Here is a 144,179-nt window from a genome sequence, read left to right as displayed (position 1 = left end):
TCATAGCAGACAAGATTTGCTTAGAATTCCATGGCAATATTTTATAGTGTGAACAATACAATTGAACATAGCTGAATAAAATAGAAAGGATATTTTCTCCAAACAATTTGAGGGAGTGCGCACATGTGGCTATTCTGTGTTTAGCAGCTAACAAAGGAACAAGTACTCCTATATGCTTAATTTAGAGTTTATTATGATACAAAAATTTGATACAAAAGTTGGGCTATATGTTTAGATTTTTTATACTTTCTAAGGCTGCATGATGCGACTCTAATGATGATTTGAAAAAAGTTGCGTGAAAGGCGCGAGCTCTGTTTTTGTTTTTTCGCAGGCTGTACACACTTAATCAGTCACTCATTCACAATTTGACAAGCACTTGATAATGTCTTATATTTGCCATGGTAAATTCCTCATTCACAAATGATAGGCTTATATTGTCACCCATCAGACTATTCTTGATTTAGTCTTGTCTTTGCATATACTAAATAATATATGTGTGAAATTTGTTTTTATTTAGAATGGACCATTATCATGCACCTGTATCGAAACAGGGGCAGCGGGAAAAAATACATGTCATCTTTGCACTTAAATAGCGACTGGAGGATGCTATTCCCGTGGTTAATTTTCATGCCATCCTATTGTAAAGAGAAGCAATGTGCTTAATATTAGGAAAGTTGAGAAATAAATATAGTAGGCCTAGCCTATAGAAAGCTGATGGGATCCTCTTTTTAATAGAGACACTGTTTTCTGACGCAATTGCATAGCCTATAGAAATGATTAGATTTTCAACACATTTGCATTGATGGCAGAGTGATTAGAGGGACAATACTGTGCTGACAACCAGGCAGTTAGCAAGTTTAGTAGGCATCTAATGACCAGTAGCAGCATCAGAGTTTGGAGAAGCCTAATTACCGTGACTAAACGGTCACGTTTCTGCTGCTTCCCTCCTCGGATCGGGCCAGGTCTGGATCTGACCAGGTCTATATGCAACGGGTCTAGTTGTCCTCGGGTCTGTTCGTAGCGGGTCTCTGTATTTAAAACATGTATTTCTGCTTATCTGGTCCTTTCAGGAAGGTCTCTAGCAACCACCCTCACACACAAGTTTTTTCCATGGGCCTTTTAAAGGGGGATTTTTCATTGTGTTTGGGAGTTGGCAGTTCTCTGAGCGATCTGAAACCTTCCCATCTGCCCCCACCCACTTCCTCGCTCCCCTCTTAAATGTCATGTGAATACTAAGACCCACAGGACAAAGGCCATATGTAGACGGGCAGGAAGGAAGGAAGGAAGGAAGGCAGAGGCGCTTCACAGCAGCAGTCAGAGAAACTAATGGTCACAAAGTCATAACAATCCCAGTTTCACAATGACCTTCACATGCACTGCTGCAGTTGTGCCAGTGGTTTGTCTGTATTCTGATTTTAGGGTTTACCGTGTGTGTGTTTATGTGTGTGTGTGCGCACAGGAAGCATGGTTGTTGAGTCGAGAGCGCGAGCTGAAAGAGGAAGTACGTCGGGGGCGGGACAAAGAGATCGAGCTGGCCATTCAGAGGCTGGAGGAGGAGACGAGCGGGGCCCGCGACGAATGTGACCGGGCCGCTGACAATCGGTTAGTCATCTCACCATTAAATGTGACGTTTCCGTGTCCATGTCTGTGTGTTTGCAAGTGCTGCAAGGATTATGTGTATAAATATGCATATGGATGAACATACTACATGCTAGAGCATGTCTACATGTTGATATTTTTATTTAATTGAACCTTTATTTAACTGGGTAAGTCAGTTAAGAACAAATTCTTATTTACAATGACGGCCTACCTCCGCCAAACCCAGACAACGCTGTGCCAATTATGCGCCACCCTATGGGACTCCCAATCACGGCCAGTTGTGATACAGCCTGAAATCGAACCAGGGTCTGTAGTGACACCTCTAGCGCTGAGATGCTGTACCTTAGATCGCTGCGCCACTCGGGAGTCCCGATATACAGTGTTGCTGGATGGTCTAGATGCTGATCTTGGGTCAGCTTTGCATTTCCCCTACTAATGGTTAAGGTTCGGATTGTGGGAGGGAAAGCTGATCCTAGATCTGTACCTAGGGGAAACTTCACCTTGGAGCTTGATATACTGTTTCTGACTATCTGTGTGTCTCTCTCAGTGTGAAGCGTGTGCGGGAGAAGTATGAGGCTGAGCTGAAAGAGTTGGAGCGCTCTGAGAGGTCTGCCTTGGAGAAACAGCAGGAGATGAAGAAGAGACAGAGTGAGATGGAGGGAGAGCTGATCACACTCCAGGGCCAGCTCAGACAGAGAGAGCAGGAGATCGAGGACATCACACAGGTACAGACACCAGCAGACCTTGTTCCAATACTTTGAAAACTCAGCCTTCCTTCCTCCCCTCCTTGGTTGGCCCTTTTTCATGCTGAAAGCTTGTTGGTGCATATGGCTGGGTAAATACTTGTTGGTGCATATGGCTGGGTAAATACATGTTGGTGCATATGGCTGGGTAAATACATGTTGGTGCATATGGCTGGGTAAATACATGTTGGTGCATATTGGTCCAAGACTGTAGGGTGACTTATCTAGGTAAATGATGCCCTTTCTCACCCCTGACCCTCTATCCTGTATCCCTCTCCCCTGTCTCTCTCCAGATCCGTGACAAGCTGTCTGAGGAGCGTCGCAGCCTGGCAGAGGTTATCAGGCAGGAGTTTGCTGAAAGACTCATCGTGACGGAGGATGAGAACAGGAGGATGAAGACCGAGACGTCGGAGGTCAGGGCCAGGCTAAGGCTGGAGGTCGAGAGGGTCACCAGGGAGAAGGAGGAGGAGCTGGCAGAGGTCCACCAACGGTGAGGATGGAGGGAGGGGAAAGAAGAGAGAGGGAAAGAAGGAGAGGGAGAGGAGATTGTGTGACAGGGTATTATAGCCAGTTCTCACTTGGGAAAGACCTCAATGGGACTAACTGTGGCACTGTCAATTTAATCGCCAGTGTTTACACTGTTGTAGAACAGCTGGGCTCAGACTGTTGTCTATGTTTATGTTACCTGCATAATGGGACAGTGATTGTTGGTAGTGTAGGATGTAAATTAAAATGATATTTGAAGTAACAGCCAAGCAAATGTTATTTTTCCTTATGTTTCTTTGTCACATTTTCTTATTATGGCAGGGTGAAGTCAGCCATCTTGAAAAAGGAAGAGACTGTGGCTAGCCTTAGGAAGCAGCATGAGGTGAGTCCTAGTCTGGGTCTCAAAGAGCACCCTATTCCTTTTACAGTGCACTACTTTTGACCAGAGCCAATAGGGCTCCGGTCAAAAGTAGTGCACGATATAGGGATTAACTCACCATTTGGGACGTAGAGAGACAGTGTGTTTCTGAGAGGGGTTTTACACTAAGTAAACATTGGAGAGGATAGAAAGGAACTGAGTTGGAACGTGAGTGATGATTGATAGCTGTGTTAAACCCCGCTGTTCTCCTCTCATAGGCTGCTCTGAAGAGGGCGGACCACCTGGAGGCCCTATTGGAACAGCAGAGGAAGCAGCTGCTCGAGAAGTGACTGACAGGAGGGCAGGACTTGAACATCATCTCCACCTCTTCTGCCTCTCTCTTCCCCTCATCACTCCTTCATCTGTTCTGTCACTTGGGGCCCCACTTTTCCCTCAGTTTTTTCTTTGGTCTGGTGGATGTGTTTCTGATGGACTAGAAAGAGAGAGTGAGAGAAACAGAGATATTGAGCCTGCCTGACTGTATCTCCGCAGACTTCTTGATAAAGACCCAGATATTAGAGACCGAGCCTGGCCTCTCCCAAGCAGGCCGAATACGGCCAGGGAAACGGGCTGGAGAGGATACCGTCTGCTGTTTTAAGAGCCTCTCACGCTGGAGGAGCCACAGACCAGGGGTGCTGTGATCTTTAACTGCCCAGAGGCCCAGTGGACTCCTGGAAGGACTGAACCGTACTCTACCTATAGGGCTTATAGACTAGGGGGCAGTGATCGTTTACAGTGCAGCGGCTCAAACAGTAAAGCAGTGAACGAACAGAACCATTCTGTCCCCATAGGGGCCATGAACCGGGAGGGCTGTGTTCTTTAACTGCTCAGTGAACTCCTGGACGGACTGAACCATTCTCTGGAACCACCTCTGGAATTTATTTGAATTGTGAACCCCCCTAAAATCTGAAGGAGTGGGAGAGCCCGTTCCCCACAGAGAAGATAAGTTCCAGATGTTCTAAGCCAGCCCAGGCCTGCTCTGTGACAGTGTGAAGTTTCCAAGTAGGCAGAGAGAGGTGGAGGGGGCTAGGTGTTCGTTCTGAGAAGGAGGGAAGGGAATCAGCACCCCAACACCACCCTCTTCCCCTGCTGAGGTCCTGCAGTTAGTTGATCCGACACGTCAGTACAGAGTGCTGTTGAATGAAGCTGGGGCTCGAGGTTGCTCGTCATTGCCCTTTGTGTATGAGTTACAGATGTCTTTTTGTCCCGGTGCCCCTCTGGGCTAGTGCCAATTACAGGGTCTGCTGCCTTGGCTTGGTGCGACCCCCCCCCCTTTCCCACACACTCACTCACAATCACACCCTTCGCCCCTGCCCCCCTGGCAGTCACAAGCCCAGTTTAGCTCTGACAGGCAGATTTGTTATGAATGTCTTCATCCAAGTTAAATCTAACAATGAGTCTAGAAATAATACTAACCTTGGTGTTGACAAGTTGTATAGTGTACTGGGATGTCAATAGAAGGAAAGAGTGATGGATGGGTGTGGGAGTAATTGTGGAATGCAGAAAGAATAGACGGATAGGAGACAGTGAGGAATGATGCTCTGATAGTGTGTTTAATCTTATTGAGAGTCATGATTGCGGTGTGGGTTTTGAAAGTGAGACAAAACGAGAGAGAAGGAGAGGGCGATGAAGGAATGTGCATAGGAAGTGTTTATAGGATTAGGAAAGCTGAGACTGGGACTGACTGGGGTATGGGGGGCACAACACAAGTCTAGTGGTTTCATGTGACCAGAGACCCAAACCTAAAAGCTCCATGAGCCTGGTTGGTGTGATAGGATGGTAGTCTGAGGGCAACACTGTGACAAAAATACATCTAACTCTCACTGAAAGGGTACAACACGGACCCTTTCAGTGAGAAGTAAAGTAGCCCATAAACATCCAGGGGAAGGAACTATCAAACTGGTTAATGAGATTTTCAGAAGCCGTCTAGGTACTTCCTAGCTTTGCATGTCTCTTTTATCTTGTATGTTGTTTTTATATATATATATATACTTTTATGCTTTTTTTGTTTACCCGTTAAAAAAGTGTCATGTTTTGTATGCCCCACTCAGAAACTAGAAACAGTTTTTGTTTTTAATTTTCAGTCTGAAACAGTGTACTTCTGGGTAACATCATATCCTGAATGGAAAGAGGGCCGAGGGGGGTTGTGGAACCTGGAATGCGACCCAAATGGCACCCTATTCAAATGGCACTCTAGTCTAAAGTAGTGCCCTATATAGGAAATAGGGTGCCATTTGGGATACAACCTTGGTGCTTCAGTGAGAAGCAAATCCACCAGGAAGTATAGTAAGCCTTGTATTTAGGTGAAAAAAGAATGTGACAGATGTTATTCTGTGTGGTTCTGCTCACTCGGCCCTCTTATCTGAATCTATTTCAGATATGTTCTATTTTTCATATTTATTTGCTATTTCTTTAAATGTATTTTACCGTCTGATCTGATGCTCTCGTAACTGGCTCCCGGTGTGTTTATCCTTTACATACAAGTGCTATGCACAAAGTGATGGGTTTTACTGAAGTCTAATTTTCATTTAGTCTCCCATTAACATCAATGCATGACTAAGTGGAAGTTTGAAGTTAATGATTACAATGCAAGCAGCCCTATTCCAAGATGGTGCTTGTGTACCTTTTTCGTTCACAGAAACACTACACATCCATGTCCAGTCTGAGCTGTACAGTTAGTGATGCTCCATGGTGCCATCTTATTTAGGATGGTATGTGTTTAGTATGTCAGGTTTTGCTGATGGGAAATCTAGAGGATATAGTGTCAAAAGCCAATATTACGGCTTCCTTGGAGTGTGATCTATGGGTCTAGTTTCTCCTTTTTAGCCTCGTGTCTTCTTGGCTTTTCAGTTGGGGGAGGTCTGACAGTGAAGGCTCAACAATGGCAGCGCTGTCACATACTGTTTCTCTTCATCCTATTGAGTGGAGGCGGGCAACTTCCAAAAATTCACAAATATTCCCAAACTTCAGACACAAAATTCCACTCTTCTAATCAATATCACAGAAGCATTTCAATGGCAAGGCTTTGAATGGCAGTTAAGTCACCATGTGTTTCTCTCATCTTTAACTTCATTAGTTATTAGTCATTGGTTACATCCTAAATTGCACCCTATTCTCTATATAGTGCACTACTTTTGACCAGTAGTGCACTATATTGGGGATGTACATATTTCTGTAGCCATGGTAGAGATTACATGGTTTGCATGTGGAATTGGCTCCCTATTCCAAATATACTGCACTACTTTTGACCAGGGGCCGCATTGGACTCAAAATTAGTGCACTAAATAGGAAATAGGGTCCCGTTGTGGCCACAGCCTTGATCCCTACCATTCCTCAGACAGTTGGTACTGCGTCCAGGGTTATTGGCCTCTTTGCCCAGAAGGGTGGCAGCATGACTGGCATGCCAGTCCCACACGTGCCAATGAGTCCTGCCTTTGTGTGTGTTTCACTTTGACCTGGGATGACCTCCGTGAAACACACACTCGCTCTCACTTGTACCCTTCATTTGTGTTGAATTTGAAATCTGACTTTCTTCACAAACCACTCCAGCTGTCTTTGATTGTATTATTTGTGTTCAGTTTTTGATATATTGTTGTTTTAATGTACCCCCATGTGTTCTTACTTGTAGCTCCTGGTCTGAATCTTAACTAGGCTCTACTTTCGTTGTTGTAGTTTAGTTGCATTGTTATTCATGGTGATGGTTTGAAACTGTGGGGGGAAAAAACTGTTGACTGATCCTCAGTAAAAAGAGAATAAAGAAGAAAAGCCTATTTGGAAGAGTCCCAGAGTCTCTCGTCTTTATAGTCGCTGTGGGAAAACAAACAATTGCTCTCTTGTTTAGTCTCTCCGAGACGATAACATTTTCTCAACCAATCAAATGCCATTCCATGACCTTTGGAATTGTGCCGTGTGTTTTGATTAACTGGAATTTCTGTTGTTTTGTGGTGAATAAATCAAATTTACGTGCCTAAAATGTTATGCATGATTTACTGTATGGATGGTATGTTTGTTGATAACCGTCATTAAGGAATTGATTTCTTACACTCGTATCTGGAGTGGAGAGGTCAAAACACCTAAGGGTTGTCATTTCCATACATCTGGAAAGACGTCTGTAGCTGACCAGACTGTACTGACCCACTTTCCTTCCACTTCTTCTTTGCCCTCTCACTCCTCACTACTAAAGCAACCGGTGGTGCGTGTTGAAATGCCTCTGCTTTCTGTAGGTTTTCTCCTTTCCTTCCAGAGAGGAAGCCATACCTAGAGGATTAGACTAGGACAGCCTGTTAGCTGATCTCTGCTCACACAGAGACGGAGAGCTCTCACTTCCCTTCAAGGTCCCTGCTGACTGGTATTGTGAAAGATGGGGGAGGGGAGAGGACACATACATTTTGGGGCTGGAGGGCTAAAGGGTAACTACTGATAACCTCTCTCTGTGTGGAGATGAGGAGACGTGAAGTCTCCAGTGTTCTCCCCTTTGACAAGAAGAGAACACTCTTCCAAGGGCCCGAGGGACGATCTGCATGTTGCTGTATGCCCCTTGACACTTTCTTTTGTTTGTGTTTATAGATGTCATGTGTGCGTGCGTGTTTAATGTATGCCAGGGGCTCAGCCATCTTGACTTTCACTGTAAGCTAGGCTATGATTCAAGCCTCAACACGTTGGGATCATAGCAAGGCTCTTCCGCTACTGCGTCTTCTCATGTCTGACTTTTTATTGCAGCCTGTGGCTGTGGTAGAAGCCCCCCCCCCCCATTCTTTCTCTCTTCTTCCCCGACACTGAGGGAGGGTTTGACCAATTACCAGCAGCTGTTGCTCATTTCACAATAGTCCCGCCCATGCTGTGCCAGGCTCGAGTGTAGCCTGTGCTACAGTTTACTTAGTTAAAGAAGACTTCTTCTGGCGTAGAGGATTTTCTACTGTCACTACTGACTGTACTGCTTAGTACAGGACTGCCACTAAAGAAGACTAGTCACAGGTGAGAGGATATGGGGACATCTTGAAATACTTTTCTATGTTTAGTTTTCTGTTGAGACAGGAAGAGAGATTTCTCAGAGTAGCGACTTGCTGTTTCTGTGAGGATGGTGTAGTCATAACTTGTTACTGAGCATAATGTATTCAACTTTGACAAAGACCATGAAAGTTTGCTGTGCTTTTTTTCTCCCCCACTTTTGGGATAACCAAAAATACTTTTAGGAAATAAAGGTATTTATTATCATTATTAAACTCAACTGAACAAAAATCTTGGCATTGCTATCAACTATCCAATCAATATTCTTTAAGACCTTTTAAGGGAAAGTGTTTCTGTTTTTAGAGACATGTTGAACAGGGCTAATAATGAGGACCTAGGTGTTCCTTCCATTCCCTAGCCATCTATCTTCAAACAAACACTGAAGAATAAGTCAGGAAAAGTACATCAGTGACATCTGATGCCATCTGTGTTACAGCAGTTTGATACATTTGCGCTGATGTATTCATTGTAATTTGGTATGTTTTAACGATGGAGCATAACTAAGAGACTTAAGTAGCCTAGTTGGTTAAAGATCAAATTTTTTCCACCCTGTGCCATGTTTTCCACTCTGTGCTGTCTTTACCCTGTCATTGTAGTCAGCGTGAGGTGTGGTAGTATGGTCACATGGACATCAAATCAAATGTTATTTGTCATTTGCGCCGAATACAACAGGTGTAGTTACCGTGAAATGCTCACTTTACAAGCCATTAACCAACAATACAGTTCAACAAATGGAGTTAAGAAAATATTTAGTAAATAAACTAAAGAATAAAATAAAAAAATGCTAATGCCTTGACACTACCAGAGTAACTGAGTTTCAGATAGTTCCTAATGGTTTGTCACAGGGAAGGGGAACATGAGAAGGAAAAACATTGGATGCACCCCAAATAACACCCTACTGCACTGCTTTTGACCAGGGCCCTTAGAGTAGTGATGTGATTCTGGTTTCATGTTGTTGCCATGACCCTCTTGTTCTTCTCTGGTTGAGGATTGGGCAGGGTTGTCAGAAATTGTACATTTGGCAGTAACGCTGCCCCCAGTGGTGTAAAAATACTTTAAACTACTTGAAACCTCTTAAGGATCCGCCCCTTTTTGTAAATCTTTGCCTAAAATGACATACCCAAATCTAACTGCCTGTAGCTCAGGCATTGAAGCAAGGATATGCATATTTTTGATACCATTTGAAAGGAAGTTTGTGGAAATGTGAAAGTAATGTAGGAGAATATAACCACACACAAAGTGAGAAAAAAAAATGTACACACTATTTACAATTACAGTATTTAGAACCACGCTCTACACAAGATTGTGCTGCTGGTCCCAAGTCTCTTTCTGCTGTGAAACACTTTTCATCCTCTACTTGTAGGCTGGCTGGGTATTCACACCTCCTAGATGCCCGGGCGGGGGTTTGTTGTGGAGCCAGAAAGAGCAGCAGTCAGACTAAGTAGGGATGGAGGACTTGAATGTGGTCTCTTTGAAGTCAGTCTTTACCACTATTGAAGATTTTTTTTAAATCAGTAAGAACTCATTTTTATTATTTATTTGATTGAACCTTTTATTTTAGCAATACATCAAATAAACAACACATCTATAAACATGTATTGGTAAGATAGCGCCGAAGAGGATGGCAGACTTTTACATGCCCCCAGCCGATTGTGTTGATTTGCATTTAACTTATTTTTTAAATTATTTTGTACATAATGTTGCTTCTACCGTCTCTTATGACCGTAAGAACTCCTAGACATCAGGACTGTGATTACTCACCACAGACTAGCAGAATCCTCTTTTTCCTTTCACGACTCTGACGAGCCCGACGCAAAGGATACACTGCTTCCTCAGGATCAGGCCCCGATCCCCTTGATCTGCGTGAAGAGGAAGCGGAGAAAGACGGGGCGAAGGTCGTAGGCGATCGAGTAAACCCCCACTTCCCTCCATTCTGCTAGCAAACGTGCAATCTTTGGACAATAAAATTGGCGAGTTACGTGGAAGATTAAACTACCAACGGGACATTAAAAACGGTAACATCTTATGCTTCACGGAGTCGTGGCTGAACGACAACAACATCAACATACAGCTGTCTGGTTATATGGTGTGCCAGCAGGATAGAACCAGCGGCATCTGGTAAGACTAGGGTCGGTGGTCTATGTATTTTTGTAAACAACAGCTGGTGCACGATATCTAAGGAAATCTCAAGCTATTGCTCGCCTGAGGTAGAGTATCTCATGATAAGCTGTAGACCACACTACCTACCGAGAGAGTTTTCATCTGTATTCTTTGTAGCTGTTTACATACCACCACAGTCAGAGGCTGGCACTAAGACAGCATTGAATGAGCTGTATTCCGCCATAAGCAAACAAGAAAACACTCACCCAGAGACGGCGCTCCTAGTAGCTGGAGACTTTAATGCAGGGAAACTTAAATCCGTTTTACCAAATTTCTATCAGCATGTTAAATGTGCAACCAGAGGGAAAAGAACTCTGGACCACCTATACTCCACACACAGAGACAAAGATCTCCCTCGCCCTCCGTTTGGCAAATCTGACCATAATTCTATCCTCCTGATTCCTGCTTACAAGCAAAAATTAAAGCAGGAAGCATCAGTGACTAGATCAATAAAAAAGTGGTCAGAGGAAGCAGATGCTAAGCTACAGGACTGTTTTTCCAGCACAGACTGGAATATGATCTGGGATTCCTCCGTTGGCATTCTCACCTATGTGAGAATGCTATTCATTGACTACAGCTCAGCGTCCAACACCATAGTGCCCTTAAAGCTCATCAATAAGCTAAGGTCCCTGGGACTTAAACACCTCCCTCGGCAACTGGATCCTGGACTTCCTGACGGGCCGCCCCCATGTGGTAAGGGTAGGTAACAACACATCCGCCACACTGATCCTCAACACAGGGGCCCCTCGGGTGCGTGCTTAGTCCCCTCTTGTACTCCCTGTTCACTCATGACTGCAGAGCCAGGCACGACTCCAACACCATCATTAAATTTACAGATGACACAACAGTGGTAGGCCTGATCACTGACAACGACGAGACAGCCTATAGGGAGGAGGTCAGAGACCTGGCCGTGTGGTGCCAGGGCAACAACCTCTCCCTCGACGTCATCAAGACAAAGGAGATGATTGTGGATTACAGGAAAAGGAGGACTGAGCACGCCTCCATTCTCATCGACGGGGCTGTAGTGGAGCAGGTTGAGAGCTTCAAGTTCCTTGGTGTCCACATCACCAACAAACTAACATGGACCAAGCACACCAAGACAGTTGTGAAGAGGGCACGACAAAACCTATTCCCCCTCAGGAGACAAAAGATTTGGCATGGGTCCTCAGATCCTCAAAAGGTTCTACAGCTGCACCATCAAGAGCATCCTGACTGGTTGAATCACTGCCTGGTATGGCAACTGCTCTGCCTCCAACTGCAAGGCACTACAGAGGGTAGTGCGAACGGCCCAGTACATCACTGGGGCCAATCTTCCTGCCATCCAGGACCTCTATACCAAGCAATGTCAGAGGAAGGCCCTAAAAATTGTCAGACTCCAGCCACCTGTGTCATAGACTTCTCTCTGCTACCTCACAGCAAGCGGTACCGGAGCGCCAAGTCTAGGTCCAAGAGGCTTCTAAACAGCTTCTACCCCCAAGCCATAAGACTCCTGAACATCTAGTCAAATGGCTACCCAGACTATTTGCAGTACCCCCTCTTTACACCACTGCTACTCTCTGTTGTCATCAATGCATAGTCACTTTAATAACTCTTCCTACATGTACATACTACCTCAAATAACCGGTGCCCCCGCACATTGACTCTGTATCGGTACCCCCTTGTATATAGTCTCACTATTGTTATTTCACTGGTGGTCTTTAATTACTTGTTACTTTTATCTCTTATTTTTATCTGTATTTTTTTTAAACTGCATTGTTGGTTTGGGGCTCGTACGTAAGCGTTTCACTGTAAGGTCTACACCTGTTGTATTCGGCGCATGTGACTGATAACATTTGATTTGATATTATATGGAGAACACTGTGGTGAAGTGTGTGTGTACCAATTATATATTTTTTTAAATTAAGTATATTTTAGCAATTACATTTACTTTTGGTACTTATGTATATTTAAAACCAAATAATTTTTTACTTTTACTCAAGTAGTATTTTACTGGGTGAATTTTACTTTTACTTGGGTCATTTTCTATTAAGGTATCTTAACTTTTACTCAAGTATCACAATTGGGTACTTTTCCCACCATTGACTCTACCAGCACTGTGTTTGATGAGGGCTTAGCCTATTCAGTTCCTGTACCATGATGCATCAGGGGCCATAGCAATAAACGGGCCAAAGTAAATACCCGATCCATCCTGTCCCTATAATCAGAGGGATATGAAAGAGAAGGGTGACCCTGTATTATGTGGACAGAGGTCTATTTAAAAGGGGTTATTGGGAGCAACTCTGGTGAGAGTTTCTTTCGCTCTGTTTCTCTCTCTCTCCAGTGACATCAACATTACACTCACAAAAGTTCAAAAGGAAAAGAGACACTTCAAATGTCATTATGGCTACTATATACAGTGTTGTAACGACGTACAAAAGGGAAAATAAATCAACATAAATATGGGTTGTATTTACAATGCTTTTTGTTCTTCACTGGTTTCTCTCTCTGTCCGTCTCTCCCCTGTTGCTCTCTCTCTCTGTCTGTATCTCCCCTATTCCTCTCTCTGTGTCCGTTTCTCCCCTGTTGCTCTCCTGTCTCTGTCCTTATCTCTTTCTCTTCAGACGGTCGTGGGGTGAGAGGGGCCCCGGAACAGAGAAACTCTGGACTAATTTACAGTCAAATCCACCCCTGGCCCTCATCTCTTTTCCCGTTGCTCCCCTGAAAAACCCAAACATCCTCCTGAGAAGGACATCAGCGACTCCCCTCTACTCCCCCATCCTCCTCCCCCTCTGCCAAGTTCTCATGTTCCTCCTCCAGGGAGGTTGGAGAGCAGGGGGCACACACGTGGCCAGCTGCCCAGGCTCGGGGCCACGGTGACAGACATGGTGCTCAAGAGGAGGCTGGGGCTGTGCTTCCTGGCTGTAATCTCCCTGCTGGTCATCTACATCCTGTGTTTGAGCGTGGAGATCACCGTCCCCTGGCGCATGGTCAACCTGAACCTGTCACACTTCCCTGGTCTTGGGTACACACAGGAACCAAACAGGTAAACAAAAACAACAATGCACCATTGACCCAGTGGAATATACTATGTGCACTGACATTTTTTCTCCCTTTTTCCTAAAATTCATCCTAGTCATTTCCCTTGGTTTGCCTAATGAGCAGCCATTCTGAGGGAAATGGCTGAGATCATGGAGAATAAAATGCTCTGTGGTTTTCTCTAACCACTACGTTCTTACTGCAAGTTGTATCATTGTGGTTTTCACAATGGAGCCACACAGCAGCACCAGCTAGACGAAATAGATAAAGAGAATGAAGAAAAAAAACATTCTGGTGTTCTTTCGCAGGCAGTAGTCTCTCTGAGTCTTGACATGTGAAATGTAAGCCTGGTAGTAATGGGTGAGCGATAGTCTAGTTTTAAAAGCATGGTTGTGCAGATAAGATGCATTAAGAGAGTGACTCTCTCTGTGTGTCTCTGTCTCTCTCTGAGAGGTCTATTTCAGAGACTAAATGATACGTTTGAGTGGTTTGCGCTTTAGCAGGTCTGTCATTATAAGCTGCCGCCTGCCTGCTTAACGTAGCCCTTGGGTTTTACTAAGCAACAATGGGCAGTGCTTTTTATATAAATGCCTGAGTCTCCAAACAGCCCTGCTGTGCTTATCCTTTTTAGTTCCAAACTGTGGCTCTCCAAATGCAGTAGTCGATGTAGCTTGCTGTAATAAGAAAGGCCAGTAAATGACAAATACATTTGCACTTCTAATTCCTTGTCACCTTTTGATCTCAGGTTCACCATCATCTGATTGGGTTTATTACATTGTTTTTTTATTAGTATAAATCTAATTTTAATTAGCACATGCTTCGTAGACAAGTGGTGTAGACTAACAGTGACATGCTTACTTATGGGCCATTCCCAACAATGCAGAGGGGAAGAATGCAAAATATAACCTAGTAACACGAGAAATACATATTCAATGAGTAACAGTAACTTGGCTATATATAAGGGGTACCAGTAGCGAGACGACCTGCAGGGGTACGAGGTAATTTAGGTAGATACAGTATGTATATAAAGGCAGGGGTAAAGTGACTAGGCAACAGGATAGATAATAAACAGTAGCAGCAATGTGTGTGTGTATGTTGGAGTGTCAGTGGCCAAAAGTATTTGGACACACTTTTAAATTAGTGGATACTTTTGACTATGTAGCGTGAGTGTGTGTGGGTAGAGTTCAGTGTGTGTGCATAGTCAAAAATAATTGACGCAGAAAGGGTCAATGCAGATAGTCTGGGTAGCTATTTGCTTAACTATTTTAGTAGTCTTATGGCTTGGGGGTAGAAGCTGTTCTGGAGCCTTTTGGTTCCAGACTTAGTGCTCCGGCACCGTTTGCCGTGCGGTAGAAGAGAGAACAGTTTATGACTTGGGTGGCTGGAGTCTTTGACAATTTCTAGGGCCTTCCACAGACACCGCCTGGTATAGAGGCCCGGAATGGCAGGGAGTTCAGCCACAATGATGTACTGGGCCACACACATTACCCTCTGTAGTGCCTTGCGGTCAAATGCCGAGCAGTTGCCATACTAAGCTGTGACGTAGCCAGTCAAGATGTTTTCAATTGTTCAGCTGTATAACTTTTTGAGTATCTGAGGGCCCATGACAAATCTTTTTAGCCTCCTGAGGGGGAAGAGGCATTGTCGTGCCCTCTTCACAACTGTGTTGGTGTGTGTGGACCATGATAATTCCTTAGCGATGTGGACACCGAGGAACTTGAAGCTCTCGACCCATTCCACTACAGACCTGTCAATGTGAATGGGGGCGTGTTCGGCCCTCCATTTCCTGTAGTCCACAATAAGCACCTTTGTCTTGCTGACGTTGATGGAGAGGTTGTTGTCCTGGCACCACACTGCCAGGTCTCTGACCTCCTCCCTATAGGCTGTCTCATCGTCGTTGATGATCAGGCCCAGCACCGTTGTGTCATCGCCAAACTTGATGATGGTGTTGGAGTCTTTGTTTGGATGTTCCTTTCTGCTGAGACTGGATTCTTCTGGATCTGATTGGTTGTCCAGAGTGGCCAATCAGTGTTGAGCAGCACCATGGTTACCTGAGGCTTCAGCTGCTAGTGCCAGATGGGCCTTTCTGTTTATGGATTATATAGTATTATAAAACGGGTGGTTTCGAGCCGTGTCATATTCCATGGTTATGACAAAAAAATGACGTTACTAATTACATTGGTAACCAGTTTACATGGAGTGCCTGGATACAGCCGTTAGTCGTGGTATATTGGCCATATACCACAAACACCAGAATACCTAATAAGGCACCTCTGGTGTTTGTGGTATATGGCCAATTTACCACGTCTAACGGCTGTATCCAGGCACTCTGTGTTGGGGACATGGGGAAGGGGAATACTGTAATATTTACTATAGTTTAAAAAACGGTCTTGTTTTTACGGACTTGTCACTGGCATAATTTAACTGTTACTAGAAGACCTTTGCTTGTGAGAGATTGTGAAAAGTAAGCTGGCTTTCTACAGCAAAAATAAATGTTACAAAGTGATTTAATATGTGATTTGTTTCCATTATTAGCAGCAGGATATGGTTAACTTGGAGTAAGCCAATGAGACCTTCTATGATCACACACAGAGTTAGTAACCACAGCAATTGGACATTGTTACACTGACCAGGAGAGTTGGTGTAACAATGCGCTATCCCTTTCTGCTACAGGTTTGACCATTGCTGTGTTGTTTTGTCTTACACTAGGTCACATGACTCTGAAGACTCTATTGACGGTAACACACCGTCAGATGGTTTGGACAGCCTACACACTGGTTCAACACCAACAACACATTTAAGGTTGAAGGTACAGTCCACATCCCCTGTCGGAGTCAGACCCTCAATGAAACCTGGAGCCAGGTCCAAGACTACCAAGGGTCAAAATATTAAAGGTGCTCTCCTCTCCAATTCAACCAAACCAACAGAGCCACCCTTCATTGGAGACAGTTACTACAGCGAAGTTGCCCCACCTCAAACTGTGAGTTGAAGTTCCCCTTTCTGATCTGTTCCTGTTCTTTCACTTGATCTGCTTGGTGTGATTGTGGCCTACTTTAGAGACCTTAGAAGGGCTGTGATCTACTTGCAGTCAATGTTGACTGATTTGGAGGAAGTGCTGAGGGTTGCACTTTCAGTCGTATGGGTGGCTATGCATGGGGGCACTGTCAAAATAATGCCCCACACTGCTGTAATTAGGAAAATGGATACTCAGTCAGATGACATGGTTGATACTCGAGGTAACAAACAGGTTATACAACCCAAAACGTAATTCATACAGCCATTTGATACGCTTTGGGCCTCTCCGTGTTACATTGTGTGGAAATCGGACAGTTGTTTTGTCACGTCTTTATATAGTACAGGTCTGTGTGGTACAGTGGGGGAAAAAAGTATTTGATCCCCTGCTGATTTTGTACGTTTGCCCACTGACAAAGAAATGATCAGTCTATAATTTTAATGGTAGGTTTATTTGAACAGTGAGAGACAGAAAAACAACAAAAATATCCAGAAAAACACATGTCAAAAATGTTATAAATTGATTTGCATTTTAATGAGGGAAATAAGTATTTGACCCCTTCTCAATCAGAAAGATTTCTGGCTCCCAGGTGTCTTTTATACAGGTAACGAGCTGAGATTAGGAGGACACTCTTAAAGGGAGTGCTCCTAACCACAGCTTGTTACCTGTAAAAAAGACACCTGTCCACAGAAGCAATCAATCAATCAGATTCCAAACGCTCCACCATGGCCAAGACCAAAGAGCTCTTCAAGGATGTCAGGGACAAGATTATAGACCTACACAAGGCTGGAATGGGCTACAAGACCATCGCCAAGCAGCTTGGTGAGAAGGTGACAACATTTGGTGCGATTATTCGCAAATGGAAGAAACACAAAAGAACTGTCAATATCCCTCGGCCTGGGGCTCCATGCAAGATCTCACCTCGTGGAGTTGCAATGATCATGAGAACGGTAAGGAATCAGTCCAGAACTACACGGGAGGATCTTGTCAATGATCTTAAGGCAGCTGGGACCATAGTCACCAAGAAAACAATTGGTAATACACTACGCAGTGAAGGACTGAAATCCTGCCGCGCCCGCAAGGTCCCCCTGCTCAAGAATACAGTAACAGGCCCATCTGAAGTCTGCCAATGAATATATAAATGACTGAGAGGACAACTGGTGAAAGTGTTGTGGTCAGATGAGACCAAAATGGAGCTCTTTGACATCAACTCAACTCGCCGTGTTTGGAGGAGGAGGAGGAATGCTGCCTATGACCCCAAGAACACCATCTCCACCGTCAAACATGGATGGTGGAAACATTATGCTTTGGGGGTGTTTTTCTGCTAAGGGGACAGGACAACTTCACCGCATCAAAGGGACGATGGACGGGGCCATGTACCGTCAAACCTTGGGTGAGAACCTCCTTCCCTCAGCCAGGGCATTGAAAATGGGTCGTGGATGGGTATTCCAGCATGACAATGACCCAAAACACACGGCCACGGCAACAAAGGAGTGGCTCAAGAAGAAGCACATTAAGGTCCTGGAGTGGCCTAGCCAGTCTCCAGACCTTAATCCCATAGAAAATCTGTGGAGGGAGCTGAAGGTTTGAGTTGCCAAACGTCAGCCTCGAAACCTTAATGACTTGGAGAAGATCTGCAAAGAGGAGTGGGACAAAATCCCTCCTGAGGTGTGTGCAAACCTGGTGGCCAACTACAAGAAACGTCTGACCTCTGTGATTGCCAACAAGGGTTTTGCCACCAAGTACTAAGTCATGTTTTGCAGGGGGGTCAAATACTTATTTCCCTCATTAAAATGCAAATCATTTTATAACATTTTTGATATGCGTTTTTCTGGATTTTGTTGTTGTTATTCTGTCTCTCACTGTTCAAATAAACCTACTATTAAAATTATAGACTGATCATTTCTTTGTCAGTGGGCAAACGTACAAAATCAGCAGGGGATCAAATACTTTTTTTCCCCCACTGTACAATAATACCACTAGTTCACTGTTCATCAGCCTTGATGCTGATGTTAATGGAATGATTTCATGTTCTACAAGGACGTTAGGTGTACGTGTGTGGGCGGGCGTGTGTGTGAGTGGATTCATTTCCATTAAATATGTGGTGGTGTTCTTTTTTGGCCATGTACCATGACAGGATATGAAGTCATATTACACATTCTCCCAGACTGTTTTTTTGTTGCTTTACCTGCTTTGTGTCAACTCCATAGAACAATGTTGTAGCGTCATCCCATAAACTGCCAAGAAAAAGACAGACAAAATAAAGTTGTTACTCAAGACTTTCTTATAACATTGAACATTTCATATGAACCATTGCTGAGGTTTAAAAGCAAAACAGTCACTTCAGTTCAAGGATGTCTGCTTCCATTGATTACTGTTATTTTTCTTGTTAATGTGGACATAAAATGGTTGCAAAAGAGAGGAACTACTGGTGTTCTCTATATGGTGTTTTCTCAAAGAGTGTTTCTTTATGGTGTCTGGCATAAGACCGATCCACCCGTACGGACAGACAGTGGACGATAAAGGAATACCATATGGTTCAATTCTATCGCCAAGACTCAGCTGCCCTTGCATGTCGTAATTGACTCCTAAGATTCCATAACACATGTCATAAGTTATATGACAAAATAAATTACACAATTACTGAATTAAAATTAGTTATTGCTGACATTATAATTAGATAATTGTAGTGCAATGTTTTTTATTGAGAACAAACAGAGGGTTTGGGGATGATACAGTGAGGTTGCATCCAAAATATCACCCTATGTATATAGCAAATAGGGTGCCATTTGGAACGTAGTCAATGAGTTTTCCACGTGTTCTTCATAACCGTTATGTCTCTCCCCAAGAATGATAATTCTCCACATCCCTCTAGTCATTATGCAGCTCTTCCACTGTAGAACTTTAAATTACAAGATACAGTTAATTACTTCCATTGAGAGTCATACAATTTATAATGTTGCAAAGTCTGTCAACTGGAACAAATATTGCTGGCGTTGTTATGTGCTGCTATGTAATGATAACCATGAATTTGAGTTGTGACTGTGTTTTGGTGTTGTGTCCCTTACTATAAAACTAAAACACAGGAAGTGTGTAGTCTCACAGTAGGAATGCAGATTTAGGTTCAGTTTAGCCTTTTAGATCATAATGCACATGGACGGGTTTTAAAGATGGTCTGAGATGTACTCATAATGGATTCAACAGGAACTTTCAGTCTTCAATAAGAAGACTGTTTTTTTCCCCTGCAGGACTGTCCAAACAGTATTCGTAGCAGGGTTCCCCAGACAGACTTTGGGGTGAGGTATCTGGGCAGGATCCCTGTCCTCCAGTGGGCCAAGCATGCCACTCCAGAACAGTACCAGCGCCTCAAACTGTACCCAGGGGCTCACGGCTGGGGAAACCTTGACATTGACAGTAAGTACTTTCAATACATGTTGACATGTGACCGTTGTTTCAATGCATTACTTCACACCAATGCTTGGACAAGTCATGTTAATATTAATAGTTACAGCAACGACTACAAATAATATAGTTACACAACATTGGCTACAGTAAGACAGACAGTCCGTGGTGTTGGCGTTAATGTGGGTGACTAACACACAATGTGGCCATTGTCTAGCTGCAGTCCCCTTTGCTCCATGGCCAACACAATAAAGATTGTACATGGGTTCAGAGATAGGAGATACAACCCTTTATGGTCAGTCAATAGGACATCCTCTTTACAGATACACTACCGTTCAAAAGTTTGGGTTCACTTAGAAATGTCCTTGTTTCTGAAAGAAAAGCAACTTTATTTGTCCATTTAAAGTAACATCAAATTGATCAGAAATACAGTGTAGATGTTGTTAATGTTGTAAGTTACTATTGTAGCTGGAAATGGCAGATTTCTTTAATGGAATATCTACATGGGTGTACAGAGGCCCATTATCAACAACCATCACTCCTGTGTTCCAATGGCACATTGTGTTAGCTAATCCAAGTTTATCATTTTAAAGGCTAATTGATCATTAGAAAACCCTTTTGCAATTATGTTATCACAGCTGAAAACGGTTGTGCTAATTAAAGAATCAATAAACCTGGCCTTCTTTAGACTAGTTGAGTATCTGGAGCATCAGCATTTGTGGGTTCGATTACAGGCTCAAAATGGTCAGAAACAAAGAACTTTCTTCTGAAACTCGTCAGTCTATTCTTGTTCGGAGAAATGAAGGCTATTCCATGCGAGAAATTGCCAAGAAACTGAAGATGTCGTGCAACGCTGTGTACTACTCCCTTCACAGAACAGTGCAAACTGGCTCTAACCAGAGGAGCGGGAGGCCCCGGTGCACAACTGAGCAAGAGGACAAGTACATTCGAGTGTCTAGTTTGAGAAACAGACACCTCACAAGTCCTCAACTGGCAGCTTCATTAAATAGTACCCACAAAACACCAATCTCAACATCAACAGTGAAGAGGCGACTCCGGGATGCTGGCCTTCTAGGCAGAGTTCCTCTGTCCAGTGTCTGTGTTCTTTTGCCCATCTTTGTCTTTTCTTTTAATTGGCCAGTCTGAGATATGGCTTTTTCTTTGTAACTCTGCCCCTAGAGGGCCAGCATCCCAGAGTCGCCTCTTCACTGTTGACGTTGAGACTGGTGTTTTGCGGGTACTATTTAATGAAGCTGCCTGTTGAGGACTTGTGAGGCGTCTGTACATGCAAATCTCTTAGCTCAGATCTAGAAGAGTAAATGATGGAATCATTCCACTGTGTTCACCCCATAGACTGTACAAATAAAGATTTACCCACACCTTGCCTCAGGCCCCATCTGGTGTTTTGCAGCTATGGGGACAACAAGACACATTCAGTTGAATGTGTAAGAATCGTCCATTGGGTGATTTGCATTAGACAAAGATCTTTGGCAGAGAACCATAGATTGGCTCCCTTTATGAATATATTTTTTTATTACTTTGGAATGCATTTATTGCCACAAGCAAGGCTTTTTATTTGGGACTGTGTGGGGATTAAACCTGCCAATAATTCTAAAATGAATCTCAGAGGCCTTTGTAAAAAATGAAAATTAAATGTTTTTTTCTTTTGTTGTGCAAACAGCTCTAGTGTCGACCCTGTCTGTTCTCAACACATCGGCCAACTGGCACATGTTTGATGACTGGGATCGTCGTAGCAACGGCTCGCAGTGTGTCTGCTGTGCTGTCGTGGGCAACGGAGGGATTCTGAAGGATTCAAAGAAGGGCCGGGAGATTGACCAACATGACTATGTCTTCAGGTGAGAGACACCTTTTTCGACCTTGTTTAGTCTTGACTTCCTCAATATTCTATGAACGAGGTTAGACCATCTTAGGTTTTTAAAACTTTTCATTCTACAGGTTCCTTGTAATGAGCATTACCACGTTAATGTGACAGTTGGCATTTTTACCATTAGGATGGTCCGTTCAAGGGCTCCTTGAGAGTCTGGAGATTACAATGAGGCATGTATCTGGTTGCTGTGGTTACCAAAGGGTCTAAGTGGTCATTTATTTTCCAACGGTCACTGATAGTGTTCATGTTCATTCATGCTGCTGTTCTAATTGATCATTGACAATTTTCCTGTGTTCTAATTGGTCATTGACAGTGTTCTGTTCCGTACCTCTGTTGTGATTCCAGGACCAATGGAGCTGTGACTAAGGGCTTTGAGCAGGATGTGGGCTCTAGAACATCCCTCTACACGTTCTCCACCAACACCCTCCGTAACTCCATGAAGAGCTACGCCGGAGTGGGCTACAGAGGACCCCCGCTCTCTGAGGTGAGACCTTCCATGATGTTGATGGTTCACAATCAAATTGACTCACTGGGAATAAACATCATTTGTGGAATAAAATGTATTAATTCACTAATTAATCCATCCATTCTTTTCATTCATTCAATGACAAACTCTTTATAGTCTGATTGTATTCACCTCTCTCTCTCTCCCCCCCATCTATCCTGTAGGAGACTAGGTATGTCTTCCTGCCAGACCATGACAGAGATTATCTGCTGATGAAAGCAGCCGCCACACACACTCCAGTAGAGAGAGGACCAGAGAAGAGCAAAACGTAAGATGTGGCATGGGTTCACATCCATGGAGACAGTTTTGATTTCATTCCCCACACAGCATCCATGTGGACTGCCACTGTAATTGAACACCCTCAATGTATTCCTTCTTTATTTACAAATGTGTCTTGTATACTGTTAGCCATATTGATATTTCTTTGTGCAGCTTGTGAATAGAGGCCTTCATTTGTTTTCTACCTCAGGCCACCCACATACTTTGGAAATAATGTGAGTGTAGAAAAGTTCAAGATGTACCATCCAGATTTCATACGTTACATCAGAAACAGGTGAGTAAAAGAGGGGGAAATAAGTGACTTATCTTTGTGCTATCTTTTGGGCTTCCGTGTGGCGCAGCGGTCTAAGGAACAGCATCTCAGTGCAAGAGATATCACTACAGTCCCTTGTTCAAATCCAGACTGTATCACATCCGGCTGTGATTGGGAGTCCCATAGGGCGGCGCACAATTGGCCCAGCGTCATCCGGGTTTGGCCGGCGTAGGCCATCATTGTAAATAAGAATTTGTTCTTAACTGACTTGCCTAGTTAAATAATAATATTTAGGATAGTTGTTGTGACTCATCAGAATCACACCAGAGCTCTGATTACACACACCTGGACATATAAAACTCCTTTTGAAATGTGAAACTCAAGTGTTTTGGGTGGCTAGACCAAGCACTCTTCTCACAATGGCTAAATAGGACCATCTGATGAGGAGGTGGTTCAAAATATATATGAATCTAACTCACCGTGCATGTCGAGTGCCAGTGCCACGAACCCAAGGGTCACGTAATTAGAATGATATCTAAATGAATGAACCATGTCAGGCTTCCATCAGGATATAGTGTGACTCTGTTTCGGTGGATACTGAAAAGGACAAGTGTTGTATATCGTTAGCTCTCCTCACAACAACGAAAAGGTGGTAGCTAGGAGTGGTCTATCCAACACCTTTTCTCCAACAAGGGCATTTTAGGATAGAATAGGATCAACTTTATTGTACCTGAGAATATTTTCTCTGACACTATTTTAATATTTAGTTTGAAGTAAATATGTGCACCTGCAGTGTGGTTGTTAAATGGTTTTCATGTTCTGAGTAGGTTCCTCCGAGGCCATGCCATGCAGACCAAATACAAGAACATATACCGTCCATCAACAGGTGCTGTGATGCTGCTGGCTGCTATGCACACCTGTGACCAGGTACGGTATGAGCTACCACAGCCACTAAACAGTAATTGCAACACTTCATATTTGAACAAGACAAGACCGGTTATGACCACTGACAGTAAAAGCACAAGGTAAACTGTAACTGCAACACGTTGTATTAGTTAGTTACGACCATGTACAGTAAAAGGGCTCCCGACTGGGGCAGCGGGTAGGCCGTCATTGTAAATAAGAATTTGTTATTAACTGACTTACCTAGTTAATTAAAAAATCTTAAAGCACAAGGTAAACCGTAACTTTGTATTAGTTAGTTATGACCATGTACAGCAAAGCACAAGGTAAACAGTAATGTTATATTAGTTAGTTATGACCATGTACAGCAAAGCACAAGGTAAACAGTAATGTTATATTAGTTAGTTATGACCATGTACAGTAAAAGCATAAGATAAACAGTAATGTTATATTAGTTAGTTATGACCATGTACAGCAAAGCACAAGGTAAACAGTAATGTTATATTAGTTAGTTATGACCATGTACAGTAAAAGCATAAGATAAACAGTAATGTTATATTAGTTAGTTATGACCATGTACAGTAAAAGCATAAGATGACAACTAGTGATGTGGTGGTAAAAGAATTGGTTGGTAAACTCTGATCGCCGGTCACGGTGAAAAAAAGTTAAGCTCCCTTTACTTTCAATGCATTTTTACGTAAAAGATGGGTAAACTGTTTGGCAAAATAAAAAGGTGGATAAACTGCATTTTTACCCTCCACTACACCATTGATTATGACTCCCTGGACATGACTGCACTTGCCTTACGGATTAACAGTACTTACTCTGGCCCTGATAGCCTTCAATTAGACCTGCAGCGTGCGGCTCAGATCACTAATGAAAGCAAAGGTCCATAAGGTAATCATTGTGCTTGAGTTGTGAAACACTTGACAACAAGACGGTGACTGCAACAACTAACCTATCCCCCCCCCCTTTCCTGTCTCTCTCTCTCGCTCTCTGTCTGTGTGCATGTTGAAAACAGGTGAGCGCGTACGGCTTCATGACTCCAGACTATAAAAACTACTCTGACCACTACTATGACAGCAGATATCACCCTGTGGGTTTCTTCATCAACCATGACCTGAAGATGGAGATGACACTGTGGCAGCAGCTCCACCAGGCAGGCCTCATCACGCTCTACATGCACCAGTGATCTCAGGAACTAACTCACTCCAGGTCACTATGGCAATGACCACATTAATGACATAAGTCTATGGTAATGACTCCGTTTCCACCACTGGCTCCCAAGGTTTGCCAACCCCCAGTAAACTAACTGTTGCAACTATGAGATTTATAGAAAAATTACTCCACGTCTGACTTTGTCATTGCCTGCCATGTTGGAGGTTAGCCAATACTTCTGTGAAAATGGTCTCCATGGAGACGGGCTTAGCCTATCCTCTTGAGACGTCTCTAACAGGGTGGAGGCTGGTTGCCAGGGAGACAGTCATAGACTGTTGCTGACACTTGCTGAGATACCAGGAAAACTGACAGATTCTTTTCATTCTGGGCAAAGATTGTTTTAGACTGCACAGCTGAAGATTTTATCAATGATTCATTTTGGACATATTTTACCAAGTAATATTTATTAGCCTTTTTATATTATTTTAAGACCTTTTTTAGTATTTTTAAACCATTTCAGACAATCAGCTTTTGTGGGTCTTAGTCAGACGGATGTTTCAAAGATCACTGCCCTAAATACTTTCGCACAGCACTGCCGGCAGTAGTCATGGTCTATTCTGATAAGTAGTCAGATTATTTTCACATGATATTACTATGTTTCTGTGTGGAGTCAGTGTAGAAGTGGGTCAACAGACAACTCAAATGTTTGACCAAAGCAAAGCTGAGGGGAGAAAATAACATATATATTTTTTGTTTTGAAAAGTTTATTTTTTATGAAATATGTTTTTAAAATGTATTTTACTTTCACACTTTAAAAAATTATAATGATAAAAGTTTCCTTATTAATATGAGAGAGCAATGCTACATAGACAAGATCTTTTACCCTCCCTCTACCTTTCTCACTCATCATTATTCACAATTCATTCAGGATTATCTGTAATCATGGTAGCATCCACATTAATGTAGAAGTGTTTAGAAATATATTATATTCTTATTTATAATAAAAGTGACTCTATTGGGCACAAAATAATCTGAAACACTACCAAAACTAACTGCAAATGCATCCAACAAGTTTGTAGAGTCACAAGCTTGATGTAGTCATTGCGTGCTAGGAATATGGGACCAAATATTAAACTTTTACCACTTTATTTATAAGAATCTTTAGGGTTGTCAATAATTTTGACCCCTACCTTTATAGAGAGATAGAAAGTATTACTTGTTAAACAAAATCTGAGCAATTGTAAGTATAAAATATAATTCTCCCATTTTCTTGCATACATTATCGATCCGTATTTTAATTATTTATTTTACACAGTCGTTATTGCTCATCTTTTTTAAGGGTGTCAATAATTTCGGACCCCACTGTATGTTGACAAGGGATAGGGCTGTTGCTGCTGGGCCGGCCACCTACTTAAAATACCCTCTACCCTCCCTCACTGCCCTAAATACTTTCGCACAGCACTGCCGGCAGTAGTCATGGTCTATTCTGATAAGTAGTCAGATTATTTTCACATGATATTACTATGTTTCTGTGTGGAGTCAGTGTAGAAGTGGGTCAACAGACAACTCAAATGTTTGACCAAAGCAAAGCTGAGGGGAGAAAATAACATATATATTTTTTGTTTTGAAAAGTTTATTTTTTATGAAATATGTTTTTAAAATGTATTTTACTTTCACACTTTAAAAAATTATAATGATAAAAGTTTCCTTATTAATATGAGAGAGCAATGCTACATAGACAAGAACTGTATTTCTTTTTCATACTACCACCAGTGTGTGCCTTAATGTGAATCTCAATATTTTGTCTGCAAAATGAGTTGTCGTTGAGGTAACTGGGGAAACTATTTGAAGTGAAGGAAGATGTTTCCACAACAACTCCAAAAGGACACTGTCAGTGGCCTTTCTCTTCGGGCACTCGCTCCCAGAACATGAATGGATGTTTCCAAGGATCTCCTGGAAAATTGGAGTATGTGTGGCTGGACTAGACAATAGAGCACCTGGACTTCTCAAAGCTAGCTCAGGGCTGGATTCGTTAGGTACCAAACAGAAGACAATGGACTGAAACAAGGAAGGACTACTTCAACTCCTCCAATAAGAAACATTTATTTTAGTTTTCTGTTGCAAAGCATTTTGCTATGCTGTGCCCTAATGAGCACGACCCAGAATGAATAGTGACAAAGGTCACAGAAGTATCATTGTTTCTGCTGAATATTGATGCCTGATGAATGAGGTCATTCAGGACCTGAGAAGAACATTAGATTCATCTGATCACTGTGACAATAGAGTTGATCTCTGACTGAGACTTTGCATGCTCACCTCCACATGGGAAGTGGACATGCATGTGGAAAATGGTAACACCTACCACGGCTCACTCTACATGTGCATAAAATATATGTGGTGCAGGGTAAAGAAACCAAAGACCCTACAACAGAATCAATGAATTAGCTTATTTTACATTTTTGTTTTATGTCTTTTTAGAATAACAATCCTTTAACAATGACATTAAATGGTTCAGGCTTTCCTCTACGGAAGACTCACATCAGACATTAGTTTTCAATATGTACAGAAGATGTGGTAAACTTTTTTGTTGTTGATGGAGTTCATTAACAGGGGGAATTGGGTTGAGGGGGAGTTCCTCCATAATGCAAATTTTAGAGTGGATGTTTTTAATGTAATTGAAATCTATAAAGAAATTGAGAATGAAAGTTTGTATGTCTTGTATTTCTATTTTGATAGAATGTCATGTTAGTAATCTGAACATAATTAATGCACCTCCTAAGTAGGCAATAGGGTTAATAGGCTGTTAGGAAAAGCAGATTAGGAACACACACCACCATCGAGCAGTTTTGTATTAAGGCTTTAACAGCCTGTATAGTGCCCTCAGAAAGTATCCTTGACTTTTTCCACATGTTGTGTTACAAAGTGGAATTAAAATAGATTTTGTCAACAATCTATGCAAAATACTTTGATGTGGAAGAAAAATTTGAACATTTGTTAAAAAAAAAAGTAAAAAATAAAGCACTAATGTATCTGGATTTGGATAAGTATTCAACCCCCTGAGTCGATGTTACAATCACCTTTGGCAGTGATTACCGCTGTGAGTCTTTCTGGGTAAGTCTCTAAGAGCTTTCCTCACCTGGATTGTGCAATATTTGCCCATTTATTATTTTCTAAATTCTTCAAGCTCTGTCAAATTGATTGTTTATCATTGCTGACAACCATTTTCAGGTCTTTCCATAGATTTTCAAGCCAATTTAAGTCAAAACTGTAACTCGGCCACTCAGGAACATTCTCTGTCTTCTTGGTAAGCAACCAGTGTAGATTTGGCCTTGTGTTTTAGGTTATTTTCCTGCTGAAAGGTGAATTCATATCCCAGTGTCTGGTGGAAAGCAGACTGAACCAGATTTTCCTCTAGGATTTTGCCTGTGCTTAGCTACATTCCGTTTATTTTTTTATCCTGAAAAACTCCCCAGTCCTTAACGATTACAAGCATACACATAACTTCATGCAGCCACCACTATGCTTGAAAATATGGAGAGTGGTACTCAGTAATGTACTGGGTTTGCCCCAAACATAACAGTATGTGTTCAGGACAAAAAGTTAATTACCTTTGTCAAATATTTTGCAGTATTACTTTAGTGCTTTGTTGCAAAGAGGACGCATGTTTTGGAATATTTTTTATTCTGTACAGGCTTCCTTCTTTTCACTCTGTCAATTAAGTTAGTAATGTGGATTAACTACAATGTTGTTGATCTATCCTCAGTTTTCTCCTATCACAGCCATTAAACTCATGGTGAAATATTTGAGCAGATTCCTTCTTCTACGTCAGCTGAGTGAGGAAGGAAGCCTGTATCTTTGTAGTGACTGGGTGTATTGATACACCATCCAAAGTGTAGTTAATAACTTCACCCTGCTCAAAGGATTATTCAATGTCAGCTTTATTTTTTTTGTACCCATCTACCAAATAGGTGCCCTTACCAATTGGTGCCCTTCTTTGTTGGAAAACCTCCCTGGTCTTTGTGGTTTGGAGGTTAGTTAACACAGTGTCCAAAGAAGGGCCAGATGTATACAGAATGGTGTCGTCTGCGTAGAGGTGGATCAAAGAATCTCCAGCAACAAGGGCGACATCATTGATGTATACAGAGAAGAGAGTCGGCCCGAGAATTGAACCCTGTGGCACCCCCAAAGAGACTGCCAGAGGTCCGGACAACAGGCCCTCCGATTTGACACACTGAACTCTGTCTGAGAAGTAGTTGGTGAACCAGGCGAGGCAATAATTTGAGAAACCAAGGCTGTTGAGTCTGCCAATAAGAATGTTGTGATTGACAGAGTCGAAAGTCTTGGCCAGGTCGATGAATACGGCTGCACAGTAATGTCTCATCGATGGCGGTTATGATGTCGTTTAGGACCTTGAGCGTGGCTGAGGTGCACCCATGACCAACTCTGAAACCAGATTGCGTAGCGGAGAAGGTACGGTGGGATTCGAAATAGTCGGTAATCTGTTTGTTAACTTGGCTTTTGAAGACCTTAGAAAGGCAGGGTAGGATATATATAGGTCTGTAGCAGTTTGGGTCTAGAGTGTCTCCCCCTTTGAAGAGGGGGATGACCGCGGCAGCTTTCCAATCTTTGGGGATCTCTGACAATACGAGAGGTTGAACAGGCTAGTAATAGGGGTTGCAACAATTTCAGCAGGTAATTTTAGAAAGAGAGGGTCCAGATTCTCTAGCCCGGCTGATTTGTAGGGGTCCAGATTTTGCAGCTCTTTCAGAACATCAGCTATCTGGATTTGGGTGAAGGAGAAATGGGGAAGGCTTGGGCGAGTTGCTGTGGGGGGTGGAGGGCTGTTGATCGGGGTAGGGGTAGCCAGGTGGAAAGCATGGCCAGCCGTAGAAAAATGCTTATTGAAATTCTCAATTATAGTGGATTTATCGGAGGTGACAGTGTTTCCTAGCCTCAGTGCTGTGGGGAGCTGGGAGGAGGTGCTCTTATTCTCCATGGACTTTACAGTGTCCCAGAACTTTTTTGAGTTTGTGCTACAGGATGTAAATTTCTGCTTGAAAAAGCTAGCCTTAGCTTTCCTAACTGCCTGTGTATTTGTTCCTAACTTCCCTGAAAATATGAATATCACAGGGGCTATTCGATGCTAATGCAGAACGCCACAGGATGTTTTTGTGCTGGTCAAGGGCAGTCAGGTCTGGAGAGAACCAAGGGCTATATCTGTTCCTGGTTCTACATTTTTTTGAATGGGGCATGTTTATTTAAGATGGTGAGGAAGGCACCTTTAAAGAATAACCAAGCATCCTCTACTGATGGGATGAGGCCAATATCCTTCCAGGATACCTGGGCCAGGTCGATTAGAAAGGCCTGCTCGCTGAAGTGTTTTAGGGAGCGTTTGACAGTGATGAGGGGTGGTCGTTTGACCGCAGACCCATTACGGATGCAGGCAATGAGGCAGTGATCTCTGAGATCTTGGTTGAAAACAGCAGAGGTGTATTTGGAGGGCAAGTTGGTTAGGATGATATCTATGAGGGTGCCCGTGTTTACAGATTTGGGGTTGTACCTGGTGGGTTCATTGATAATTTGTGTGAGATTGAAGGCATCAAGCTTAGATTTTAGGATGGCCGGGGTGTTAAGCATGTCACCGTTTAGGTCACCTAGCAGCACGAGCTCTGAAGATAGATGGGGGGCAATCAATTCACATATGGTGTCCAGGGCACAGCTGGGGGCAGAGGGTGGTCTATAGCAAGTGGCAATGGTGAAAGACTTGTTTCTGGAAAGGTGGATTTTTAGAAGTAGAAGCTCGAATTGTTTGGGTACAGACCTGGATAGTAAGACAGAACTCTGCAGGCTATCTCTGCAGTAGATTGCAACACTGCCCCCTTTGGCAGTTCTATCTTGTCGGAAAATGTTATAGTTAGCGATGGAAATTTCAGGGTTTTTGGTGGTCTTCCTAAGCCAGGATTCAGACACGGCTAGGACATCCGGGTTGGCAGAGTGTGTGCTAAAGCAGTGAATAAAACAAACTTTGAACACTTTTGAACTCTTTGAACACTTTCAAATTATGGGGTATTGTGTGTAAGGTATTGAAAAAAAGAGCAATTTAATCCATTTTAAATTCAGGCTGTAACATAAAATGTGGAATAAGTCAAGGGGTGTGAATACTTTCTGAAAGCATAGATTTGATGTAGAGTTTGTCTTCAGCTTGGTTGGTTCGGGTACATTGTGTTTTGTCTTGGCGTCCTACCTGTGAGAATATACTACCCTGATCACGTGAAAACCATGCCCTTTAATCTTTAATCCACTGTTAACAAATGTGTTCTCTACAGACAAGATAAGTCTGGGTATAAAGTACAGTAATGTGGTCACACTGCTGTTTTCTCTCTGCTCCCAAATGGCTAATATCATGACGCAAACACAAATTACAGTACACACAGGAGAAATCACGGCACTTGAGAAAGTATTACACCAGTACTACAGTTTCCTCATTCTTTTTGGAGGTGAGAAAATAATAGCCACCCATGTAGTCAACCCTGGCCTTTTCTCATTTGGGCAAAAGTCCGTTCTCCACCCTCTCTCCTCCGTCCCCTCTTCTCCGTGACCCGGAAACCGAGTGATCTTTAGATGTCAATTTGTTAGTAGGCGAACGGAAGAGTGTGCCCCACTCCTCGATAGCCACCTTTCATCGCTTTTGTTTTGTCTGAGAAGTAAAGCATTCACACATTTAAAAATGAGCCTTCTCTGACCTCTACTTCCTGGGTTTCTTCTCCAGCTTGACCATGTCGGAGAACTCTGGAGTAGAGACAGGAGGAGGAGAGGAATAACATTGTGTAACTGACCATCTGGGTCTGTGACAGAGTTGTCTAGTGGTGGTTTGAAACACAGCCAACAGGGAGAGATCTGTCTCAGCAAGAGTCATGTATTACACTTCAGCAACAGTGTCTGCCAAATGTTAAACGTCTGGCAGCTGGAGGTAGTGTAGTGCAGTGTGAGAACCTGGACAGTGTGCAAATGAATACAGGGTGTATTCAAATGAGTAAAGATTGTCCTGTCTATGCAGGTTAGGGAAAGTCAAGCCTTGAGTTCTGCTGTTTGTTCCATTCAACGGTTGTGGTTACTCATTACAGTACCTAATATCCAATCCATCAAGTTTCACATTTGTTGTGATACCAGGTTTGCATGTGATCAAGTGACGTTTTTGTGACTTACAGAATATAACTAGGTAACCTTTATACCTGCTTAAGATGTTTGTCCATGAGTAATATACTTTGTTTGTTGTATTGACCATAAGTCTGAACATGGCCCTGTGAACAGCTGCCATCTGCTGACCTCTAGTGGCAGAGAGAGAGAGAGAGAGAGAGAGAGAGAGAGAGAGAGAGAGAGAGAGAGAGAGAGAGAGAGAGAGAGAGAGAGAGAGAGAGAGAGAGAGAGAGAGAGAGAGAGAGAGAGAGAGAGAGAGAGAGAGAGAGAGAGAGAGAGAGAGAGAGAGAGAGAGAGAGAGAGAGAGAGAGAGAGAGAGAGAGAGAGAGAGAGAGAGAGAGAGAGAGAGAGAGAGAGAGAGAGAGAGAGAGAGAGATTACTAGTGATTGAGAACTCTTACAAAACCTGTGCTGAAATTGTATTAGCATGTGATAGCAATGTTAGTTGACTAAAACCAGTGGCACACAAAGTCCAAATGCATATGGTACGCTCTTTACAGCACATGGCAATCCATAGGGAGTGCCTCCTTTCTTTGAAGCCCTGACTGTCTAATAACCCTGGCCTACATACAGTATGTTCTGGAGAAAAATAACAACATCCATCTCTCTGGTGCAAGGAAGATAGTGCTTGAAGTGCAAATGATAGATTGGATGAGGAGACAAGGACTGTGTGTTAGAAGGATGATGAAACATACCGAAATCATCAGTTCTTGCTAATGTTGAGTTGCCCAGGCCCAGACTGAAGTGTTTGTCTCCCTCTCTCGCACACGCTCTCTCTCTCTCTTTCGCTGGAAACATATGTTTCCCATGCCAAGACAATAAACAATCAGTAAACATTGCATGCACAAAAGTTTTAAAATAATATTGACATTTAAAATGTTATTATTGGCTATGTGCAAATAGTTGAAGTGTGAAAGGGAAAATAAACAGATGTATATAGGTTGTATTGCTGCTGTGATTGCACACTGCGGTATTTCACCTAACAGAAATGGGAGTTTATCAATGTTTTGTTTGTTTTCAAATTCTTTGTGTGTCTGTGGGAATGATGTGCCTAATGTGGTCATACATTTGGCTGGAGGTTAGGAAGTCCTCTCTCAATGGCCAGGCTATGCTCACTGAGTCTGCAATTAGTCAAGGATTTTCTTAATTTGGGGTCAATCACAGTGTTCAGGTATTCTTCCTCTGTGTACTCTCCATTTAGGGCCAGATAGCATTCCAATTTGCTCTGTTTTTTAACAGGTCTTTTCTGGACTTTGATAACTAGTGGATATAGTCATATTTCTTGTTTGCGGTTTTGCGTTGTACACTAAGAATTCTACATGCCGAGTCTCAATTGGGTTTGTATCATTTAAATGAATTCTTGGTTGGTGAGTGGACCCCAGATCTCACAACCATAGAGGGCAATGGGTTCGATAACTGATTGAAGTATTTTTAGCCAGATCCTAATTGGGATGTTGAGTTTTATGTTCCTTTTGATAGCATAGAAGGCCTTTCTTGCCTTGTCTCTTAGATAGTTAACATCCTTGTGGAAGTTACCTGTGGTGGTGATGTTTAGGCCGAGGTAGCTCTAGGGCAACAGTATCTAGATCATTTGAATTTGTTGTCTTGGCTACTGGACCTTTTTTGGAACGCCATTATTTTAGTCTTAATGAGATTCACTGTCAGGGCCCAAGTCTGACAGAGTATGTGCAGAAGATCTAGTTGCTGCTGTAGGCCATCCTAGGTTGGGGCCAGAAGCACCAAATCATCTGCAAACAGTAGACGTTTGATTTCTGAATCCAGTAAAGAGTTCCAAACCTGGGTGAGGCCGGATGCTGCAGACTGTATAGGAAGAGAGGTAGGAGATGCCGTCTTGAAAAAATAATAAAATAATTCAATTTCAAATCATTTGTTGGTAACAATTTAGTATCTTACTGTAATAGTTTTTAATTCAAATGGTAACTTTTGCTAGTACTGTCTGGGAATGGTCTGAGTGAGGAACTGAAAATGGAAAATTAGCTCTAATTGGTAGAGAGGTTTGGAACTCTTTGTTATTGGTATATTAAAACATCCCGTCTGCTGATATCACCCATGCAAATCCTGCTGATTAGAATGTCCTGTATAGACTGTATTTTCAACCACAATCAGGAAATAACATCGATCAAATGTATTCACTCTTTTACAGTATAATACAAACAGAATTGTGACTGCACTGGACAGTTCTGTTACATAACATTAACCTTTATGGATATGCTTCCCTAAAATGAATATAACATGAGTTATGAATATAATAATAAAATAATAACAATAATAATAATAACAATAATACATAGATTTTATATAGAGCTTTTCAATGATCCAAGTACATATTTGCGTGAGTCTATTCATCATCGCATACATTACCAACTGTTACGACTGAAAATGCATTACATGTAAATTCTTTGAGAGGGAGAGAGAAAGAGGCTTTCTGTAGCAAAAAATATATACAGTTGAAGTCGGAGGTTTACATACACCTCAGCCAAATACATTTAAACTCAGTTTTTCACAATTCCTGACATTTAATCCTAGTAAAAATTCCCTGTCTTAGGTCAGTTACAATCACCACTTTATTTTCAAATCAAATAAATGTTTATTGGTCACATACACATGTTAGCAGATGTTAATGTGAGTGTAGCGAAATGTTTGTGCTTCTAGTTCCGACCGTGCAGTAATATCTAACAAGTAATCTAACCTGAATGTGAAATGTCAGAATAATAGTAGAGAGAATGATTTATTTCAGCTTTTATTTCTTTCATCACATCCCCAGTAGGTAAGAAGTTTACATACACTCAATTAGTATTGAGTGTTTGTAACTGAGTCAGGTTTGTAGACTTCCTTGCTCGCACACGCTTTTTCAGTTCTGCCCACACATTTTCTATAGGTTTGAGGTCAGGGCTTTGTGATGGCCACTCCAATACCTTGACTTTGTTGTCCTTAAGACATTTTGCCACAACTTTGGAAGTATGCTTGAGGTCTTTATCCATTTGGAAGACCCATTTGCAACCAAGCTTTAACTTCCTGACTGATGTCTTGAGATGCTGCTTCAATATATCCACATAATTTTCCTCCCTCATGATGCCATCTATTTTGTGAAGTGCACCAGTCCCTCCTGCAACAAAGCACCCCCACAACATGATGCTGCCACCCCGTGCTTTGGGATGGTGTTCTTCGGCATGCAAGCCTTCCCCTTTTTCCTCCAAACACAATGATGGTCATTATGACCAAACAGTTCTATTTTTGTTTCATCAGACCAGAGGACATTTCTCCAAAAAGTACGATCTTTGTCCCCATGTGCAGTTGCAAACTGTAGTCTGGCTTTTTTCTGGCGGTTTTGGAGCAGTGGCTTCTTCCTTGCTGAGCGGCCTTTCAGGTTATGTCGATGTAGGACTCGTTTAACTGTGGCTATTGATACTTTTGTACCTGTTTCCTCCAGCATCTTTACAAGGATTGTTCTGGGATTGATTTGCACTTTTCGCACCGAAGTACGTTCATCTCTAGGAGACAGAATACATCTCCTTCCTGAGCAGTATGACGGCTGCGTGGTCCCATGGTGTTTATACTTGTGTACTGTTGTTTGTACAGATGAACGTGGTACCTTCAGGTGTTTGGAAATTGCTCCCAAGGATGAAACAGACTTGTGGAGGTTTACAATTTGTTTTTCTGAGGTCTTGGCTGAGTTATTTTGATTTTCCCATGATGTCAACCAAAGAGGCACTGAGTTTGAAAGTAGGCCTTGAAATACATCCACTGGTACTCAAATTATGTCAATTAGCCTATCAGAAGCTTCTAAAGCCATGATATCATTTTCTGGAATTTTCCATGCTGTTTAAAGGCACAGTTAACTTAGTGTATGTAAACTTCTGACCCACTGGTATTGTGATACAGTGAATTATAAGTGAAATAATCTGTCTGTAAACAATTGTTGGAAAAATTACTTGTCATGCACAAAGTGGATGTCCTAACCGACTTGCCAAAACTATAGTTTGTTAACAAGAAATTTGTGGAGTGGTTGAGAAACGAGTTTTAATGACTACAACCTAAGTGTATGTAAACTTCCCACTTCAACTGTAGCTGTGTGTTCCGTGTGCTCTGTCATTGGATTGTACCAGGCTGTATGTATCTATGTATACAGAGGTGAGGTATGTTGTGTATCACTGTCTACCGTTCCGGTCTGTCTCAGATTTTTATTCATTTTTTATTGTTATTTACCCTTTATTTAACTAGGCAAATCAGTTAAGAACAAATTCTTATTTACAATGACGGCCTACGCCGGCCAAACCTGGACGATACTGGGCCAATTGTGTGCCGCCCTATGGGACTCCCAATCATGCCGTATGTGATACAGCCTGATACACATCAGATCCCAGAGATAGAGACCCCCTGTTGGGCTCAGATCCGTTAAAGTAGCTTGCTGTGATCTGGACCACTGCACACAGACACACTAAACCCAATCTCCATCCCAAATGGCACACTATGGGCCCTGGTCAAAAGTAATGCACTGTATAGGGATTTTGGTGCCATATGGCTTCAATAAAGGTACCATCTGGATGATATTTTTTCAAAATTGCGGTTCCATTGCTTGTTTTAGTGTACAGATATAGATTCCCCGATCCCAGAAAAGCACCTTTTTAAGTATTTAATGTACTCCTGGTATATTTAAACAAGAAGGCCTGAGGGGGAGTGGTATATGGCCCACAAACCACGGCTAAGGGTTGTTCTTAGGCACAATGCAACGTAGAATGCCTGGACACAGCCCTTAGCCGTGGTATGTGGGCCATATACCACAAACCCCTGCGGTGCCTTAGTGCTATTATAAACTGGTTAGCAACATATTTAGAACAGTTGAATCCAAGATGGCGTAGCAGTCAGACGTCTTTGTCCTGTCGTGTCCCTTGTATATATCTTTTTACATCTTTTTCTTCGCATATCTTTTAAAAATATTTTCCTAAACCTCAACTTCTAAATACTCTCCTGCAACCCGCCTCACCCAATGTGGCGTGGATCTGTTTTTTTTTTTTTTCTAAAGTATTTCTATTTACTTCGGATCTGGAATCCCTCAACTGAAGCTAGCCAGCTAACTACCTACCAGCTATCAGTCAGCAAACCATTGCTAGCGGTCATCAGCTAACCTTTAGCTCAGAAAGCTCTCGCCAGTTTGAACAACGTGACTCAAACCAGAGCATAACGGACCTATTATTGTTTTATATATTCCCCCCCCCCATATCCCCGGATTCCTACCGCAAACTCTGAACATTTTCATCTGGATCTTCGCAACTAGCTAACCGCAATCCCGGGTGACTACTCCTGGCTAGCGTTTCCATCCCGTAGCAAGCACCAATTAGCCTGAAGCTAGCCCGGCTAGGGCTCCTGTGCTACCACCGAAGCCCACTCCTGGGCTACAATATCCGGATCCCTTCTACTGCTGGTACGGGGCACGGAACCCCGCCGATCCTCTACGACTGGAATACCGACATAATCTGCCTGAGGATTCCAACAGGCCCCTCAGGCGCGACGTCCACTGAAGGCCCATTCTGCTAACTGGCTTGCTAGCTATCTAGAGTTACTTGGAACCAAACTAATTCCACGACTGGTCTATCAACGTCACCGCACGAAGAGGCAAAAACAGACTTATCCCCATCGCGACGTCCCCCAAAGGCTAACTTGCTAGCCCCGGACTGCCAACTGCTTGCTTGCTAACCCGGTCTGCTAACTGCTAGCTTGCCAGCCCCGGTCTGCTAATTCCTAGCTTGTTTAGCCCCGGCCTACTAACTGTTAGCTTGTTAGCATCGGCCTGCTAACTGTCTGAATCGTCGTGTCCCCAGTCAGCCCAACCAATCACTGGACTCATATGTTCACCTGGCTACACATGCCTCTCTCTAATATCAATATGCCTCGTCCATTACTGTCCTGATTAGTGTTTACTGTCTTATTTCACTGTAGAGCCTCTAGCCCTGCTCAATATGCCTTAACCAACCATATTGTTCCACCTCCTACATATGCAATGACATCACCTGGTTTAAACGTCTCTAGAGACTATCTCTCTCATCATTACTCAATGCCTAGATTTACCTCCAATGTACTCACATCCTACCTTACCTTTGTCTGTACACTATGCCTTGAATCTATGTTATCGTGCCCAGAAACCTGCTCCTTTTACTCTCTGTTCCAAACGTGCAAGACGGCCAGTTCGTATAGCCTTTAGCCGTACACTTATCCTACTTTTCCTCTGGTGATGTGGAGGTTAATCCAGGTCCTGCAGTGCCTAGCTCCACTCCCACTCCCCAGGTGCTCTCATTTGTTAACTGTGAAGGACCTCGGGGTGACGCCGGACCCTGATCTCTCTTTTGAAGAACATATCAAGACTGTTTCAAGGACAGATTTTTTCCATCTACGTAACATTGCAAAAATCAGAAACTTTCTGTCCAAAAATGACGCAGAAAAATGTATCCATGCTTTTGTTACTTCTAGGCTGGACTACTGCAATGCTCTACTTTCCGGCTACCCGGATAAAGCACTAAACAAACTTCAGTTAGTGCTAAATACGGCTGCTAGAATCCTGACTAGAACCAAAAAATGTGATCATATTACTCCAGTGCTAGCCTCCCTACACTGGCTTCCTGTTAAGGCAAGGGCTGATTTCAAGGTTTTACTGCTAACCTACAAAGCATTACATGGGCTTGCTCCTACCTATCTTTCCGATTTGGTCCTGCCGTACATACCTACACGTACGCTACGGTCACAAGACGCAGGCCTCCTAATTGTCCCTAGAATTTCTAAGCAAACGGCTGGAGGTAGGGCTTTCTCCTATAGAGCTCCATTTTTATGGAATGGTCTGCCTACCAATGTGAGAGACGCAGACTCAGTCTCAACCTTTAAGTCTTTACTGAAGACTTATCTCTTCAGTAGGTCCTATGATTAAGTATAGTCTGGCCCAGGAGTGTGAAGGTGAACGGAAAGGCTGGAGCAACGAACCGCCCTTGCTGTCTCTGCCTTGCCGGTTCCCCTCTTTCCACTGGGATTCTCTGCCTCTAACCCTTTTACAGGGGCTGAGTCACTGGCTTACTGGTGTTCTTCCATGCCGTCCATGGGAGGGGTGCATCACTTGAGTGGGTTGAGTCACTGACGTGGTCTTCCTGTCTGGGTTGGCGCCCCCCCTTGGGTTGTGCCATGGCGGAGATCGTTGTGGGCTATACTCGGCCTTGTCTTAGGACGGTAAGTTGGTGGTTGGAGACATCCCTCTAGTGGTGTGGGGGCTGTGCTTTGGCAAAGTAGGTGGGGTTATATCCTGCCTGTTTGGCCCTGCCCGGGGGTATCATCGGATGGGGCCACAGTGTCTTCTGATCCCTCCTGTCTCAGCCTCCAGTATTTATGCTGCAGTAGTTTATGTGTCGGGGGCTAGGGTCAGTCTGTTACATCTGGAGTATTTCTCTTGTCTTATCCGGTGTCCTGTGTGAATTTAAATATGCTCTCTCTAATTCTCTCTTTCTCTCTTTCTGTCTTTCTCTCGGAGGACCTGAGCCCTAGGACCATGCCTCAGGACTACCTGGTATGATGACTCCTTGCTGTCCCCAGTCCACCTGGCCGTGCTGCTGCTCCAGTTTCAACTGTTCTGCCTGCGGCTATGGAACCCTGACCTGTTCACCGGACGTGCTTGTTGCACCCTCGACAACTACTATGATTATTATTATTTGACCATGCTGGTCATTTATGAACATTTTAACATCTTGACCATGTTCTGTTATAATATCCACCCTGCACAGCCAGAAGAGGACTGGCCACCCCTCATAGCCTGGTTCCTCTCTAGGTTTCTTCCTAGGTTTTTGGCCTTTCTAGGGAGTTTTTCCTAGGGAGTTTTTCCTAGCCACCGTGCTTCTTTCACATGCATTGCTTGCTGTTTGGCGTTTTAGGCTGGGTTTCTGTACAGCACTTTGAGATATCAGCTGATGTACGAAGTGCTATATAAATACATTTGATTTGATTTGTTAACTTCTGTAACCGTAAAAGCCTTGGTTTCATGCATGTTAACATTAGAAGCCTACTCCCTAAGTTTGTTTTACTCACTGCTTTAGCACACTCTGCCAAAACGGATGTCTTGCCGTGTCTGAATCCTGGCTTAGGAAAACCACCAAAAACCCTGAAATCTCCATCGCTAACTATAACATTTTCCGCCAAGATAGAACTGCCAAAGGGGGCAGTGTTGCAATCTACTGCAAAGATACCCAGCAGAGTTCTGTATTACTATCCAAGTCTGCACCCAAACAAATCGAGCATCTACTTCTAAAAATTCACCTTTCCAGAAACAGGTCTCTCACTGTTGCCGCTTGCTATAGACCTCCCTCTGCCCCCAGCTGTGCCCTCGATACCATATGTGAATTGATTGCCCCCCATCTATCTTCTGAGCTTGTGCTACTAGGTGACCTAAACTGGGACATGCTTAACACCCCGGTCATCCTTCAATCTACAATCTGGACCCTCTCTTTCTAAAAGTATCTGCTGAAATTGTTGCAACCCCTATTACTAGCCTATTCAACCTCTCTTTCGTATCGTCTGAGATTCCCAAAGATTGGAAAGCTGCCGCGGTCATCCCCCTCTTCAAAGGGGGTGACACTCTAGACCCAAACTGCTACAGACCTATATCTATCCTACCCTGTCTTTCTAAGGTCTTTAAAAGCCAAGTTAACAAACCGACTATTTCGAATCCCACCGTACCTTCTCCGCTATGCAATCTGGTTTCAGAGTTGGTCATGGGTGCACCTCAGCCACACTCAAGGTCCTAAACGACATCATAACCGCCATCGATGAGACATTACTGTGCAGCCGTATTCATCGACCTGGCCAAGGCTTTCGACTCTGTCAATCACCACATTCTTATTGGCAGACTCGACAGCCTTGGTTTCTCAAATGATTGCCTCGCCTGGTTCACCAACTACTTCTCTGATAGAGTTCAGTGTGTCAAATCGGAGGGCCTGTTGTCCGGACCTCTGGCAGTCTCTATGGGTGTGCCACAGGGCTCAATTCTTGGGCCGACTATCTTCTATGTATACATCAATGATGTTGCTCTTGCTGCTGGTGATTCTCTGATCCACCTCTACGCAGACGACACCATTCTGTATACATCTGGCCCCTCTTTGGACACTATGTTAACTAACCTCCAGACGAGCTTCAATGCCATACAACTCTCCTTCCGTGGCCTCCAACTGCTCTTAAACGCAGGTAAAACTAAATGCATGCTATTCAATCGATCACTGCCTGCACCTGCTCGCCCTTCCAGCATCACTACTCTGGACGGCTCTGACTTAGAATGCGTGGGCAACTACAAATACCTAGGTGTCTGGTTAGACTGTAAACTCTCCTTCCAGACTCACATTAAGCATCTCCAATCCAAAATTAAATCTAGAATTGGCTTCCTATATCGCAACAAAGCATCCTTCACTCATACTGCTAAACACACCCTCGTAAAATTGACCATCCTACCCATCCTCAACTTCGGTGATGCCATCTATAAAATAGCCTCCAACACTCTACTCAACAAACTGGATGCAGTCTATCACAGTGCCATCCGTTTTGTCACCAAAGCCCCATACACTACCCACCATTGCAACCTGTACACTGTCGTTGGTTGGCCCTGTCTTCATACTCGTCGCCAAACCCACTGGCTACAGGTTATCTACAAGTCTCTGCTAGGTAAAGCCCCGCCTTATCTCAGCTCACTGGTCACCATAGCAGCACCCACTCGTAGCACGCGCTCCAGAAGGTATATCTCACTGGTCACCCCCAAAGCCAATTCCTCCTTTGGCCGTCTTTCCTTCCAGTTGTCTGCTGCCAATGACTGGAACGAACTGCAAAAATCTCTGAAGCTGGAGACTCATATCTCGCTCACTAGCTTTTAAGCACCAGCTGTCAGAGCAGCTCACAGATCACTGCACCTGTACATAGCCCATCTGTAAACAGCCCATTTATCTACCTACCTCATCCCCATACTGTATTTATTTATTTATCTTGCTCCTTTGCACCCCAGTATCTCTACTTGCACATTCATCTTCTGTACATCTACCATTCCAGTGTTTTAATTGCTATATTGTAATTACTTCGCCACCATGGTCTATTTATTGCCTTAACTTATCTCATTTGCACTCACTGTATATAGACTTTTTGTTTTCTTTTGTTCTACTGTATTATTGACTGTATGTTTGTTTATTCCATGAGTAACTCTGTGTTGTTGTATGTGTCAAATTGCTACGCTTTATCTTGGCCAGGTCGCAGTTGCAAATGAGAACTTGTTCTCAACTAGCCTACCTGGTTAAATAAAGGTGAAATATATATATTTTTTTAAATTTACAAAAGTAAAAATACGTGTTTTGTCATGCCTGTGGTATACGGTCTGATATACCACAGCTTTCAGCGAATCAGCATTCAGCAATTAGATCTAGTGCCTTATACAAGAGAAGACAGCTGCAGTGTACAGTATGTCCATTCAGGGACATGACCAAGTAATCTTATATGTTTTAACATGGTCTTGATGTTGTTAGAGCTATTGGAACAGGCTGTGTTATATGATACTGTTTAAGTAGAAGTTGAATTGCCTTTAAATAACGCAATTGTGGCCCTGGTCAAAAATAATGTAATATGAAGGGACTAGGGTGCCATTGGGACGCAGAATTTGTGGTAAGATGGAAAGATATTGAGTGAATAAAAAACATCTTTATTATTAGCACATTTAGCACATGGGGATGTGTGAAACTAACTCCTCAGCCTGAAGTGTCCACATTTGCTCCAGCGAATAGCTAGCTTTTCGCGTGGTGCTGACTCATAAGATGCTTCAGGAGGGTGTTCAAGTGTAATAGCAAGGCGGCGGTCCCGAGTTCGCGCCAGGTATGGGCAGAATCCGGAGGAAGTGGTACTGTCTAAGCAAGCAGCGTGACGTCCTTTACACACATTTAGCTGAAGCGACCTGTCAACACTCATCTCAAAATGTATTTAACATAATATTGACCCAAGATTGAATATTCCTCACTTGAAGTGCAACCCAATAATAGAACGTGACTGCTCAGGTTATCTACACAATATTTTACCCATTGGTCAAAATATTGGTTTTTGATTGAACACCCTAGAATTTGTCATGTACTTGCCGGGGCACACCTGCTCCCTCCGTGGCTAAAACCGGTATGAGAAACATACTAACAAACTGTTGTGCTATGAAACAACATACTGCACTCTGACCCACAAAACGTTTCTAGAGTCATGATTGTGTTGTTAGACAAAGCAAGCAAGGAAAGGGAACTTCACAACGTGATGTTTTATCAGCGGTTCATAGCATCTAATGTTATTGTCTCAATTCTTAATTTCTTTCTTTGCCATGGTCAAATAACTCAAGCATAGATTGATCACTTTTTTTCTGATTTGGCACACAGAAACTAGAGGCCATGATTAACTTGGTCAAAAAGAACGGCATCAATTGGCCTATACGTGACGCTGTTATAAGCACTTTAACTTAAACCCTCATATCCATCGCCCTGTTTGACCTATGGACTTGAAACGGACTTGAAACTTTCCTCATGCTGAAGAAAATTGCCTTCAGGACCTATAAGGTCCATCAGAATATATTTTCCTCCATCTTGGAAATTTGGGAAAAACTTTGGAAAAACTTCTCATTAAGTAACAACACAAAATTCAGTATGTAGGGTACATCTCTTAACTTAATTTGAGAAAAGCTAAGGGATTGGTTAAGAGATGGCTGAGATTGATAAATCAGGAAATCTGATTTTACTTGTCCATTTATTTACTTGTCCTTTATAAATTCACTTCACATTGGCCTATCAACTTGAAACTTTTTGGGGTCATCAAAGACATTATCATGACGTACCATGTTACGTTTGACATTGATTTCTTCGAAGATAAGGAAACTATTCTGCCCTACCAAGACAAAACGCAATAACTACTAATTTGGTCAAAAATCTTTGATCTGTTGTAATGGCCAGGTATATTATTTGATAAATGTGGTATTTCGTTTCCTGACACAAGAACAAGCTAGTTGATCAGAATACATCATGGAGAATCAGAAATTGCTCTCTGTCAAGACAGAAAAATACTTTGAAATCAGATTTTGCAGTAAAAGAAAATGTGGTTACTGCATTTTGCCTTTGTAAGGCAGTATTAACAATTAAACTTTTTTATAATGTAATGCTCATGCTTAAAATAATCATACAAAATCTTCTCATCAAAAGTCAGATTCAGTCATAATGTGGTCGTTGCACTCATCACAATAGTCCATAAAGTGTTTGAGAGAATAATGTTGATGCATTCAAAGATGGTCACACTGTACCAGTAGATGCATATTAACACATGCGTTAAAATATGCTAAAAATACTTATTCTCATGAACCTGTCTTAACTTGTCTTAACTTAGTTTGGTCAAGGGATTTATCAAAAGATGATTTTACGTGTCCATTTAAACCACTGTAAATCCACTCGACAGTGGCCTATCAACTTAAAACTTTTTAAACTCATTTTGTACATAATGTTGCAGCTACCGTCTCTTATGACCGAAAATATCTTCTGGACATCAGAACAGCGATTACTCACCACAAACTGACAGAAGCTTTTTTTCCTTTAACGAGTCCGACGAGCCCGACATACTGCTTTCCCGGGAACAGGCCCAAATCCCTGTCATTTGCGTGAAGAGAAGATGGAAAAAAAGAGGGCGGAGGTCGGGCTGCCTTCTGAGAATTCATAGGTGATCGAATAAATCCCCACTGCCTTCCGTTCTACTTGCTAACATGCAATCATTGGAAAATAAAATCAATGACCTATGAAGAAGATGCAACTACCAACAGGACATTAAAAACTGTAATATCTTATGCTCACAGAGTCGTGGCTGAACGACGACATTATAAAATACAGCTGGCTGGTTATACGCTGTATCGGCAGGATAGAACAGCAGCGTCTGGTAAGACAAGGGGTGAGGGACTATGTATATTTGTAAACAACAGCTGGTGCATGATATCTAAGGAAGTCTTGAGGTTTTGCTCGCCTGAGGTAGAGTATCTCATGATAAGCTGTAGACCACACTATCTACCGAGAGAGTTTTCATCTGTATTTTTCGTATCTGTCTACATACCACCACAGACCGATGCTGGCACTAAGGCTGCACTCAATGAGCTGTATCTGCCATAAGCAAACAGGAAAACGCTCATCGAGAGGTAGCACTCCTAGTGGCTGGGGACTTTAATGAAGGGAGACTTAAATCCATTTGACCTAATTTCCACCAGCATGTTAAATGTGCAACCAGAGGGGGGAAAAACTCTACACCACCTTTACTCCACACACAGAGACACGTACAAAGCTCTCTCTCACCCTCCATTTGGCAAATCTGACCATAATTCTATCCCCCTGATTCCTGCTTACAAGCAAAAATTAAAGCAGGAAGCACCAGTGACTCGGTCAATAAAAAAAGTGGTCAGATGAAGCAGATGCTAAGCTACAGGACTGTTTTGCAAGCACACACTGGAATATGTTCTGGGATTTTTCCGATGGCATTGAGGATTTCACCACATCAGTCATTGGCTTCATCAATAAGTGCAATGATGTGGTCCCCACAGTGACTGTACGTACATACCCCAACCAGATGCCATGGATCACAGGCAATATCCGCACTGAGCTAAAGGCTAGAGCTGCCGCTTTCAAGGAGCGGAACTCTAACCCGGAAGCTTATAAGAAATCCCTCAAATCCCTCCTCCTCCATCAAACAGGCAAAGCGTCAACACAGGACTAAGATTGAATCATACTACACCGACTCCGACGCTCGTTGGATTTTTTATTTATTTATTTCACCTTTATTTAACCAGGTAGGCAAGTTGAGAACAAGTTCTCATTTACAATTGCGACCTGGCCAAGATAAAGCAAAGCAGTTTGACACATACAACAACACAGTTATGCATGGAGTTAAACAAACCTACACTCAATAATATAGTAGAAAAATAAGTCTATATACAAAGTGAGCAAATGAGGTGAGATAAGGGAGGTAACGGCAAAAAAGGCTATGGTGGCGAAGTAAATACAATATAGCAAGTAAAACACTGGAATGGTAGATTTGCAGTGGAAGAAAGTGCAAAGTAAGAATAGAAATAATGGGGTACAAAGGAGCAAAATAAATAAATAAATACAGTAGGGGAAGAGGTAGTTGTTTGGGCTAAATTATAGATGGGCTATGTACAGGTGCAGTAATCTGTGAGCTGCTCTGATAGCTGGTGCTTAAAGCTAGTGAGGGAGATGTGTTTCCAGTTTTAGAGATTTTTGTAGTTCGTTCCAGTCATTGGCAGCAGAGAACTGGAAAGAGAGGCAGCCGAAGGAGGAATTGGCTTTGGTGGATACCAGAGTGATATACAGTGGGGCAAAAAAGTATTTAGTCAGCCACCAATTGTGCAAGTTCTCCCACTTAAAAAGATGAGAGAGGCCTGTAATTTTCATCATAGGTACACGTCAACTATGACAGACAAAATGAGAAAAAAAATCCAGAAAATCACATTGTAGGATTTTTAATGAATTTATTTGTAAATTATGGTGGAAAATAAGTATTTGGTCACCTACAAACAAGCAAGATTTCTGGCTCTCACAGACCTGTAACTTCTTCTTTAAGAGGCTCCTCTGTCCTCCACTCATTACCTGTATTAATGGCAGCTGTTTGAACTTGTTATCAGTATAAAAGACACCTGTCCACAACCTCAAACAGTCACACTCCAAACTCCACTATGGCCAAGACCAAAGAGCTGTCAAAAGACACCAGAAACAAAATTGTAGACCTGCACCAGGCTGGGAAGACTGAATCTGCAATAGGTAAGCAGCTTGGTTTGAAGAAATCAACTGTGGGAGCAATTATTAGGAAATGGAAGACATACAAAACCACTGATAATCTCCCTCAATCTGGGGCTCCACGCAATATCTCACCCCGTGGGGTCAAAATGATCACAAGAACGGTGAGCAAAAATCCCAGAAGCACACGGGGGGACCTAGTGAATGACCTGCAGAGAGCTGGGACCAAAGTAACAAAGCCTACCATCAGTAACACACTACGCCGCCAGGGACTCAAATCCTGCAGTGCCAGACGTGTCCCCCTGCTTAAGCCAGTACATGTCCAGGCCCGTCTGAATTTTGCTAGAGAGCATTTGGATGATCCAGAAGAGGATTGGGAGAATGTCATATGAAACCAAAATAGAACTTTTTGGTAAAAACTCAACTCGTCGTGTTTGGAGGACAAAGAATGCTGAGTTGCATCCAAAGAACACCATACCTACTGTGAAGCATAGGGGTGGAAACATCATGCTTTGGGGCTGTTTTTCTGCAAAGGGACCAGGACGACTGATCCGTGTAAAGGAAAGAATGAATGGGGCCATGTATCGTGAGATTTTGAGTGAAAACCTCCTTCCATCAGCAAGGGCATTGAAGATGAAATGTGGCTGGGTCTTTCAGCATGACAATGATCCCAAACACACCGCCCGGGCAACGAAGGAGTGGCTTCGTAAGAAGCATTTCAAGGTCCTGGAGTGGCCTAGCCAGTCTCCAGATCTCAACCCCATAGAAAATCTTTGGAGGGAGTTGAAAGTCTGTGTTGCCCAGCGACAGCCCCAAAACATCACTGCTCTAAAGGAGATCTGCATGGAGGAATGGGCCAAAATACCAGCAACAGTGTGTGAAAACCTTGTGAAGACTTACAGAAAATGTTTGACCTGTGTCATTGCCAACAAAGGGTATATAACAAAGTATTGAAATAAACTTTTGTTATTGACCAAATACTTATTTTCCACCATAATTTGCAAATAAATTCATAAAAAATCCTACAATGTGATTTTCAAGATTTTTTTTCTTCTCATTTTGTCTGTCATAGTTGAAGTGTACCTATCATTAAAATTACAGGCCTCTCTCATCTTTTTTAAGTGGGAGAACTTGCACAATTGGTGGCTGACTAAATACTTTTTTGCCCCACTGTAGCTGCTGGAGTGCGTGCTACAAGTGGGTGCTGCTATGGTGACCAGCGAGCTGAGATAAGGGGGACCTTTACCTAGCAGGGTCTTGTAGATGACCTGGAGCCAGTGAGTTTGGCGATGAGTATGAAGCGAGGGCCAGCCAACGAGAGCGTACAAGTCACAGTGGTGGGTAGTATATGGGGCTTTGGTAACAAAACGGATGGCACTGTGATAGACTGCATCCAATTTATTGAGTAGGGTATTGGAGGCTATTTTGTAAATGACATCGCCGAAGTTGAGGATCGGTAGGATGGTCAGTTTTACGAGGGTATGTTTGGCAGCATGAGTGAAAGATGCTTTGTTGCGAAATAGTAAGCCAATTCTAGATTTAACTTCGGATTGGAGATATTTGATGTGAGTCTGGAAGGAGAGTTTACAGTCTAACCAGACACCTAGGCATTTGTAGTTGTCCACATATTCTAAGTCAGAACCGTCCAGAGTAGTGATGCTGGACGGGCGGGCAGGTGCAGGCAGCGATCGGTTGAAGAGCATGCATTTAGTTTTACTTGTATTTAAGAGCAGTTGGAGGCCACGGAAGGCGAGTTGTATGACATTGAAGCTCGTCTGGAGGGTAGTTAACACAGTGTCCAAAGAAGGGCCAGAAGTATACAGAATGGTGTCGTCTGCGTAGAGGTGGATCAGAGACTCACCAGCAGCAAGAGCGACATCATTGATGTATACAGAGAAAAGAGTCAGCCCAAGAATTGAACCCTGTGGCACCCCCATAGACTGCCAGAGGCCCGGACAACAGGCCCTCCGATTTGACACACTGAACTCTATCAGAGAAGTAGTTGGTGAACCAGGCGAGGCAATCATTTGAGAAACCAAGGCTATGGTGAGCTAAAGCAGTGAATAAAATAAACGTAGGGAGGAGGCTTCTAATGTTAACATGCATGAAACCAAGGCTATTACGGTTACAGAAGTCATCAAAAGAGAGCGCCTGGGGAATAGGAGTGGAGCTAGGCACTGCAGGGCCTGGATTCACCTCTACATCGCCAGAGGAACAGAGGAGGAGTAGGATAAGGGTACGGCTAAAAGCTATTAGAATTGGTCATCTAGGACGTCCGGAACAGAGAGTAAAAGGAGCAGGTTTCTGGGAGCGATAAAATAGCTTCAAGGTACAATGTACAGACAAAGATATGGTAGGATGTGAATACAGTGGAGGTAAACCTAGGCATTGAGTGATGATGAGAGAGATTTTGTCTCTAGAAACACTGAAACCAGGTGATGTCATCCCATGTGTGGGTGGTGGAACTGAGAGGTTGGATAAGGCATAATGAGCAGGCCTAGAGGCTCTACAGTGAAATAAGCCAATAAACACTAACCAGAACAGCAATGGACAAGGCATATTGACATTAAGGAGAGGCATGCTTAGCCAAGTGATCAAAAGGGTCCAGTGAGTAGTGAGGTTGGTTGCGGTCACGGCGATTCAGACAGCTAGCCGGGCCATGGGTCGCAAGTTGGCAGAAGATGGTCTGTTTTTAGCCACCTCGTGCGTTTCTGTCGGTAGATTAGTGGGGTTCCGTGTGGTAGAGGGGACCAATCCAATTGGCAAAAATAGTTCTAGTTGTAGTGGCCCAAGAAAATTGGCCGATAGACCTATTCAGATAGCAGCCGATAAGACCGCTAACGATTAGCTGGCCGCAGATGGGCGTTCAGGTTATGTCGTGACGGAGGGGCCAGTTGGCTAACTCCCTCGGGCAGATAACGTTGGTTGTCCAGTCATGAAGGCCCGATGGGGCTCCGCATCGGCAGTAAAACGGGTCCGGATAGGTGATTGTAGCCCAGGAGTGGCTGATGGAACTCTTCAGCTGGCTAGCTCCGGAATAATTGATGTTAGCTCCGGGACCGACATTAGCCAATAGTCACTCGGATAGCAGCTAGCTAGCTGCAAGATCCAGCTGTAAATGTCCAGAGCTTGCGGTAGAAATCCGGGGATATGGAGAGAAAATAGGTCCGGTATGCTCTGGTCTGAATCGCGTTGTACAAAACTGTGATGTGGCCGGGCTTGCAAACCATTACAGACTACAAAGGGAAGCACAGCCAAGAGCTGCCCAGTGACACGAGCCTACCAGACAAGCTAAACTACTTTGAGGCAAATAACACTGAAACATGCATGAGAGCACAAGCTGTTCCGGACAACTATGTGATCACACTCTCCGCAGCCGATGTGAGTAAAACCTTAAAACAGGTCAACATTCACCAGACGTATTACCAGGACGTGTACTGCGAGCATTCACTGACCAGCTGGTAAGTGTCTTCACTGACATTTTCAACCTCTCCCTGTCCGAGTCTGTAATACCAACATGTTTTAAGCAGACCACCATAGTCCCTGTACCCAAGAACACAAAGGTAACCTGCCTAAATGACTACCGACCCGTAGCACTCACGTCTGTAGCCATGAAGTGCTTTTAAAGGCTGCTCATGGCTCACATCAACACCATCATCCCAGAAACCCTAGACTACTCGAATTTGCATATCGCCCCAACAGATCCACAGATAATCAATCAAATTTCAATCAAATGTATTTATAAAGCCCTTCTTACATGAGCTGATGTCACAAAGTGCTGCACAGATACCCAGCCTAAAACACCAAACAGCAAGCAATGCAGGTGTAGAAGCACGGTGGCTAGGAAAAACTCCCTAGAAAGGCTGGACCCCAGGAAGAAACCTAGAGAGGAACCAGACTATGAGGGGTGGCCAGTCCTCTTCTGGCTGTGGCCAGTCCTCTATTGCACTCCACACTGCCCTCTCCCACCTGGACAAAAAGAACACCAATGTGAGAATGCTTTTCATTGACTACAGCTCAGCGTTCAAAACCATAGTGCCCTCAAAGATCATCAATAAGCTAAGGACCCTGGGACTAAACACCTCCCGCTGCAACTGGATCCTGGACTTCCTGACTGGCCACCCCCAGGTGGTAAGGGTAGGTAACAACACATCCACCACACTGATCTTCAACACAGGGGCCACTCAGGGGTGCGTGCTTAGTCCCCTCCTGTACTCCCTGTTCACTCATGACTGCACGGCCAGGCACGACTCCAAAACCATCATTAAGTTTGCCGATGACACAACAGTGGTAGGCCTGACCACCGACAACTACAAGACAGCCTATAGGGAGGAGGTCAGAGACCTGGCCGTGTGGTGCCAGGACAACAACCTCTCCCTCAACGTGATCAAGACAAAGGAGCCATAAGACACCTGAACATCTAATCAAATGGCTAACCAGACTATTTGCATTCCCCCCCTCTTTTACACTGCTGCTACACTCTGTACCGGTACCCCCTGTATATAGTCTCGCTATTGTTATTTTACTGCTGCTCTTTAATTATTTGTTCCTTTTATTTCTTATTATTATTCATATTTTTAACTACATTGTTGGTTAGGGGCTTGTAAGTATGCACTGTAAGGTCTACACCTTTTATTCGGGGCATATGACTAGTAACATTTTATTTGATTTAATAGTAGAAAGGTATTAATAACCTGTATTTATTCATGATATATGAAAAATAATTGTGAAACATTAACAATGACTCATATTTGTTCACATTTAACTGCCATTTGAATTAAATCTGGGTTTAAAACATGTTCCAAGGTCAAATAAATGCCCCCAATGTTAATCACTGTATATGGAATACAGTGGCGGTCGGTGCTGTTTTATGAGGGAGGACAATTTTTTTTATTGATGAGCATGGCCTTATTTATATTAGAGCTTATTGGATGACTGTCATTTATATTCCATTCACCCAGCTAAATGTAACATTGATAGATATAGGCTACTACATGATACTCATATTTTCCCTATACCCATCATGTGGTTGCTACAACCTAGCCAATGAATGAAAGTTTACCACGTAGGTGCACAGGTCGATAGAAATTTCAGTCATCAAGGTGACAAACACTGAGACATTCAATAACGCCTTGCATAATCTTGCCTGCATCTATAGTAGCTGATCTAGAGTGTAAACATTAGTCCAACAGTCGCAAAAGAGAGCTTCTATTGGACAAATTCAGGTATGTTTATCCCAGTTTTGTTTCCGTTTGCTACCATTTTAAGAAACGTTTTTCAACAGAATCAGTGGAATGAAGACACCTCGGATCACACGCCAACACGGTTACAGCCAGATTGTTGTATAGTTCCTTCTTGTATCTACGCGCTCTCCACCTCTCACCTTTTCCCTTCACTTGTGGACTTCAGTGCACAACACATCAGCTGTCTGTAACCAGGCAAAAAAATAAAATCCAAGCCGAACCTTCATATTATGAATGCTAATTGCTACACACAACCTACATCGTTGTCACCATATTAGCTAATGTCAAGTCAATAGCATAGCTTCTAAAATTAACACGTTAGTAAACTCACTACAATCATGTAGTACAGTGTACCGTTAGCAAGCAGTTTAGCAGTTACACCGGTGGGCCCTAGTGGCAATAAATAAATAAAACCAAAAGCTTACAGTACCTTGAGTTTCAGTGTTGGATAGCCATAGCCAGCTAGGTAACAGCATCTCTCCTCTGTTTGAGCTCGGTGTTTGAGTAGGCTAAACTAGCTACAGTAGCTGCATTCATTACCTAAATAAGTGAAAGTGAAAAACTAAATGAAATATAGCTCTCTCTCTCTCTCTTGCTTCTCCTTCATTTAAAAAAATAGGGGCTAGTGTGTCTTGGCAGGTGTATGTAGTGATGCTTGTGTGATGTCATTTGTATGTGTATGTTTTGTATTGTTTATAAAATATACAATTAAATCATATGAAAATCAAAAATACAAAAAAATGACCCACCACTGGTGTGCGTGGCCAAAGATCTTTATTTTCATGTAATCTGACCAAAGCACTGGTTTCAATCCAAGTTCTAATGCCGTAAAGCAAACTCCAAGCATTTACATTTGTTGGATGACATGAAAATCGAGATCTTTGGCCACGCACACCAGTGGTGGGTTTGGTGTCAAAATGAGAATGCATGAGCAGAAAAGAACCCCATACCTACTATAAAGTATGTTGGTGGATCATTGATGTATATGGCTCTTTTGCATCCACTGGTCCTAGGGCCTTTGTTAAGGTCAACGAATTCATGAACTTTACCCAGTAACAGGATATTTTAGCCAAAAACCTGGTTGCCGCTTCCAGGATTCTTAAACTTGGCCACAAGTGGATCTTCCAGCAAGACAATAACCATCAATAATAACAATAACCATCTGTCTCTGGACTTGAAAACCTGTGGTTTGAATGGAAGAGGGCAGTCCATAAGTACAGACAAAGGATATCAAGGATCTGGAAGGATTCTGTTGTGAGGAATGGTCTAATATCCATCCCAATGTGTTCTCCAACTCAGAAAACCTTTTCGAAACAAGCCCAGTGCAGTTATCCTCATAAGGTGAGGTATTAAAAGGTATTGACCCCTTTTTGAGAAAAAAAAATAAAATATTTTTTACAAAATCTCTTTGTCCAAGCAAGTGTATTAGTATAAAATATAATCCCCCCCCTTTTTTTTAGCAAACAACATAGCTCAGTATTGGAATTATTTATTTATACAGTAATTTTTGCTCATATTTACCAAGTCTGTCAATAATATCGGACCCCAGTATGTCCTTAGAAGCTGTGTGAATATAAAGTCACTGCAACCTTAGATGGCTGCACCAGAACATTTGGTGGCGCTATAGATGTCATTGGCACCAGTGGCAACACTGGATATTAGAGTAATAATAAGTATTGATCAAGTGGACCTTGCCTCATGCAAATGTTAGATTTAAATTATACAGACGAACAATGTGAAATATCGTGATTAGTATATCTGTATGATCACATATTGTTGCCCTATTATCTGATATGACCATAGTGAAAAGTTGATCTTTTTTGGGGGGGGGAATGTGAAACTGGACCACTTGCGCAGTCAGCATATTACATCTGTGAGAATGTATATTGGAACGCTAATGTGGAGTGTACCAACTGAGATTTAGATAATTTACACAAACTAGACCAAACTTCACTTGCGTCATCCTTGTGGTATTGTGCGGTAAACATGGTAATGTTTTCATTGATTGCACATGAAGGAAGATAGTTCTTACATGACAGAGGGCTTGCTTTGTTATTCAACTGATCTTGTGTCCTTTATGTCATCCTGTGAACCCCGTTCATTGCTGCTTCCAGCTATATTTGGAATTTGCAGCTGTTGTTGGTAAGTGATGAATCTGCAAGCTTCTGACATGACTTACTGCATCTTTAACATTTTATAGTTTCATTACACTCACTGCATACTTCCTCCAAATTAAGTGTTTCTGATTCTGACTACCCTGAAGGCCTAATGTAAAATGACTTCGTAAGGACACATTTCATTTGAGCAATAGAGACAGAGAGTGTGAGAGAGAGAGATGGACAGAGAGGGGGAGAGAGAGGAGAGCTGTGGGCCCAAGGGGAAAACCAGAGTGTGGTAGTGGTAGGCTCCACAGCTGCAGCTGCTTAGGTGCAGAATGACCAATGCTCCACAGGGGCTAGTTAAAATGACTTGGTAAGGACACATTTAGTATGATTATGAAGAATCTCATACAGTGTCACGCTATTCCCAAATAGCAGCCTATGGGCCCTGGGCAAAGGTAGGGCACTGTATAGGGTATATCATACCCCCACCCTGTCATGCCCTGACCAGGTGAACTCGGGTATTTTGGGTCAGGGTGTGTCATGTTGGGTATTTTTCCTTGGTTTGTTTTCTATGTTTGCGTTATAGCCTTGTGTTAGCTCTATGTGGTTTATTTCTATGTTGGGTTCTGTCGATTCCCAATCAGAGACAGCTGTCGCTAGTTGTCTCTGATTGGGATCACATTTAAGTTCCTTTTTCCCGCACGCTGTTGGTGGAGTGTTGCCTCTTGTGTTTGAGCAGTTAACGTATCGGCATTTTCTTGATGTTTGTGTACGTGTTTATTTCAGTGTAAAGAATAAACATGTGTTCGCTCCCAGCTGCGTTTTGGTCCGCTTCCTCGTCACCCGACGACGATCGTTACACACCCCCAAAAAAGATAAATGCCTGTGTTATTGTAAAGGTAAGAGGTTAGCGTGTCTTGGGGGTATGATATTTGTGCATCTGTAACTTTCTCACTCATCATTATTCACGATTCATTCAGGCCTATCCGGAATCATGGAACCATCCACATTAATGTAGAAGTGTTTAGAAACATATTAAAATCTTATTTACAATAAATGTGACTCTAAAATGACACACTACATTATTTACCATTCATTTCTATTTGGCACAAAATAATCTGAAACAACCAAAATGAAACAGCAAATGCATCCAATATGTTTGTAGTCACAAGCTTGATGTAATCATTGCGTGCTAGGAATATGGGACCAAATACTAAACATTTGACTACTTTAATACACATATAAGTGAATGCCAAGGGTGTGCAAAGCTGTCATCAAGGCAAAGGGTGGCTATTTGAAGAATCTCAATGGCTGGAAGCTTGGATGGCTGGAAGCTTGGATGGCTTTAAGCTTGGCCCCAGTGATGTACTGGGCCGTACGCACTACCCTCTGTAGTGCCTTGCGGTCGGAGGCCGAGCAATTGCCATACCAGGCAGTGATGCAACCAGTCAGGATGCTCTCGATGCTGCAGCTATAGAATATTTTGAGGCTCTGAGGACCCATGCCAAATCTTTTCAGTCTCCTGAGGGGAAATAGGATTTTTTGTGCCCTCTTCATGACTGCTTGGTGTGTTTGGACCATGATAGTTTGTTGGTGATGTGGACACCAAGGAACTTGAAGCTCTCAACCTGCTCCACTACAACCATGTCAATGAGAATGGGGGGGTGCTCGGTCCTCCTTTTCCTGTAATCCACAATCATCTCCTTTGTCTTGATCACGTTGAGGGAGAGGTTGTTGTATTTGGTGCAATGCATCAGTTTTCAGCTTCTGGGATGTATGGTTTAGACATAGAGATATGTATTCTTGTGTGTGTAATTTAATTCAACATATGGAGTGTTTGGATATGTTTTTCTACTAAGAGAAGTTGTACACCCACATATTGAAGGCTCCAGGGTCCATGAGTTGGAATGGTTCCAGACCGTTAGAGCAGCTGGCTAGAGGGAGAGAAGATGGAGAGAAAAATACAGAGAGAGAGTGAAAGGGCAAAAGAGGGAGACAGAGAGAGAGTGTGAGAGAGACGTACAGAGAGGGGGAGAGAGAATGAGAGAGAGTGAAAGAGGGAGTGAGAGTAGAGCTGTGGGCCTGAAGGGGGAAACCAGAGTGTGGTAGTGGTAGACTCCACAGCTGCTTAGGTGCAGAATGACCCCTGATCCACAGCTGCAGCTGCTTAGGTGCAGAATGACCCATGCTCCACAGAGGCTAGTTAAAAGTCTGCAGCCGCAGGCCCTCTCTACTCCTCCATCACCCCCAGGAGACCGCTCTGAGTCTGGGGTGGAGGGAGGGAAGAGGACGATGGGAGAGAAAGGAAGGACTTTGGAGTCTAGCTTGAGGAGAGGGAGTGTGGGGAGGGCAGAAGAGGGAGTAGAGGGTAGGGAGGAGGAGGGGTGAGGTTACAGTAATTTTTTTAATTCTGATGCAATGATTCCATCACTGTCTTACCCTGTGAGCACAGAAGAGGGATTTGTGAATTATCTGTGATGTATTTGAACATGATCATTTAGGAGGTTGTGTTAAATTTTTGCATGTGCATTTGAAAAGGAATAACACAAAGTGTGTGTTTGTGTTAGTCAGAGAACACGAATATAGATGCTTCAACATACCAATGATTTGATATGCAGATACAAACAGTATAGCCTATGAACAAAATATGAACATGATCAGAGTGGGGGTGAGATGTGTGTTGTGAGACAACCACTTCTATTCACCTTAAAAATCATTGCTCCATCCCCCTTTATCCATCCATGCTGTTACCAGGGCAACAAGACACAAGCAACACAGTGTATCATTCAGTCAGAGATCAGAATATGAAGTAACTATACAGAGAAAACAGCAACAGCCTCAGAGGAAGATATACACTGAGTGTACAAAACATTAGGAACACCTGCTCTTTCCATGACAGGCTGACCAGGTGAATCCAGGTGAAAGCTATGATCCCTTATTGATGACACTAGTAAATCCACTTCAATCAGTGTAGATGAAGGTGAGGAGACAGGTTAAAGAAGGATTTTTAAGCCTTGATACAATTCAGACATGGTTGTGTATGTGTGCCATTCAGTGGGTGAATGAGCAAGACGAAAGATTTAAGTGCCTTTGAACGGGGTATGGTAGTAGGTGCCATGCGCACTGGTTTGTGTCATGAACTACAACACTGCTGGGTTTTTAACGCTCAACAGGTTCCCATGTGTATCCAGAAGGGTCCCAACGACATCCAGACAACTTGACACAACTGTGGGAAACATTGGAGTGAACATGGGCCAGCATCCCTGTGGAACACTTTCAACACCTTGTAGAGTCCATGCCTCAACGAATTGAGGCTGTTCTGAGTGCAAAAGGGGTGCCACTCAATATTAGGAAGCTGTCCCTAATGGTTTGTACAACCAGTGTATATTGACAGAGAAAAACAGAGAGCAAAGAGAATAAGAACAGAAATAGAATATCCTAGATAGCTGGTTCCAGAGCCTTGTATTATGAATATAAGGCTTTGTTTGCATACTAAATGGCACCAGATTACCTACATAGTGCACTAGTTTTGACCACAGCCCTACAGTATATGAGGAGACACTGACTGATTCCATTTTTTTCATCCATGTTCTATCTAATATAATCTACACCATTAGGAAGTAAATGGGGCTGGGATGGAACCAAGGACAGATATGACAAGGAATACATCTTATCCTCTCCTACTGTGTTGTACAGTATAGGCTACACCCAATATTCACTCTGACAGAAAATGAGTTAGCTGGAGGACCTGAGCAAGGATTATACATTCTGTAGCCCTGTCATGTAGCAACAGATTCAAAACAGTAACATTTATTTTCATTGTCATTATTTCTAGGTCAATTTTTTCCCGTCATGGCAAATACAAGGGAATGAGAGTCAGCTAGAATAACTAATCCATCCCCATAAGAGGCAAGCAGATTATAGTAGCTATGTATGATGTATTATTAAGTGACCTTGTAGACGGCATATGGGGGGGCAAAAAGGAATACATTTGATGTTTGCCCTGCCAATCTACACAATCTACACCACATTTTCAAAGTGTAAGAACATTTTTAGTTTCATTCCAAAACACTATATATCAATTTTCAGAAATGTTGGTAAATTAGCTTTTATTGTTTAAAATCCCTAAGAGTCTATTGAATTGAATTTATGTTGGGTTACAGACACATACAACAAAAATGTACAATGTGGACCCAGAGTATATCACTTGAAAGTATTAATTAAAACACTTGTTTTCAAAGTGGTCCTCGATGGTGAAAACAACACATATAATGAAGCACCTGTGCATCAATCTAAGTAACATAATAAAAACTCCCCATCAAAATGTCAGTTTAAACTAGCGATATCTGTTTTTTGCATGGGTTTCCAGTAAGAGCAACTTCCAGTAAGTGTATTCATTGTAAAATAGCTAGTTGAGACAACCACATATCACAGTCAAATATACATGATATTAACATTCCATTCAAGCTAAACAATGGATTTTTTTTTTTTTTTGCAAAAAAAATATTTTCATACACATCAGAAATCTATGCATGAAACATCTGAGAACAGTAATATTTTACACACACATGAAAGTGCCCATAAGCAATCATTTCTGATGAAAAAAACACTAATGTGAAACACTAATGTGAAACATTTGTGGGTATAGGGTTTTCGATATTAACTCAAAAACATTTAGAAAATATTCCTTATTAATATGAAAAATTAAGATGTATTGATTGCGTATGTCTTCACACCCCAGAGTCAATACTTGATGGAAGCAACTTTGGCAGCCATTACAGCTTTGAATCATTTTGAATAAGCTTCGTACATCGCTATAAAAAAAAAACGATTGAATCATTTTTTAAATTCACACCTCTGAAGAATGTGCAAGGGGTGTGTAGACTTTCACTAGGCACTGTATGTTCACATATGGTGGAAAGAATGTGACAAAGAGGGAATTACATCCATGGAATGGGAAACAGATGTTCTTTGACAGCCTGTGACATTTTTATCCCTCTCTCTGGGTTTAACATACGGACTGTGACATGTGAGAAGACCAGGGGGGAGCTGACTGCGTCTGACTGACTGCAAACCTCTAGCTGGAATCTCTTTCTCTCTCTCTCTCTCTCTCTCTCTCTCATAGAGAGAGAACCACAGCTTGTGCCTTTTCTATGCTGTTACATCACAATCTCTGTCTGTGTGTTCATGGGTGCTGCTGTATTGTGCTGTTGATCCATAGCTTCTGCTTTGAGTGAATGAAATGTGAGAGGGACATATCAATTCCTCACTACACCTTTAGGCCAATGTTGAAAATATGTATTTTCCACCAGAAATACTTATTTTTAACCAAAAATACTTTTCAACTTTGCATCCTTCTGGCCCATGCACAGGAAACATGCACCCACACATGCAGGGAAATATTTGCTATTGCACACTAGGATCTATAGAATAAAATAATATTATGTGAAACATCAAGGATGTGCAACTTAGTAGCCTATTATTGTAATTTATTTAAATGTAAAGTTAGAAGTTATAACATGTAGGCTAAGGAAAATGAATTAAACCGCATCATGATTTGCAGTGGCGACCCATCATTCAGGACATTTTGAGGCAGAGCTGTTTAGCAAAAACAATTTAATAAAATACTAGTATTTTTTCATACTTGTTTTGCATGTTATTTAATGTGTCACATATCAGTTTGCAAACAATGTAAAAAAAAAAAATGGTCTATTTTATGCTTTCTTGAGTAAGGCAGCTCCAAAATGCAGGTGTTTCAGCCTAGCTCAGTGCTTTCTGTGGTGGTGGGGCAGCCAGCGGAAAATATGGAGCGTAGGGGTTGGTAATGATCTCTAGTTGCGCCGTGATTGAGTAATGCTCTCTAGTTGTGCCATGATTCGCTCAGTGTTCTGTCACTCATGGGGACACTACGTCACAGCCAAATCCAAGGGTAGACTAAGTGACTAAGAGTAGACTATGTAAGTGTATAGCAGCCCATGTGCCTCACCCTAATAATTTGGTCCCTTTCACCCTCATAATTTGCCTACTGTTCCGACTTGGTGGTACACATGTAGCCTATAGCCTGTTTCAGAGAAATGTAATCACTGAATATTGTAAGAGCTTTCATTGTTTGCTTAAATGCCCCCTTTATTTATCCTATGGTTTTGACTTGGTATACAGGGCCCTGTCTGGCAGCGAAACAGGTCACTCAGCCTCTTTTACTGCCTTTTAAAAAAACATAGTTGAAATGGCTGACTTGCTTAAACAAGGACGGCCCATGTTCGGAATTCTGTTGCTGTATATTTCAAAAGTGCTGAACAAATAGTTATATTGACTATGTCTGTCCTAGCTGGGTCATTCATGTCTTAATTGAAATTACGGATTGCCTCTTATCGGCTCGTCGTCCCCTGATGCCATAATTTGTACATCTCAATTGTCAGTAGATACCTCATTTGTTTAAGCAAGTCAGCCATTTCAACTATGTTTTTTCAAAAGGCAGTAAAAGAGGCTGAATGACCTGTTTCGCTGCCAGACAGGGCTCTCCTGATAGCTAGGTTTAGCAGTGCTTAAAAGAAAGCTCTTCTTTTGGGACAGCTTTATCTAGGCCCTAACAGTTTGGGCACCATTTGGCACTGTTATAGTGCAATTCATGTATTGTTTAGTGTTGTGTTGTGGCTTTGCTGGCATGAATCTAAAACATTTTTTTTTTTTACCCACTAAGATGAACATGCTAGAATCGCCACTGATGATTTGAGATCAACAATGTGAATTGTGACAGTTATTGCCAGGGCAGGCTACTCAAAACCCTAACTAATTTTGATTAGTGAGATATTAAAGCATAACGCTGTTTCATCGTGATAAACTGATCTTGCTCAATTGCTCACCCGCAAATAGGCTATAGTGGCCCAGCAATAGAGCATCACCCCCTCTCCCCTGCAGTCTCTGGAGCAGAGCGAAACACCAGCTCAGTCAGAAATTATACTTGGGAACGCAACATTAGCAAGCAAGATGGCGCTCTCGCTGTCAGCACACCGACATCTCCCGCTCTGTGCTCGCGCTATTAGTGCAACAGCTATGAGAAGCTGGTATTACTTAAAGGAGAATGCGTGATTGATTCCTAGTCGAGCCATTGTTGTTGATATCATCATCAAAGGACATCGCATTCGGACGAGTTAATCTATAAATGGGATGATAAACTAGATCTGTCCGCGGTTTGCTGCAGCAGCAGAGACCACAGGGAATAGCATCAATTGAAATACTGTGCGGTATCCGGTAACCGCACTCACTGTGGCGGTGGCACTTTGCAGCGACAATCTCTGCACATTTTCCACAATTGGACGGCAATAGGAAAACGGTAAATTGCACTGGAGAGGCTGATTCATTATGTCAACATCTGCTTCTAAAGGGGGGGCATTCTGTCAACATCTGCTTCTAAATCCGATTGTTATTTTATGCCTGGCAAAATATGGAGGAGCGCTTTGAAACGCAAAGAACGGGTTTGATTGGGCAAAAAAATGCAGCTTTTCTCTCTACCATTTCTTTGATTAGAAGCTACCTGCAATAGTGTCTCTGCAACACCAGTAACTCCCCCATGGCGAGGAAGATGTTGGCGATTCTGCTGATGGTCATCATGTCTTCATCATTCTTCGTCCCCGGGTTTGCCCTCAGTTCCCATTTCAATTTAGGTGAGTTCTAACTGAAATGCCGACATTCCATTGCTTGATGGAATTAGAATACCAAGTGTCTTTGTAAGTAATGTTTGTCTAGCTCAGAAAGATAATCGTGTCATCATGTTTATTACATTTACCACTGTCAGGTCCACAAATGCATGCATTAGTAGGCTAGATACATTGGAGCTGTTCAGACTGACAGTCATTTGTGTGCATGTGTGTGTGAGAGAGAACCTTCCCTTGCACCTGTGGGTGAACCTACATAGTAGGATTGGCCATTCAACTGTGACAGTAGCCTAATATCTCATAGTATTCATCTTTTAACCTTCTGCAAAGTACTGGCTGGCCTGGGCACTCCTAAAAGCCAGTGATTTATCCCGTTCAACTCTTAGACTACCCTGCTAGGTTAAAGCATTAGAGGTAGGAGATGAAGGTGGAAGGTAAGGTAGCCTACAGAGGGATTTTCTGGAAGAGGCATATTGGAGGATGTACTGTCTGTAGATCCAGTCAGATCAGAAAGAGGAAAATCAGGAGTTTAAAAGAATGAATGAAGGACAACACCGTAGATTGCACTCTTATACTGATTCACCTGTAAGTGTGTTTTAGTTCAAGAAAGTCTCACCACCCAGAACCAAATCATCTTGAATCTTGAAGCTGTCACGAGAGACAGGTGAATGCTTGGTACCAGTAGGACTGTCGACAGGTTTATTTTCTCAAGGAAGGAAGTGCCATTGTTGGTATGGCTCCAGTGCGTTTCTTCCCATAACTAGATACGGTAAAGGGGTCAATGGAATGCATACTCGGATTTAAAGGGAAGGTTCACCAATTTGGAATGTTATATTGTTTTTGTTCATATCTGAGTAATGTTCTATCAATTCCCTGGGTCATTTCATGTTTTCATGTGTATCTGAGTTATTGGCGTTCAAGCAGACAGCCATCTGGCTGGTATTACGTAGCACTGTGATAAAGTCTCTGTCACTACACTGGAAGTTAATAGGAATACGAATTTAAGATCTCGAAAAAGTCTTTTATACATGTCAGATTTCAATACTGGCCAATGTCATAACTCGGGAGGATGTCTTCTCTCGATTGAGCCGTTGATCATATTTTTGCGATATTCCTACCTCGAGAAATGTGCAATTTAACGGAGGTTCAAGCACATTTTTCCTATTTGTCAGCCTCTTTATTCCAGGGTGCATTGTATGGTGCCGTTGCCAGAGATATTATAGAAAGGAGATAGGAATCCAATGAATGAAGGAACGTCTAACGCCCCACCCAGCAGACTGTCGACCAATCGTATTCACGCGGTCATGCCGCATCACATGGTTGCTAAGCAAATCATCATGCAATCCCTTCTCAAAGTCAGTGTATGTGTCAAAACGTGCCTATTTTCCTCGAAAGTACATAATGTCACGATTCAAAAGCTATACGATATTACAGATGGCAAGTTAATTATCTCACATCTCTGAAAATATTTGTAATGTTGTATTTCTTGTTGACCAAATTTGTGCTAATGTTGGGTTTTCGAGCTAGTGCCCAATAGACCCCCATTCACTGAAGGAGAGCTTCTTGTCCAAGAATCGCCCAGAATGCACCGCCCAGCCCATTGATATAGCATGGGCAATGTTTCCCATCTCCTCAAAAGTATATCTGCAGTTGTGAATGTCAGACTCCACTCTGTGAGGCACATTGATCTGCAGGTTGAACAGGGTGAGATTGTAGACTCCTAAATTGATAGTGCAGTTTGTTTGGGCGATTTTAGTCAGAAGTTTACATACACTTTAGCCAAATACATTTAAACTCAGTTTTTCACAATTCCTGACATTTAATCCTAGTAAAAATTCCCTGTCTTAGGTCAGTTAGGATCACTACATTATTTTAAGAATGTGAAATGTCAGAATAATAGTAGAGAATGATTTATTTCAGCTTTTTTTTTCTTTCATCACATTCCCAGTGGGTCAGAAGTTTACATACACTCAATTAGTATTTAGTAGCATTGTTTAACTTGGGTCAAACGTTTCGGGGAGCCTTCCAGAAAATGAATACAATAAGTTGGGTGAATTTTGGCCCATTCCTCCTGACAGAGCTGGTGTAACTGAGTCAGGTTTGTAGGCCTCCTTGCTCGCACACGCTTTGTCAGTTCTGCCCACGAATTTTCTATAGGATTGAGGTCAGGGCTTTGTGATGGCCACTCCAATACCTTGACTTTGTTGTCCTTAAGCCATTTTGCCACAACTTTGGAAGTATGCTTGGGGTCATTGTCCATTTGGAAGACCCATTTGCGACCAAGCTTTAACTTCCTGACTGATGTCTTGAGATGTTGCTTCAATATTTCCACATAATTTTCCTGCCTCATGATGCCATCTATTTTGTGAAGTGCACCAGTCCCTCCTGCAGCAAAGCACCCCCACAACATGATGCTGCCACCCCCGTGCTTCACGGTTGGCATGGTGTTCTTTGGCTTGCAAGCATCCCATTTTACATTTACATTTTTTCCTCCAAACATAACAATGGTTATTTTGGTCAGTTCTATTTTTGTTTCATCAGACCAGAGGACATTTCTCCAAAAAGTACGATCTTTGTCCGCATGTGCAGTTGCAAACGGTACTCTGGCTTTTTTTTATGGCGGTTTTGGAGCAGTGGCTTCTTCCTTGCTGAGCGGCCTTACAGGTTATGTCGATATAAGACTCTTTTTACTGTTGATATAGATACTTTTGTACCTGTTTCCTCCAGCATCTTCACAAGGTCTTTTGCTGTTGTTCTGGGATTGATTTGCACTTTTCACTCCAAAGTACGTTCATCTCTAGGAGACAGAACGTGTCTCCTTCCTAAGCGGTATGATGGGTGCGTGGTCCCATGGTGTTTATACTTGCGTACTATTGTTTGTACAGATGGACGTGGTACCTTCAGGCGTTTGGAAATTGCTCCCAAGGATGAAGCAGACTTGTGGAGGTTTACAATTTGTTTTAGTGAGGTCTTGGCTGAGTTATTTTGATTTTCCCATGATGTCAAGCAAAGAGGCACTGAGTTTGAAGGTAGGCCTTGAACTACATACACAGATACCCCTCCAATTGACTCAAATGATGTCAATTAGCCTATCAGAAGCTTCTAAAGCCATTATATCATTTTCTGGAATTTTCCAAGCTGTTTAAAGGCACAGTAAACGTCTAACCCACTGGAATTGTGATAGAGTGAATTATAAGTGAAATAATCAGTCTGTTAACAATTATTGGAAAAATGACTTGTGTCATGCACAAAGTAGATGTCCTAACAGACTTGCCAAAATTATAGTTTGTTAACAAGAAATTTGTGGAGTGGTTGAAAAATTAGTTTTAATGACTCCAACCTAAGTGTATGTAACCTTCCTACTTCAACTGTAGCTACTTTACATGCTGATATTGTCTTTGGTATTATTGTGTGTAGCTTTGTTTGCTTGCTACCTACCTAGCTAGCTAGTCAGCCAGCCAGCCCATAGAGAGAGCATTGCATTGTGGATTTTGTAGTCGACTTGAGCTGCAACAGATTTCCACAACAATTTTTTTTATAAGGGAAAAGTTAAAACATTTATTCTTAAAAATATTATTCTCACCTATTAGTGTTATTTAACATTGTAAATTAAAGGAATGATTGGTCTTGGTTAGATTTTTTCAACTCGGAGTATGGATCGATCAAACTCGACCAAAACAATGGGGTTGCCATGGAAACACGTGTGGGAAAGGGCTGCTGGGGAAAGATCACACATTTCCTCATTGCCCCCCAGCATAATTAGCCTACATTTAGGCTATTGGTTATATGTGTATTTCACACTATGTTGGGGTAGAACTCTGAGTATTATTCTAGTATGGATGTCAACCCCAACACATGTTCATGTCATTGTCACCAATCAACTGCATTACAGTTAAAAATAACTTTGACTACCACAACCAATTTCTGTATGCAGACTGAAGTAAACACATTGTGGGCCTGTTGCAACACATAAATCATGACGGATTTGACAAATATTCACTTTGTTAGATCAGATTTGTTGAGCCTTCTCAAGAAACCTTGCTTCCTCTTGGAGCTCACAATTCCAAGTGGCTGTGGCTTTGTTGATGACATGTGAATTAATTTGGTCCATGGATGTTCAGCTGTGGACAATAATGTTAGCAGGAGGTGCTAGTTAGCCTGTTCTGCCATTATTTGTCTTGTTGCCTGTCTGATGTGCAGTATACAGTTCTGTGGTTTTCCTGAGGGATTTAATTTCAATAGCTCACAAAGTACAGTAGCCTATATTGGCCATCTTTCTCTGGAGATCTGAAAATAAATGACAATAAGTGAAAATAAGTTTCAGTTGTTTTGGACAGTACATTATTTCATTCTCTCCTCCTCCATATGCAGTTATGAATTGCGGAACTCTCTATTTCACTATCTTAGTGTGTTTATTGAATTGTGTAAATCCCCAGGCTCGTTCAGCCCCTTCCCTTCCTCCCTCGTCTGGTACTGGCAGAGGGCTAATGAAAGATTGATGTGCTCCATTCTCTAGCCCTCCAAATCAAATCAAAGTTTTTTTGTCACGTGCGCCAAATGCAGCAGGTGTAGACCTTACAGTGAAATGCTTACTTACAGGCCCTTACCAACGGTGCCATTTTTAAGTAAAAAATAGGTATTAGGTGAACAATAGATAAGTAAAGAAATAAAAAACAACAGTAAAAAGACAGTGAAAAATAACAGTAGCGAGGCTGTATACAGTAGCGAGGCAATAACAGTAGCGAGGCTATATACAGGCACCGGATAGTCGGGCTAATTGAGGTAGTATGTACATGTAGGTATGGTTAAAGTGACTGCATATATGATAAACAGAGATTAGCAGTAGCGTAAAAGAGGGGTTGGCGGGTGGTGGGTGGCTGGGACACAATGCAGATAGTCCATGTAGCCAATGTGCGGGGGCACCGGTTAGTCTGGCCAATTGAGGTAGTATGTACATGAATGTATAGTTACATTTACATTACATTTAAGTCATTTAGCAGACGCTCTTATCCAGAGCGACTTACAAATTGGTGCATTCACCTTATGATATCCAGTGGAACAACCACTTTACAATAGTGCATCTAAATCTTTTAAGGGGGGTTAGAAGGATTACTTTATCCTATCCTAGGTATTCCTTAAAGAGGTGGGGTTTCAGGTGTCTCCGGAAGGTGGTGATTGACTTTATTAGTTAAAGTGACTATGCATATATGATAAACAGAGAGTAGCAGCAGCGTAAAGAGGGGTTGGGCGGGGCGGGATAATGCAAATAGTCTTTGATTACCTGTTCAGGAGTCTTATGGCTTGGGGGTAATAGCTGTTGAGAAGCCTTTTGGTCCTAGACTTGGCGCACCGGTACCGCTTGCCATGCGGTAGTAGAGAGAACAGTCTATGACTGGGGTGGCTGGGGTCTTTGAATATTTTTAGGGCCTTCCTCTGACACCGCCTGGTGTAGAGGTCCTAGATGGCAGGCATCTTAGCCCCAGTGATGTACTGGGCCGTACGCACTACCCTCTGTAGTGCCTTGCGGTCGGAGGCTGAGCAGTTGCCGTACCAGGCAGTGTTGCAACCAGTCAGGATGCTCTTGATGTTGCAGCTGTAGAGACTTTTGAGGATCTGAGGACCCATGCCAAATCTTTTTAGTTTCCTGAGGGGGAATAGGCTTTGTCGTGCACTCTTCACGACTGTCTTGGTGTGTTTGGACCATTATAGTTTGTTGGACCATTCTAGTGATGTGGACACCAAGGAACGTGAACCTGCTCCATAATAACCCCGTTGATGAGAATGGGGGCGTGCTCGGTCCTCCTTTTCTTGTAGTCCACAATCTTCTCCTTTGTCTTGATTACGTTGAGGGATAGGTTGTTATTCTGGCACCACCCGGCCAGGTCTCTGACCTCCTCCCTATAGGCTGTCTCGTCGTTGTCGGTGATCAGGCCTACCACTGTTGTCTGCAAAATTAATGATGGTGTTGGAGTCGTGCCTGGCCATGCAGTTGTGGGTGAACAGGGAGTACAGGAGTGGACTGAGCACGCAGCCCTGAGGGGCTCCAGTGTTGAGGATCAGCGTGGCGGATGTGTCGTCAGGAAGTCCAGGATCCAGGTGCAGAGGGAGGTGTTTAGTCCCAGGATCCTTAGCTTAGTGATGAGCATTGTGGGCACTATGGTGTTGAACGCTGAGCTGTAGTCAATGAATAGCATTCTCACATCGGTGTTCCTTTTGTGCAGGTGGGAACGGGCAGTGTGGAGTGCAATAGAGATTGCATCATCTGTGGATCTGTTTGGGCTGTATGCAAATTAGAGTGGGTCTAGTGTTTCTGTGATAACGTGTTAATGTGAGCCATGAGCAGCCTTTCAAAGCACTTCATGGCTACGGACGTGAGCGCTACGTGTCTGGTCAGCACATGCCCGGAGCACACGTCCTGGTAATCCGTCTGACCCCACGGCCTTGTGAATGTTGACCTTGTGAATGTTGACCTGTAAAGGTGTTACTCACGTCGGCTACGGAGAGCGTGATCACACAGTTTTCCGGAACAGCTGATTCTTTCATGCATGCCTCAGTTTTGCTTGCCTCAAAGCGAGCATAGAAGTGATATAGCTTGTCTGGTAGGCTCGTGTCACTGCGCAGCTCGTGGCTGTGCTTCCCTTTTTAGTCTATAATAGTTTGCAAGCCCTGCCATATAAGACGAGCGTCGGAGCCGGTGTAGTACGATTCAATCTTAGCCCTGTATTGGCGCTTTGCCTGTTTGATGGTTTGTCGGAGGGCATAGCAGGATTTCTTACAAGCTTCAGGGTTAGAGTCCCGCACCTTAAACGGTAGCTCTACCCTTTAGCTCAGTGCAAATGTTGCCTGTAATCCATGGCTTCTGGTTGGGGTATGTACATACAGTCACTGTGGGGATGATGTCCTCGATGCACTTATTGATGAAGCCAGTGACTGATGTGGTGTACTCCTCAATGCCATCCGAAGAATCCCGGAACATGTTCCGGTCTGTGCTAGCAAAACAGTCCTGTAGTTTAGCATCTGCTTCGTCTGACCACTTTTTTATAGACCGAGTCACTGGTGCTTCCTGTTTTTTATTTTTGCTTGTAAACAGGAATCAGGAGGATAGAATTGTGGTCAGATTTACCAAATGGAGGGAGAGCTTTGTACACGTCTCTGTGTGTGGAATACAGGTGATCTCGATTTTTTTCCCCCCTCTGGTTGTGCATTTAACATGTTAATAGAAATTAGGTTAAACTGATTTAAGGTTCCCTGCATTAAAGTCCCTGGCTACTAGGAGCGCCGCCTCTGGGTGAGCGGTTTCCTGTTTGCTTATTTCCTTGTACAGCTGACTGAGTGCGGTCTTAGTGCCAGCATCCGTCTGTGGTGGTAAATAAACAGCCACGAAAAGTATAGATGAAAACTCTCTTGGCAAATAGTGTGGTCTACAGCTTATCATAAGATACTCTACTTCAGGCGAGCAAAGTCTAGAGACTTCCGTAGATTTTGTGCACCAGCTGTTTACAAATATGCACAGACCTCCCCCCTTGTCTTACGGTGTGTGCTGTTCTATCTAGCCGGTGCAGCGTATATCCCGGTAGCTGAATATCCATGTCATCATTCAGCCACGATTCCGTGAAATAATATATGTTACAGTTTGTGATGTCCCATTGGTAGGATATTCGTAATCGCACCTCGTCTAATTTATTGTCCAATGATTGTACGTTGGCAAGTAATACTGACGTTAAAGGTATATTTCCCACTCGCCATCGGCGGATCCTTACGAGGCGCCCCGCTCTGTGTCCTCTGTACCTGCGTCTCTTTCTCGTGCCAATGACGGGGATGTTGGCCTTGTCTGGTGTCTGAAGTATATCCTGTGCATCCTGCTTGTTGAAGAAAAAATCTTTGTCTATTCCGAGTTGAGGGATTGCTGTCCTGATATCCAGAAGCTCTTTTTTGCTGTAAGATACGGTGGCAGAAACATTATGTACAAAATAAGTTACAAATAATGCAAAAAAACCCACATAATAGCACATTTGGTTAGGCGCCCGTAAAACTGCTGCCATTTCTTCCGCCGCCATTTTTCATTCTCTGCCTCTTCAATTCTTTTGTCATCACTAGTAATGTCTTGTGGGTAAAATTACTTCCATAGTTATTTTTCCACTTCAATTAATTTCCTTATTTTACGTTAAGAAAAAAAAGGGGGGGAAATAAACTGATAATGTCACCTTGTGGAGTTACATGATTTATTTAACTAGGCAAGTCAGTTAAGAACAAATTCTTATTTACAATGACTGCCTACCCCGGTCAAATGCAGACGACGCTGGCCCAATTGTGCGCCGCCCTATGGGACTCCCAATCACGGCCGGATATGATTCAGCCTGGATTCGAACCAGGGACTGTAGTGATGCATCTTGCACTGAGATGCAGTGCCTTCGATCGCTGCGCCACTCGGGAGCCCTAATGATGGGAACATATTCACCATATAGTGGACTGCTTTAGACCAGAGCTGCCATATGGACGTGTCTGTGATGCCATACTGCAGAAAGGATTGCCTCTTTGAGTCTGCGAGATGTAGTGTATGTGAAACATAAGCTTCTAATGTTGTAAAGATCAAAATCTTTATTGTCTAATAATGAATCAGGTCATCTGAGAGAAAGAGAGCGAGGGAGGGGTGGACAGGGATGAAGAGAGGGAAAGAGAAGGCTGGAGAGAGATTCAGGGGATAGAGGAAAAGGTTTTTATTTATTTTATTTAACTAGGCAAATCAAATAAACATGTTGGATGAATGTAAGTAGTCTATTTACAGGTCAGTATCAAACCAAGCCAACTGATTGCTGTCGCCTGGGGGCAGCCCATCGATCAGGTCTTGGGCATGTGTTACCTGATTTCAATACAGCACATTTCTATATGTTCAATGTTTAGGTAACTGTTTGTCATGGGAAAAAATATCTTATGGCAAAAAACAGCAGCAAAAACAGACTCAGTCGATTTTAACGGCAGCGTAGATCTTCCGTATGAACATGTATGCTGCGTAAAAGCCGATTGACCCTGTAAGGAGCCAGAAGGACAGGACCAAAGTACAACAGGGAAGGGATAAACTCCACAATGTCCAGCTTGTTGACATAGTAGAAAATGGCATAACAAGGGGGTCAGTCTTTTATAGAGCCTGTCAAACAGGAGATGTCTCTGAAGGAAAGACGGATATCATGTTGTGGCCTTTAAAGAGTTTTATGTAGATAAGAGAAAGCAGACTCACACCAAAGCCTAGACGTGGTTTACCAAATGTCCATTTGAGTACTATTGATAACTCACCAGCTCTTTCATGCGGTACATCTTCTAGATGTATTCTTTTATTTACACACAATAACAAATTCTTATTTTCAATGACAACCTAGGAACAGTGGGTTAACTGCCTTTTTCAGGGACAGAATGACAGATTTTTACCATGTCAGCTCGGGGCTTTGATCTTGCAACCTTTCGGCTACTAGTCCAACACTCTAACCACTAGGCTACCTACCTCCCGCCCCAAGATAGATTGAGGGAGGGATAGATAGATTGAGGGAAGGAGGAAAGAGAGGGAAGGAAAGTTAGACGGCGGGATGGAAGAGAGGGAAAGAGACAGATTGAGGTAGAGAGACAGGGAAAGAGAGAGATGGAGAGAGATTGAGGGGGAAAGAGGGAAAGAGAAGTAGAGGAGGGGAGAATAGAAATATAAGAAGGGATAAAAGGGAAAGAGAGATGGAGGGAGAGAGTCAGAACATTTCCTAGCTTGGTGCTGGGGAGGGTTGTGATGACATCATGCTATGAGCGAGCAGCAGGAAGCAGAGGTTGATGGGGGTTTTACTGGCAGTGTTGGCAGGCGTCCCAGGCTATCCTCCAGGTTATCCATTTCACATTTCTCAGCATCCGATCGGCTATCAGCAGCACAGTAGCACAGAACACTGCAGCCACCCAGCATGGAGGATAGACAGCAGGGTGTTTAAGCTGGTCCTTACCCCCGCTGGACACCTCTCTCAGGGCAGGCAGCAGCTGAGGCACCTGGGGCCCCACAGGGACAGAGACAGGAGGTGGTCTAGGTAAGATGTGTTGGATGGAGATGGGAGGGATGGGGTTGGGATGGTGGAAAGGGGGTAGGGATGAGGTGGGGTTGGGATGGTGGAAATGGGGTAGGGATGAGGTGGATATGGGATGGTGGAAAGGGGTTAGGGATGAGGTGGGGATGGGATGGTGGAGATGGTAATGATTGGGATTGGATAAAAGGGTGAGCGCCTGTTCTCTTGCCATTAACGCAACAATAGACAAATCTTAGTAGGCCTATAGGTGGAGGAGAAGCAGCCCTGGCAGGGTGTGGTGTTGTTTTGGTTATGTGCGCTGGGGCTTTGACTGACTGTAACCCAGTTTGTTATGAAGGACTGGAGAAGAGAGGAGTCACCGGTCAGGGGTGGGGGAGGAGAGGAGTCACTGGACAGGGGTGGGGGAGGAGAGGAGTCACCGGACAGGGGTGGGGGAGGAGAGGAGTCACCGGACAGGGGTGGGGGAGGAGAGGAGGAGAGGAATCACTGGACAGGGGTGGGGGAGGACAGGAGTCACCGGACAGGGGTGGGGGAGGAGAGGAGTCACCGGACAGGGGTGGGGGAGGAGAGGAGTCACTAGACAGTGGTGGGGGAGGAGAGGAGTCACTGGACAGGGGTGGGGGAGGAGAGGAGTCACTGGACAGGGGTGGGGGAGGAGAGGAGTCACCGGACAGGGGTGGGGGAGGAGAGGAGTCACCGGACGGGTGGGGGAGGAGAGGAGTCACCGGACAGGGGTGGGGGAGGAGAGGAGTCACCGGACAGGGGTGGGGGAGGAGAGGAGGATAGTAGAGGAGGAGAGGAGTCACCGGACGGGTGGGGGAGGAGAGGGGTCTCTCGACAGGGTTGGGGAGGCGAGGAGCAGTGACATTGGACTCTGGTAAACAAACTGTGCTAGCTACTGTCTATATTGATGTCGTAATTGTTTGACTGGAAGAGAAAGGACATCGTATGTATTACAGTAATGGCATAGCATTGACAAGCTTTTCATAATATTGCAGTAAGTGTACTGCGGGTTTATGTTGTTTATATGGATATTGGTCTAAAACTAAATTTGGATGTGTGCCATAGTATAATACAGCAACATTTTTTTGTTGTGTTTTTCCCTATGTTCTATTGAGTGAGACCATCACAGATTTCACTCTATATGCTTCCCTTGGGCTGTTCAACTATTCTTTGTTGAGTATCTCATTTGGTTTTCTATTTTTTTATGCATATTCCAAAACTGAAGAACTTAGTGTTCTGTAAGCCCAAAGTCTCTTTCTGTTCAACAGCCAAAGTGTTTTAGGTGAGGTTGCTGCAGTAATGCTACATATTGCGAATGTCCTGAGCGCTCTGTGTGTGCGTGCGTGCGTGCGAGTATAACAGAGGCGTGGAATAGTAAGTTGGAGAGTAATAAATTCTGATAGCAGGAAAAGCGTTCCATTTCATATTCATGTTCTAGGTGAAGAAAACAGATTTCAGTCATAATAGGCAAAAACTAGGCAAGTCAGTTAAGAACAAATTCTTATTTACAATGACAGACTACCCCGGCCAAACCCTAACTCAAACAACGTTGGGCCAATTATGCGCCGCCCTGGGACTCCCAATCACAGCCATTTGTGATACAGCGTGGAATTGAACCAGGGTCTGTAGTGACGCCTCTAGCACTGAGATGCAGTGCCTTAGACCGCTGCGCCACTCGGGAGCCCCTAAATGTTAATGTTACTCCATTAGATTCACATTGTTAGCTGATACACACTACCTCAACAGTAGCCAGAGGCTAATTCAACAAGCACAAAGTGTACAGAAAAAAACACAGCTCTATGGAGAAGGAAAGGAGAGAGGCAGACAGGCACCTTTCCTTTGATTCTGGCTAATAGCTTGATACATCATGAAGAAAGAAACCCAGTGATTTGATCATTTGCTTTGTCTTTTATATGTGTCTGAAACGGTGGACTGCTTGGTCACTGCTTGAAAACCCGAATCAGCCTGGTATTTGTTGTATTATGGGGAAATATTATCAATGTTTAGGATCTCACAGAGGCAGATTTGCAATGGGAATAGGCTATTTTTAAGGGGCTTTTAGAGAGGGATTAGGGAAAACATTGTGCGCTTGTTTTTCAGTCGAGACGAACAGAGAGATAGAGAGGGCAGTGTGTTATTTTGCCATTTGGCTCTCTGAGGTATTAACACAGCCCAGAGACCAGGGGCATGTTCAGTTTAGAGGAAAGGTTTTAAAACGGAATGAAACAGGAAGGCACTTCCTGAACTTATCCAATAATAAGTGACAGTCAAATAACTAGGAACATTTTAGATTTGAAGCTGGGTCTGAGACTTGAGGTCATGGGATTCAGAGTAGAGTCAGAAAGTGATAAAAAAAATCCATCCTGCAGTCAATTTGGTGCCGGTACTTCACTCCCTAATGTAGAGAGCACCAGACGAGTAGGAGGAAGAGCAGGAGGAAGAGGAGAAGGAGGAGGAAGAGGAGGAGGGATCCCATGCCATCTCCAGGCAGCTCTTAGACAGTTGACACACCCAGTGACAGCCTATAATGGAGTCACTGTGACAGATAGCTAAAGCTAGCTCCCACAGGCACAACTAGTACTCTGCTAGGCTGGGTCGTGTTTAGTAGGACGCCATTTTCAGGTTTCTGCTAAAACCACTACTACAGTGGAGTTAGATTTGTTTACCTCAACTGGCTGTTTGTTTTATCACACTCATCTCCTCATTGATTGTGTCTGTTCAAAGGATTTAGCCTCACAGTAGCAGTGGCAGTACTGTTGATACCACTAGCACAACAGTCACGGTGGCAGTACTGTTGATAGCACTAGCACAACAGTCACGGTGGCAGTACTGTTGATAGCACTAGCACAACAGTCACGGTGGCTGTACTGTTGATAGCACTAGCACAACAGTCACGGTGGCAGTACTGTTGATAGCGCTAGCACAACAGTCACGGTGGCAGTACTGTTGATAGCACTAGCACAACAGTCACGGTGGCAGTACTGTTGATAGCACTAGCACAACAGTCACGGTGGCAGTACTGTTGATAGCACTAGCACAACAGTCACGGTGGCAGTACTGTTGATAGCACTAGCACAACAGTCACGGTGGCTGTACTGTTGATAGCACTAGCACAACAGTCACGGTGGCAGTACTGTTGATAGCACTAGCACAACAGTCACGGTGGCTGTACTGTTGATAGCACTAGCACAACAGTCACGGTGGCAGTACTGTTGACAGCACTAGCACAACAGTCACTGTGGCAGTACTGTTGATAGCACTAGCACAACAGTCACGGTGGCAGTACTGTTTAGAGCACCACAGTAGTACAGTAGCTTAGGACCGACTCCTCATACCACTGGTACCCTTGAGGCATGGTTTATTACAACACTGGTGCCTCCCTGTCCTGTAGAATATGATGGATGATAGAGGGATGTGGAACCTAGGTCCGATCCTTCCGAAGGACGCTTATCTGTGTTTTCACAGCATTACAGAGCATGTCAACAATTCACCCGTGTTGAACTGTTGTGTTGTTGTTGAGCCCCTGGAGCTTGTCTTTCAGTTTCCCTAGCAAACACTGCTGGTCACACTGATGATCCTCTGTAGCTCATCTTGCAATGCCAGGATAGTGGGTTTGATTCCCGGGACCACCCATATGTAAAATGTGTGTGTGTGTGTGTGTGTGTGTGTGTGTGGCAGGGCTGACAAGAAGGGCTGCTCAATGCTGTATTCCACCTGTGTTGGCATTTCAGCACCATGGACAGCAGCATGCAGTACAAACAGCTAAGGAGCTGTTAATGGAGAGTCATTTAAACTGCTGTTTCAATAGATTTCATTGGAGAATGTTTAAGAATACATTTTCTTGCTGATATGCTCCATTTCCTCTATAAACAAAAGAACAGAGACAGTAGAAGATGAAGAAAGACTTACTACAGTATAATGTCAGTATAATGTCGGCATAATGTCAGCATAATGTCAGCATAATGTCTGTATAATGTCAGTATAATGTCAGCATAATGTCAGCATAATGTCAGCATAATGTCAGTATAATGTCAGTATAATGTCAGCATAATGTCAGCATAATGTCAGTATAATGTCAGTATAATGTCAGCATAATGTCAGCATAATGTCAGCATAATGTCAGCATAATGTCAGCATAATGTCAGTAAAATGTCAGCATAATGTCAGCATAATGTCAGCATAATGTCAGCATAATGTCAGTATAATTGTCACGTCCTGACCAGTAAGGGGTCATTTTGTTATTATAGTATGGTCAGGACGTGGCAGGGGTGTGTTTGATTTATGTGTCTTGGGTTTTTGGGTAATGTTCTATGTTGTCTATTTCTATGTTTGAATGTCTATTTAGTCTATTTCTATGTTCAGGTTTGGTTTGGCCTTCAATTGGAAGCAGCTGTTCTTCGTTGCTTCTAATTGGAGGCCATATTTAAGTAGGGGGTTTTTGTCACTGTGTTTGTGGGTAGTTATTTTCTGAATAGCTGGTAAGCCTTATAGAACTGTTTCGTTGTTGTTTGTTATTTTTGTTAAGTGTTCACGTTTATCCAAATGAAAAAGGAAGATGAGCACAATACCCTCTGCGCCTTGGTCCACTTTTTACGACGTATATGACAATAATGTCTGTATAATGTCAGCATAATGTCTGTATAATGCCAGCATAATGTCAGTATAATGCCAGCATAATGTCAGTATGATGTCAGCATAATGTCAGCATAATGTCAGCATAATGTCAGTATAATGTCAGTGTAATGTCAGTATAATGTCAGTATAATGTCAGTGTAATGTCAGTATAATGTCAGTATGATGTCAGCATAATGTCAGTATAATGTCAGTGTAATGTCAGTATAATGTCAGTATGATGTCAGCATAATGCCAGTATAATGCCAGCATAATGCCAGTATAATGTCAGTATGATGTCAGTTTAATGTCTGTATAATGCCTTTATAATGCCAGGTTAATGCCTGCATAATGTCTGCTTCACAATTGCTTTCACACAGTGCATTGAACCTCCTTCTGTATAAAACAATTGGGACTTCTCAGATGAAACACAATACATAAATGCAGCCCAGCCATTAACGAGACATTGGCTGCATCCTAAATGGCACCCTATTCCCTACATAGTGCAGTATTTTTTTTACCATGGCCTATAGGGTTCTGGTCAATAATAGTGCACTACGTACTAGAGAATAGGGTGCCATTTGGGATGCAACCCTTGATTCACAGCGGACTCACTCCAGTGTCTCACAGACAGAGAGGTAGAATGGACTTCCAGTCTGTTATGATGTAATCTCTGTTTGCAGCTGACCATTAGAGCCTGATAAACTGTATCTCACTGGGCAAAACAGTACAGAATATTACTAATATCACAAGATCAGATTGTTGCTCTATTAGTGCCAACAGACATGGCAGCTATGCTTCTAGCTCCTAAGATTTTTTTTTTTTTTGCAGTATATTGGATTTTTTTTTGGGGGGGGCACACGGGTAGTTTGGCTGGGCGAGGAGTGAGCCCCAGGCCAAATCCCCGTACCTTTCCTGGGCAACCAGTGAATGGACAGGTCCCGTGCTTCGGGGTAATGGGTACTGTGGCGAGGCCAAGTACTTTTAGGCCGGTACGCGCAATACCAGCACCCCGCATTTGCCAGGGGGAAGTGGGCATCCAGCCAGTAAGAGCGATGCCAGTTCTTCGCTCGAGACCGCCAGTATGCCTCTACGCTCCCCGCACTAGCCCTGAGGTGCGTGTTCCCAGGCTGATACCTCCAGTACCAGCACCACCAATCAGGCTTCCAGTGCATCAACCCAGTCCGACTGGGCCTGTTCCCGCTCCCCGCACTAGCCCTGAGGTGCGGGTTCCCAGGCTGATACCTCCAGTACCAGCACCACGCATCAGGCTTCCAGTGCGTCAACCCAGTCCGACTCGGCCTGTTCCCGCTCCCCGCACTAGCCCTGAGGTGCGTGTCCCCAGACTGGCACATCCAGTACCAGTACCACGCATCAGGCTTCCAGTGCGTCAGCCCAGCCTCGAGAGTTCGGCAATAGTGTGCAGTCCAGAGTATCCGGCAACAGTGTGCAGTCCAGAGTATCCGGCAACAGTGTGCAGTCCAGAGTATCCGGCAACAGTGTGCAGTCCAGAGTATCCGGCAACAGTGTGCAGTCCAGAGTATCCGGCAACAGTGTGCAGTCCAGAGTATCCGGCAACAGTGTGCAGTCCAGAGTATCTGGCAACGGTGTGCAGTCCAGAGTATCCGGCAACAGTGTGCAGTCCAGAGTATCCGGCAACAGTGTCTAGTCCGGAACCGAGGGAGACTGCCTGTGATCTGGAACCAAGGGAGTCTGCCTGCGACCCGGAACCGAGGGAGTCTGCCTGCGACCCGGAACCGAGGGAGTCTGCCTGCGACCCGGAACCGAGGGAGTCTGCCTGTGACCCGGAACCGAAGGGATCTGCCTGTGACCCGGAACCGAGGAGGTCTGCCTGTGACCCGGAACCAAAGGGGTCTGCCTGTGACCCGGAACCGGGTGAGTCTGCCTGCGACCCGGAACCGGGTGAGTTTGCCTATGACCCGGAACCGGGTGAGTCTGCCTATGACCCGGAACCGGGTGAGTCCATCAGCGACCCAGAACCGGGTGAGTCTGCCTATGACCCGGAACCAAAGGAGTCTATCAGCAACCCGGAACTAAGTAAGTCAGTTGACGATCCGGAACTAAAAATGATTAACTATGTATTTAATGAGTCTGCCTACAGTGTGGAAAGGAAGAGGTCTGCCTACGATCCGGAACAAGGGGAGTCTGCCTACGGCCCGAAACTAATCAAGTCTGTCTGCATTCTGGAGGACAGTAGGCCGGAGCCAGAACCACCTCCTGTATAGGTGGGTTGGGGAGGGGGGGTGTAGCACAAGTGTCGTCGGTGACGGCAGCCACCCTCCCTTCCCTCCCTTTAGTTTAGGGGGATTTAAAAAAAAAAAAAATTAAATTTTTTAAAATTATTTATGAGGTGCATCCGGGGTCTGCACCTTTAGGGGGGGGCTACTGTCACGTCCTGACCAGTATAAGGGTTATTTGTTATTGTAGTTTGGTCAGGACATGGCAGAGGGTATTTGTTTCATGTAGTGGTGCGTTTTGGTGGTGGTTTATTTAGTAGGGCGTTTGATTTATTATTTCCGGGTTTTTGGGGTTATGTTCTAGGTTTGTATTCTATGTTCTTTCTGGTTTGTTGTATGTCTATGTTTAGGTTGATGGGGGGTTGGACTCTCAATTGGAGGCAGGTGCTTTCTCGTTGCCTCTGATTGAGAGTCCTCTATATGGGTAATTGTTTGGTTTGGTGTGGTGGGAGATTGTTTCTTGTTTTGCATGTGTGAGCCTGACAAGACTGTTTTGTTGTTTGTGAGTTCTTTGTTTTTTGTTATTTTGGTGTTCACTTGATTTTAAAATAAATACAAGATGAGCATCCACATTCCTGCTGCGTTTTGGTCCTCCATTCCTGACGACAACCGTTACACCAGGATTATGACCAGGAATACGACTTTCCCGAATTGGATCCTTTGTTCGCACCCCCCAGGCCAATTAAACTTATCTCAGAGGCTGCTCCAAGACTGCACTGGTGGAGAAGAGGTATTCGGAGTGGACTTCTAGTCTGACTCAGTAGGCGGGCACACCATCTACCGTTTCCGAGTATATTACTCGCTAATGTTCAGTCTCTGGATAATAAAGTAGACAAGCTCAGGGCGAGGATCTCCTTCCAGAGAGACATCAGGGACTGTGACATACTCTGTTTCACGGAATCATGGCTCTCTCCAGATATAATGTCCCCGTCCATAGAGCCAGCTGGCTTCTCAGTACAACACGCAGACAGGAATAAAGAACTCTCCGGGAAGAAGAAGGGTGGTGGTGTATGTTTCATGATGAACCACCCATGGTGTGATTGTGATAACTCAAGTCCTTTTGTTCACCCGACCTAGAATACCTCACAATCAAATGCCGACCGTATTACCTCCCAAGAGAATTCTCTGGTTATAGTCACAGCCGTGTATATTCCCCCTCAAGCCAATACCACGACGGCCCTCAAGGAACTACACTAGACTTTATGCAAACTGGAAACAACATATCCTGAGGCCGCATTTATTGGAGCTGGGGATTTTAACAAAGCAAATTTGAGGAAAATGCTACCAAAGTTGAATGTAGTACTCACACTGAGAAAACACTCGACCACTGCTATTCTCTCTTCCGGGATGCCTACAAGGCCCTCCTCTGCCCTCCCTTTGGCAAATCAGATCACAACTCCATTTTGCTCCTCCCTTCCTATAGGCAGAAACTCAAACAGGAAGTACCCTTGCTAAGGTCTATTCAAGGCTGGTCTGACCAATGGGAATCATTGCTTCAAGTTCGTTTTGATCACGTGGACTGGGATATGTTCTGGGTAGCCTCGGAGAATAACATTGATTAATACACAAACACGGTTACTGAAGTGTATAGGGGATGTTGTTCTCACTATGACTATTAAAATCTACCCAAACCAGAAACAGCGGATAGATGGCAGCATTCGCGCTAAACTGAAAGTGCGAACCACCGCATTTAACCATGGCAAGGTGACTGGGAATATGGTTGAATACAAACAGTGTAGTTATTCCATCCATAAGGCAATCAAACAGGCAAAACACCAGTACAGAGACAAAGTTGAGTCGCAATTCAACAGCTCAGACACGAGACGTATGTGGCAGGGTGTATAGACAATCACGGATTACAAACGGAAAACCAGCCACATCGCGGACACCGACGTCTTGCTGCCGGACAAGCTTAACACTTTCTTCGCCCACTTTGAGGATAACACAGTGCCATCGACTCGGCCCGCTCCAAAGGACTGTGGGCTCTCATTCTCGGTGGCCGACCTAAGACATTTAAGCGCGTTAACCCTTGCAAGGCTGCCGGCCCAGGCAGCATCCCTAGCCACGTCCTCAGAGCATGCGCGGACCAGCTGGCTGGAGTGTTTACGGACATATTCAATCTCTCCCTATCTCAGTCTGCTGTCCCCACTTGCTTCAAGATGTCCACCATTGTTCCTGTACCCAAGAAAGCAAAGGTAACTGAACTAAATGACTATCCTCTTGAAGTGATTTGAGAGGCTAGTCAAGGATCATATCACCTCTACCTTACTTCAAAATCAAATCAAATCAAATTTATTTATATAGCCCTTCGTACATCAGCTGATATCTCAAAGTGCTGTACAGAAACCCAGCCTAAAACCCCAAACAGCAAGCAATGCATGTGAAAGAAGCACGGTGGCTAGGAAAAACTCCCTAGGAAAAACTCCCTAGAAAGGCCAAAAACCTAGGAAGAAACCTAGAGAGGAACCAGGCTATGAGGGGTGGCCAGTCCTCTTCTGGCTGTGCAGGGTGGATATTATAACAGAACATGGTCAAGATGTTAAAATGTTCATAAATGACCAGCATGGTCAAATAATAATAATCATAGTAGTTGTCGAGGGTGCAACAAGCACGTCCGGTGAACAGGTCAGGGTTCCATAGCCGCAGGCAGAACAGTTGAAACTGGAGCAGCAGCACGGCCAGGTGGACTGGGGACAGCAAGGAGTCATCATACCATGTAGTCCTGAGGCATGGTCCTAGGGCTCAGGTCCTCCGAGAGAAAGACAGAAAGAGAGAAAGAGAGAATTAGAGAGAGCATATTTAAATTCACACAGGACACCGGATAAGACAAGAGAAATACTCCAGATGTAACAGACTGACCCTAGCCCCCCGACACATAAACTACTGCAGCATAAATACTGGAGGCTGAGACAGGAGGGATGAGAAGACACTGTGGCCCCATCCGATGATACCCCCGGACAGGGCCAAACAGGCAGAATATAACCTACTATAACCTATAAATACTTGACAGCCTAGACCCACTTCAATTCGCTTACCGCCCCAATAGATCTACAGATTATGGAATCGCTATTGCATTGCACACAGCCCTATCCCAAGAGGAATACCTATGTTAGAATGATCCTCAACACAGGGGCCCCACAAGGGTGCGTTCTCAGCCCCCTCCTGTAATCCCTGTTCACCCATGACTGCGTGGCCACACATGCCTCCATCATTAAGTTTGCAGATGACACAACCATAGTCGGCCTGATTACCAACAATGACGAGACAGCCTACTGGGAGGAGGTGAGGGCCCTGGCGGAGTGATGCCAGGAAAATAACCTCTCCCTCAACGTCACAAAACTGAACAGGAAAAAGCAGAGGGAGCACACCCCTATCCCCATTGACGGGACCGCAGTGGAGAAGGTGGGAAGCTTCAAGTTCTTCGGAGTGCACACGACTCACGATCTGAAATGGTCCACCCACACAGACAGTGTAGTGAAGAAGCCTCTTCAACCTCAGGAGGCTGACATTTTTTTTTTACAGATGCACAATTGAGAGTATCCTGTCGGGCTGTATCACCGCCTGGTACGGCAACTGCAATGCCCGCAACCGCAGGGCTTTCCGGAGGGTGGTGCGCTCTGTCCAACGCATCACCGGGGCAAACTGCCTGCCCACCAGGACACCTACAGCACCTGATGTCACAGGAAGGCCAAAATCCACCCGAGCCACGGCCTGTTTACCCCACTATCATCCAGTAGACGCGGTCAGTACAGGTGCATCAAAGCTGGGACCGAGATACTGAAAAACAGCCATCAGACTGTTAAATAGCCATCAATAGCCGGCTACCACCCGGTTACTCAATCTTGCACTTTCGAGGCTGCCCTATATACATAGACATGGAAACACTGGTCATTTTAATAATGGACCTCTAGTCACTTTAATAATGTTTACATACTGCTTTACTCATTTCATATGTATATTATCTGTATAATATTCTACTGTATTTTAGTCAATGCCGCTCAGATATTGCTCGTCCTAATATTTACACTACCGTTCAAAAGTTTGGGGTCATTTAGAAATGTCCTTGTTTTTGAAAGAAAAGCTATTTTTTTTGTACATTCAAATAGCATCAAATTGATCAGAACACAGATTGACAAACATGCAAAACAACGGCAAAGTCTTCTCATGCTTTGTTGATTTCAAAAAAGCCTTTGACTCAATTTGACATGAGGGTCTACTATACAAATTGATGGAAAGTGGTGTTCGGGGAAAAACATATGACATTATAACATCCATGTACGTAAACAACAAGTGTGCTGTTACAATTGGCAAAAAACACACACATTTCTTTCCACAGGGCCGTGGGGTGAGACAGGGATGCAGCTTAAGCCCCACCCTCTTTAACATATATATTAATGAATTGGCAAGGGCACTAGAACAGTCTGCAGCACCCGGTCTCACCCTACTAGAATCTGAAGTCTACTGTTTGCTGAGGATCTGGTGCTTCATTCACCAACCAAGGAGGGCCTACAGCAGCACCTAGATATTCTGCACAGATTCTGTCAGACCTGGGCCTGACGGTAAATCTCAGTAAGACAAAAATAACGGTGTTCCAAAAAAGGTCCAGTTGCCAGGACCACAAATACAAATTCCATGTAGACACCGTTGTCATAGAGCACACAAAAAACTATACATACCTCGGTCTAAACATCAGCGCCACAGGTAACTTCCACAAAGCTGTGAATGAGCTGAGAGACCAGGCAAGAAGGGCCTTCTATGCCATCAAAAGGAACATAAAATTCGACATACCAATTAGGATCTGGCAAAAAATATTTGAATCAGTTATAGAACCCATTGCCCTTTATTGTTGTGAGGTCTGGGGTCTGCTCACCAACCAAGAATTCACAAAATGGGACAAACACCAAATTGAGATTCTGCATGCAGAATTCTGCAAAAATATTCTCAGTGTAAAACACCAAATAATGCATGCAGAGCAGAATTAGTCTGATACCCGCTTATTATCAAAATCCACAAAAGAGACGTTAAATTCTGCAACCACTTAAAAGGAAGCGATTCCCAAACCTACCATAACAAAGCCATCACCTACGGAGAGATGAACCTGGAGAAGAGCCCCCTAAGCAAACTGGTCCTGGGGCTCTGTTCACAAACACAAACAGACCCCACAAAGACCCAGGACAGCAACAATTAGACCTAACCAAATCATGAGAAAATAAAAAGATAATTACTTGACAGATTGGAAAGAATTAACAAAAAAACGGAGCAAACTAGAATGCTATTTGGCCCTAAACAGAGAGTACACAGAGGCAGAATACCTGACCACCGTGACTGACCCAAACTTAAGGAAAACCTTGACTATGTTCAGACTCAGAGAGCATAGCCTTGCTATTGAGAAAAGCCACCATAGGCAGACCTGGCTCTCAAGAGAAGACAGGCTATGTGCACACTGCCCACAAAATGAGGTGGAAATTGAGCTGGACTTCCTAACCTCCTGCCAAATGTAGGACCATATTAGAGACACTAATTTTCCTCAGATTACACACATCCACAAGGAATTTGAAAACAAACCCAATTTTGATAAATTCCCATATCTACTGGGAGAAATACCACAGCAGCAAGATTTGTGACCTTTTGCCACAAGAAAAGGGCAACCAGTAAAGAACAAACACCATTGTAAATGCAACACATATTTATGTTAATTTATTTTCCTTTTTGTACTTTAACTATTTGCACATCGTTACAACACTGTATATAGACATAATATGACATTTGGAATGTCTTTTTTTTTTACTTCTGTGAGTGTAATGTTTTCTGTACATTTTTATTGTTTATTTCACTTTTGTTTATTATCTACCTCACTTGCTTTGACAATGTTAACCGAAAGTAAAAGATGCAAAAACAAAACTTAAGAATGGGAAGCATAGAAATAGCGCACATAGAACAGATCTGCTACTTCTTAGACTTGCTTTCAATGAGAATGACAGATCTATAAACACATATTTCTATGTGATTTTAGTCAGGTCACCCCCCAAAACATATTGCATCTTGAAAACCTTCAAAAACAGAAATGTGTCAAAACAGACTCCAACTACTCCAACTACTGGTAACCATGCTTAGCAACCGCTGTGCACAGCCGGGGTTTGTTGGAGTGCTCTTCTCTTCTCTTCCTGATATTCAGAATCATAGAGAGCACATCCATTAGCCCAACAACTCACACTGCTGCTTGAAACAGAACACAGCCGCACTATGGAAAGATGGAAAGATGCTTTCAGAATGTAGGAAAACACAGGGAATACCACTTGAGTGATAAAGGCATGTGATGTGCTTTTATGGTATGTGTTTGTTTGTGTGCGTGGGTGCATGTGTTCCTGCATGCATCTCTGTGTGTGTGTGTGTGTGTGTGTGTGTGTGTGGATGGATGGATGGATGGATGGATTCCATCCACAGGGAATAGGTCCACCCAGGTCTGTGTATTGAGCTGTGAATGGTTTCTCGAGTGAGGAGCTGTGATTATGTAATGAGAGAGAGAGAGAGAGAGAGAGAGAGAGAGAGCGCCATTGGGCTGATCGATGTTGTGTGGAGGGTGAGTGGGCTCAATACAGCTCACTACAGCACAGTGTAAAGTACTAGAGAATAATAATCTTCCTATTGGTGATCCTTTATAGTCCCAATCCAAATAACTAGTATAATTTGATGTCAGCCCTATAGAAAGCCTTTAGATTGCAGTTTTGTAGGGCTAGAGAAGCATTGACTGGTTTAGCCAATAAGCAGGCTTTTGCCAAGGTGTTCCTCCACCTCTCTGTTAACTGGTGTGTTCCGGACATTTTAGACGTCTTTAATTAAAGTGCTACATAATACAAAGTACTACTGTTCCATTATAGTTCCACAAATGTGGCTTTATTTTAGGATGATGAGCAAATCCAACAACTGACTGCTACAATAGTAGATCCCATCTTTGTTTCCTACTGCGATCTTTACACTCTGCATTATCTCTATGCCCAATTATCCTAAAAGCATGATACATACTAAGAGCCTGCCAGCAGTGGTACCAGCTTTCACAGGATCAGCACAAACTGGCAGCAGACATGACAAAATGTGTGTGTGTTTTCTTTGTGTGTGTGTTGGCATGGATCAACACAGGAGATTTACAGCTGAAGACAATCCTACATGGCTGTCCGTCCAATCTGTTTCCGTGGTAACCGCTGGCCCTCTCAACCCTTAGTTGGGTAAAAATAACAACTTGTGTCTAAGAGACAAAATTTAATGTGAGATATTATTCAAAAAGATTGGACAATATACACTGTTGAGAGAGATAAAAGAGGAGACAGAGACAGAGACAGGCAGGGAGATTGCCGAACGGACGGAAGATGGAGAGAGCAAATAATAGTCTGCAGCGTGGGAGTGAAAGAGGAATGAGAGAGAGGCTGAGAAAAGAAAGGAGGATGAATGGAAGGAAAAGGAGGAAATGGATGGATGGATGGAGGATAGAGATACACCATGCTGTTCCTTCGGTGGTGTGTAACAGGTGGTATCTCCTCTGCTCCACTGAGCCTCTTCTTTTCTTAGTGATTCATCCTGATATGGGAGACACAAACGGAAGAGTGTGTGTTTGCGTGTGCGACACGTGACCATGTCCTCTGCATAGTGAGTGTTTATTCTTACACACGCTGTAACAATGCCTCTCGATGGAGGGGGGTGTGTGGAATCAGGAGCAGGAGAGCAGATGGGTTCCAGGAATATCAACAGTTTATTAGGCGGTTCCGAAAGCGCAACACAGACACAAAGGAAAACCGCACAAATGTCGTATCCACTCCAGGGAGGGATCGACACACACAGGGGAGAAACCTCAACTCCGCTAGCCACAAGCAATATGCCCACGGTAAACACATACCGTACTTAAAACAACAACGTACTTAAAACAACAACGCCCGTGGTGCAGGCACGCACCCCTTACATGTACCATACAGCAAATAATCCCGCACACAGCCTAACCTGCAGCGGGGAAATATAAACCCGCCGAAATCAGAAAAACAAGACACAGGTGTGTAAAACCAGACAGAACTAAATGAAAAGGAAAATGGGATTGGTGGCAGCTAGTAGGCCGGCGACGACGACCGCCGAGCACCACCCGAACAGGGAGAGGAGCCACCTTCGGTGGAAGTCGTGACACACGCACACATACTCACACACTGTGGGAAGTAAAATGCCTTCCAGCAGGTTTCCCTGTTATGAAGAGTGGGGTATCTTATCATACAGAGTATCACTATCTCTCTCTGAGCACCAGAGAAGAACACCGTCGCCATGGGAATGCACAATGACAACAGGAAGTTAAGTGTTACAGACGGGAGGAGAGACTCCATGTCCAGGATCGAAATATTCATACAAATAACAGTCCCTAGGCCGAACCAATGATGTAATGAGACAGAAAGAAAAAAGAGATGGAGGGATGAATCATGGGAAGATATTCCTAGGTTCTGCTATGACGGGCTTTGGGATGCACGGCCACTGACTCTGATGTTCGCCTGTGTGTGATTTGACCTTTTCCAGACCCTTCTTCAACCAACCCTCCCACCCCCCCGTGGTCCATCCTTTTGTAGGATATGTCAGGATGTGCTGTTATCCCCCTGCAGTTAACATTTACCTCCCTTCCGCTGGGCTCCATCTCAGCCAGCCTGAGCCTGTGTCAGAGCCATGAGGCTTACGTAACCATCAGCATCACTATGTCACCCTGACTAAAAGAGCTGGGCTAAGCATACAAGTGAAAGTCAATCGCTATCGTTTTTATTCCCCCTCTTCGATCGTTCAGGGTTATAACTCCACCACCATCCCACGGGTAAGCAGACACCTCTCCTCTCCTCCCCCTGTATTCTCTGTCCTCCCACTTGTCTTCTGTGTCCTCCAGAACATCCAAAGTGAAGTAAGACAACAAGACTCCTTTACAGTCAGTCAGATAGTAAGGCTTCGACTGATCATTTATTCATGTCACACAGGCATTGTTTGGCCAACCGCCTCCCTTCAGCCTTTATAAACACACACAACCCACGTACTGTAATCCAATTACCCAGGAAGCAGTATTTCAATGCTAACTGTGGTGGTGAGTTACAGCTACTGGAACATGTTTCTCCAGGGCAGCCATTTTGATTTTTCTTGTGTTCAGCAGAGCTGTTCAGGGGGAGAGAGGAGGGTTGGTATTTCTATGTGACGTGTCGTGTGTGTGTGTGGGTGTGTGTGTGTGCATGTCGGTGTGTAAACCCAGGTAGCTGACATTTGTGTCCTTCCTCAGGTTTAGTGTTGTGCTTGGGTATGCTGGACCTTTCCCTGACTTCCTGTTCTGTTCTGTTATGCAGGAAGCAGTCTGCCACGATAACACACACACACACACACACACACACACACACACACACACACACACACACACACACACACACACACACACACACACACACACACACACACACACACACACACACTGAAACTTCTGTATCTGCATGGTCTCCAGGGTGAATGGTGTTGAGTAAAAAACCCTGTAGTGTTTTTGGTGTGTGTGTGTGTGTGTATTCATGGGAGTGAAGTTCATAGGAGCACACACATGACATTTTAGATGAAAAGAAATAAGAAAAAGCTTTGATTTGTGATGAAACAGATGGAAAAGGGGCCTTAGAAAACACCCCGCAGAAAAAGTCTTAAAGCTATTAGAAATACATCGAAACACAGTCATGTTGAAGATCCCTGCCAACTAATATCTACATTTATATTGAGTTTTGCACATATTTATTTGCCTTCTGTCTGTTTTAGTAATTTTGCCTACACTCACAAACATGCTTTTTCTATATAGTACCAAATAAGGGTTATTTGGCATGTAACCATAGCAGAAGCCTTTTTGGTGCTATCTAGAACTCTTTTATGAAGGTTCTATAAAGAACCATGCCCATGACACTTTCACTGACGGTTGCACCAAAAGAGTTGTGAGTAAACCACTCCCCAAAATATTTTAATGAGTCGCCACAACTACATTTTAATTAAGTGATTAAAATGACCCAAAAATCTGTAACAGAATGACTGCAACTGAATTGGCTACAATGGGAATTCATAGTAGTCACAAACCACAGTTGAGTCACCTGCTACTGTCCTCCCACTGGCATTCTGTTAAGATTAGATGTGTATATACCATTGGATTTGTCTGTTTCTTCTGCATCCGTAGATACCAACCATTAGTCTGTGTGATTAACGGGGGCTGAGCTAGAGCGGTGTTTGTGAGACAGTGGAGGCTGCTGAGGGGAGGACGGCTCATAATAATGGCTGGAACGGAGTAAATGGTATGACATCAAACACATGAAAACTATGTTTGATGTATTTGATTCAATTCTACCTATTCTGCTCCAGCCAGTACCACGAGCCCATCCTCCCCAGTTAAGGTGCCACCAACCTCCTGTGGTCTGTGGTCTGAGTCTGAATGGTTTGAGCTACATACTATTAAAAGCTATCTATGCCGCTCACAAGCTACAGAAGAGTCATTCGACGGTAGTGTAGTGTCTATAATACTCACATAGTCACAAACTCCACACTGACTAGTTCAATATTCATTTCCCAGGAGTAAATCATTCATGTACAGTACTTAAAGCATTTAAATAAATTCATTTGTACCTGTTTTTTTGCTTTGGCGGACCTTATGAATGCAACTGTTTATGTGACATTGATGTGTGTTGTACTTGTAGCCCTGGTTGTCCTGAAAATAACATTGTAAAACATTTCACTACAGTACTGTAGAGTTTAGTACAGGACTGTACAGTACAGTAGAGCACACTAGAGTAGAGTACAGTATATTTTACTATGCTGTACTGAACTCTATTGTACTGTGTTGTACTGTACTAAACTTTACTCTGCTGTGCTGTGCTGTACTGTACTGTGATGTCCAAACTTGTGATGATTGGGACAGATTTAATCCAGTCCAAACATGCAAAGCAGGATATTACATTTGTCTACCTTTGTGTACCCATTCAGGATACATCACCATGAACAGAATGATATTCATCATTATGCGTTTCTGTATAGTACAGATCAAGGACCCATGATGTGATTCTGTTACTAAAAACTGTTACCTGTTGTTAATCCACTTAATTTAGTGTAGTTAAATAACCAAAAGAGATTTTTTCAAACTCAAGATGCCATGTCATAGCTGACACCCTATTCTTTCTGCAGACATCTTAGAATCTTAATTCAGAGTAGATATTTAAGAGTTTTTGGCAAACGTGGTCACATAAAAATCGAGAGAGATTTTACTTTACATCTGCACTGTTCTTCGAGTAAATGTTTTTACATTTATAAAAAAATAAAACATCTAATTGTGGAAGTTGTTAAAAGTAGTCCTTAGTATGGTTTGTTTAACTTTGCAGTCAATGGTTTTTATTTGGCAACTGTGACCTCGTATCTTGTAAGGGCTGTCGTCATGGAGAGAAGAAGACCAAGGTGCAGCGGAGTTAGTATTCATGATTTTTTTTTTTTTAAAAGAACACTGGAACACTACAAAACAAGAAAACACCGACAGCTCAACAGTACTGACAGCATAACACACTGAACAAAAACAATTACCCACATCCACAAGGAAAAACACACACTACTATATAGGACTCCCAATCAAAGGCAACTCAACACACCTGCCTTCAATTGGGAGTCCAACAACCAACTCACACGTAACACAAAATCTCTGCCACGTCCTGACCAAAACTAATACAATTGCTCCCTCTGCTGGTCAGGACGTGACAGTACCCCCCCCCCCTAAAGGTGCAGACCCCGGAATGCACCTTAAAAAAGAAAACACAAAAAATCCCCAATACCCCAACAAAACCAATAAACAATACCCCCTAAACAATAAGGGAGGAAAGGGAGGGTGGCTGCCGTCAACAACGGCACTGTGCTACACCCTCCCTCCCCAACCCACCTATCCTGGAGGTGGCTCGGGTGCGGGACGTGGACCTCGCTCCACCTTCGGCGTCGCCCACTTCGGTGGCGCCGATGGCTGCCCCGGGCAGACGGGCCACTCGGGCTGGGCCGGAGGACAGGCGGGCCACTCGGGCTGGGCCGGAGGACAGGCGGGCCACTCGGGCTGGACCGGAGGACAGGCGGGCCACCCTGGCAGATCCGGGCAGTCGGGCCACTCGGGCAGTCGGGCCACTCGGGCTGATCCGGGCAGTCAGGCCACTCGGGCTGATCCGGGCAGTCGGCCACTCGGGCTGATCCGGGCAGTCGGGCCACTCGGGCTGATCCGGGCAGTCGGGCTGATCCGGGCAGTCGGGCCACTCGGGCTGATCCGGGCAGTCGGGCCACTCGGGCAGATCCGGGCAGTCGGGCCACTCTGGCAGATCCGGGCAGTCGGGCCACTCTGGCAGATCCGGGCAGACGGCTCTGGCAGCTCCTGACTAGCGGGCGGCTCTGGCGACTCCTGACTGGCGGGCAGCTCTGGCGACTCTTGACTGGCGGGCAGCTCTGGCGACTCTTGACTGGCGGGCAGCTCTGGCGACTCTTGACTGGCGGGCAGCTCTGGCGACTCTTGACTGGCGGGCAGCTCTGGCGACTCTTGACTGGCGGGCAGCTCTGGCGACCCTTGACTGGCGGGCAGCTCTGGCAACTCTTGACTGGCAGGCAGCTCTGGCGACTCTTGACTGGCGGGCAGCTCTAGCGACTCTTGACTGGCGAGGCTGGGCTGACGCACTAGACGCCTGATGCGTGGGGCTGGTACTGGACGTGCCAGCCTGGAGACACGCACCTCAATGCTAGTGCGTATAGCGGGAAACACCGGACCGTAGAGGCGCACTGGCGGTCTTGAGCGCAGGGTTGGCATCACCCCTTCAGGCTCGATGCTCACTCTTCCCTGGCACATGCGGGGCGCTGGTACTGTGCGTGCCGGCCTGAAAATCCCAGGCCTCACCACAGCCCCTACCCCAAAGCACAGGACCTGTCCAGTCTGTCTCTGCCCCACAAGGGTACGGGGAGCTGGCATGGGGCTCCAATCTCGCCCCGCCAAACAGCCCTTGTGCCCCCCCCAAAAAAATGATTGGGGCTGCCTCTCGGGTTCCCTTAGCTCCCTTAGTTTGTCCTCCCAGAATCGTCGTTCACTCTGCCAAGTCCATTCATCAACCCGAAGCTCCTTCCTCCTCCGCTGCTTGGTCCTTTTGTGGTGGGTAATTCTGTAAGGGCTGTCGTCATGGAGAGAAGAAGACCAAGGTGCAGCGGAGTTAGTGTTCATGATTTAATAAAAAAAAGAACACTGGAACACTACAAAACAAGAAAACACCGACAGCTCAACAGTACTGACAGCATAACACACTGAACAGAAACAATTACCCACAACCACAAGGAAAAACACACACTACTATATAGGACTCCCAATCAAAGGCAACTCAACACACCTGCCTTCAATTGGGAGTCCAACAACCAACTCACACGTAACACAAAATCTCTGCCACGTCCTGACCAAAACTAATACAATTGCTCCCTCTGCTTGTCAGGACGTGACATATCTGAAGACTGCACACTCCAATAAATATTATGGGTGATGTTTTGGCCACTCAAAAGGCTATATTGTACATGGGAATCAGGATGACTGAGGGTGACCTTTAAAAACAGTGTTTTGTAACAGACTGATTTGCTTGTTCCATTGTGTCCACCACAACAACCGGTCTTTGTGTTGACAGACTGTCAAATCCATACTCTATGTGTAGCCTGTCTATCTTGGATCCCCCATCCCATCTGTGTTTTCTTATCTCTGCTCATTGTCTTCCACCATTCTGGGTCTTCAAGCTCAATTTTTTTATTTCAATTTAAGGGGCTTAACTGTCATGGGAAACATATGTTTACATTGTCAAAGAAAGTGAAATAGATCATTTAAAAAAATAACAGTAAACATTAAACTCACATTAGTTCCAAAAGAACAAAGACATTTCACATGTCATATTATGTGCAAATAGTTAAAGTACAAAAGGGAAGATAAATGAAAAGAAATATTGTTTGTATTTACAATAGTGTTTGTTCTTCACTGGTTGCCCTTTTCTTGTGGCAACCAGTCACAAATCTTGCTGCTGGGATGGCACACTGTGGTATTTCACCCAATAGATATGGGAGTTTATCAAAATTAGGTTTGTTTTCAAATTCTTTTTGGGTCTGTGTAATCTCTAATATAGTCCTACATTTGGCAGAGGGTTAGGAAGTGCAGCTCAGTTTCCACCTAATTTTGTGGGCAGTGTGCACATAGCCTGTCTTCTCTTGAGAGCCAGCTCTGCCTATGGTGGCCTTTCTCAATCTGTACATAGTCAAAGCTTTCCTTAAGTTTGGGTCAGTCACAGTGGTCAGGTATTCTGCCTCTGTGTACTCTCTGTTTAGGGCGAAATAGCATTCTAGTTTGCTCAGTTTTTTTGTTAATTCTTTCCAACGTGTCAATTAATTATCTTTTTGTTTTCTCATGATTGGGTCTAATTGTGTTGCTGTCCTGGGTCTTTGTGGGGTCTGTTTGTTTGTGAACAGAGCCCCAGGACCAGCTTGCTTAGGGGGCTCTTCTCCAGGTTCATCTCTCTTTGTTATGGAAGGTTTGGGAATCGCTTTAGGTGGTTGTAGAATTTAACGGTTCTTTTCTGGATTTTGATCATTGGCAGGTATTGGCCTAATTCTGCTCTGCGTGCATTATTTGGTGTTGTAAGTTTGACAAGGAGGATATTTTTGCAGAAGTCTCAATTTGGTGTTTGTCCCATTTTGTGCCCTTCTTGCCTTGTGGCACTGATGTTTAGTCCGATGTATGTATAGTTTTTTGTGTGTTCTATGGCAACGGTGTCTAGATGGAATTTGTATTTGTGGTCCTGGCAACTGGAATTTTTTTTTAGATTTACTGTCAGGGCCCAGGTCTGACAGAATCTGTGCAGAAGATCTAGGTGCTGCTGTAGGCCCTCCTTGGTTGGGAACAGAAGCACCAGATCATCAGCAAACAATCAGCAAACAGATTCTAGTAGGGTTTCTCTCTCGCTCTCTCTGCCTCTCTCTCGCTCTCTCTCTCTCTCTCTCTCTCTCTCTCTCTCTCCCCCCTCAAGGCTTGTGTCAGCACTTGTGCTCCAGTGTAGCAAAGGGAGAGGACAGAAGTCTCTGTCATGGGTTGACACACACACATAGCTTATCTCAGCACTTGTGAGCCTGTGTGTTAGCCTGTCTATGGGTCTATGGGTCCATCAGTCACTGACTGTGTCCAGAGTGATAGCATCTCTGACCCCTGATTATCAGCATCCTCCTCTAGTCTAACCCGTTTACTGTGTACGTTTCCCAGACAAAGTGAATGTATTATATAGATGCAGGCACTGTGCAGTTATGTTCGGAGGCGCACACACGGCTTTCAGGCATAAGCGCATGCATGCACGCAAGGGCACACTCACATCACACACACAGTGATGTCAAACTCTGAGAAAAACAGTAGACAGTGAGACAGGATTCAAAGAGAACTTTGTGTGCAGCCGGATGCAAATCCTGACCTACAATGTCTGGAAAAGGGCACAGTCCCAGTCCCACACGCACCCAGAGACACAGACAAGAGAGAGAGCAGTGTGTGCGTGAGCGAATTCATACGTGTGTGTGTGTGTGTGTGTGTGTGTGTGTGTGTGTGTGTGTGTGTGTGTGTGTGTGTGGTCAGAGACTGAGACATCTGTCAGTGTGTGAGGGGACAATCCTGTCTCTCCATGGGGGTCGGGGGTACCAGCCTGTATCTCTCTCTGCTCAGGGGGGTTTGATGACCAGGGCTGATCTCAGAACAGATGCTCTCTCTCTCTGCTATGGGAAAGGGGGGGTTGATGACCAGGGCTGATTTCAGAGCAGATGCTCTCTCTCTGCTATGGGAAAGGGGGGGTTTGATGACCAGGGCTGATCTCAGAACATATACTTTCTAGTAGGGTTTGTAATGTTAAACACATACTGTATTATTGGGATATTTTCTTTAGGGTCCATGCTGGGTTTAGGGGTTCAGGAGTAGGTGGCTGTAGGGGGGAGAGCAGGGGAGAATGACTTCCCCCTCTCACTGAAGCCACAGAAGTTCCGACCTTGGTACTGTAGGCATTGTAGTCAGAAAACAAAATCCCCCAATATAGTGAATGGGAAAATGACAATCTTCATGGTCAATCTTCGTATAAATCTTTTTTTTTTTAAAGACTATCATGGTACCAATAATTTCTTCTTATACACCAGATGTACGTCTTTAAAATCGCACACAGAAGAAGTTATAAGGATAATTTAGTTGCGAATGGCAACCTGCAGTACCCCAGTCAGCCTTAAACATTAGTTACCCATTTATAAGGGGAAGCACTGAGCTAGCCTGCAACGTCTCTTCCTGGAGTAACACAAACTGCGCATGTTATGTCTCCATGAGACGCCATCTTAACCAACTTCTTCTGGCTTCAATGCGCTATTGAGTTTTCACATAGGAATGAATGATGTGATGTGACCGATGGCTTTGTCCATTCATATATACAGTCATTGGGCGAGAGTCTTGGGCCAGGATTCAATCCGATCCGCTTTACATTTAAAGGTAATATCCGATTGAGCCAACGTGCGAAGCAATTACCATGAATGTGATATCAGATATCCGTGTATCAGTGTTCTGCAAAGATATTCAGCATCTATTCTCTACGGTGTTGTGTGTGTTATTGTTCAGTGTTAATACTGGGAGTGCTCCATAGAGACAGGCTCATCGCCAGAGTGTTGCGCTGCTGACAGAGCAGTGATAAGAGGACAAACATGCCCTCTGTCAGCACAGTATGCCCTACATACACACCCTGCCATGATTATATTGCCTGAGCTAGTCCTATCTCTCCACCCAGAGCTCAGGGCACGGCACTTTGAATATTGAGAGACATCCCCTGACAAGAGTCCAGCCATCGCTCTCCAACTGTCATGACAGTTCAGACATTTCATTTATTCACATTGGAGGAAACAGACATGCCAAACTCAGCTTGAGTCAGCCTGCCTGGGCTTAACAGACTGTTTAAAATACAACTCCAATCCAGTTCTGTCTGGCTCAGACTAGTCTGAAGCCAAAGCAAGGCCTCTCAGTTGAGTTCCTTTAAGTGCTGGTGGTTTCTTGAACACAGAGCCCCCCCCCATCCCTCTCTCTCTCTCTCTCTCTCTCTCTCTCTGTCTCTCCCACACTCTCTCACACTCTCTCCTCTCCTCCACACTTTCCTTTCATCAGAGTGGTTTTCAGCTCTCTCCACTTCACTGTGCTAAAAATGCCTACCACCCCTGAGTCACTCAATGGAAGGCATGGGGTTTCTACACAAGTAGCTCGCTAAGAAAAGTGCTTTTACACTTTCAGCTCGAAAATACCTTCTCTATGTATAGTCAGGTCCTTGATAAAGATGACTAAAAAGACAGTTGACCTTAACAAGAAATAGCCCCATAACATAAAAAACCCACCACCATATTTTACCATAGGTATGGTGTACTTTTCTGCATACGGTATGCTTTCGACAAACCAACCACTTGTGTGCGTGTCCAAAGAGCTCTATTTTCATGTCATCTGACCATAGCACCACCTGGAGTTTGATAAACGGCATTGGCACTTGGATTGGAACCGGTGCTACGGTCATATGACATTAAAATACAGCTCTTACGCCACACACAGCAGCGGTGGGTTTGGCATTGAAAATCAACAAGTCTCAGTCTCTGGACTTGAACCCCCTTGAAAACCTGTGGTTTGAATTGAAGAGGGCAGACGAAGGATAGCAAGTGGAAAGATTCTGTGTGGAGGAATGGTCTAAGATGCCTCCCAATGTGTTCGCCAATCTCTTAAAACATTTAAAAAAAACTCTGTGTCATTTTTCTTGCAAGGGGAGTATGCTAGAGTATTGAAAACAGGTGCCAATCAGTTTTAGCCCTATCTTTTTTAGATTTGTTTTCATTACTTGTTAAGGAAACTCTCTTTCCCTGAGAAATTGTATTAGTATAAAATATTAGAATGTAAAAGAATGTGAGCATATTTGTATAATTTTTTTTATACAGTATTTTTTGCCCTTTATCAACGGTGCCAATACTTATGGACCTGACTGTGTGTGTGTGTCTCTCTCTCACTCAATCTCTCTCTCGCTCTATATATATATATGTCCCTCCCTCCCTCCCTCCCTGTCTCCTGAGGGATGTGCTGTGCCATGTGGTTGGCGTGTATCTGAAGGGATGGAGGGATGTGCTTGGTGTATGTCTCTATCTCCCAGAGGAGGAGTGACCTTTAGAAGGGATGGAGGGATGTGCTTGGTGTATGTCTCTATCTCCCAGAGGAGTGACCTTTAGAAGGGATGGAGGGATGTGCTTGGTGTATGTCTCTATCTCCCAGAGGAGTGACCTTTAGAAGGGATGGAGGGATGTGCTTGGTGTATGTCTCTATCTCCCAGAGGAGTGACCTTTAGAAGGGATGGAGGGATGTGCTTGGTGTATGTCTCTATCTCCCAGAGGAGGAGTGACCTTTAGGGAGGTAGAAGCTCTTTGTCTTTCTTAAGATCTCTGCTCATTATAGCTCAGAGCAGGAGAGGGAGATTCTCCATCTGCACCAGCTTCATTAGGCGCGATAGAGACAATGCCATCGAACTCTCACCCAGCTAGCCAACAGCAACGCAGCACAGAGGCATTGTGTGTGTTTGTGTATCGACGTGCATCTAGCGTGTGTGTGTGTGTGTGTATGTGTGTGTGTGTGTGTGTGTGTGTGTGTGTGTGTGTGTGTGTGTGTTTGTGTGTGTTTGTCTATCTACAGGTAACTGCCGAAATAATGGGAACACTTGAGTAAATGAAGGATACAAAGTATGTTGAAAGCAGGTGCTTCCACACAGGTGTGTTTCCTGAGTTAATTAAGCAATTAACATCCCATTAGGGTTGGGGTCATTGTATAAAAATGCTGGGCAGGCCATTATTTTGACTTCCATAGCTAAGCCCCCATAGGATGACAATGCCCCCATCCAGAGGGCACGAGTGGTCACTGAATGGTTTGATGAGCATGGAAACGATGTAAACCATATGCCATGGCCGTCGCAGTCACCAGATCTCAACCCAATTGAACCCTTATGGGAGATTCTGGAGCGGCGCCTGAGACAGTGTTTTCCACCACCATCATCAAAACACCAAATTATATTATTTCTCGTGGAAGAACGATGTCACGTCCCTCCAATTGAGTTCCAGACTCTTGTAGAATCTATGTCAAGGTGTATTGAAGCTGTTCTGGCTCATGGTGACCCAACATCCTATTAAGACACTTTGTGTTGGTGTTTCCTTTATTTTGGCAGTTACCTGTATTTGTATCTGTACTTGAGTGTGTCTGTCTAGTTATTGCTTTTACACACACTCACACACACACACACACACACACACACACACACACACACACACACACACACACACACACACACACACACACACACACACACACACACACACACACGCACACACACACGTCTGCAGTTAAACCCAGCTAGGCTTCTAACCACACATCAATACAGTATAGACCTTCCAATGTATCTGTTTATCCACTCTCTCACCATTTTCCCTGGCCTCTACCCAATAGCCCATCATTATGGGGAGCACTGGGAGACACTCTCTGTTTGAACAGGGATCCAGGATCAGGCATTAAACCACTATTTACTATCTCCTCACCACTACTAGCCCCGTTAAAAGAGCTAGTCTGCTAAGCACAGTATATAGGCTATATAGCACATTGGGATGAATACTACCCCCTGTCTTTCCCGCTACCTCTGTTTGAACAGGCCTTTAGTATTAGCTCAGCTTTAAGTGTTTTATTTTATAGTTTTTTTCCAACTGCTTACACATGTTTTCAAAACGGTCTCCTTTTTTTCAAAACTCTACACACAATTCCCTAAACTGCACACATAAAATGCAAAATGCCTCACATCTCCTTCAAAATTGAACACTGCATTCAAAATGCCATAAACACATGTCAGAATGAAGCATTTGCATCAAATGGCAAACACTGCTTTCATAATAGTACATTTTTGGATATACCATGTAAACACTGTTGTTCTAAATCTCAAGCTCTTTGGTCTTTCATAGGCTTATATCTACATTTCAATACAATGTTCTACAGTGAAAGTAATCTGCTGAGAGGGGTAACAAGTACACTGTAAACACCAATGCAATGTAGAAACAGAAAATATTTATTAGGCCAAACATTACTGTTGTATACAGTAGCATACAACAAAACCATAAACATATGTAAACCAAAAGTATATTCTTTAGAATACAGTAAAGAACACAATTGTGTGTGTGGGGTCCCGGGGGGGCAGTCCAGGAATTGGTAGGGGAGAGCAGTCACCAGTGCTAAGCTACGCTTCATCTCTTCTCTGGGCTGGGTCTGGCCACAATACTTCGTCCACATCACAAGATACGTTTTCTCTTGCCAAACATCGAGGGAAGTACCTCCTAGCATGGCGTATCCAACCTTGGACAGAGGCAACCTCTATGTCCCCACATGCGTCCTCCACTGCCTGGAGTAGCGGCATGCGAGCATAGGGTTGGCGATCATACACTTTCCAGCGCCAGGCTGAGAAGAATTCCTCTATGGGATTTAGAAAAGGTGAATATGGGGGTAGGTACAAAACTACAAATTGTGGATGGGTGGCAAACCAGTTTTGGACCAGAACAGCCCGGTGAAAACTAACATTGTCCCATAAAACCACAAATCTAGCAGGCTCCTGATCTGGATCAGGGACAAGCATTGTGTAAATTGCATCCAGAAAAGTGAGCATATGGCCGGGGTTGTACGGACCCAGTGTGGCATTGTGATGGAGGACCCCGTTTTGAGTGATGGCAGCACACATAGTTATATTACCCCCACGCTGTCCTATTGTGTGTGTGACCTGGTGAGTAAGTGTAGCATTTTGATTGGTTGTGTTTGGAAAAGGAAAGCAAGTCACTTCCTGTTAGATTTTTGTGTTTTAGGTAGAGAATTGTTGTGTAGTGTTTTGAAAAAAGTTTTTTATGCAATTGACAACTGAGTCAAAAGTTGAGAAATAGCTTATGGTTTTGGATATTTGGTGTGTAGTTTTGCACTTTGAGTGAGAAGTTTCAAAAATCGTGTGACATGAAAAGATTTTGTGTGTAAGCAGTTGGAAAAAACTGTAATCTGAGGCGGAACACAGCAGACCCTAGTGTGCCCCTCAAATATAGTCTACTCCTTTAATATTAATTCAGAGCTGTGCTCTGGTCCTGGTATGGTCCCCCCATTGAACCATAGGGCTGATCGATGTAGACGTTGTGTGGAGGGTGAGTGGGTTTAATACAGCTCACTACAGCACAGTGCAGAGTACTAGAGAATAATAATATTCCTCTTGTTGATCCTTTATAGTCCCAAGCCAAATAACTAGTATAATTTGATGTCAGCCCTATAGAAAGCCTTTAGATTGCAGTTTTGTAGGGCTAGAGAAGCATTGACTGGTTTAGCCAATAAGCAGGCTTTTGCCAAGGTGTTCCTCCACCTCTCTGTTAACTGGTGTGTTCCGGACATTTTAGACGTCTTTAATTAAAGTGCTACATAATACAAAGTACTACTGTTCCACTATAGTTCCACAAATGTGGCTTTATTTTAGGATGATGAGCAAATCCAACAACTGACTGCTACAATAGTAGATCCCATCTTTGTTTCCTACTGCGATCTTTACACTCTGCATTATCTCTATGCCCAATTATCCTAAAAGCATGATACATACTAAGAGCCTGCCAGCAGTGGTACCAGCTTTCACAGGATCAGCACAAACTGGCAGCAGACATGACAAAATGTGTGTTTGTGTGTGTGTGCTGGCATGGATCAACACAGAAGATTTACAGCTGAAGACAATCCTACATGGCTGTCCGTCCAATCTGTTTCCATGGTAACCGCTGGCCCTCTCAACCCTTAGTTGGGTAAAAATAACAACTTGCGTCTAAGAGACTAAATTAGATGTGAGATATTATTAAAAAAGATTGGACAAATTACACAGTTCAAAATGAGAGAGAGGGAGGCAGAGGGAGGGAGTGAGAGAGAGAGGGAGAGAGAGAGTGAGGGAGGCAGAGGGAGGGAGTGAGAGAGAGAGAGAGAGAGGCAGAGGGAGTGAGAGAGAGAGAGTGAGAGAGAGGGAGGGAGTGAGAGAGAGAGGGAGGCAGAGGGAGGGAGTGAGAGAGGGAGGCAGAGGGAGGGAGTGAGAGAGAGAGGGAGGCAGAGGGAAGGAGTGAGAGATTGAGAGAGAGGCAGAGGGAGGGAGTGAGAGAGAGAGAGTGAGAGAGAGAGGGAGGCAGTGTGTGAGAGAGAGAGCGTGCTGTGGTGGTAGTAAACAACATCAACTCAGACCTCTAATTAATATTTTATCATAATAACATGTTGCCTTACATTACTTTGCTTGTGTGTTTGTGTCTCTGTGCGAATGTGTCTATTGCTTTTAATTAGATCAGCCAAGCACTTCTGTAGATAAAGTAGTGTCTGAAATAGCACCCTATTCATTATATAGTGCACTGCTTTTGACCAGAGCCCATATGGCTCTGGTCAAAAGTAGTGCACTATATAGCAGTACAGATGTAGGATCTTAATTTGATTACCCTGTTGCTGGAGAACGTTTCTGCAATGCAGGACATTTTTTACTTGTAGTGCATATGCACCTTTTTCCATATATACAGATGTAGTATCTTAATTTTAGCCACTTCGAAATTTCAGACTTGATTTTCCGTTACAAAAAATGTCCATTAATTATAATTCACATAATATTTCACATTTCCTGTTGCTGCAGGATTATTTTCCTTCTTTAGCAAACTGGCTAAACTGGCTTTCCATGTATAAGATCTACATCTGTATACATGGAAAAGGGTGCAATTTCGTATGCACATAGGACTCTGAGTATGTCACATAGCCTGATCCCTACATACTATTATGAAGGCCTCCATCCATAGGGGAGGATATCTAGCTAATATATATGCAAAATGCAGAGCAGAATGGAAATTGTGTGCATATTAAGCCTTCTGTTGGCTGATCACTACACTAGGGGATTTAGTCTGTCACCAACTTCAACCAGGGTTTTTCCATAAGCTTCTCCCGCGCGCTCTCTCGCTCTCTCTCTCTCTCTCGCACGCGCTCTCTCTCTCTCTGTGTCTCTCTCAGAGATGAAAGAAAAATTATGAGTTTGTTTTAATTTGCTGTAGTGTATGATGCGAAAGTAAAATTATTTTCTTTCAGGTGTGAAGCAACACTAGAAAATATGCTATTATGCAAATTGCTGACTCATAGCATATTTAAGGCACTTTCACATAATATGTAGATTTGTTTAAAACACGTTAAATCACAGGTGATAAATTATATAGGAAATGTCTAACTTGTTTTCAAAGTGGAGTGAAAGGGTTTGCTGAATAAGAGACATCAATATATTACTTCTGCAAAATATTTAATTGACTATATCTAATTATAGTAAATGTATTTAGTTGAAGAAGATACTCATGTCTCTGAAACATGGTGTAATTTTATTTTTCTTACTAAATAAATCATTATTTGCATTGTAATTTTTTGTTGGGCGGATGGTTACAGGTCCAATATTCATATCAATTCACACACTCAGTGTCACAAAAGGTGCCATGTTGAATTGACCAAACTGCAGCGGGTATGTGGATACTCATAGTTTTTTAATAAGCAAAAGTAAAGCATCCACAGGGAAAAAACAATAAATGATACTCACGACAGCAACAGTTTTGCAGGCTATACAAACGCAGTGCAAAAACAACTACCCACAAAGACAATCACACCCTATTATATAGGACTCCCAATCAAAGGCAACTCAACACACCTGCCTTCAATTGGGAGTCCCATCCCAATTAACTATACATAGAAAACGAACCTAGAACCTATACCCACAACTAACTAACTAAACATAGAAATACATAAACACAGAGCAGTGCCCAAAACCCCCGGAATACATAAATAAAACGACCTACTACCTACACCACCACCCCAAACCATATAAAACAAATACCCTCTGCCACATCCTGACCAAACTCCAACAACAAATAACCCTTAACTGGTCAGGATGTGACAATCAGTTTATACCAATATGTACCTTTAGGCTGCCACTAAGAGATACATCATATTGATTACACAGGATTTTGTAATAATAAAATTGGTATGTAAAGGAACAGAAAGTGGGCCTACACCCCCAACTCCTATTCCCCTCTGTCTCCGTCCAACCACCCGCATCCCCCCCACCAGGAACACATGGTTTCCACCCGGTCCCACCCCGCTAGCAACACTGGTTGTCAGTCCCCACCGCCACATATCTCTGTCTACCCACCTGCCTCCCCACCACTTATCCCCTATGTGTTGGGCTTTGGATGATTCTAATGTTATAACTTCTAATAGTAACTGTATCCACTGGCGGATTGGGTGAGAGTGAGGTGATTGTCGTCGTTTCAACCTTGACTTCCAATGCTATGCCAATGACACCCAGATCTGCCTCAGCACCAAATCCCTCCTCAACCCACCTCTGACCCACATTGAATCCTGCCTCTCTACAATAAATGGATGCAACAGTCGGAACTCCTCTTCATAGCCACCAAATCCACTCTCACCACAGCTGGCAGCCTCACCCTCACCATTGATGACACCACTGTGGGTCAAATACTTATTTCCCTCATTAAAATGCAAATCAATTTATAACATTTTTGACATGCGTTTTTTTCTGGATTTTTGTTGTTGTTATTCTGTCTCTCACTGTTCAAATAAACCTACCATTAAAATTATAGACTGATCATTTCTTTGTCAGTGGGCAAACGTACAAAATCAGCAGGGGGTCAAATACTTTTTTCCCTCACTGTATGTCCTGGCAGCACATCACCCCTGTCCTCTGTGAACTCCATTGGCTCCTTGTCTCCCAACGCATTGATTGCATGATCCTCTTACTGACCCACAAAGTCTTTCACCCTCTTAATTCTCAGACCTTCTTCTCCCCTACCGACCCAGACGTGCACTCCATTCCACCGCAACAGGCCACTTTGTCATCCCTATTTCCAAGTTCCAGAGCTTCAGCAACAGGGCCTTCTCCAGGGTTGCTCCTCGACTTTGGAACTCAGTCCCTCCATCCATCTGTGACTCTGAGTTCATCACTATCTTTCAGTCTCTCCTAAAGTCCCACCTCTTTGACAAGGCCTAACCTTTTACATTTTGCGCCAAATAGAAATTGTGTGAGCAATAATAGGATCAAAGCGTAGTTTACATTGTTTAAGGGATATATCAGTGAAGACCACCTCTTCCAGAGCAATAGGATACACCATAGTTCTCTCTATACTCAGCCAAGGGGTGGAAGAATCATGTCTAAACCAATTTAGGATGGGGAGAAATGCTAGTGCCTGGAAATACAATTTAAAGTTTGGTGCAGATAGTCCTGCCTATGTCTTTCTCTCTTTGTATGTTTGATAATTTTATCCGGGATCGCTTACCTTGCCATACCTTGCCATACCTTGCCATATAATGAAGAGATCTGACCATTCTAGTCTATCAAAAGCTTTTTTTGCATCAAGAGATAAAACAGCCCAAGGAGCTGTTGTTTCTGATGAAGTATCTAAGATATGTAATAGTCGACGGAGGTTATACGAGAATAAAAGTTTCACAAACCCGCTTCGTCCTTGTGGACCGATTTGGATAAGTAAGTCTTGAGACGGGACGACAACATTTAGAAAAAATTGCAATAGTCAGAACATTGGGTGGCATCCTTTCCTTTTTTTAACAAAAGGGAAATTAGTGCTGTATTCACATCTCTCACAAATAAACCTTTGTGAACGCCTGTGTTAATCATTTCGAGCAATAGTGGAACTAATTGATTCCAAAATGTAAAATAGACCTCAGGAGGAATACCATCTTATTCAGATGATTTGCCTTTATTCATGCTATCCCATGCCTTTTTGAGTTAATTGAGAAATATTTGAGCTTCCAGCGAGGAGGCTTCCTCTGTTGAGAGAAGAGGAGCTCTTCATCAGTGTGTGATCTATGTGATCGTTACTGCTTACCGTGTTGGCCAATAAACAACTGGGACGATTACCATGGAAGTAAAGGTTGAGTCTAACTCAATGGAAAGCAAATTCTGCTCTCTGTCTTATCAATAAATTAACATTTCCAGTTCTGATATCTTATTGAATTGTGATTCATTCAACCCAGCCGCAAAGCAGTTGCATTATTTTTAATAAAACCTTTGGTGGCATCCCATAGAATCCGGGGGGTCATCGACTGAATTTTTAAAAATTGATCACAAAATGTACGATTATGTAGTAGTGAAACGTTGAAACACACATCTTGTGGCCCTTAGGATATTCTGAAATGTGTAATTGGCAGTAGTAGGTGATTGGACAAGATCATATATTGCATTTCTATTTTCTTAATTTTTGAAAATAGAGGTGTAGATAATAATAGAAAACCGATTAGGGAGAATGTTTTATCCCTGCTTGAGTAGAAGAGGCTGATGAAAAAGCAGCCAGTTTGTACAAATGGTTCTGCATTCTATGTGTGTCCTTATGGAGCAGGTGTGTTTCTTTGAAGCGTTGCTATATCAATATGGTTTCTTGCTAGAATATCAAAACAGCTGGAACGTTTGATAGGACAATTTAGGGCTTTAAGATTCCAAAAGAGAGTAGCTAGCGTTGCCATTGCTTTTCGAACAGGAAGTTATATTAAAAATGTAATTCTTATCTTTAGTGTTGATAAGCCCATGGATGTGTAACAAAAGCAGGATCCACAGGGGAACCCACCCATTGGTCGTCAGAAATGATGTGCAAGAAATGCAATCTATAATCTAGACCTTCACAATAATGAATCAGAACCTGTAAGCCAAGTGCTCCCTGGGAGATAAACTCATTAGCGGAAACGGAGGGGGACAGCAAAACAAATAAAGAAGGAATTGTGTGGTACTGGCTGTCTATCCTAAACAGTAGTACAATAAAAAATAGTAGGGGAATAGCTTCCAATTTAAATGGCCATATTTAGCCCATATAGGGATGCAGTGCGCTGTAGCCCCACAAGGAAGCAGCCCCAGTCTGTATGACCCTTCAATAAATTGACCATTGTTCATTAATTGGCATGGTGTCATCATTGTCTAAATGTCCTGGACCATAGGCAATATAATATTAAACAAAGTCCAATGTTCAGCAATAATTATAATAATAAAAGTGATATTTTTACCCAATTGAGGGGGTGTCCTCGTCATTGTCTTGTGCTGACGGCAGCATCATAGCCATAGGCTAGGCTGTATGATCTATTGTCTGGATCTCTGGTTTTGATAACCATAGATATGGAACCCCAGCTAGATAAGCTGGTGTTGTCGAGCCCCTCTATGATATATTGTCTATGCTAATGCCTCTATCTGTTCTGAAGATGGTGCTCCTCTGAGTGGGCTGTCGTGGCCGTCGTCTGGCGGTGTATTTGTTGTTGTTGTTGTTATTAAGCTGTAATACCTCAATCTGTCCTGCAGATGGTGCTCCTCTGAGTGGGCTGTCGTGGCCGTCGTCTCTGGTGGTGGTGGCTGTTTCCTTATCTGGTCTCTTCACCTTTGTCTTCCTCATGCTGGCCTGCCTCTGCTGCAAGAAGGGACACATCGGCTTCAAGGTGAGGCTCAGACACCGCCGTACGCATGGACGCACGCACTCACACAGACGCGCACACTGCACCATGTACTATTTTCCATTTGGAAGTGCTGTTCATATAAGTGACCTGCACACAAACACAGAGCTGATGACAGCCATTAGATGAGTTTGACATGTTACTCCCTCAAACTGCTCTCAGATAAAACCTCCTCCAGTGACTGTGTGTGTGTGCTCTGACAGCATGGCGCCGATAGACATGGCAGCTCTGTTTTTAGCTCCTAAGCAATTTTGTGGTATTATTTTTTTTTTTTACATTATTAGCCTAGAACATTTTTTTTGAGTTATTACATAAACCGGAAATAACTTTGGGATATCAGAGAGGCAGTAACTCACCAGCATTCCGACCAGAAATATGACTTTCCCGAATTGGATCCTTTGTTTGTACCCTCCAGGGCAATTTAACTTATGCCAGAGGCTGCTCCAAGACTCCGCTGGCAGAGAAGAGGTATTCGTAGTGGACTTCTAGTCTGACTCAGGAGGTGTGCACTTCCGAGTATATTCCTCATAAATGTTTAGTCCCTGGACTATAAAGTAGACCAGCTCAGGGCCAAGATCTTCTTCCAGAGAGACAACAGGGACTGCAACATACTCTGTTTCATGGAATCATAGCTCTCTCCGGATATACATTACTGTCCCCATCCATACAGCCAGCTGGGTTCTCAGTACATTGTGCAGATAGGAATAAAGAACTCTCCGGGAAGAAGAAAGGCGGAAGTGTGTGTTTCATGATTAACTACTCATGGTGTGATTGTGGTAACATACAGGAACTCAAGTCCTTTTGTTCACACAACCTATAATCCCTCATAATCAAATGCCGACCGCATTACCTCCCAAGATAATTATCTTTGGTTATTGTCACAGTCGTGTATATTCCCCCTCAAGCCGATACCACGACGGCCCTTTAGGAACTACACTGGACTTTTTGAAAACTGGGAAACGAATATCTCGAGGCCGCATTTATTGTAGCAGGGGATTTTAACAAAGCAAATCTGAGGAAAACGCGACCAAAGTTCTATCAACACATTGCATGTAGTACTCGCACTTTGTTACTCTCTCTTCCGGGATGGCTACAAGGCCCTCCCCCGCCCTCCCTTCGGCAAATCAGATCACGAATCCATTCTGCTCCTCCCTTCCTATAAGCAGGAACTCAAACAGAAATTACCTGTGTTAAGGTCTATTCAATGTTGTTCTGACCAATCGAAATCTATGCTTCAAGATTGTTTTGATCACTCTGACTGGGATATGTTCCGGGTTGCCTCTGAGACTAACATTGACGTAAATACTGACAAGGTGACCGAGTTCATAAGGAAATGTATAGGGGATGTTGTTCTCACTGTGATGATTAAAACTTACCCAAACCAAAAAACGTGGATAGATGGCAGCATTCAAAACTGAAAGCGTTACCCACGGCATTTAAGTCCTCAAAGCATGCACAGACCAGCTGGCTGGAGTGTTACAAACATAGTACATCTCTCCCTATCCCAGTCTCCTGTTCCTACTTGCTTCAAGATGTCCACCATTGTTTCTGAACCCAAGAAAGCAAAGTTAACTGAACTAAATGACTATTGCCCCGTAGCACTCACTTCTGTCATCATGAAGTGCTTTGAGTGTCAAGGATCCCTCCAGAACATTCATTACACACACCTGTTTCCTATTACCACTGATTAGTACTTGTATAAGTGTGCCCTTTGGTTTCCATTGGGCTGTCGATTGTTGTTACAATGTCCATTGGTGCATGTCTGTACCTGTGCTGTGTGTTTTGGGCTTTCGTGCCCTTGTGGATTTCGCAGACGATTACGGGTCTCGTCCCGTGTGTTAATCATCGTGCGCATGTGATATTTATTCGAGGTACTCCTCGCTCTTTTGTTTGGGTTTCAACACTGTGTTTTTGTATAGTGTTTATTTGATCTTCGTCCCCTTGCCTTTACACGGCATGCCGTAATTTGGGTACCCTAAAAAAAACTATTACGCATTCCTGCGTCTGTCTCCTGAATCATTTATGCAAGCGTGACATTGAGAGGCTAATTAAGGATCATATCACCTCCACCTTACCTGACACCCTAGACCTGCAATTTGCATACGGCCCACGGACAATGCAATTGCCATCGCACTGCACATCTGGACAAGATGAATACCTATGTAAGAATGTTGTTCATTGACTACAGCTCAGTCTTCAATACCATAGTACCCTCCAAGCTTATCATTAAGCTTGGGGCCCTGAGTCTGAACCACGCCCTGTGTAACTGTGTCCTGGACTTCCTGACGGAACGCTCCCATGTAGAGAAGGTAGGAAACAACACCTCCACTTCTCTGATCCTCAACACAGGAGCCCCACAAAGATACATTTTTAGGTCCCTCCTGTACTCCCTGTTCATCCATGACTGCGTGGCCACGCATGCCTCCAACTCAATCATCAAGTTTGCAGACGACATAACAGTGGTAGGCCTGATCACCAATAATGGTGAAACAGCCTACAGGGAGGAGGTGAGGGACCTGGTGGAGTGGTGCCAGTAAAATAACCTTTCCCTCAACAAAACGAAGGAGCTGAACAGCAGAGGGACAGCAGAGGCAGCACGCCCCAATCCAAATCGACGGGCCGCAGTGGAGAAGGTGAAAAGCTTCAAGTTCCTTGGTGTACACATCACTGACATTCTGAAATGGTCCACCCACACATACAGTGTGGTGAAGAAGGCACAACAGTGCCTCTTCAACCTCAGGAGGCTGAAGAAATTCAGCTAGGCCACTAAGACCCTTACAAACTTTTACAGATGCACCATTGAGAGCATCCTGTCAGGCTTCATCACCGCCTGGTACGGCAACTGCACCGTTCGCAACCACAGGGCTCTCCGGAGGGTGATGCGGTCAGCCCAACGCATCACTGGGGGCGCACTGCCTGCCCTCCAGGACATCTACAGCACCGATGTCACAAGAAGGGCAAAAAAATCATTAAGGACGTCAACTATCCGAGCCACGGCCTGTTCACCCACCGCTGTCATCCAGAAGGCAAGATCAGTACAGGTGCATCAATGCTGGGACCGAGAGACTGAAAAACATCTTCTATCAAATCAAAGTTTATTTGTCACGTGCGCCGAATACAACAGGTGTAGACCTTACAGTGAAATGCTTACTTACAGGCTCTAACCAACAGTGCAAAGAAGGTATTAGGTGAACAATAGGTAAGTAAAGAAATAAAAACAACAGTAAAAAGACAGTGAAAAATAACAGTAGCGGGGCTACATACAGGCATATGATAAATAAAGAGTAGCAGTAGCGTAAAAGAGGGGGTGGCGGGTGGTGGGACACAATGCAAATAGCCCGGTTAGCCAACGTGCGGGAGCACTGGTTGGTCGGCCCAATTGAGGTAGTATGTACATTAATGTATAGTTAAAGTGACTATGCATATATGATAAACAGAGAGTAGCAGCAGCGTAAAAGAGGGGTTGGGTGGAGGGGGCACACAATGCAAATATTCTGGGTAGCCATTTGATTACCTGTTCAGGAGTCTTATGGCTTGGGGGGATAAAACTGTTGAGAAGCCTTTTTGTCGTAGACTTAGCACTACGGTACCATGCGGTAGTAGAGAGAACAGTCTATGACTGGGGTGGCTGGGGTCTTTGACAATTTTTAGGGCCTTCCTCTGACACCGCCTGGTGTAGAGGTCCTGGATGGCAGACAGTTGTCATGTCGTTGGCCTGAGGGGGGAGGTTTATGACCCCCATAAATACCTTTCCCAGTCCTATATAAACCCCTTTACGAAAATGTAGCTTTCAGTTCTGAGGACATTAGGGCGACGGTCCTACGTTAAAAGGGCTCAGATAATAAGCTGTTCCAAGGACGTGTGGACTTGAGGTCCCCACGTTGAAAGGACAAAGACCACCTACAGAACTAAGCCAACCTTAGAGAACCTAACGAAATTAGCATCGAATTTCAATGTCAAGGTGACGAGCTACACGCCAGAAGGATGAATTTGGACTATACCAGCCAGAATATAGCATGAGCATATAGCATGGCAACTTGGTATGAACTTTGAACTCTTATTCACTAAAGAAGTGATACCTCCTAGCCGTCGCGTTAGCGCAGCAACTGTAGACGTGGGCTAGGAGAGGACGGACAGAGTATGTGGTCTACCAAAAGACGACAGTACTACCAAGTATCCATTCTACCATCAGACATTCTTCAAAGGACAGCCCGGCCTCCCATCTACGATCAACCGATCGAAGCGCAGCTCAGAGTAAATATTTATAGCATTTTCCTTTTTCAAATGGGCGGTAATTTAGAATGCATAAGATACTGTATTTACGATAGCATAGCTTCTCCCTTTGTTCCTCAGTCTTCCCGCTCTTTCACTCAACCCCCCCACCCCTTTCTTTCTGTAACCAGCCGCTACATCGGCTACGTTCACCAGGTCCATTAATGTATGATTCATTCTGTGTATATGTAATTCTGTGTGATTAGTTAGGTATTTAGTAAATAAATAATTAAAACAAATTTTGTATCACTGATTCAACTTATTAGCCAGGGTTCGTGAAGATAACCAAGAATGTACAACTTTCAGATGAGACTAAATAAGGTGAGGATTAAATATTGACTGCTATTGACGTAAAATCTTACCAGGTCTTTAAGAGTTTATTTGGAAGACAACAGCTCTATAAACATTCTTTAGTGGTGCCCCGACTTTCTAGTTAATTATTTACCTGATTAGCTTAATCAGGTAATATTAATTACAGAGAAATGATTTTATAGAATAGCATGTCATATCACTTAATCCGGCATAGCCAAAGACATGACACAGCTTAGCTCCAGTGATGTACTGGGCCGTACGCACTACCCTCTGTTGTGCCTTGAGGTTGGAGGCCGAGCAATTGCTGTACCCGGCAGTGATGCAACCAGTCAGGATGCTCTCGATGTTGCAGCTGTAGAACCTTTTGAGATCTGAGGACCCATGCCAAATCTTTTTAGTTTCCTGAGGGGGAATAGGCTTTGTCGTGCCCTCTTCACGACTGTCTTGGTGTGTTTGGACCATGTTAGTTTGTTGGTGATATGGACACCACGGAACTTGAAGCTCTCAACCTGCTCCACTACAGCCCCGTCGATGAGAATGGGGGCGTGCTCGGTCCTCCTTTTTCTGTAGTCCACAATCATCTCCTTAGTCTTGGTTACGTTGAGGGAGAGGTTGTTATTCTGGCACCACCCGGCCAGGTCTCTGACCTCCTCCCTATAGGCTGTCTCGTCGTTGTCGGTGATCAGGCCTACCACTGTTGTGTCATCTGCAAACTTAATGATGGTGTTGGAGTGTTGCCTGGCCATGCAGTTGTGGGTGAACAGGGAGTACAGGAGTGGACTGAGCACGCACCCCTGGGGGGGCTGCAGTGTTGAGGATCAGCGTGGCAGATGTGTTGCTACCTACCCTCTCCACCTGTGGCAGCCCGTCAGGAAGTCCAGGATCCAGTTGCAGAGGGAGGTGTTTAGTCCCAGGATCCTTAGCTTAGTGATGAGCTTTCAGGGTACTATGGTGTTGAAAAAGTGTTCCTTTTGTCCAGGTGGGAAAGGGCAGTGTGGAGTGCGTGGCAGATGTGTTGCTACCTACCCTCTCCACCTGTGGCAGCCCGTCAGGAAGTCCAGGATCCAGTTGCAGAGGGAGGTGTTTAGTCCCAGGATCCTTAGCTTAGTGATGAGCTTTCAGGGTACTATGGTGTTGAAAAAGTGTTCCTTTTGTCCAGGTGGGAAAGGGCAGTGTGGAGTGCAATAGAGATTTCATCTGTGGATCTGTTTGGGTGGTATGCAAATTGGAGTGGGTTTAGGGTTTCTGGGATAATGGTGTTGATGTGAGCCATTACCAACCTTTTAAAGCACTTCATGGTTACGGACGTGCTACGGGTCAGTAGTCATTTAGGCAGGTTGCCTCCGTGTTCTTGGGCACAGAGACTATGGTGGTCTGCTTGAAACATGTTGGTATTACAAACTTAATCAGGGACATGTTGAAAATGTCAGTGAAGATACCTGCCAGTTGGTCAGCACATGTCCGGAGCGCACATCCTGGTAATCTGTCTGGCCCCGCAGCCTTGTGAATGTTGACCTGTTTAAAGGTCTTGCTCACGTCGGCTGTGGAGAGCGTGATCACACAGTCGCCCGGAACAGCTGATGCTCTCATGCATGCCTCAGTGTTGCTTTGCCTCAAAGCGAGCATAGAAGTGATTTAGCTCGTCTGGTACCCTCGTGTCACTGGGCAGCTCGCGTCTGTGCTTCCCTTTGTAGTCTTTAATAGTTTGCAAGTCCTGCCCCATAAGACGAGCGTCGGAGCCGGTGTAGTACGATTCAATCTTAGCCCTGTATTGACGCTTTGCCTGTTTGATGGTTTGTCGGAGGGCATAGCAGGATTTCTTATAAGCTTCTGGGTTAGAGTCCTGCACCTTGAAAGCTGCAGCTCTAGCCTTTAGCTCATTGCGAATGTTGCATGTAATCCATGGCTTCTGGTTGGGGTATGTATGTACAGTCACTGTGGGAACTTCGTCCTCGGTGCACTTATTGATAAAGCCAGTGACTGATGTGGTGTACTCCTCAATGCCATCGGAAGAATCCTGGAACATGTTCCAGTCTGTGATAGCAAAACAGTCCTGTAGTTTAGCATCTGCTTCATCTGACCACGTTTTTATAGACCGAGTCACTGGTGCTTCCTGCTTTAATTTTTGCTTGTAAGAAGGAATCAGGAGGATAGAGTTGTGGTCGGATTTACCAAATGGAGGGCGAGGTAGAGCTTTGTACGTGTCTCTGTGTGTGGAGTACAGGTAATCTAGAATTATTTTCCCTCTGGTTGCACATTTAACATGTTTTTGGAAATTAGGTAAAACTGATTTAAGTTTCCCTGCATTAAAATCTCCGGCCACTAGGAGCGCCGCCTCTGGGTGAGTGGTTTCCTGTTTGCTTTTTTCCTTATACAGCTGACTGAGTCTTAGTGCCAGCATCTGTCTGTGGTGGTAAATAAACAGCCACGAAAAGTATAGCTGAGAACTCTCTAGGCAAGTAGTGTGGCCTGCAATTTATCACAATATACTCTACTCCAGGCGAGCAAAATCTAGAGACTTCCTTAGATTTCGTGCACCAGCTGTTGTTTACAAATATGCACAGACCGCCTCCTCTCGTCTTACCGGAGTGTGCTGTTCTATCTTGCCGGTGCAGCGTATATCCCGCTAGCTGAATATCCTTGTCATCATTCAGCCATGATTCCGTGAAACATAAGATATTACAGCTTTTGATGTCCTGTTGGTAGGATATTCGTGATCGTACCTTGTCTAATTTATTGTCCAATGATTGCACGTTGGCGAGTAATATTGACGGTAATGGCAGCTTTCCCACTTGCCTTTTGCGGATCCTTACGAGGCATCCCGCTCTGTGTCGTCTGTACCTGCGACTCTTGTCGAGTGTTTGGTGAATGTCCTATGCGTCCAGTTTGTTGAAGAAAAAATCTTTGTCTAATCCGAGGTGAGTGATTGTTGTCCTGATACCCAGAAGCTCTTTTTTGCCATAAGATACGGTTGCAGAAACATTATGTACAAAATAGGTTACAAATAACGCAAAAAAACCCACATAATAGCCCAATTGGTTGGACGCCAGTAAAACTGCTGCCATTTCTTCCGGCGCCATTTTATCTCAAGGCCTCCCAGTACCCTGCCTTGAACTTAGTCATTGTCACTAGCCGACTACCACCCAGTTACTTTACAATGCACCTTAGAGGTTGCTGCCCTTTGTACTGTACGTAGACATGGAACAACGTTTACGTACTGTTTTACTAATTTCATATGTTTTTTAGTCAAGGGCATCCTATTCAACTATTGCTGTATATGCAGTGCCTTCGGAAATTATTCAGACCCCTTTACTTTACTAAGTTACAGCCTTATTCTAAAATTTATGAAATAGATTTTTCCCCTCATCAATCTGCACACAATAACCCATAATGACAAAGCAACATTTTTTTTTTGTTGACATTTTTGCAAATTTATAAAACATAAAAAAACTGAAAAATCACATTTACATAGGTATTCAGACCCTTTACTCAATATTTTGTTGAAGCACCTTTGGCAGCAATTACAGCTGCGAGTCTTCTTGGGTATGACGCTACAAGTTTGGCACACCTGTATTTGGGGATTTTCTCCCATTCTTCTCTGCAGATCCTCTCAAGCTCTGTCAGGTTGGATGGGGAGCGTCGCTGCACAGCTATTTTCAGGTCTCTCCAGAGATGTTCGATCGGGTTCAAGTCCGGGCTCTGGCTGGGCCACTCAAGGACATTCAGAGACTCGACCTGAAGCCACTCCTGCGTTGTCTTGTCGGGAGTGTGCTTCGGGTCGTTGTCATGTCGGAAGGTGAACCTTCGCCGAGGTCTGAGATCCTGAGCACTCTGGAGCAGGTTTTCATCAAGAATCTCATTGTACTTTGCTCTCAATTCCTTCGACCTCATGGCTTGATTTTTTTCTCTGACATGCACTGTCAACTGTGGGACCTTATATAGACAGGTGTGTGCCTTTCCAAATCATGTCCATTTCAATTAATTGAATTTACCACAGGTGGTCTCCAATCAAGTTGTGTTTGTATTTGTATTTATTATGGATCCTCATTAGCTACTCTTCCTGGGGTCCAGGAAGAGTAGCTAAGTGTGTGCCCTCAGGCCCCTACTCCACTACCACATATCTACAACACAAAATCCATGTGTACGTGTGTGTATATGTTATCATGTATGCATGTGTCTGTGCCTATGTTTGTATAGTTTCACAGTCTGATTTTACTGCTTGCATCAGTTAACTGATGTGGAATAGAGTTCCATGTAGTCATGGCTCTATGTAGTACTGTGCACCTCCCATAGTCTGTTCTGGACTTGGGGACTGTGAAGAGACCTCTGGTGGCATGTCTTGTGGGGTATACATGGGTGTCTGAGCTGTGTGCTATTCGTTTAAACAGATAGCTTGGTGCTTTCAACATGTCAATACCTCTCAGAAATACAAGTAGTGATGAAGTCAATCTCATCTCCACTTTGAGCCAGGAGAGATTGACATGCATTTTATGAATGTTTGCTCTCTGTTTACATCCAAGGGCCAGCCATGCTGCCCTGTTCTGAGCCAATTGCAATTTTCCCAAGTCCCTCTTTGTGGCACCTGACCACACGACTGAACAGTAGTCCAGGTGCGACAAAACTAGAGCCTGTAGGACCTGCCTTGTTGATAGTGCTGTTAAGAATGTAGAGCAGCGTTTTATTATGGACAGACTTCTCCCCATCTTAGCTACTGTTGTATCAATATGTTTAGACCATGACCGTTTACAATCCAGGGTTACTCAAAGCATTTGTCACCTCAACTTGCTCTATTTCCACATTATTTATTACAAGATTTAGTTGAAGTTTAGGGTTTAGTGAATGATTTGTCCCAAATACAATGCATTTAGTTTTTAAAAATATTTTGGACTAACTTATTCCTTGCCACCCATTCTGAAACTATCTGCAGCACTTTGTTACATGTTGCAGTCGCTGTAGCAACTGACGTGTATAGTGTTGAGTCATCTGCATACATTGATACACTGGCTTTACTCAAGGCCAGTGGTATGTCATTAGTAAAGACTGAACAAATTAAGGGGCCTAGACAGCTGCCCTGGAGAATTCCTGATTCTACCTGGATTATGTTGGAGAGTTTTCCATTAAAGAACACCCTCTGTGTTCTGTTAGACAGTTAACTCTTTATCCACAATATAGCAAGGGGTGTAAAGCCATAACTCAGAAGTTTTTCCAGCAACAGACTATGATCGATAATGTCAAAAGCCGCACTGAAGTCTAACAAAACAGCCCCAACAATCTTTTTATCATATATTTCGCTCAGCCAATCATTAGTCATTTGTGTAAATGCTGTGCTTGTTGAATGTCCTTCCCTATAGGCATGCTTAAAGTCTGTTGTCAATTAGTTTACTGTAAAATAGCATTGTATCTGGTCAAACACAATTTTTTCCAAAACTTTACTCAGGGTTGGTAACAGGCTGATTGGTCTGCTGTTTGTACAAGTAAAGGGGGCTTTACTATTCTTAGGTAGCAGACTGACTTTTGCTTTCCTCCAGCCCTGAGGGCACACACTTTCTTGTTGGCTTAAATGAAAGATATGGCAAATAGGAGTGGAAAAATCATCTGCTGTTATCCTTTTAAAGTAGTTGGCAATATTAGTCAGTTTTGTGATGCATGAGCCGTCTGATTCAATGAATCATGGAGCTGAGTTTGCAGGCACTGGTTACAGTTTATAGATTTTTCTTGAGTGGGCAGCTTGATGAAAGCCAGTCAATATTTAAGTCATCCAGAAAATGACTGTTAGCACTTGGTGGTCTATAGAAGCTTCCCACAAGAATGGGCTTTAGGTGAGGCAGATGAACATGGAGCCATATTATTTGAACAGTATTTAACATGAGTTCCTTTCTAATCTTTACAGGAATGTGGTTGTGAATTTAAACAGCAACACCTCCACCCCTGGCATTTCTGTATTTTTTGTAAATGTTATGACCTTGTATTGCTACCACTGTATCATCAAAGATAATGTCTAAGTGAGTTTCAGAGATAGTCAGAATATGAATGTCATAATTTCATTACCCTTGTTTCTTAAGCTACATATGTTAACGGGCTATTTTGAGCACTTTACTGGGATGCATGTTTGTTTTCATTGCTTTACTGGGAAGCTTAGCAGAAGTAGATATTCTCATGTTATTTATGTTAGTGCAGGGTGAGCTGCACACAGTGGACTTCCTACTTGGGCCCACCGCCTCAGTGCTAACAGCATAGATCTGGTTCATTGGCACATGATTGCTGCATACAATAGCTGCAGGATCAGCAGAGACATTCAGGGCAGTTAGAGGGACATAAATTAGGTTACTTACATTGTGTCTACCAATGCCCCTGGTATAATGTACATTTGCTAAAGCATTATGATGACTCAGCGAACCAATGGTTGGGATTAACTGAGTTGGGCTTGGGTCATTGATAAGTCATTGTCTCAATGCAGCCTTATAATTCTGTGAAAGGATCCAGGAACCCAAATGATTTGGGATTCCATCCTCCTTATAAAACGTGTTTTGTTTCCAAAAGGTTTTGAAATTGTCAACAAAAGCTACACCCATTGAGCTGCAATAATCACTTAGCCAGTTGTGAAGAGAAAGAATCATGCTAAAGCGTTCAATGCCACGATTGAGAGAGGGCACAGGGCCAGATATGATGGGTATTTTATTAGTGTCTAGCAGAGAGTCAATCAGCTCTTTGAAATCCACTGTTAAGAGCTGCCCTTCATAATGTCATTGTAACCCACATGGACTATGATAGAATTGATGTCCATGTCCTGGCGTAGTACATTCGTGAGCAGCTTAGTAATGTCATTTACTCAACCTCCGGGATAGGCCATTGTTTTTGCACCAGGAACAGTCACATTATTACTATGGAGCTGACCAAAATCACGGCTGGTGAGAAGGATGAGGAAATCCATCCACTCCCATGCTTCACAGGATTTGGAGAACCCTTTAAGGACTGGCGAGAGGCAGGATAATTTGAACACGTAGCTCCAGGCCTCCGACAGATGGAGAAGCCCTGCTCGATCCAGAGCAGGGACGGAAGGTTGCCTGCATCGACTTCGAAATCATAGGGGTAGGAGTAGGCACAGCGGCCGCAGACACAGGTACCCCAAGCGACGAAGGTGCAGGACGATCAGGCTCCAGGGCGGTGAAACTATTTGTTGTTTGTATCTGCTCTAGGCCTCTCGTTGGGAGTGTAGGCTGTCTTCGGCTTCCACGGCTCGTGACATGTGACCATCTTTAATTGCCATGCAACTCTTGCTGTGCTACTTCGACTCTGATATCAGATGGGGGAAGAGAGGCAGGAGATGGCTCCCCCAGTCGAATGAACTCCGGGCAACACCGCCCAGTCGGATTACGAAAAATTACAAAATGGAGATGCATCCAACATGTGCGAACTCCATCCAGCCACCGGTGTAGAAAGGGTAAACATTCCACCCTGCGTTTTCCCAGGTTTCTTACGAAGGCTGTCGACCTGCGTGATCAAGGAAGCCAATTTAAGCTTATAATCCTCGGCAAGCAAACAATTGCCGCATTGGAACTCTGAGTGATCCAGTTTGTCCGAAAAAACAAAGTGTTGTAGTTACAGCTCCTACAGCGCTAGAACCATTCATTTACTTCTCCAGACAAAGGAGGCTATAGTCCGGACACCGACATTGCTCCGACATTGCTCGTAATATATATATTTTTGTTCTTATACATTTTACATATATATATATACTGTATTTATAGTCCGGACTCCGACATTGTTCGTAATATACACTGCTCAAAAAAATAAAGGGAACACTTAAACAACACAATGTAACTCCAAGTCAATCACACTTCTGTGAAATCAAACTGTCCACTTAGGAAGCAACACTGATTGACAATAAATTTCACATGCTGTTGTGCAAATGGAATAGACAACAGGTGGAAATTATAGGCAATTAGCAAGACACCCCCAATAAAGGAGTGGTTCTGCAGGTGGGGTCCACAGACCACTTCTCAGTTCCTATGCTTCCTGGCTGATGTTTTGGTCACTTTTGAATGCTGGCGGTGCTTTCACTCTAGTGGTAGCATGAGACGGAGTCTACAAACCACACAAGTGGCTCAGGTAGTGCAGCTCATCCAGGATGGCACATCAATGCGAGCTGTGGCAAGAAGGTTTGCTGTGTCTGTCAGCGTAGTGTCCAGAGCATGGAGGCGCTACCAGGAGACAGGCCAGTACATCAGGAGATGTGGAGGAGGCCGTAGGAGGGCAACAACCCAGCAGCAGGACGGGTAACTCCGCCTTTGTGCAAGGAGGAGCAGGAGAAGCCCTGCCAGAGCCCTGCAAAATGACCTCCAGCAGGCCACAAATGTGCATGTGTCTGCTCAAACGGTCAGAAACAGACTACATGAGGGTGATATGAGGGCCCGATGTCCACAGGTGGGGGTTGTGCTTACAACCCAACACCGTGCAGGACGTTTGGCATTTGCCAGAGAACACCAAGATTGGCAAATTCGCCACTGGCGCCCTGTGCTCTTCACAGATGAAAGCAGGTTCACACTGAGCACGTGACAGACGTGACAGAGTCTGGAGATGCCGTGGAGAACCTTCTGCTGCCTGCAACATCCTCCAGCATGACCGGTTTGGCAGTGGGTCAGTCATGGTGTGGGGTGGCATTTCTTTGGGGGGCCGCACAGCCCTCCATGTGCTCGCCAGAGGTAGCCTGATTGCCATTAGGTACCGAGATGAGATCCTCAGACCCCTTGTGAGACCATATGCTGGTGCGGTTGGCCCTGGGTTCCTCCTAATGCAAGACAATGCTAGACCTCATGTGGCTGGAGTGTGTCAGCAGTTCCTGCAAGAGGAAGGCATTGATGCTATGGACTGGCCCGCCCGTTCCCCAGACCTGAATCCAATTGAGCACATCTGGGACATCATGTCTCACTCCATCCACCAATGCCACGTTGCACCACAGACTGTCCAGGAGTTGGCGGATGCTTTAGTCCAGGTCTGGGAGGAGATCCCTCAGGAGACCATCCGCCACCTCATCAGGAGCATGCCCAGGCGTTGTAGGGAGGTCATACAGGCACATGGAGGCCACACACACTACTGAGCCTCATTTTGACTTGTTTTAAGGACATTACATCAAAGTTGGATCAGCCTGTAGTGCGGTTTTCCACTTCAATTTTGAGTGTGACTCCAAATCCAGACCTCCATGGGTTGATAAATTGGATTTCCATTGATTCTTTTTGTGTGATTTTGTTGTCAGCACATTCAACTATGTAAAGAAAAAAGTATTTAATAAGATTATTTCTTTCATTCAGATCTAGGATGTGTTGTTTAAGTGTTCCCTTTATTTTTTTGAGCAGTATATTTTTGTTAATTCCATTCTTTTACATTTAGATTTGTGTGGATTGTTGTGAGTTGTTAGATACTACTGCACTGTTGGAGCTAGGAACACAAGCATTTCGCTACACCCGCAATAACATCTGCTAAATATGTGTATGCGGTAACACAATTGTATTTGATTTGATTTGTGTCTTCCAGAGACTCTCTGCTAACTGTGCTTACCGCTCCCAGCAAGCTTAAAGAGGACACGCTAAGTGCTTTGAGACCTTTTGAGTGAGGCAGAACGATCATTTTTTTTATGAATTAACCATCTACGCACACACACATGCACACACGCACATACAGAGGATTGTTTTAAAGTGAAACAGGCACAGATGCCTATGACAGTTTCCACGTTCTACTTCAAATGAAGATTCATGCCATAGTGACTTTGAAGAAGAGAATTTAAAAAAAGAAAGGGCATACTTGAGGCTAAGTCTGTCAATTATCTGTCACTGGGGAGCTAAGAAGACTGATACTCTTCTTAATCACCAATGATTGATCCTCTTTCATTTCTTCCCTCTAAGATCTTCAATCTCTCTTCTGTCTGTCTCTCTCTCTCTCTTTCTCTCCCTCTCTTCACTCTCCCTCTCCTTCTGTTGTTCCCTCTCTCTCTCTCTCTCTCTCTCTCTTCACTCTGTCTCTCTCTCCACTCTCTCTCTCTCCCTTTCTCGCTCTCTTTGTTCTCCCTCTCTCTCTCTCCCCCTCTCTCTCTCCCCCTCTCCACTCTCCCTCTGTCTCTGTCTCTCCCATTCTCTGCTCACCCTCTCTCTGTTTCTCCCTCTCTCTGTCTCTCCCTCTCTCTGTCTCTCCCTCTCTCTGTCTCACCCTCTCTCTCTCTTTGCTCTCCCTATGTATCTCCCTCTCTCTCTCTTTCCTCTCCAGCTGTATCTCCCTCTCTCTTTGCTCTCCCTCTGTCTCGCCTTCTCTCTCACTCTCTTCTCTCTCTCCCTTTGTCTCTCAATCTATATTTCTCTCTTCCATTATGTTTGAAAGACAGACAGGGCAGAACTAATTCAAACAAGAGGAGAGGGAGAAAGGGGTGAGCAGGGGTTGAGCGAGGGCGTGAGGAAGGGCATACCCCAGAGCCCACAGTACATCCGGCCCCCCAGACCCCAAGGCCCCCATCTGGAATTAGACACAGCCTCTCTCAGAGCAGGAAGAGGGGATTTTAGGATTCGTTATTGTGTGTTAGTGTGTGTGTATGTGCGTGTGTTTGTGTTTGTGTGTGTGCTCATCATTCAGTGGGGAAGGGGCCTGCCCTGCACATGTTCTATGACTGGAGAAGAGAGAGTGATAGAAGAGAAAGAAGTACAGAAGAGTGAAGAGTGATGTCATGAGGATAGAATGTGAAAAGTTTTTCTTGTGCCTCACATTTTTGTGGAGGCTTTTTTTCTCTCGTTTTCTCAATTGCCCTCCTCCCACCTTTATTTCCCGCTCGGGAGGAGCACAGGAACTTCCTTTTGGACTGGGAGTCACTGCTCCTCCCTTCTCCTCTCTCTTTTCCCCTCCATCCCTCTTTCTCTCCCTCCCTCTATCTCTCTCTCTTTCTATGTGACATTGAGATGGACCATTGTGGTCTCACCAGAGTGCTAGCTAGCTGTTATCTGCTGAACTCAACAATGAAGACTATCTCAGCTGCAGGACCATGCTCCTACTGTAGGCTCTGTGCTTGGCACTGCCACTACCATGCCCTGCAAACCAGCTGGGCCACCCTGGGTGGGAGGTGGCGTAGCAGGTTCTTTTAGCTTGTTGCTCTGCAGAGACATTTGGGGTACAGGGTACAAGTGATCTTGTGTCGTGTGGGTGACCAACACTGCTTTCCCAATGGAACTTGAGCTCAGGTAAGAAATGGTGGTGATGTTATGGTAATGTCATCAGAAGGTCAAGTGTACTCTGAGCTCTCGCTAAGACTCTGTATCAGGCTGATATTCAGCTACAGCTGCTCTTGGAGAAGGTTCTTATAGAACAGGGGTTCCCAACCTTTCTCCGCATCGCAGACTGGAGCAGATCCAGAAACAGTTTTGCGGACCGGAGAACACCCATCAATCTAGCTTTAGGAAGCTGGACCTGGACAGATTCTTGAGGGCTGGTTGGAGAGTGTTTCATCTTTTAGTAGGCTAATCAGTGAAGGATATTATCAGAGGCACAAGTGTAGTCTGAACTCGCGCTGTGAATGTGTTCTGTGAAAGTGTCCAATGCTTGATGTCATAGAAAGGGAATGTTATTACATTTTTTTGTGTTTTTGTGCTTTGAGAATGTTACACTGAAAATGAACCACTAGAGTTCAATAGTTGTAAATGTGTTGTGTTGTTTAGAGTTCTGTTTCTTGTTTTTTCGTTTCTACAATTGTACAGCAACTTTTAAAGTGATATATAAAGATCATGTATTATTATTATTTATGTGTGCGAGCACTGTGGTATGTGCATAGGTACACGTGTGCAGCTATCTGTGAGAGGCCTGCATGTTTATGTGTCTGTTTGATCTAGGTTGCTGTATACAGTACAGTGCATTTGGAAAGTATTCTGACCACAGCCTTGTTCTAAAATGTATTATATATATTTATTTTTCCTCATCAGTCTACACACAATACCCCGTAATGACAAAGCAAAAACAAGTTTTTAGAATTTTTTGGCAAATTTATAAAAACTAAAAAAACATATTCCCTTAAGTATTCAGACCCTTTGCTATGCGACTCAAAATTGAGCTCAGATGCATCCTGTTTCCATTGATCATCCTTAAGATGTTTCTACAACTTGATTGGAGTCCACTTGTGGTAAATTCAATTGATTGGACATGATTTGGAAATGCACACACCTGTCTATATAATGTCCCACAGTTGACAGGGCATGTCAGAGCAAAAACCAGGTCAAAGGAACTGTCTGAAGAGGTCCGAGACAGGACTGTGTAGAGGCACAGATATGGGGAAGGGTATCAAAAAATGTCTGCAGCATTGAAGGTCCCCAAGAACACAGTGGCCTTCATCATTCCTAAATGGAAGAAGTTTGGAACCACCAAGAAACTTCCTAGAGCTGGCCGTCCGGCCAAACTGAGCAATGGGGGGAGAAGGGCCTTGGTCAGGGAGGTGACCAAGAACCCGATGGTCACTCTGACATGGCTCCCGAGGTCCTCTGTGGAGATGGGAGAATCTAGCCTTTATGGTAAAGTGGCCAGATGGAAGCCACTCCTCAGTGTAATGCGCATGACAGCCCGCTTGGAGTTTGCCAAAAGGCACCTAAAGACTCTGACCATGAGAAACAAAATGATCTGGTCTGATGAAACCAAGATTGAACTCTTTGGCCTGAATGCCAAGCGTCATGTCTGGAGGAAACCTGGCACCATCTCTACAGTGAAGCATTGTGGTGTCAGCATTATGCCGTGGGGATGTTTTTCAGCGGCAGGGACTGGGAGACTAGTCAGGACAGAGGGAAAGATGAACAGAGCAAAGTATAGAGAGATCCTTGAAAATGTGCTCCAGAGTGCTCAGGACCTCAGACTGGGGCGAAGATTCACATTCCAACAGGACAACAACCCTAAGCATACAGGCAAGAAAATGCAGGAGTGGCTTCGGGACAAGTCTCTGAATGTCCTTGGGTGTCCCAGCCAGAGCCCGAACTTGAACCGGATCGAACATCTCTGGAGAGACCTGAAAATAGCTGTGCAGCAACGCTCCCCATCCAACCTGACAGAGCTTGAGAGGTTTTGCAGACAAGAATGGGAGAAACTCCCCAAATACAGGTGTGCCAAGCTTATAGCGTCATACCCAAGAAGGCTCGAGCCTGTAATCGCTGCCAAAGGTGCTTCAACAAAGTACTGAGTAAAGGGTCTGAATACTTATGTAAATGTAATATTTCCGTTTTTTTTATAAATGTGTAAAAATGTCTAAAAACCTGTTTTTGCTTTGTCATTATGGGGTATTTAGAATAAGGCTGTAACGTAGCAAAATGTGGAACAGTAAAGGGGTCTGAATACTTTCTGTATGTGCTGTATGTGGGAGAGATATGTGAGTGGATGTTGATGTGTGTCCTTTTGATCTATGTTGCTGTAGATGTGGGAGAGATATGTGAGTGGATGTTTGTGTGTTTTTGTGAACTCTGTAGCAGTACATGTTATGGGAACTGCATGTGTGTGATCTCTGCAAGGGTACGTGTTAGAGGCATGTGTTTTCCTGGCTCTCTGGTGATCCTGAGAGTGAAAACACATGTTTGAGGGGCCGTGTGAAGCTGTGGACCTAGAGACAAGAGGGTGTGTGTCCTGTGTGTGTGTATATTCTCTCGTGGGACAGGATGGATGGATGGATGGGGGGATGGAAGGAGGGGTGAGGACGATGGGGGAAGCAGGGGAGTGGGTGCTGGAGGAGGCTACAAAGGGTCACAGTTTTCCATAGTTTCCACCCCACCACTCAACTCCATACAACTAAGGGGCTTTTACACTTATATCCTGTCTCCAAATGTTTCCAATACTCTCGCTCTCTCCACACACACACACACACACACACACACACACACACACACACACGCTCCTCAGGTTTCAAACTCCAGGGAATGACACAGTATGAACTATCTGACCTCTGACCTTTTTGTCCTCTTCTGTAGGAGTTTGAGAATGCCGAGGGGGAGGAGTACCAGGCGGACCTGTCCACCCTGGCATCCCCTGCGTCCCAGAGCGGACCTGATGTTTACATCCTGCCCCTGACTGAGGTGTCACTCCCCATGGCCAAACAACCAGGACGATCAGGTAGGACCAACATGTCTTTGTCTCTCTGTCTCTCACCCTCATTTAGTTTCAGTTCAGTTCAAATACTTTTCTTTCAACAAGAAGATTTAAGTACAGCACCTTCTGAAAGTATTCAGACCTCTTGACTTTTTCCACATTTTGTTATGCTACAGCCTTATTCTAAAATGAATCGTTTTTTTTCTCCGTCATCCATCTACACAATACCCCATAATGACAAAGCAAAAACTAGTTTTTAGTTTTGTTTGCTAATTTTCTTTTTTTTTTTTATTAAAAAGTATCACATTTACATACGTAAGTATTCAGACCCTTTACTCAATACTTTGTTGAAGCACCTTATGGCAGCGATTACAGCCTCAAGTCTTCTTGGGTATGACGCTACAAGCTTGGCACACCTGTATTTGGGGAGTTTCTCCCATTCTTCTCTGCAGATTCTCTCAAGCTCTGGCAGGTTGAATGGGGAGCGTTGCTGCACAGCTATTTTCATGTCTCCAGAGATGTTCGATTGGGTTCAAGTCCGGGCTCTGGCTGGGCCACTCAAGGACATTCAGAGACTTGTCCCGAAGCCACTCCTGCGTTGTCTTGTCGGGAGTGTGCTTCGGGTCGTTGTCATGTTGGAAGGTGAACCTTCGCCGAGGTCTGAGATCCTGAGCGCTCTGGAGCAGGTTTTCATCAAGAATCTCATTGTACTTTGCTCTGTTCATCTTTCCCTAAATCCTGACAAGTCTCCCAGTCCCTGCCGCTGAAAAACATCCCCACAGGATGATGCTGCCACCACCATGCTTCACCGTAGGGATGGTGCCAGGTTTCCTCCAGACGTAACACTTGGCATTCAGGCCAAAGAGTTCAATCTTGGTTTCATCAGACCAGAGAATCTTGTTTCTCATTGTCTGAGAGTCCTTTAGGTGCCATTTGGCAAACTCCAAGCGGGCTGTCATGTACCTTTTACTGAGGAGTGGCTTCCGTCTGGCCACTTTACCATAAAGGCCTGATTGGTGGAGTGCTGCAGAGATGGTTGTCCTTCTGGAAGGTTCTCCCATCTCCACAGAGCAACTCTGGAGCTCTGTCAGAGTGACCATCGGGTTCTTGGTCACCTCCCTGACCAAGGCCCTTCTCCCCCCATTGCTCAGTTTGACTGGGTGGCCAGCTCTTTGAAGAGTCTTGATGGTTGCAAACTTCTTCCAATTAAGAATGTTGAAGGCCACTGTGTTCTTGGGGACCTTCAATGCTGTAGACATTTTTTGGTACCCTTCCCCAGATCTGTGCCTCAACACAATCCTGTCTCGGAGCTCTACGGACAATTCCTTAGACCTCATGGTTTGGTTTTTGCTCTGACATGCCCTGTCAACTGTGGGACATTATATCGACAGGTGTGTGCCTTTCCAAATCATGTCCAATCAATTGAATTTACCACAGGTGGACTCCAATCAAGTTGTAGAAACATCTCAAGGATGATCATTGGAAACAACTCAATTTCGAATCGCATAGCAAAGGTTATGAACTTACTGAAGTAAATAAGGTATTTCTGTATTTTATTTTGAATAAATTTGCAACATTTCTGAAAACCTGTTTTCACTTTGTCATTATGGGGTGTTGTGTGGAGATTGATGAGGAAAAAATGTATTTGAATTTCATGAATTTTAGAATAAGGCTGTAGCGTAATAAAATGCGGAAAAGGGAAGGGGTCTGAATACTTTCCAAATGCACTTTATTTGAAGTAATCTCTGTGAGGGGGATGTTCAGGGTTGCATAAACCCAGGGAATGACTGTCAGAGAGAACCATATCAAATTCAGACACTCACTAACTTTCACAAAAGGAATAAAATATAAACGGTAGAGGAAAAGGTCAGATGAAGTTGAGAGGATAAAGAGAAAAGGTACAAATACATCTTTTATTTTGTGCCTTTATTCTCTCCTTCAAAAAATTATGCAAACTTGGCAGTAGATTAGAGCCAAAGCTTAGTGTTTTCAGTGAGGAGTTCTTAAGAATATCAAGGTGCACTGTACTATATATTCTGGCTCTGGTGTTAGCCCAAAAAGTCTTCCCAAAGTTAGTGACCAACGCCCTAACACTGGACTCCTGCTGGGCCTATCCCCCATCCCACTGCCCTGGACCACTCCAGGGCTTGGCTTCCATCTATCCCACAGTCCCCTCTGCCCTGGTTTAGAGCTCTAGGTCCCTGTAGAATGAACTTTGTGGTCCATGAATGAGCTCTCTCTCTTTTTCTCTTTCCCTGTTACCCCCCCAGCCTACACAATTGCTCCTTGGTATGTCAGGCATGCGAGAGAGATAAACCCTGATTCTCTATCCCTCTTTCTCTCCCTGTCTTTCAGTCTGTCCGTGACAATGGACCTGGTTGTGTGTTGATGTGTAGGCTATGGGGCTGATGCATGCCGATCTGGATTGATACACTCATGACATCAGAAGGCAGGCTGAATTTATGATTCGTACTTGACAGTTCGCTGTAGGTCAGTTCATAGGTCAGTCTCCTGCTTGACTAGCAATTCCAATATACTGTTCATCAAAGCCTGGGCCCATATTCATAAAGAGTCTCTGAGTAGAAGTGCTGATCTAGGATCAGTTTTGTCTTTGAGATCACAATGCATATTATATGGCCAGGGAGGACTTGATCCTAGATCAGCACTCTTATTCTGAGAGGTTTTGTGAGTATGGGCCCAGCACTTTAGTGGACATGAGAGTAATCTTGTCCCCAAGGAGATTAACATAGTTGTATTGGGACTAAAAGTCCCAATACGACATATCACTTTACATTTTTATTTTAGGAGAAATGTATATTTTATCTGAATTTGACCGAAGTCTTGTCGATAAAAGTGAGGTCAGGAGAAGATCACAAGTGAATACACAGCAGGATCAAAGGCACTGTCCACATAAGACGGTAATGACCCACATTATACCGAGTCCTTATTGTTTTTGAATAAGTATTTTGGCACTCTGAATAAAGCCAATTTATCATCTGACCGTATCCTGTGATTTATTTAATCTGTATCAGCAAAAAAAAAGGTTTTATCACTCATACAGCTCTCAGGCTTTTAGCATACCTGCTGCCTTACCCTTACTAGCCAACCACTAGTGGCCTTGAAACACATCGCTTATTAGCAGTTCAGCACATTAGCATTGCTCGTACTTTTACACAAAATCAAGATGAACCTTTACCATCCTAATAGACATTGAACATCTATAACCAAACTGGCTTAACTCTGTTGTTGGCCGATGGTAGCTATAGCTAGCTACATGCTAACGTTGCTAACGTTACTACAGTAGCAGCAGTAACAGTAAATCCAGGTATAATGTCTAACATAAATATTGGCTACCATGATATCCTGCAAGTTATATCAACCAATAAAGATCAAGTAGTTCAGCAAAAATAAAGACATAACTTGAAATAAACAATGACATTAATCCGATCGGTATTTCACCATTAATTTCTGCAAAATGTGCTGTGTTTGAGTTCTTGTAGCTTGCTTGCTACCTTATTCCACCCTCAAACACCTTTGTTGGCGTAGAATTTTTGATGAATGTAATTCAAATTGCGAAAATAGAAGTGTATAATTAGTATGTGTTTTATAAACTTTTGCATAAAGACCGTTTAGATGGAATATAATCAATCTACATTGTTAGATTTGTGGAATATGTAATGTGCAAACTTTCTTTTAACTCAGTATGTTGAAATAAGATAATGGACTATCACAAATTGAGTAACTTGTGGTACATGCTGTAGGCCTATGCTGAAAACAACAGCTGTTCTGTCAGGACATGAACTCAGCACAAAAAGAAACGTCCTCTCACTGTGAACTGCGTTTATTTTCAGCAAACTTAACATGTGTAAATATTTGTATGAACATAACAAGATTCAACAACTGAGACATAAACTGAACAAGTTCCACAGACATGTGACTAACAGAAATTGAATAATGTGCCCCTGAACAAAGGGGGGGGGTCAAAATCAAAAGTAACAGTCAGTATCTGGTGTGGCCACCAGCTGCATTAAGTACTGCAGTGCATCTCCTCATGGACTGCACCAGATTTGCCAGTTCTTGCTGTGAGATGTTACTCCACTCTTCCACCAAGGCACCTGCAAGTTTCAAATTCCTGGCTTGCAGGAAATCACGCACAAAACGAGCAGTATGACTGGTGGCATTGCCATTCTGGAGGGTCATGTCAGGATGAGCCTGCAGGAAAGGTACCACATGAGGGAGGAGGATGTCTTCCATGTAACGCACAGCATTGAGATTGCCTGCAATGACAACAAGCTCAGTCCGATGATGCTGTGACACACCGCCCCAGACCATGACGGACCCTCCACCTCCAAATTGATCCCGCTCCAGAGTACAGGCCTCGGTGTTACGCTCATTCCTTTGAAGATAAACGCTAATCGACGATCACCCCTGGTGAGACAAAACGGTGATTCGTCAGTGAAGAGCACTTTTTGCCAGTCCTGTCTGGTCCAGCGACGGTGGGCTTGTGCCCATAGGTGGCGTTGTTGTCTGTGATGTCTGGTGAGGACCTGCCTTACAACGGCCTACAAGCCCTCAGTCCAGCCTCTCTCAGCCTATTGTGGACAGTCTGAGCTCTGATGGAGGGATTGTGCGTTGCTGGTGTAACTCGGGCAGTTGTTGTTGCCATCCTGTACCTGTCCCGTTAGCGTGATGTTTGGATGTACCGATCCTGTGCAGGTGTTGTTACACGTGGTCTGCCACTGCGAGGACGATCAGCTGTCCGTCCTGTCTCCCTGTAGCGCTGTCAAAGGCATCTTACAGTACAGACATTGCAATTTATTGCCCTGGCCACATCTGCAGTCCTCATGCCTCCTTGCAGCATGCCTAAGGCACGTTCAAGCAGATGAGCAGGGACCCTGGGCATCTTTCTTTTGGTGTTTTTCAGAGTCAGTAGAAAGGCCTCTTTAGTGTCCTAAGTTTTCATAACTATGACCTTAATTGCCTACCGTCTGTAAGCGGTTAGTGTCTTAACAACCATTCCACAGGTGCATGTTCATTCATTGTTTATGGTTCATTGAACAGGCATGCGAAACAGTGTTTAAACCCATTACAATGAAGATCTGTGAAGTTATTTGGATTTTTACGAATTATCTTTGAAAGACAGGGTCCTGAAAAAGGGACGTTTCTTTTTTTGCTGAGTTTGTGCTCCTCATGTGTTTTCCATATGGCCGCTGTGGTATGTATGGCTGTATATAGCTGGATGAGGTTTTTGGAGTAAGTAGGAGGCCTATAGTGACACACAGGATTGATTAAGGGCGGGAGCTTGGATAGTTAGGGGGCTGAGGTCAGACATTCGATCCTTTCAGACCACTCCCTATGAGTTCCTTATGAGCTGGCCACAGGACCTTGTGGCTGTTGCCTACATCGCAGGATGAGAGACAGGTATAGTCTCTCTCTCACTCTCTCACTCTCTCTCTCTCTCTCTCTCTCTCACTCTCTCTTTCACTACCTCTCTCTCTCTTTCACTATCTCTTTCTCTCTTTTTCACTCTCTCTCTTAAATTATCATTTAGGTTTCAAAGCTCTCTCATTTCCAAGATGGACCAGTGAATACAGGCTGTCAACATCAACAGTTCCCCTGTTGTATATGCTGTGTTGCTGGGAGGCAGAGGTTCGAGGTAGAGGGGGAGAGGTGGGGCTCGTATTATTGCCTTTCCCATACTGTCAGACCTTGGCTAGGTCCAGAGCCAGAACTGGTCCCCAAGACGAAGACCCACCCTGATACAGCTGTGCTGTTATACAGTTACACTTACACCCGCACAGGTCACAGGGTGCACTGGTGTGAACACACAGCTACACACACACACACACACACACACACACACACACACACATATGAACCCCGCCCCGTGTGCTTCTGCGATGATGATGATAATGGGAATTCCATTTGGCCCCGAGAGATTTAGCCTCCTCATCTTTCAAAAAGACTTCCCGTCAGAAATGAATTGGCTTACTGTTGACAGGAAAGATGGAAGACTCTGAATGTATGGTAGGAGGCTGATAGTCATGGCTGTTACTATGGGCATCTCCTTGTACTGTCTGTGGCCCTCAGCAATCGTCTTTATCCTGGTCCTGGAGACCCACAGGGCATGCAGGCTTTTTTCCCAACCCAGCAGTAAGGCACCTGATTCCACTAATCAAAGGCTTAATGAGGAGTTGATTAGTTGAATCAGGTGTGAGAGAATGGGCACACCCAGAGTTGAAGACGTTCTAAGACGAGTTCTAAGAAGTTGAAGTTCCAAGCCATTCTAGAAGTAAGAGGGAAGATGGAGGAAACAAAATGGCGTAACCTCTATTCTAAGTTGTCAGTTCACCACTGTGTCACTGAGCTTCGAGGTAAGAGGCCCAGTGTCTGTGTGTCTGTGTGTCTGTGTGGTTGGTCCATTCTGGTACCATACAGTCCCAGTGGCAGTACACAGACAATGGCTGTGATTCTCTATAGGCCAGAGACTGCAGTAGCGAGCGAGCGTACCCACTCCCCACGGAATGACTAGCCTCTGGAACATTATAGGGCAGAGGCGTCAGATATGGCCCTCACACAGGGAGGGGTCTGTGTGGCCAGTCTGAGGGGGGTTCACTGCCACAAAGATCTGTCTGTCCTCCTCTGGAGCAGAGAATGTGAGTGTCATCGGTCATTGTCGGGGGAGAGAGGGATGGAGGGAATGAGAGAGAGGGAAGGACAGAGGAGTAATGTTGCTGTCACTCCTGTCTCGTTTGGATGAGTTTGGGCTGAGAGTGAGCGTGAGAGCAGGCTGGTGTTTGCAGGGGAAAGGATAGACGTGGGACACAGGACATCACCGTGCTACTGACAGATAGGATACAGCAATGGGAGAGGAGGACTGAGGCTGATGCTATGATGCCAGGGCATGCCTCTGACTGAAAGAGAAGGACCTTAGAGGAACTTTCTTTTTGGACCATGGCTTTTGCTGCCATTTTTGTTTCAAATCAAAACAAATCAACATGGCGAGTTTTGGGACTTAGAGGATGCTTGACCCATTGCAAGATGGATGGCTTATATCGCTTTCATTGTACGTGACAGAGATGTGTATTTGGCCAGATGACATTTCTTTCTTAAGCCCGAGGCTTGAAATGGAGAGTTATTGTCTGAAATAAACCAATGCTGAGGTGGGTCTCGGCAGGGGTGATGTTGTGGGTGTTTATCCGTATGTTGTATTTTGTATGTGGATGTTTGTATTGTTTAAAACTGAATAATAGTTGTGTTGTAAAACTTGTAAGGTCATTCTCTAACATCTCTCTTTTTATTCTGTCTCCCAAGTCCAACTCCTGAAGTCCACAGAACTCGGTCGCCACAGTCTTCTCTACTTGAAGGAGATCGGCGATGGCTGGTTCGGAAAGGTAAAACCACTCTCTCCCTCCTCATGTTTACTTGTGACTTCTTTTGGTTGTATTTTGTTGGTTATTTTCGCTGTGCTGGAGGCTACTGTACAGGGTTATGAGAGGTAGCTATATGAAATGTTCTGTCACGGTCACGGTTGTTGTGCCCTGAGCTGTGATCCCAGTCGTGTTAAGGAGCGAGCCTGTTCAAATGGCTGACGGTGCATTACCTGTAATGTCTGTCTGTAACGGTAATCCTGGGCTGGTCCACATGATGTCTCCCTGACTGACTGACACGGCCGGGTACAGAGAGGTAGAACGCCACAGAAAGGACTTGTGGTCCTCTGTAGCTCTGTTGGTAGAGCATGGCCCTTGCAACACCAGGATAGCCGGTTTGATTCCCGGGACCACACATACATGAAAAATGTGTTTTGGATAAAAGCGTATATGCATATATGCTGAATGGCATATATGACTCCGGGAGAACCGTGTCGCCTGCCCTAGCAGGAGTGTTACTTTACATTTCACTCTGTTCCTATTACTGTGTAATTAGGATTTTAAAGACTGTAACAAGTATTGCAGTTACTCATTGGGTTCATGGTTATGAATATAGTGTTACATTGTGCAGGTTCCTGTATGGCTCAGTTGGTAGGGCACAATGCCTGCAATACCTGATTGTCTGTTGGATTCCTGGGGCCACTGATACGTAAAGTCACTGCAAGTCGCTATCGCTATAAGTGTCTGTTAAATGGCATGTTAATGTGTGAAGTGGTAGTAGAAGGTTTACCCAGGCTTTCATGCGATCAGCTTACTCTGAGCTACTATGACATGTAGATAACTGATTATCGTCATTCTCTCGTTCCCTCCCTTTGTCTGTTCTCTCTCACGCTCATACACTCGTGCACACACCCTTTCCCCACACTTGTGTATCTTGACTGGGTATGTCCATTCTTGTGTGTCTGTCTCTGTGACCGCATGCACACCACTCTGTCACGTGTGGTTCTGTATTTCTTGTTGGTCTCTATATTAATCTGCATGTTCTGTGTATGCCTCTCTGTCTCTGTGTATGCCTCTCTGTCTCTGTGTATGCCTCTCTGTCTCTGTGTATGCCTCTCTGTCTCTGTGTATCTCTCTGTCTCTGTGTATCTCTCTGTCTCTGTGTATTTCTCTGTCTCTGTGTATGCCTCTCTGTCTCTGTGTATGCCTCTCTGTCTCTGTGTATCTCTCTGTCTCTGTGTATCTCTCTGTCTCTGTGTATCTCTCTGTCTCTGTGTATCTCTCTGTCTCTGTGTATGCCTCTCTGTCTCTGTGTATGCCTCTCTGTCTCTGTGTATCTCTCTGTCTCTGTGTATCTCTCTGTCTCTGTGTATCTCTCTGTCTCTGTGTATGCCTCTCTGTCTCTGTGTATCTCTCTGTTTACTTGCATTTGTGTGACTGTCCCATCCGCCTTTTGCCTGAACGTGTGTGTATCCTCCTCAATCATGTTTGTCCTTCACAATAATCACTTCCATGTGTGTGTACTGTTTGGGAATTCTTTTTTGTGTGCCTTTCCTCTGTCTTCGTCACTGACTGTCTCTCTGTGTGTCTCTCTGTTTGACTTTGTGCTTTGTGTCTTCCATTCCTCCCCATCTGTCTGTGTGTTTCTGTGTGTGTGCGTATGTGTGTGTCGTGCGTACCCTCTCGATGTGTCTCTGTGGCTCTATTACCAGGTTCTCCTGGGGGAGGTGAATGCGGGTGTCAGCACCACCCAGGTGGTGGTTAAGGAGCTGAAGGCCAGTGCCAGTGTTCAGGACCAGATGCACTTCCTGGAGGAGGCCCAGCCATACCGGTGAACAGACTTACTCTTTCTCTGTCTATCTTTCTTTCTCTTTCTGTCTCTCTCTCTCTCTCTCTTTCTCTCTCTTTGTCCTTCTCTCCCTCTCTCTCTCTGTCTGTAACGGTCTTTGTCTCTCTCTGTCTCTCTCTGTCTCTCCCTGTCTCTCTCTGTCTCTCCCTGTCTCTCTCTGTCTGTCTGTCTCTCTCTGTCTCTCCCTCTCTCTGTCTATCCCTCTCTCTCTCTCGCTGTCTGTAATGGTCTCTTTCTCTCACTCCATGTAGTTTTCATCCTTTTAGATCCTTAATTGAGACTAAATGACTAAACCTCACTTTGTTCACTTTCATTATAGTGTTAATCAGCATGGAATTGACCTAGAGTTGATTGAAGACCAAGTCCTGTTTCTTTATTTGTCATGACAGTGCTTTGTGCCTACACTAACTCTCTGACATTGCACCCGTCCGTCTCCAGTGCCCTCCAGCACCCAGCCCTCCTGCAGTGCCTGGCGCAGTGCACTGAGGTCACCCCTTACCTGCTGGTCATGGAGTTCTGCCCTTTGGTGAGTACTAAATTGGACTATGGCTGTCACTGCACCACTTCATATAGGCCTGCCTATCTGTCTACGGCCATTGCCGTCAGTAGCCTGCTGGACTAGCTAGAGTCATGGTCCAGCGTCTATTGCGATCTCTTTACTGCAGGCAGTCTATGACCCTCATCATGTATTGGACTGATTGGACTACTGGACCACTGTATATCTGGCTACTATAATCACGTCTATGATACTCATCTTTGTACTGAAGTGATTGTGCCAATATATTATATTAGTTTTTATTTGTCTGCCCCTCAGTAGCCAAATATTGTATTACTGGCTGAATGAGCAATCAAATGATTGTGACGTATCCATTCTGAGGGAAGACCTATCTACACTCACTGACAGGACGTTTCACTTCCAAAAAGTCCTTCAGCCAGTGCGTAGTGACCTAACTGTACTGTAACTAGCTAAATGTCTAAGCAGCATCCTTTATTGTGTCAATATCTATATATCTCTAATATCTCCGCTAGGGTTGTGGTCAATTCCATTTCAATTCCAGTCAATTCAGGAAGTCCAATTCCAGTTCTCTTCAATGCTATTTAATGATGAACATTTTGAATTGGAATTTAGTTTGCTTTCTGAATTGAGTGGAATTGAAATTGGAATTGACTCGTACTCGGATCTTCACTATATCTAGGTAGGCCGTCATTGTAAATAACAATGTGTTCTTAACCTAGTTAAATAACGGTTACAAAAAAATAAATCTCTATATATCTCCTCCATGTCACCAGGGTGATGTGAAAGGGTACATGCGGAGCTGTCGGGCTGCAGACACAATGACCCCTGAACCCCTGATACTGCAGAGGATGGCCTGTGAGATTGCCTCAGGCCTCCTGCACCTGCACAAACACAACTTCATACACAGGTGGGTGTCACTTCCTCTATCTATATATCATTAGCACTATGTTATAGTTTTTATACTACAACCCACTCATTGGAATGACACTGTTATTACCCTGTAGACCGGTGGTACCCGGTAGTCACGTGCTGCCAGACGTCACATCGTATTCTTGTTCTGTAGAAACCTATGACAGATTAGGTTCCCAGAATCCCATAGCTGTGAGTTGTTGGATTTCTTCTTGGTTCCTGTTGGTTCCTTCCTGTAACAATATCCTGGTGCTGCCTGAGTGCCTCTTCATAGACTCCAGCATCAGTGATTTTGTTGCAGGGGGAGACCTCTTCTCTCCAGAGTGACCCCTTCTCTTCACTGGCTACACAGCATCTACTTATAAGGAATGGTTAAAATTGATGAGTAAAAATGTACAACATTTATTGATTGACTGCATGAAGTTCTGTAAGGCTTTTAGTACAGTATTTAAAACGTCAGACTGTCCATGGACTCACCATGATAACTTGCCTGTTATGCATATACATCATCAATCAATTATGATCTGATGTACGAATGTGTTCTCTGTGTTCCCTGCAGTGACCTGGCCCTGAGAAACTGCCTGCTGACCGCTGATGTCACAGTGAAGATCGGAGACTACGGCCTGTCACACAATAAGTACAAAGATGACTACTTTGTGACATCAGACCAGATGTACGTGCCACTGCGTTGGATCGCTCCAGAACTCATAGATGAAGTCCATGGCAACCTACTGGTAGTAGGACAGAGCAAACAGAGCAACGTCTGGTAAGAACACCAATCGGCCGATGATTGATTGATTGATTGATTGATTGATTGATTGATTCAGCCAAATTCTGGATGAAGATCAATCTCAATGGAGCATGCTTTTTAGTCGAGGAATCTGTCCAGGAAACCGACCCTATCTGGATTTTGGTCTCAGTGATCTTAATTGCCCAATGTTTTCCCCAATAAATATAGGTTGTTATGCTTTACATGTAAGTAAGCATTTCACTGGTAGTCCACACCTTTTGTTTACGAAGTATGTGTAATTTGATTTGATGTGTTGCTCTTCCCTGTGATTCTATAGTCTGATGTTGATTGTTTTTTCAGGTCTCTGGGCGTGACTATCTGGGAGTTGTTTGAGTTGGGCAATCAGCCGTACAGACACTATTCTGACAGACAGGTCCTGACTTATGCTGTGAGGGAACAGCAGCTCCGACTGCCCAAGCCCCTGCTCAATATACCCCTGGCAGAGCGCTGGTGAGACACACACACACACACACACACACACACACACACACACACACACACACACACACACACACACACACACACACACACACACACAGGGAGACAGACGGACAGACAGACACACACAGAGACAAACACACACACAGACAAACACAGACAAACGTCATCCCACACATATTCTGGGTCCCAAATGGAACCCTATTTCCTATTTAGTGCCTAGGGCTCTGGTCAAACGTTGTGCACTAAATAGAGAATAGTGTGACATTTTGGACACAGACATAAAATGACTGATGTGTGATGTACTACTTTTGACCACAGCCGATAGATTCATTTGTGGTTCATTATATCTTCCTGTATCCCATGGTTGTTGTAATGGTTGTTGTGGTGTGTGTGTGTGTGTATGTGCGCGTGTGTGTGTGTTCTTGTGTCACCAGGTATGAGGTAATGCAGTTCTGCTGGCTCCAACCAGACCAGAGGCCCAATGCAGAGGAGGTCCACCTGTTACTCAGCTACCTGTGTGCCAAGGGGGCCAACGAGGCCGAGGAGGACTTTGAGAGGCGCTGGAACTCCCTGCGTCCCAACCCCAAAGCTGGCCCCAACAGCAGCCTCCACCATGGGCCAGGAGCCCTGGCCATTGGTACGTTTACGCCACTTTCTATGGCTCCTGTCTACTTTGCATGATGTTTTTTTGTCTGCTTCTGTTTTAAAACAAAATACAAATCTGCACACTGCTCTTTTCAGTATCACTTTAGTTCAAAGAAACATACTGTCCTCAAATGACCCAAATTAAGAAGAAATAGTGTGTGATTATAAATGTTTACTCATAACTCGGGGTGGCAGTTAGCCTAGTGGTTAGAGGCCAGTAACCGAAAAGTCGGTAGATCGAATCCCCGAGCTGACAAGGTAAAAATCTGTTGTTCTGCCCCTGAACAAGGCAGTTAACCCACTGTTCCTAGGCTGTCATTGAAAATAAGAATTTGTTGTTAACTGACTTGCCTAGTTAAATAAAGGTAAAAAAGACTCAGATACTCAGGGCCCACCAACCCTGCTTTAGTTGATTAAGGTTTGCTGCTGTTTGACATGACATTTCCCCTTGGGGGATTACCAAAGTACTTATCTGTCTACAGACCTCCCCTCCTCCTCCTTCCCCCTGCTGGAGCAGTTCTCTGGATGCGACGGCTACCACAGCGAGTCAGGAGATGATATACTGACCGTGACCGAGACCAGCCACGGCCTGAACTTCGAGTACAAGTGGGAGAAGGCTCAGGCGGGGGTGGAGCAGCCTTACCACCGTGCTGCCTTGTCCTCCAGCGGTACCCTAGGGGCCGTCAACTACCACCGCCAGGACCTGTACTACCACCCTGGGCCAGGGGGCATGGTGGGGGGCTGTGGTGGGGTGGCCTACTACGAGCCCAAGATGCTGCATGGTTCTGGGGTCGGGGTTGTGCCGGTGCTCAGCGCCTGTAGTCCTTCAGTGAGTGCTGAGTACTACGTCCGCATGGAGGAGCCTGGTGTGGACTGTCACATCAACATGGACCTGGACTACACCATGTGCTCCTACAGTCCAGACTACCAGGGCAGCAACGGGAGCTTCCTGACCGGCAGTGGCAGTGCAGACTCAGGGGAGTGTTTAATGGGGATGGGTGCATGTCCCTCCCAGACCCACTCCAAGCCTGTGGACTCGTACTGGTCGGCAGACATCCGTAAAGCTGGGGGTGGTGGAGCGTATGACTCGGACCCAGATGGAAGCCCGGCCATCTCCCTGACCATGGAACCCCTGCTGGGGCAAGTCTCTGACTCCAGCCCCCTGAGACCCTGGGAGGCTGGTCATTACGTCTCCTACAAGGACCGGGATGGGGGGTTCTACTACGAACACTCACCCCCTATGGGCATAGGCCACCACATGGGTCTGGGTCTGGACCATCACCAGCACTACCTGATGGGGCGGGAACACTCTCTTCCTGAGCCCCACCAGGAGAGCTGGGGGTCCCGGAGCCTGCGTCAGGCCCTGGGGGAACTGGAAAACCCTCTGGGGATATCTCCCTCCATCAGTACCCCTCCCCAGGGTGGTGGTCCTCCTTTTGGGGTAGGGGACCCCTACCTGGAGACGACCGAGGGACCAGGCTCCATCATTGGGGGGAGTAGCGTCACTGGGGGTTACTATGACATGATGGGTTCTCTGAGGAAAACCATGCCGACCATGCCAGGCCACACCCACTCAGTCAGCATCACCATGGCGTCGGAAGACTCGGACGAGGATATATTCTCAGAGAGGCAGAGAATCAACAGTAGTAACACCTGGCCCTCTAATCTCTCTAACCACTGCACTAACAACAACAGTCTAGGCCTGGGCCGTAGTAGACAGGCTGGCTGTAAGCAACAACAGGATGCCTATGTAGACTTCCACTACACTATGCCCACTACCGACATAGAGGACTCGTGGCCTGAGGAGCACAACCTGACCTTCCGCTCCTCTGTCTCTGCTGCAGTTAAACCCATAGACTACCTGGAGGCTACGGCGGCTTCGGCTAAAGACAGCAGCTGTCTATCCCTGGGGAAGCATCATACCCTGATACCCTCCGGTGACGCCTACAACACCTACATCTATCTGTGCCACGAGAGGGAGGGGGAGAGGGAGGTGAAGCCGCCACCAATCGAGTGCTGCCACTCTCATTTCGTCGACCCCCTCACAGGCCTAGTGGTGCGAAACTACACCTGTGATGGCTACAGAGATCAGATTGCAGAGATGCTCAACAACGAGGAAGAGAGTGTGAATCTGTCTCCAGCACCGGGAGGGCCTAGTGTGTCTAAATCAACCCTGACACACAACACTAACACAACCACAACCGTAACCAACCTTGACCACCCTGAGCAGTATGTTGACATCACTATGGACGATTCCCTTTCCATAGACCACAAGCAAGAGGTTGTCACAGAAGACAAAGGGGTTCTCACTGATCCTAAACCAGAGGACATGACTATGGCAATGGCTGCCCCACTTCCCTCAGTGAATGTGCTTGGCCTAGTCTGCTTGGTTGAGCCTGAGTCAGAGCTGAGCCATACGTTAGACAGCGGCCTGGACAGAGACCACTGCTCCAGCATCAGTCTAGTGGACATCTCCGACTGCTATACCGACGACGATGAAGAAGATGACATTACTGATGTGACCTCAGGGATCTTTGCTGACGAGGCGTCGGCCGGGGACCTTAATGCCTCCCCCTCCTTGGCCCGTCCCCTCAAGTCCCTGCAGAAGCAGGTGGGAACACCCGATTCCATGACTTCCATGGACTCCATGGACCTGATGCCTTTAGCGGCCGGCTCCACCGCAGAGCCATTCAGCCCTGTCTCCAGCTCCCCCCACCCATCTAGTTCCTCCCCCAAGGCAATGGATAGCGGGTACGACACAGAGAATAACGAGAGCCCAGAGTTTGTCCCCAAGGAGCCCCACAGTGAGCCCCGGGACCCAAAGACATTCACCCAGCCACTTGGGGAGTCTGTCCTGGACACCAGCCTGGATGAAGAGGGGGAGGAGGGGGGAGAGGAGGCCGAGGTGGCCCCACCAGAGGATGAGGATGAACTTACCCTGGATGAAGATGTGGCTCTAGCAGCCTCACAGACCGCAGACAAAGAGAAGGAGCTGGCCCCCCTCAGTGAGAAGAACCCTTACAGGGACTCTGCCTACTTCTCTGACTATGAGAACGAGCGCCTTTCCAGGGATGAGGAGGATGAGAAAGCGGGGGGTGATGAAAATGTAGGAGTGGAGGAGGGTCAAGAGGAGGAGAGCCTGACAGAGAAGAGGGATCTCAGCCCTCTTCATATAGAGGAAGAGGAGGAGGGAGAGGGGGAGGTGAGCCTGATAGAGAAGAGGAAACTCAGCCCTCTTCATATAGAGGAAGAGGAGGAGGGAGAGGTGGAGGAGAGTCTGACAGAGAGGGAGCTCAGCCCTCTTCATATAGAGGAAGAGGAGGAGAGCCTGACAGAGAAGAGGGAAAACAGCCCTCTTCATATAGAAGAAGAGGAGGAGGGAGATGAGACCTTAGCTCTTCTTCTGGAGGAGAGTGAAGACACAGAGATGGAGGGTTGCCTGACAGAAGAGTGTACCCATGATGAAGGGCTGAAGCTGGGGCTAGAGTTGCCCTCCAATATCTCTGGAGAAGTAGAGGAAGGGTCAGAGGGATGGCCTGCCCAGGAGGAGCCCTCTTCCCTGGGAGACTGGGCAGCAGAGGTGGTGGGGGCTATGGAAGAAGTCCTGGGGGAACTCCACAGGAGCAGCAGTACTGAAACCAACTCTGGTACCAAGGAGGAGGAAGAGGAAGGAGAGCGAAGAGACGTGGAGGACTCATCTGAAGCCTTAGAATCAGCAGACGTCCTAGAAGAAGCATCTAGCGAAAGGTCAGAGAGCATCGACAAGGACGATGATGATGAAGAGAACGGACCTCCTGCACGCCGTCAACGCTTCTCCTCCTCCTCCCCTCCCTCCATTCCTCCTCCTCCTCTCCCCCCGATGACTCCCCCTCCGGTCCGGGTGTCGCTCACAGACGGGGGGGAGGCGGATGAGGAGGACGGAGATGGTGACTCGGATGACAGTGAGTCAGATGAGGAGCTGAGGAGTTACAGTGTTCAAGAGGAGCAGAGTGGAGGGGAGGAGAGCGAGGAGGAGAACCATGTGGTACCCATTGTGGTCAGCGACTGTAGCGATGCTCATAACCTACGTAGTCTACTGAAGATGCCCACCCCGCTCACCTCCGAGTCACTCGCTGATGACCTGCTGGAACGAAAGAAGAAGGTGGTGTCCTTCTTTGATGATGTCACTGTTTACCTGTTTGACCAGGTGAGTAGTCAATCACAGATGAAGGAAAACAAGATAAAGGAAAGGGTCGTTTCTGCATCATGCTAGTTCACAAATTCATGGTCATTTTTCTGCTTTTTTCATTCTAAGTCACATGGTATAAGACAAATAAGATATTTTTTTGTGCCTTGAATTAAACTAGACATACTACTATAGACACTGAACAAAAATATAAATGTAAAGTGTTGGTCCCATGTTTAATGAGCTGAAAGTAGAATAATCCCATAAAGGTTCCATACGCACAAAAACGCTATTTCTCTCAAATTTTATGAACAAATTTGTTTACATCCCAGTTAGGGAGCATTTCTCCTTTGCCAAGCCACTCCATCCACCTGACAGATGTGTCATATTAAGAAGCTGACTAAACAGCATGATTATTACACAGGTGCACCTTGTGCTGGGCACAATGAAAGGCCACTTTAAAATGTGCAGTTTTGTCACACAACACAATGCCACAGATGTCTCAACTTTTGAGAGAGTGTGCAATTGGCATGTTGACTGCAGGAATGTCCACCAGAGCTGTTGCCAGAGAATTGAATGTTAATTTCTCTACCATAAGCTGCTTCCAACGTCATTTTAGAGAATTTGTAGTACGTCCAACCGGCCAGCCCAAGACCTCCACATCCGGCTTCTTCACCTGAGGGATCGTCTGATGGGGGGTGTTAAGGAGAATTTCTGTCTTTAATAAAGTCCTTTTGTGTGGAAAAAATCATTCTGATTGGCTCGGCCTGGCTCCCTGCTGGGTGGGGCTGGGTGCCAAGTGGGTGGGCCTATGCCCTCCATGGTCCACCCATGGCTGCACCCCTACCCAGTCATGTGAAATCCATAGATTAGAGCCTAATGCATTTATTAAAATTGACTTATTTCCTTATATGAACTGTAACTCAGTAAAATCTTAGAAATTTTTGCATGTTGCGTTTATATTTTTGTTCAGTATATATTTTTTTTAAATGCACACTAAACATAGTTCTAACCTTTTGACTACTGTCCGTTTACAGCAGAGCCCGACTAAAGAGCTGGCTGAGCATGGTTTCCCTCCAGAGGCTGAGACCAGCGCACAGGGTTCAGAGGGCAAACAACCAACCTCTGATGACTCCTCAGACGGAAACATCTCAGAAGAGAGTAAGTACATTAGTCCAGAGTCCACTACTTACATTGAAACATTGATTGAAGTCAATTAGCATTTCATTTCATAATCAATCTCAAATCTATGGATTTAGATGTGTAAAATATAAGAGGCGGATGTTTCCAAACTGCTCCCTTTCTCTTCCTCTCTCCATACCTACTTTCCTTCCTCCCTCTCTCTTCCTTTCTCTCTACCTTCCTCCCTCTCTCTCTTCAGGTGCAGGGTATGAGTGGGAGGATGACTTCCCCCTGTTGCCCCTCCCGACTTCCTCATCCAAGATGGCTGCCTCCTCCTCAGCCTCAACCCCCTCCACACCCAGCCTGCCCTCCACCTCCAAGGCCCCGGAGCCGAAACCAGCGGTGCAGTACTCCCGTTTCACCGTTTCCCCTAGCCATGTGTCTCGCTTCTCCATCACACACGTCTCCGACTCCGACATAGACTCTGGTCCAGGTGAGTCTGATGTTTCATTAGAAACATGTCTGAGGAGAACTAATTGTATGGATTTTACATAGTGAATAATGAAACATAATGAATAAGTTGTAACTATCCCCTTCTCTGTCTCTCGCACTCTCTCGCTCGCTCTCTTTCTCTCTCTCTCTCTCTCTCTCTCTCTCTCTCTCCCGATCTCGGCAGGGAGCAGTGAGGATGGGGACAGAGAGTAGAACAGAACCACAGCCACCCAGGAGCTGCACCACATAAACTTATCGTGACTTTTATGTAGAGCTTTTTGGACATCAGGTTTCTGAAAAGACAGTGCCTCTTATTGTTTATGGTGTGGGAGAAGAGGGGAGAAGAGAATCAACTCTTATGAGTATATAGAAAATAATATATGATAATACAGTTGAAGTTGGAAGTTTACAAACACCTTAGCCAAATACATTTAAACTCAGCTTTTCACAATTCCTGACATTTTATCTTAGTAAAAATTCCCTGTCTTAGGTCAGTTAGGATCACCACTTTATTTTAAGAATGTGAAATGTCAGAATAATAGTAGAGAGAATGATTTATTTCAGTTTTTATTTCTTTCATCACATTCCCAGTGGGTCAGAAGTTTACGTACACTCACTTAGTATTTGGTAGCATTGCCTTTAAATTGTTTAACTTGGGTCAAACGTTTCAGGTAGCCTTCCACAAGCTTCCCACAATAAGTTGGGTGAGTTTTGGCCCATTCCTCCTGACAGAGCTGGTGTAACTGAGTCAGGTTTGTAGGCCTCCTTGCTCGCACATGCTTTTTCAGTTCTGCCCACAAAT

General features: G+C 44.2%; 3 protein-coding genes across 6 annotated transcripts in view; all 3 read left to right on the top strand.

Annotated features, from left to right (window-relative positions):
- The window catches only part of cep131 (centrosomal protein 131), a 53,159-nt gene extending 46,133 nt beyond the window's left edge, over nt 1-7,026 (top strand). For both annotated transcript variants that reach the window (XM_014212660.2, XM_014212657.2), the window contains 5 exons: nt 1,460-1,602; nt 2,147-2,324; nt 2,636-2,832; nt 3,150-3,210; nt 3,465-7,026. In XM_014212660.2, the coding sequence (XP_014068135.1) occupies nt 1,460-1,602; nt 2,147-2,324; nt 2,636-2,832; nt 3,150-3,210; nt 3,465-3,536 (651 nt within the window). In that variant the 3' untranslated portion in view covers nt 3,537-7,026. The remainder of the gene's footprint in view (nt 1-1,459; nt 1,603-2,146; nt 2,325-2,635; nt 2,833-3,149; nt 3,211-3,464) is intronic.
- Nucleotides 7,027-7,998: 972 nt separating this feature from the next.
- On the top strand, nt 7,999-27,534 carry st6galnac (ST6 (alpha-N-acetyl-neuraminyl-2,3-beta-galactosyl-1,3)-N-acetylgalactosaminide alpha-2,6-sialyltransferase). The gene is made up of 10 exons (XM_014212670.2): nt 7,999-8,220; nt 13,014-13,435; nt 16,138-16,408; nt 19,690-19,855; nt 21,525-21,699; nt 22,077-22,215; nt 22,401-22,504; nt 22,706-22,789; nt 23,596-23,695; nt 24,693-27,534. The coding sequence occupies exons 2-10, from the start codon at nt 13,275-13,277 to the stop codon at nt 24,861-24,863; spliced, it is 1,371 nt and encodes a 456-aa protein (XP_014068145.2). The 5' UTR covers nt 7,999-8,220; nt 13,014-13,274; the 3' UTR covers nt 24,864-27,534.
- Nucleotides 27,535-61,139: 33,605 nt separating this feature from the next.
- Nucleotides 61,140-143,815, top strand: aatkb (apoptosis-associated tyrosine kinase b). 3 transcript variants are annotated; one of them, XM_014212685.2, is made up of 15 exons: nt 61,140-61,528; nt 61,723-61,859; nt 106,260-106,393; nt 124,960-125,101; nt 132,392-132,471; nt 134,160-134,278; nt 134,735-134,822; nt 135,587-135,720; nt 136,282-136,488; nt 136,813-136,962; nt 137,388-137,590; nt 138,081-141,784; nt 142,801-142,924; nt 143,145-143,378; nt 143,562-143,815. In XM_014212685.2, exons 2-15 carry the CDS (start codon nt 61,766-61,768, stop codon nt 143,588-143,590), a joined length of 5,442 nt encoding a protein of 1,813 aa, XP_014068160.1. In that variant the 5' UTR covers nt 61,140-61,528; nt 61,723-61,765; the 3' UTR covers nt 143,591-143,815. The 3 variants fall into 3 exon arrangements, with proteins under 3 accessions (XP_014068160.1, XP_014068185.1, XP_014068194.1); XM_014212710.2 differs by lacking the exons at nt 61,140-61,528; nt 61,723-61,859; nt 106,260-106,393 and adding an exon at nt 121,656-122,208 and having other exon boundaries at nt 143,562-143,814; XM_014212719.2 differs by lacking the exons at nt 61,140-61,528; nt 61,723-61,859; nt 106,260-106,393 and adding an exon at nt 130,629-132,240 and having other exon boundaries at nt 125,017-125,101; nt 143,562-143,814.
- The last annotated feature ends 364 nt before the right edge of the window (nt 143,816-144,179 follow it).

Source organism: Salmo salar, chromosome ssa01 (assembly GCF_905237065.1).
Source record: "Salmo salar chromosome ssa01, Ssal_v3.1, whole genome shotgun sequence".
Lineage (NCBI taxonomy): Eukaryota > Metazoa > Chordata > Actinopteri > Salmoniformes > Salmonidae > Salmo > Salmo salar.
Note: the sequence above shows the minus strand (reverse complement) of the source record. Positions and strands in the feature narration are given on the sequence as shown.

What these genes read in the sequence shown, in the direction of transcription:
- aatkb (XM_014212685.2), top strand. Translation starts at nt 61,766, where the DNA reads ATGGCGAGGAAGATGTTGGCGATTCTGCTGATGGTCATCATGTCTTCA. An exon ending in GCGATGGCTGGTTCGGAAAG is followed by an intron (nt 132,472 to 134,159) that starts GTAAAACCACTC and finishes CTCTATTACCAG; the next exon opens with GTTCTCCTGGGGGAGGTGAA. An exon ending in AAACACAACTTCATACACAG is followed by an intron (nt 135,721 to 136,281) that starts GTGGGTGTCACT and finishes TGTTCCCTGCAG; the next exon opens with TGACCTGGCCCTGAGAAACT.
- st6galnac (XM_014212670.2), top strand. Translation starts at nt 13,275, where the DNA reads ATGGTGCTCAAGAGGAGGCTGGGGCTGTGCTTCCTGGCTGTAATCTCC. An exon ending in GAGGACCCCCGCTCTCTGAG is followed by an intron (nt 22,216 to 22,400) that starts GTGAGACCTTCC and finishes TCTATCCTGTAG; the next exon opens with GAGACTAGGTATGTCTTCCT. An exon ending in CTATGCACACCTGTGACCAG is followed by an intron (nt 23,696 to 24,692) that starts GTACGGTATGAG and finishes TGTTGAAAACAG; the next exon opens with GTGAGCGCGTACGGCTTCAT.